The sequence below is a fragment of the Pelobates fuscus genome, chromosome 7 (assembly GCF_036172605.1).
Source record: "Pelobates fuscus isolate aPelFus1 chromosome 7, aPelFus1.pri, whole genome shotgun sequence".
NCBI classification, from domain to species: domain Eukaryota; kingdom Metazoa; phylum Chordata; class Amphibia; order Anura; family Pelobatidae; genus Pelobates; species Pelobates fuscus.
In genome coordinates this window covers 81064018-81208196 of record NC_086323.1, presented here as the reverse complement: position 1 = coordinate 81208196, position 144179 = coordinate 81064018, and positions in this window count along the sequence as shown.

Genomic DNA, 144179 nt, shown 5'->3' with positions numbered 1-144179 from the left:
TTCCCTGTCTCCCAGTCTCATAGTCTCCCTGTCTCTCAGTGTCTCCATGTCTCCCAGTGTCTCAATATCTCTCAGTGTCTTCCTGTGTCTTTCAGTGTTCCCCAGTGTCTCCGTGTCTCCCAGCGTCCCTTAGTCTCAGTGTCCCTATGACTCCCAGTGTCCTCTAGTGTCTGTGTCTCTATGCTTCTCAGTGCCTCCATGTCTCCCTGTGTCTCTCAGTGCCCCGTTGTGTGCAGCGGTGTATCCTGGACAAAACTCAGGCGCCCCCCTCCCGCCCGCCCGCCCGCCCGCGCCACCCCCACCCAACCCTTCTCCCGCCCCGCCTTCTAAATACACACACACACATTCACTGACAGATACGCATACACTAGCTAACAGAAACACACACACACTAACAGACACACTCACTAACAGACACTCACTAGCAGATACACACGCTCACACTAACAGACACACACACTTAGACATACAGACACACACACACTAACAGACACACACACTAACAGACACACAGACACACTAACAGACATACACACTAACAGACACACACACACACTAACAGACATACACAGACACAATAACAGACATACACACACACACACACTAACAGACATACACACGCACACTAACAGACATACACACGCACACTGACATACACACACACACACACTTACATACATACACACACACTAACAGACATACACACACACACAATAACAGACACACACTAACAGACATACACACACACACACACTAACAGACATACACAGACACAATAACAGACATACACACACACTGACATACACACACACACTAACAGACATACACACACACACAGTAACAGACACACACTAACAGACACACACACACACTAACAGACATCCACTAACAGACATACACACACTAACAGACATACACACACACACACACACTAACATACATCGACTAACAGACATACACACACTAACAGACATACACACACACACAATAACAGACACACACTAACAGACATACACACACACACACACAATAACAGACACACACTAACAGACATACATACACACACATTCACACACACTAACAGACATACACACACACTCACTTTTTTATTTTTTTATTTAACCCCCCCCCCCCCCAGCCTCCTTACCTTTGGGAATGCTGGGGGGGGGGAGGTTCCCTCTCTCCCTGGTGGTCCAGTGGCTCCCAGCCTAACTCTGCGGCGCGCGATGGAGCTGAGCAGACAGCTCAGAGGAAGTGCTCCCTCGCCAGCCGCCCGCCAGCGCCGCCCAGCAGATCGCCCGCCCAAAGGGCTTGTCAGTTAGCCGCAAGGCTAACAAGGCATTTGGGGGCGGCGTTTTTTGCCGCCCCCTGGAAAATGCCTCCCAAGGCAAATGCCTTGTTTGCCTCGCGGCTAATACGCCCCTGGCTGTGTGTCCATGTCTCCCAGCGTCCCTTAGTCTCAGTGTCTCCATGTCTCCTAGTGTCTGTCTCCATGTTTCTCAGTTTCCCCATGTCTCCCAGTGTCCCCTAGTATCTCAATGTCCCCATGTCTCCCAGTGCCCCCTAGTGTCTGTGTCACCAGTTCTCCCAGTGTCCCCTAGTGTCTTAGTATCCCCATGTCTCCAAGTGTAGCCATGTCTGCCAGTGTCCCCTAGTGTCTGTGTCCCCATGTGTCTGTGTCCCCATGTGTCTCAGTGTCCCCATGTCTCCCAGTGTCTCCTCGTGTCTCAGGATCCCCATGTTCCATTGTCCCCTAGTGTCTCCCATTGTCCCCTAGTGTCCCCATGTGTATCACAGTGTCCCTATGTGTCTGTGTCCCCTAGTGTTTCAGTTCCCCCTAGTGTCTCAGTTTTCCCATGTCTCCCAGTGTACCCATCTCTCCCAGTGTACCCTAGTGTCTCACACTGTCCCCATGTTTTACATTGTCCCCTAGTGTCTGTAATCCCATGTGTCTCCAAGTGTCCCCAATGTATCTGTGTCTCCCAGTGTCCCATGTGTCTGTTTCCCCATGTGTCTACCAGTGTCCCCTAGTGTCTGTATCCCCATGTGTCTGTGTCCCCTAGTGTCTCCCAGTGCCCCATGTGTCTGTGTCCCCATGTGGTCTGTGTCCCCATGTCTCACCATGTCCTTATGTCTCACAGTGTCCGCTAGTGTATGTGTCCCATTGAGTCTGAGTCCCCATGTGTTCCCTAGTGTCTCCCAGTGTCCCCATGTTTTCCAGTGTCCCTATGTCTCTCAAGTCTACCCTAGTGTCTGTGACCCCATGTGTCTCTCAGTGTCTCAGTGTCCCCTAGTGTCTGTGTCCCCATGTGTCTCTCAGTGTCCCCTTGTGTCTGTGTTCTCATGTCTCACTGCAGCCTGTCCTCCCACTTGTTCTCCCCATCCTTCATTTACCCGAGCAGCTGGCTGGACTCTCTGTACTGTTAAACTGCTCCCCCGCGTATCAGTAAGTAGAAAGAGGCAGGGATATACTGTAACTTCCTATCCCTGCCTCTCTCCACACACAGCACCTCCTACTGGCCAGTATACTGGAAAAAATACCGGTATTTGTATTGCCAGTATTACCGCTGTGCCAGTAAAATACCAGCCAGGTGGCAACCCTAGATGGTACAGCTCCAAATATGTTTACCTTTTTTTATTTTCATGTTGTCTTTTTATGGATCACAGGTAAAGCATAATAATTTTCTCTATAACTACAGGAAATGCTAATCAAGTGGCTTTATATGTCACCACCTCACCTGGGGCACTCACATCAGTCCTGATTTTGGTAGCACAGTACTGATATCAGGGTCCTGTCCCGCCTGCCCTACATTTTTACTGCTGTATGCATTTTTGGGACAACAGCACAATGTCCTCAGAAATAATAGATTGTGTGCATCGTTAAACGCACCAAAACTCCAAAGTGGTCTCTGATGGTCCATACTTAGTAGATTGACCTTCTTGATTGGCTGGCAGCCCGGCATGCATTATATATATATAAATTTACATGTATAGCGTACTGATAAAGTTGTACTGCTAAAATTGTATTTGCGTGGTTCTAGTGCCCTCAGCAATCTTATAATGCACTCATGCTCTGCTTTTTTGGGACAGTTTCATGGTGTCCCATAACTGTTATGGATGTCCCTGCCAACCAGAAACATTTTTATTTTAGGGTATATGACTGTGGTGTTGTCAGGGGTACGGCTGTTACAAAATAATTTAGGCTGCTTCATGACCTACTAAACGGCTTCTATACTATTGAAAAATGCATAAAAAAAAATAAACAAGATTACAGTAGTTTAAAGTCAGATGAGTGCTCCCCTCTTTGATAAAGCAACAATTTGGAGATATGAATATGGTGTATAAAAGATCAAATAAAATAGAGCTCCTTGTTTATAATACAGCAATCGTTCTAGCTTTTCAAGCACCAATGAGTTTTGCACTTCAGCACTCAAGTGTTCTAGTAGATGCATATAGGTTAAATACCCTTTTCCTATATATTTGCAGGCAGGACAAGGATTTGCAGAGTGCAAGAACGCCAGACAGAATAGGGAAATAATGAACATCTAGAAAATATTTTAACTCACAAGTCTGGCAGATGGTCGGATGTCAGGAGCTTTGACATATAGGTGCTTAGGAAGCTTCTGCATCTGGATGTGTGAAAAGCTTTGTCGTTTGGATGCGTCGAGAGCTTCTGCATTTGGACTCTGCAAAATATATGGGAAGCCTAACACTGGGGCATGTCAAGAATTGCCAAGTGAAATATTGTATCTAATATACCAAGGCAGCAGGAACCTGGAGCATCTATAGGCACCTGGAATATATTGTCATTTGGAGACATGCAAAGCTTCATCATCTCAATGTGTGAAATGTTTTGCTATATGCACACAAAAGCTTCTCCATCTGTAACTGAAAATATATGTGAGGTACAGCACTGGAGGATACTTAAGAGCCAGATGCCAGGAAGATGCATAGGAACCATGTGTTTGGAAACTGCCTGTCACTAGGTTCCTGGAGGACGCTTAAGTGCCATGAGCCTGAAAGACACATGAAACCTTTTGTTGCCTGAGAAGATTTGACATCTGGATACATGGGAAGCTCCAAGATATGGACACATGGGAAGCTTCAGCATCTGGACACCGGAAAACACATTGGCATCTGGACCCTAGACACTTGCGGAACCCTGGGAAGTAGGATCCTTGAGGACACATGGACACCAGGAGCCTGGAGAAGGCCTGGAAGACACCATAACCTGGAGGACTCCTGGGCGCCAACTGTCTGTAGGATGCCTGAACGCCTGAGCCACCCAGAGGTTTCCCTATGCTGAGTGCACCAGGGTATTTTTTTATTAGTCTAGAGCTAGATATTATGGGAACAATTTGGACACCATAACAACTTAATTTAAATTAAGCTGGTATGGTGCAAGGAGGTTCCTGGTGCTGGTTTATCTTTAGTGATTAAACTGTTCATGAACAGTTTAAATACAAATATGGAAAAATAAATTGTAATACAAAAAGTGCTCAAGAAAAAACAGCAGCAATTCAATCCTTTAACCCCTTCAGGACGGAGTCAATAGTGCACGTTCTGATCAAAACAAAACGTAAACAAAAACTGGAATTTGCGCTATATGTCTGTTCACCCGTAGTTCCCCTCTTTCATATTATATGCACCCACACTTATTATATATCATTTTGTTCAGGAGAAGCAGGGCTTTAATTTACCATTAACTATTCATATATGGAATATAATTTATTATGAATAAAAGAAAAAAAACTGTGAGAAATTTATTTATTTTTTAAAAATGTGTAGTTCCACCTCACATTTTAGCTGTAAATGTCATAATACTGTTAGGTTTTACTGCAACAAAATGCACATATTTGTAATCAGCGATGTCTCACGAGTACAACAGTACCCCCCATTAACAGGTTTTATGTTGTTTTGGAAAGTTACAGGGTCAAATATAGAACGTTCCATTTTCAAATTGAAATTTGCCAGATTAGTAATGTTACCTTTTTTTTTTTTTTGTAAATCTCTTTTTATTTGAAGATGGGAGTGAAAAAGAGAAATAATGGAAGGCGCGCAGGCCTCCATGCATAGCTTTTGCAATAGTATATTACATTTAACATGTCAAACATTTTAAGGATAGTTTAGCGCAGTATGTAACAGTATGAAGTATAACATGGCTCAGATATTCAGACATAATGAAAAATATATAACATGAGAAATTACCCAGCAGGTGAGTATGCCTTCGAATCGATGACATTGCTTTTAAACTAGAAACTTCATAGGGATATATATCTTAGTTCCCAACTAACACCTGGTGTAAGGGACATCTTCCGGTCCTCTGTGTGGTTTTTGATCAAGTTAACAAGTTAAGGAAGTCAGGAGTAGTACACATAGAACACTGTGAGTGAGCGTAGAGCAACCAGGTCAAATTATACAAGTCCTCTACCAATGTGTTCGAGGAGCAGTATCATATCTTGAGTGTGAGCCTCTAGGCTTGCGGGCCCAGAGTAGTGGTGTGTGAAGTGTCCGTATGTGTCGTCTGTGCTACTGGAGTGATCCAAGAAGGGTGCAAGCTTGGTAAGTCAGAGGATACGTGTTCAATTAAACTTGTCGGACCCGAGAGTCACAGTAAGGTAATGTGTCCTGGGTTCGGCTCGTCTTCTTTCGCGTATCTGTGGGCTGTTGTGTGTATGGGATTGTAGTGACTGATGGTGTCTTTCTAAAGACTAATTTACATGTTAACCATTTCCTGGTTCTGAGGGTCAGGGATAAGTTGGGCTCGCATCTCCCCTATGTCTAGCTGCGGGCGTCGTAGAATCCATATGGAGGGTGATTCATGTGGAGGAGCAGTGTGTCGGGGATCATGAAGCTTTATGTGTATCGCGTGTCAGTTCTATTTGTGTATTCCCAGTAATCCTGGTGATCTACAGTTGATATCCCTGCTCACAGGAGGTAGAGTGCGGGCATCAGTCTATGGCGTTGGTGTTTGCGTTAAGTTCAGTATGAACACGATGCACTATGTGTGTTGAATGTGGTCTCCTCGGACTCTCCCCGTATCTCCCCGCTCCTGCACTCCGGGCCCCAACCAACAATGTGCAACAAGAATGGGCAGGAAAGTATGGGAGGGAAGGGTTGAAATTTGTGTAGCGATCTGTGTTATGTGGATCCTGTCCCCACCGGCACTCCCCCAGCACTCCCAGCGGCATCCCCATTTCGCCGATATTGGGATATGTATAAAAACCATGGTAGCCACATCTCCGCATGTTTGTTACTCCGGTCTGTCAGGGAAGCGTATGTCGCTTCGGCCTCTTGTATTTCCTCTACCCTACGGATCCATTCCGTCTTTGTTGGAGTTGTCGTTGTCTTCCAGTGTACCGGTATAGTAGCTTTGGCTGCATTTAAGAGATGACGAAGTATCGACTTCTTGTACAGTGAGATTGGTTGCGGTGAAACGTGGAGAAGGGCCAATTCAGCGCTCCAGTCCGGGATGTCCCCTAGGATGATCGTCAACACGTCCCTGATCATGTTCCAAAATGTGGTTATGGCGTTGCACGACCACCATATATGTACCAGGGTACCTCTGTCTGCTTGGCATCTCCAGCATGTGGGTGGTACTGATGGGAATATCCTGTGTAACAGAGTTGGCGTTCTGTACCAAAAAGAGAGCACTTTATAGTTCATCTCTTGATAGTACGAGCTCATAGAGCTCTTTTGTTGCCAGATCAGGGCTTTATCCCATTGCGAGGTGGTGAAAGTTGTCCCCAGTTGCTCCTCCCATCGTCGTTTAAACGTATTGGCAGTGTTTGCGCCAGCTGTTATGAGGTGTTGATAGAGTATTGAGATTGCATGTTCAAGGGTGCTGTTTCGGTCGCAGAGGTCCTCGAACCACGTAAGGTTTCTGTGCATGCGGTCTTTGTGGGGTATTGAGTCATAGTAGTGTTTCAATTGCAGGTAACGCAAGACGGTGAGGGGAGTTCTGGGTTCACCTTCCAGGAGCGAATCCAGAGTACGTAACCCACCATCTCTCAGTACCTTATGTATGGGGGCAAAGGTCCCGGGACCAGTGGTGGGCCATGTGTTAGCGGGAATTCCGCCACCCATAGCTTTGTTATGTGAAAGGGGGATCATTGGACTCGGTGTGGGTGATATGTGGTTCTGATCCCTCATTGAAATCCAGCTGTGTATCGTCTGTAGGATCGTCCCCTCCTTCTGGTGTTGTGAGACGCGAGTTCCATCACCGCCCCATATCTTCGCTTCTAGTGTAGGGCCAATAAGGCCTCTATCGAGCTCCACCCATTGCTTCCGTGGAGGCTCCGAGTGCCAGTCCAGGATGCGCTGTAGTACCGTAGCTTGGTAGTATTTTTTGAAATCTGGCAACGCCAAGCCCCCATGGCCCCTCGGCCGGCATAAGATGTCAAAGCGAAGTCTCGAACGTTCGCCACGCCAGACATATTTGATAATAGCTGACTTTAAAGGTGAGAAGAAGCTTGCTGGTAGAGTGATGGGTATGGTCTGCATGAGGTATAGGAGTCTCGGGAGAATATTCATTTTTAGAACTGCTATCCTCCCGTGCCAGGTGACGTGTGGGTAGGACCATTTAGTCAAGTCGTCCAGGACCTTCTTAAGTAACGGCTGGTGGTTATATTTATATATATCGGCCGGGTCTGTGGGCATCCAGATGCCAAGGTACTTCATCTTGTCCTTACACCAATGAAATGCGAATTGCGAGCTCAGGGATGAGTATTCTGATGCGGTTAGTGTGATATTCAAGGCTTCGCATTTCGAAAAGTTCAGTTTAAATCCGGAGATCTTCCCATATTGATCAAATTCAGATAGGAGACAAGGTATAGTGATCCTGGGGTTGCGTATAAAGAAGAGTAAATCATCCGCGTATGCGGCTACTTTGTGGTCCGCACCTCGCCAGTTGTATCCCTGAATATCCGGGTTCAGTCGGATCGCCTGCAGGAGTGGTTCGAGGGATATTGCGAACAGCAGGGGCGAGAGCGGGCATCCCTGTCGGGTGCCGTTATTGATCATGAAGTCAGTGGTCGTGGCTCCGTTGACCCTAAGTGTGGCGCGTGGTTTATCGTATAGTGCGGAGATCCACGTGAGGAGTTTCTGTCCGCAGCCCATTTGTCTCAGTGTTGCCATCATAAATGTCCAGTTGACACGGTCGAACGCCTTTTCTGCGTCCGTGGAGAGTAACATCAGGCGTGTGTTCGTCCGTCTTGCATGGTGCTGAATTGAGAAGAGTCGGAGGGTACTGTCTCTAGCTTCTCTTCCGGGTATGAAGCCCGTTTGGTCTGCGTGGATCAGGTCCGGGAGAAGATGTTTCAGCCTGGTCGCCAACACTTTGGTAAACAGTTTAGTGTCCACATTAAGTAAGGATATTGGTCGGTAGCTGCCGCATGACAGCGGGTCTTTTCCCGGTTTCAGTAAAACCGTTATAGTCGCCGTCATGGATTCCGTACCCAGGGTTCCCCCGTCTCCTACCGCAGCAATTGCCTTAGTCAGCCATGGCAATAATGTACTCGAGAATTTTTTATAGTACCCGACCGAGAAGCCATCCGGGCCAGGCGCCCTACCCGTCTTAGACGATTTAAGTGCTGCCGCTAGTTCTTCCACAGTGATCGGCAAGTCAAGGGTCTGGGCCGCATCCTGGGGTATCCTGCTCGTGATCGTATCGGTTAGGTACTTTTGTATTTGTGATCGTCGGAGCGTGTTTTGTTCCTCATCTTCTCCTGGTGGGTGTAGGTTGTATAAAGCCTGGTAAAAAGACCGGAATTCGTCAGCAATTTTCTGTGGTAAAGGGGTCGTTTCCCCTGATGTGAGACGTAGTTTGTGTATTTGTCTGTGGGGCGCAGATCCCTTCAGAAGTCTCGCCAGGTACTTACCTCCCTTGTTCGCGTGGACATAGTAAAAGTCCTTCGAGCGTTGCATCGTCCTGAGGTGTCGTTTGGTAATAAGATCTTTGAGGGCACGTCTTTGTTCCATTAATTCGCCATAGATTGTGTCTAATTGGGATCTCTTGTGTTGGCGTTCTAAGTGTGCTATAGAGCGATATAGGTCAGTCATTTCCTGTATTGCTGCTTTCCTCTTTTGCGTGGCGATGCGTATAATTGTGCCGCGAATGACACTCTTGTGGGCTTCCCAAATGGATACTGGGGATATATCTGGAGTGTCATTTTCCCGGAAGTACTGTTCCAGCTCGTTGTTTATTTGTGTCTTGTTATCCAGGTCCATCAGGAGTGTTTCGTTGAGACGCCAGGTCCACATTGAAGGCCGGAATAGGGGAGACGCCAGTTCGACTCTCACCGGACTATGATCTGACCATGTGGCTGGGTCGATGTCTGCTTTTTGAAGGTGAGAGAGTCCTTCTTGTGTAACAAAGAGGTAGTCAATGCGAGAATAGCGGTCGTGGAGTGGCGAGTAATATGTGTAGTCTTTAGTGGAGGGATTAAGCGTTCTCCAGCAATCGACTAACCTCAAAGATTCCAGCGCTCGACGTATAGTTCCGATGGTGCGTTGTGAGAGACAACTATGTCCCGTGGATGAGTCTAGCGTTGGGTCTAATGGGGCATTAAAATCACCCCCTACCAGGAGTATCCCATCTGTAAATTCGTCTAGGGCGTGTAATGCGTTCCTTAGGAAGGAAGCTTGATTCCTATTGGGAGCATACACTGTCGCTAATGTATAGACTTTATCTGCTATGATGCCTTTTAGGAAGAGGTACCGCCCCAGTGAGTCCTGTTTGCGTTCTAGCTCCCTGAATGATAGCTCGGCAGCTAGGACAATGGCCACTCCAGCTTTGTGGGCTAAGGGGTGGTTGGAGAAGTATGCGTCCGGGTAGTGTTTATTTCGCATCCTCGGTGCAGAACCCTCTCTAAAGTGGGTTTCCTGGAGCATGGCTACCGTGATGTGCTTTTTCTTCAATTCTCTAAGAAGATGTGTCCTGCGTTCAGGGGTGTTCAGGCCTCTGCAATTTTGGGTGAGCACTCGCAGGGGCGTGTCGCGGTAGGCCATAGCGTCTATGGGCACAGCAAGACGTCCCAAGTCGTGGGAATCTGTTAACCCTGTGTCGTGTGGTTCTCGGATCCCCAGCACAGATCAGTACAGGGAGAGTGGGGTGGGGAGTAAGGGGTAGAGAGAGGGGAGAGAAAAGAGAGGGGAAGGGAGGGAGGAGTAGTGAGTGGAGTGCTGGAGCGGGGTTCCACCAGGGTTGGAAGCCTTATCAGAAGGCGTTAAAAGAGGGCTATGTTGTGTAAAAAGAGGAGTCCCTCAGAGAGGTGGAGATCCTCGTAGATATCGGGTGTGTCCCGAATCTAAGCCCCCCATCCTGAGAAGGGGGGGGGATTCTCGTGCCACAACCAGCACCAGTAGGTATTCAACCCGGGACCTGCCCAGAGATCGAGGGGACCCACAGCCTGGTCGTGCAATCCGAGCACGAGTGTAAAATGTGGGTAGCACAGTACAGGCGCTGCCCAAGAGAGACGGCGAATGAGAAGTATAATAAGAAGAGTAGAGTAATCCGCTCTTCCCAGGCTCTCTGTTCTAGTTACCAAGCTTGCAGCAGCTTCGTGTGCGGTCGGTCGTGTGCATAACATATGTTCTTATAGCATTTACATATATATTTGAACTTTGAATATTACAACATGGACAGTAAATAAACCATTTAACATTGCTAACTCCGGTATCATCCCTATTGTCCCTGCCTAGTCCCTAGACGACAGACCATCTTGTGCGTGCATCAAGACATATTCCCCACCCCGATCCACCTCCTCCCCACTACCCAGTAGGCCTTGGAAGTTAGAATCTCCCTATGATAACGCACAACCCCCACCCCCCGGCCCCTCCGTCAGTCCCTACAGTGGGTCACCGATCTAAATCAGTGTACTCTATTGGGCCCAGGCCCCTAGGTGATTGAACGTGGGCCATTCGTATCTATGGTGTACAGCACCCCCCGGGCGTAGTGGTGTATGGGCTACGCCCCCGCTGTTAGCCGGCCAGACAAAGTGTGTTCCCGTGCTTAGTGTTCCATGACCAGTATTTATACAGCGTTGGATATACCCAGCTGTTTTTCGTTCTTTTCTCTGTGTTTATATATTTATGTATTAATTTTTTTTTTTTTTTTTTTATTTTTTTTTATTTTTTTTTTTTTTATTTTTTTTTTTTTTTATTTTTATTTTTTTTTTTTTATTTATTTATTTAGTTATTTATTTAATTGAATTTTATTTAATTTAATTTCCCCCCCCCTTCTGTTTTCCTTTATTAAATTATTAGTGTCATTATTTACCCCTCATTCCCCTCCTCTCTCTGTTATTAATTAATCAATTATAGTATAGTTCCCCGTTCCCCCTCCCCTTATCATTCCCTCCCACCCCGTCCCCCCCATACTTTACTGTCTATTTGCTTTTAGGTCATAAAGGAATTACGGGTAAGTAACACAATGTCCAATAACGGTTGGTGCTGATTGCCGGTTGTCCGGCCATGTTAGATACTATGGAGAAGAGTAAAGGGGGTCGGCCGGCATTCGTGCTACTTTGCATCGTCAGATCTCCCTCTACCTCTGTGCCCGGAACCTCTCAACTATTTCCCGTGGGCTCATTTTACTTCGGAAAAAACCATTGTGAGCTAGTGGCTATACTTAATCTGAGAGCATTTAAATATTAATACCCATGTGTTAGAGGCCGCCTTCACAGGTTCACAATGCAGCGTTCAGGTTTAAGGCCCAAAAGTCAAGGAGGAGTCAGGCAGCGAGAACCCAGATATCTGCCCCCACAGACCCCCATCGTCCCCCGCCCAACAAAAACGGGTATGGCCCCACCCGGGGAGAGACGGGTTGTGCACCGCAGGGGGGAAGGGAGATTCTCGTGTTATTTGTGTAAGGAACCCATGTGTTTGCCCCCAGACCCGTGGGCCCCCCACCCAAATCCCACTGTCGGGTTTAGACATCGTACCTGGCGGAGTTCCGTGTGCTTCTGTTATGCATTGTCCCGGACAGGGGTGGTCAGGGTGCCCCGGTGGGAACCAGGGGCGGATAGTCACCAAAAGTGCCAGCGTAGTAGTTGGAGCAGAGGGGTCCCTCAGGTGGATCAGGTATCTCCGCTATTTGTGTGGTGTTGGTCGTCGTCGTGGGTGTGCAGGGGCCTCTATTCCTCCGGCAGGGTCGGGTCTCTGCGTCTCTCTGCCGCCTGGGCCGGCGGGGGTCCTGTTCCCCTGCGGCTTGCCCCTCTCTGCGATCTCGGAGGTATGGTTTGTGGTCCCAAAACCCAGTTGGGCACTGTCAGTGGCGGAAGGTTCAGTGCGGCCATGAAACCCGGTATTTCTTCGGGCCATCTAAGTGGCAGCCAGCTGTTGTTATGTCGAGCCATGAGGGCGAACGGGAACCCCCATTTGTAGGCGATATTTCGGTCTCTCAAAGCGGCAGTCACTGGGCGGAGTGCTCGACGAGCTTCCAACGTTATAGGGGATAGGTCATTATATAAGGCGACCTGTGCTCCCCTGAAGGGCCAGGTCGGCCTGTCGCGTGCTTTTCTCATTATGGCATCCTTCACAGGAAAAGAATGTAGACAACAGACAAGGTCTCTAGGTCCGTCTTCCAGAGCTCGGGGTCGCAGCGTTCGGTGGGCCCTCTCAAATTCAATGGGCCTTGGGGTAGGTGATTGAAGTATGGATTGGAAGAGCTCTGTCAGAGTCTCCTCCACGTTTTCCGCATTCTCCGCCTCCGGTATTCCGCGGATGCGGATATTGCACCTCTTGCCCCTATTGTCGACATCTTCAAGGTGCCGTCTCATGGCCAGTATGATTCCGCCCTGGCGTGCCACCGCGGTGTCTGCTGATGTAAGGCGCGCGGTGAGGGCCGTATTCGCCTCCTCCAGGGCGGTGATGCGGCCTGCGTGCGAGGTGACCTCAGAGCGGATTCCCGCCAACTCAGTTTTCATTGTATCCTGGATGGAGGTTATGAGTATGTGCAGGTCGGTTTTTGTGACCATCGAGGCTGCTAGATTTCGTAGCTCACCCTCTATGCGTTCGAGGGTCGGGTTGCTGGACTCCGCCGGCGACACCGGCGCCATTTTGGGGCTTCCCGGTTCCCCGCTCGTACCGGATTGCGGCTGCAGGTAGTCGTCCAGATGTCTTTGTTGCGTATTCCTCGGGGTCTGGGGATGTTCCGGGCGTTTTGTACGACCCATTTGGCTCAGGTATGCGTTGTAATTAGCTTTTTAAAGGGCTGCTGGAGCGGAGCTCTTCTTTCACGCGGCCATCTTGGTCAGCGTCCAGACCACGCCCCCAGTAATGTTACCTTTGAGACGGTGTGGTAGCCCAGGAATGAGAATTACCCCCATAATGGCATACCATTTGAAAAAGTAGACAAGCCAAGGTATTGAAAGTGGGGTATGTTTAGTCTTTGTTAGTAGCCACTTAGTCACAAACACTGGCCAAAGTTAGCGTTCATATTTGTTTTTGTGTGAAAAAAGCAAAAAACTAATATTTGGCCAGTGTTTGTGACTAAGTGGCTACTAAGAAAGACTGGACATACCCCACTTGCAATACCTCGGGTTGTCTACTTTTGCAAATGGTATGCCATCATGGGGGTAATTCTCATTCCTGGGCTACCATACGCTCTCAAAGGCAACATAACCAATCTAGCAAATTTCAATGTGAAAAAAATGAAACGCAAGCCTTATATGTGACTCTCTAACTTTCCAAAACACCATAAAACCTGTACATGGGGGGTACTGTTATTCTCGGGAGACTTCACTAAACACAAATATTAGTGTTTTAAAACGGTAAAACATATTACAACAATAATATAGTCCATAAAAGTGCCGTTTGTTTGTAAAAAATGCAAAAAACGTCACTTTTACTTAAAATATCATCGTTGTAATACAATTTACCAGTTTGAAACACTAATATTTGAGTTCAGCGAAGTCTCCCGAGTAAAACAGTACCCCCTATGTACAGGTTTTATGGTGTCGTGGAGTATTACAGGGTCAAATATAGTGCTTGCAAATTAAATTCTCTGCACTTTCTCCCTGTGTTGTCAGGCATGTCAATCAAATTTTAATTAATCAAATCACATAATTATGTTAAAAGATTATTTAAATATACATGTAGAATTTTAATATATATACATATATATGTATTTAAATTCTACGTGTATACTAATGTAATTTTTTATGTAATTATATGTATTTATCTATATATATATATTTGCGGTTATTTGTATTTTATATATAGATAGATATATATAGAATGCCATTCTAAGTGTATTTTGTTACCAATATATATATATTAATAACAAAATACAGTTAGAATGAAATTACATATGAATATATAATTTATATTAAATTTTGTTTCAATATTTTATTTATTTATTTTATTATTTTATTTATTTATTATTTTAATTATACGTATATATATATAATATATATATATGTACATCTATTATATATATAATATATATACATATTATATATATGTAACATCATTCTAAGTGTATTTTAATGCTAATATATATACTTATATTAGTATTAAAATACACTTTGTATGACGTTACATATATATAATATGTATATATATTATATATATAATATATATACATATTATATATATATAAAAATATTTTCAATTTATTTTTAAACATGTTTAATTTCTTTTTTTATACTTTCTTACCAGCAGGGGGACTGTCTGATATTTTAGACAGTCCCCCTGCAGGCAGATCCATAGCCAGCTATAGGGGGCCATGTGATCGCTCTTTGAGAGCGATCACATGGCCCCCGGGGGCCTCATTTGCCGTGGGAGGGCTGCCTGGGCTGTCAGGCAGCCCCCCAAAAGAGGATCGCGGCGGAGGTAAGTATAACTTACCTCCTGGGGCTCAAAGCCGTTACGGCGTTCCATGCCGCCGCAACGGCTTTAAAGCCCATTATAATGGGGACGGCATGGAACGCCGTAACGGCGTTAACGGGTTAATAGTTGTAGTGTTTCTCTAACTTAACCGAAGTAGAATATAAAACCAAAATGCAGTATAGGCAGTACACTTAAAATATAGAAAGACACTTAGCCATAAAATAATTTCTTGAATTCTTTGTACAGTGTACAATGTACCCCAAAAAATAAACATATGTACAATAATAGTGCAGACTGTTTATGTTCCAAATGTATACATATAAATGATATAAAAAACATATAAACTAAACACAGAAGTGCATGTGTATATAAAACACTAACAATTCACATAAGAAAGCACAACTAAGAGGTGCCTTGTATATAATTTGCAATGATTATTGTAATATGCCCCAAAGGGAAATTGAATAGTCTGTGACCACTGCTGAAGGGTGCCCTGGAATTATGGGAGTGATGAGCATAAGCTTTGAGTTAGCTGTAATCACTGATGGTTATGGTGTTAAGAACACAGACTCGGCTGTGCACTCCAATAGGACGCTCTAAATAGACTGCTACCACTCCTTGAAGGTGCTCTGGAGTGATGACGTGATGAAAATAAGCTTTCAGATGCCTGTAACCACTGTTGGAAGGTACTCCAAAATGTTTGCTTTCTGTATTCATAATGCTTTAGTGCCCTTCTCTTGATAACTAAAGGTCTTGCCCCCCACCCGGTAATTAAAGAGTTAATAACCCTTTCTTTCACTTACCTCCTTTCAGTTCCAAGGTCCTTCGGCACTGGATCAGTCTTTGCTTCCATCGACGTCATGTCAATGGGGGAAACTAATGGGCAACCGTGGGGAGTGCCGCGCCCACATTAGAGGAATGCATTGAATCAATGAAGTTAAACGATTCTTGAACATTATGTACGTTTATTAATTAATAGAGAGCGTCTGATTGGCTTAAAGCATCAGCTGACCTGTCTGACGGTACTCCGCGCCTTCTGTAACTCCGTTTCAGAAGCTGGATATAGCCTGGGGGACCTGGAGATTGGCATTGGAGACATTTGGGGTTAAACCATTCTTTAATGGTTTGGCCATTTGAGGTATGCCCGGGGGCTTCCTGGCAAACATGCCTAGCAAAAACTTAGTTGAAGTTGTTGTGATGACCAGAGTGTTCCTTTAAACTCTGTGAAATTCCAAAAAGACAGCCAATGGAGGTTGTCTTAACTCTACAATGTAAAATTTGCAGTTTCCTGAAACTAAGGTAATAAATATCAATGGATAAAAGCCCAATATAAAGTCCTAGTGCAAACATGCCAGAGGAGGAACCACAGTCTTGTCTGAAGAAATCTTCTATAAAACTGCCTGATCAAATTAATCTTGGAATCAGTATGTGGAAACAGAGAAAGAATAATGGTGCAGTATATCCCAAAAAAAGATAATAACAACAAAAGAAGGGTCTAATGTAGTCCTACTCACGTTTTTAAGAGCTTATAACCAGCTTTGTATGAATAGTAGACATGTGCAATTCGTTTCGGTCCGAATATGTATTCGGACGAATTTCGGGCAATTCAGACATTCGGGTACTTCCAAATGGCCGAATTGCTGAAGTGCCGAATTGCCAAGGTCCCGAAGTTCTGAAATTACCGAACTTCCGAAGTGTCGAAGTGCCAAAGTGCTGAAGTACTGAAGTTCCGAAGTTGCCGAAGTTCCGAAGTGTCAAAGTGCCGAAGTTCCAAAGCACAGTATTGCCAAAGTACTAATATACTTACCCAGTGAAAGAAGAAAAATGTTACATTGTATACAATTTTAAATAAAAAGTATACAAACATAGCCAGGATTAACATGTAAGCATTTGCAACACTTACAACAATCAAGTAACATACATTCATATAAAATGTAAGTTACTTGGCCAGTCAATGTAATGACAGGAATGAATAAGTAGATAACTCCCTAATTCCCACGGCATTAGGGAGCCATCTACTAAAAGGCTGAAAGACCTAAATTGGTCTTTCAGACAAATTTACTAATACTAAGTAAAGATTACTTAGTATTAGTAAATTATGCCCCTACTCGCTATACCGCGAGAACGGGCATGTCTATTAAACAGTGAGCAGCCTGTGGCTGCTCACTGTTAAAAAAAATAAAAAAAGGCACCCACAGCACCCCGGAGATCACTTACCCAAGATACTGTACTACTCTGCAAGCAGTCGACCATAGCAGCTCCCAGCCTGACACCTGCATCACCTGCAACACCCACGCACAAGCGGGGCATCGGCTGAACGGGCCACACTGGTGAGGCTCCAACCCTCCAACGCGAGGAGAGAGCAGGTCGGAGGACTGACACGCGAGCTATGCATACTCGCAAGCCGGGACTTTCTCCTGCAGACACCGCTGACCAGGTCTTGCCTAGTATGCACCCATCAGATGCATCTGAACTAATGCTACCTTATGTTAGTTTATATTTTAGGTTTGCATATATTACATGTTTAGTTAATGACAATATGTCGCTGACTTAATGCCATGCCTACAAGGAACCGTGTTCACACTTTCAGCCAGCTAGGCAGGGTAAAAACCAACCTAATTGCACGTTAGAATTAAAGTTTGTTGTTAGACCGAAGCAGGGTGACTCTACCGTAACCCAACTCAGTGGATGGGCGATGCTAGCCAGCACTCAGAATGTTTATGTACCTATAGTATGTTGTTAGCCTATGTTTTCCATGCCTAATAGCCTAAACACCTACAGCATAAAGCGTCTAGACATAGCTAGGTAAACTTAAGGATATAACTGTTCAAGCCTGTTTATAGCTTAAATACACTACTGATGACAATGCTTAAAGAATATATCTCCTAATGCTGATACCTGCATGTCAAATCACTCGAATGACTTACCACGTTTTAAAAATGGTAAAAAAAAATGTGCTTACACTCCAATTCCACATATGTAGAAACCTGTGATATTGCTATGATTATGTTTGCTGTTGTGGCAACGTATGATCTTGTCAAACCATGCACAAAAAAAAAAATTATAATAAGGGGGGGGACCTAATGTCCTCCCCCCTGGCCCCCACCCCTGAGTGGTGGATGGGGGCCCTAAATTATAATAAGGGGGGGACCTAAGGTCCTCCCCCCTGGCCCCCACCCCTGAGCGGCGGGTTGGGGTCCTAAATACTAAAAAGGGGGGGACCTAAGGTCCTCCCCCCTGGCCCCCACCTCTGAGCGGTGGGTGGGGGCCCTAAATAGTAATGGGGGGGACCCAATGTCCTCCCCCTGGCCCCCAACCCTGAGCAGTGGGTGGGGGCCCTACACTAAAATAAAGGGGGGGTGACCTAATGTCCTCCCTCTGGCCCCCACCCCTGAGCGGCGGGTGGGGGCCCTAAATACCAATAGGGGGGGACCTATTGTCCTCCCCCTGGCCCCTCACCCCTGAGCGGCAGGTGGGGGCCCTAATAAAATCCCCCCCAGGTGACTAGGGGTCCCCAAACCCCTAGTCACCCCCTCCCCCCAAAAAAAATGTTCCCCCTACCTACCCCCTCACCCTAAAAATAATGAGGGGGGGACATTTAACTAAGAACCTGTAAAAAAAAAAATAACTTGCCATTCAATGTTTTCTTTCTTCTAAAATCTTATTTTTATCTTATTTTTTCAGCCCCAAAAAAGGCCAAATAAAAAAACATAATAACCGACGCAATTTAAAAAAGAAAAAAAAAGAGCACTCTGATTGGTGGGTTTAAGCCATCCAATCAGAGTGCTCTGACAGGTAAATGAAGAGACTGACAGGTAAGTCTCTACATTTACCTGTCACAGCACTCTGATTGGTTGGTTTGAAATTTACCAATCAGAGTGTTTTGTGTCATTTTACACAGCGTGGGAAAGTTCTTTGGAATTTTCCCATGCTGTGTAATTTGACTCATAACTCTCTGATTGGTTACTTAATCCACTAATCAGAGAGTTATGAGTCAAATTACACAGCGTGGGAAAATTCCAAAGAACTTTCCCACACTTTGTAAAATGACACAGAGTACTCTGATTGGTAAATTTCAAACCAACCAATCAGAGTGCTGTGACAGGTAAATGTAGAGACTTACCTGTCAGTCTCTTCATTTTCCTGTCAGAGCACTCTGATTGGATGGCTTAAACCCACCAATCAGAGTGCTCTGAGCCTAATTGCAGGGCGGGGCAAGGCTTTATAAGCCTCCCCCTGCCCTGCAGAGCTCAGCCTGCGCGGAGCCCTCCATGGGTGAAGAAGTATTTTTTTTTGCGCTCATTTTTTATTTATTTTTTTAATTGCGTCGGTTATTATGGTTTTTATTTGCCCTTTTTGGGGGCTGAAAAAATAAGATTTTAGAAGAAAGAAAACATTGAATGGCAAGTTATTATTTTTTTTTACAGGTTCTTAGTTAAATGTCCCCCCCTCATTATTTTTAGGGTGAGGGCGGTATGTAGGGGGGACATTTTTTTTTGGGGGGAGGGGGTGACTGGGGGTTTGGGGACCCCTAGTCACCTAGGGGGATTTTTTAGGGCCCCCACCCGCCGCTCAGGGGTGGGGGCCAGGAGGGAGGACATTAGGTCCCCCCCCTTTATTAGTATTTAGGGCCCCCACCCACCGCTCAGGGGTGGGGGTCAGGGGGAGGACATTAGGTCCCCCCCTTTATTAGTATTTAGGGCCCCCACCCGCTGCTCAGGGGTGGGGGCCAGGGGGAGGACATTAGGCTCCCCCCTTATTTTACTGTAGGGCCCCCACCCACTGCTCAGGGGTGGGGGCCAGGGGGGAGGACATTAGGTCCCCCCCTTATTAGTATATAGGGCCACCACCCACCGCTCAGGGGTGGGGGCCGGGGGGAGGACAATAGGTCCCCCCCTATCGTTTTACTTTAGGGCCCCCACTGTTCAATGAATAGGGCGTAAGTGGTGTAATCCCCACCTTGTATTCTTTGGAGTATTAATCACTGGAACAATACAACCGGTTGCCAAGCAGTAAAAGATAAAAAATAAAATAGTAGCAAAATAAAAAAGTAAAATGGCACACTCACTATTTAAAAAGTAGGCAAATACCTTTATTGATACACAATATTAAAAAATTCCCATACAGACCTGAGCCTGGAAGGCTGCCTCTCCATGCCTCCCCTACGATGCAGTCTTCTGCGACCTCCATGCATTCCTACATTGGGCAATGGCTCACTGTGCTACTATTCATCTGGGCAGCCCTGCTACTATTACTTATGCTAAGTAAATACATACGAATGATAGACGCCATTCTGTTTCTCTTCGGCTCTTTAGCCCTTATCTGATAAGATGCTAATGTTGTGTTCCTATGATTTTTCATTTTCCTTACCCTCCTATTGTTTGCCTATAATTGCCCCATCAAGTCACCCAGTAGTAATTCACTGATGTATTCCTTTGCAGCACCACTCTGCAACATCTTATATTATCCCATTGTTGCCATTAATAGAGCTGTGGTTTAGCTGATATATTTGTTTGTTGCATATATCTTGTGTACCCAGCAGTCTTAGGTTGGCAATAATCATGCATATTTTCCTTATCCTGTTCTTCTATTTAAAAAAAAACAAAATGTGCAGTTTATCCTGACATGCTATGTTCATTTCCAAGTTATCAACACTGCCTGTGTCTACACAACATGTCAATGCTAACTTGTGTATATATCACTGCACTTCAACAATAAAGAATGTAAAAAAAAAGAAGAAATTAAAATTTTGTCTGATCACACAATCGTCCCAATTTTGACTGAATTGCAGTTCGTACTGAAATGAATTTCAAAATCTACTTCAGTCCAAGGGTAAAATGTATGGCTTCTCAAACATATATTAGCATACGCCCTCCCAAAACCAGCCTTATACCATGCTTTGTCCTAGGTGTTTTTCTGTGAATGTGCAATAGCCTCCCAATGTCTTCCTATGGGAAAGCACTAGATTTGCTGAGATCTTCAAATTTCATAATCTCAGCCAAGGAAGCCGTGCGGGGGCAGGGCTAGCCACAAGGATAACCACATGACGTTTTAAAAAAGGTGACTAAACTACCTGTTTAACCAGGGGAGGAGGAATAAGGGGGTATTAAAGTGGCACTGTCACATATTATATAAGTGGTGATGTTATTTCTCTGTCAGTATTACAGGAAACCTGAAGCTAACACTGAAATTGTACCAAAATCAAACCCGGGGTTTTCCAGCCTGATCCTACTACTGATACAAGCAATGCTGCCTTTGAAAGCAGATTGCATACGTAGGATATCTTATCCCTTGCTCCTGATCCTCCTCATCACCATTCCTGTAGCTGTGAAAAGATGTACAATGTAAAATGTTCGTGATGTCCATTCTTTTGACACAAATTCTTTTCTGAATATATATTTTTTATGAAATCTATCTTTTCTGTCACTATATTCTGTGAGATTTCTACAGATAATTACTTTTTATTTGAAATGTATTTCTGATATGGCTATTGGTAAATGATGAAAAATTCAATAAGGTCATAGAAGAAATTAGGAAAGCCTATTGATCAATGAAAATTACATCTATTCATTAATAAAAAAAAAAAAAACTGAAACGCAGCTTCCACGAGGATATCACAGCGCTACGCGCAGACCTGAAAGGCCTGACAGGCCGCATCTCCAAACTGGAGAGCTCCTCACAATCCCAGGCCCAGGATGTCGCTACAATGCAACACTCTGTACAAGCCCTGGAACAGCAGACCCGGCAATATGAACATCGCCTCGCGGCGCTTCAGGACGCCAGGCGGGCTTCCAACATCAAAATCAGGGGAGTCCGGGAGGACATAACGGAGGCCGAACGGCCTAAACTTATGGAGCGCATGTTATTAGAAATACTGCCACGAAGACAGCAATCAACAATCAACCCAGAAAGGGTCTTCAGAGTCCCTAAACCAATAAACGCTCCAACCACAGCCTCGAGAGATGTCATTATGACCCTCCGCAATAACGGACATAAGATGGCGATCCTATCTGCCCTCCGAGGCAGGACCCCCTTCCGCCTCGAAAACATGGACCTCTCACTCTACCCAGACCTGTCCAGTGGCACCCTGGCCTGGTGTAGGTCGCTACGACCACTCACCTTAATTCTGCGTGCCTGCAATTGATTACCGCTGGCGGGCCCCCAGGGCATTGACGGTCCACCGAGGATCGAACTTGCACAGCATTCAGGACATCCGGGATGCCCCGGCCTTCCTCCGGCTCCTGGACCTACCTCAAGACTTGCTGTCCCCGGCTAGAGTGGCCACCAAGGGCAACAACGGCTCCCCTAACCGCACCCATACCTGGGACCCAGATTGGATCGCCCCATTCATCCCCCAAAGCTCCACGCCGGACGCATATTAAGCAATCACGACATAGAGGCACAGAGATACTCACCTGTCGGGGTCTTGGATCCGCCGCCTGGTTTCAGTAGGGACACAGAGCATAACCTGCGATCCGCTGACACCTTGACAACTGCTGGACTGCCTCGAAATAGGTCTGACACGGCCAGACAGACCAGACCTGATAGCACAGACCAAAGACCCCTGACACTGACAAAGACCCCCTTGCTCCCGGGCAAATCTGTGCCCCTGCCCCAGCTATGCTAGGTGGACAGACTCAGGACGAAAATACTGAGACTATTTTTATTTCTGAAACAAAGAAAGGAAGGGTCTGTCCTATAAGGTATATCCTAATGTGTACATTACAATGTAGAAAAAACAGTTAAAAATAACCTTTATTGAAATGGGGTGAAAATAACGAAAACTTTAGACGAAAAAGGTAGAAAGAAGAATGATAAGACACACTAGAATAAGAAAGAGGTGTGTCAAATAAAAGCTCAATAATAATAAATGCGGGTACTAATGCCCTATTAATGCCTGAATGGCGATACGATACTCCTATCGTGATAAATCTGTATGCCGGTAGCAATTGCCAAAGAGGTGTCTAAACGTCACTATGAGGAAATGCTACAATAGCTCAGCGACAAATGTAGTAGGTAACGATAAGGAGTAGAAAGATAGGTATCTTGTAGTGGCAATAAAATTCTCTAGACAGGAAATGCCGATACGCTACAGTAACGAAATATATCCAAAAGTGGGTCTCTTATGGAAAGCAATAATGTCATACAGTAACGCAAGAGTGTCACAAATAAATCTCTAACCATGTATAATGACCGGTTTATATAGATTACATACAGGAAATAGGTGACACTGGGTGCGACATTATGGTACATAAAACACAGAGATTCCAAAACCAGGTCTCTAACCGGAGGTAAAAGCCGATAATAGACAATGTAGAGGAGACACAAGTTGTCTGGTATCGGTTTGATAAAGGGACAGAGGGGAGGAGGACCGTCATCCAACTAGAAAAAACGTCAGATCAAGGCGCATCTCCCTCAAGGTGCAGACGTGAATGTTTATATAGAGCCAGGGGCGGACTGACCGGTCGGGCACTTCGGACATGGTCCGAGGGCCCGGCCGGGAGGGGGGCCCGCCATCAGGGGGCCCCGCCGCCCCTTTAATTACTGCAGCCGCCTGAGCGCTCTCTTAAGAGCCTCAGGCGGCTGCAGCTTCTCACCTCCCCTCCCCTGTAGCTGTGCGGTCCGCGGTGCCCGGCCGGAGTGATAGGAAGGTGCTCAGTGTGCACCTTCCTGTCAGTCCGGCCGGGTACAGGAAACAGAAACTTCTGTTCCGCGGGGAACAGGAGTTTCTGTTTCCTGTACCCGGCCGGACTGACAGGAAGGTGCACACTCAGTGTGCACCTTCCTATCACTCCGGCCGGGCACCGCGGACCGCACAGCAGCTCGGCCACGCTACAGGGGAGGGGGTAAAAAGAGAGTGGGAGGGGGGGAGGGGGGTTGTTAAAAAGAGAGTGGGAGAGTGGGTTTAACAAGAGAGTGGGAGGGGGGTGTTAAAAAGAGAGTGGGAGGGGGGGTTAAAAAGAGAGTGGGGTGGGGGGGTTAAAAAGAGAGTGGGAGGGGGGTTAAAAAGAGAGTGGGGGTGTTAAAAAGAGAGTGGGAGGGGAGGGGGGTTAATAAGAGAGTGGGGGTTAAAAAGAGAGTGGGAGGGGGGGTTAAAAAGAGAGTGGGAGGGGGGTAAAAAGAGAGTGGGAGGGGGGTAAAAAGAGAGAGGGGGGTAAAAAGAGAGAGGGAAGGGGGTAAACAGGGAAGGGGGTAAAGAGGGAGGGTGGGTAAAAAGAGAGAGGGAGGGGGGTAAAGAGGGGGAGTAAAAAGAGAGAGGGAGGGGGGTAAAAAGAGAGAGGGAGGGGGGTAAAGAGGGAGGGGGTAAAAAGAGAGAGGGAGGGGGTAAAAAGAGAGAGGGGGTAAAAAGAGAGAGAGGGGGGTAAAAATAGAGAGGGAGGGGGGTAAGAAGAGAGGGAGGGGGTAAGAAGAGAGGGAGGGGGGTAAAAAGAGAGGGAGGGGGAGTAAGAAGAGAGGGAGGGGGAGTAAGAAGAGTGGGGAGGGGGGTAAGAAGAGGGGGAGAGAAGAGTAAGAAGAGGGGGGAGTAAGAAGAGAGGGAGGGGGAGTAAGAAGAGAGGGAGGGGGGAGTAAGAAGAGGGGGGAGGGGGATAAGAAGAGAGTGGGGAGTAAGAAGGGGGTAAGAAGAGGGGGAGGGGGGAGTAAGAAGAGGGGGAGTAAAAAGAGGAAGGGGGAGTAAGAAGAGTGGGGAGCGGGGTAAGAAGAGGGGGTAAGAAAAGGGGGAGGGGGTAAGAAGAGGGGGGTAAGAAGAGGGGGAGGGGGAGTAAGAAGAGGGAGGAGTTAGAAGAGGTGGGAGTAAGAAGAGGGGGAGGGGGAGTAAGAAGAGGGGGAGAGTAAGAAGGGGGTAAGAAGAGAGTGAGTAAGAAGAGGGTGGGAGTAAGAAGGGAGTAAGAAGAGGGGGAGGGGGGAGTAAGAGGAGGGCAATTGCCCCCTCCCCTGTCCGCAGGCACCGTGCGGGCAGCCGGCAGGGGAGGGAGGAAGAGAGGACCCGGGAGCTCAGCCTGCAGCTCCTCTGGGTCCTTCTTGCGCGAGCACAGATCGTTGCCGTGGTTACCACGGCAACGTTACGGCTCTTGCGAGAGTAAACTCTAGCCCTGGAGCTACGGGCTAGAGTTCACTCTCAACACTGTGACCACCAGGGATTCCTGGTGGTCGCAGTGGTGAGAGTGAACTCTAGCCCCATAAACACACTGCCCCCACACACCATACACATTCACACACTGCCCCCCATACACACACACACTGCCCCCACACACACCATACACATTTACACACATTGCCTCACACACACACACATACACTGCCCACCCATACACACACAGCCCCCATACTAACATTGCCACACACATACACAGCCCCCTCATACACACATTGCCCCACACACCCTACACATTCACACACTACACCCACTCACACACACTGAACCTTTCACACACACTGCACCCCTTACACATTGCACCACTGCTCCTATACCCTACTACAGCCTCATATCCCAGCAGACCCCAGGTAAGTTGTTAAACTGTTCTTAAACGGTTTGACTACTTACTCTGGGAGGGGGGCCCGGCCCTCCTGGCACCATAACGACTACACAGAGCAGTAGTGGTTATTGTGCATGGATTATTTCTTTAAATAATCTACACGTGCCCCAGTAGCCAGCAAGCCAGCCAGCCCACAGGCCGGCCAGCCAGCCAGCCAGCCAGCCCACAGGCTGGCCAGTAGCCAGCCAGCCAGCCCACAGGCCACCAGTTAGGCTTACAGCCAGCAAGCCCACAGCCTGCCAACCGCAGCCAGCAAGCCACAGCCTGCCAGCCAGCAAGCCACAGCCAGCAAGCCACAGCCTTCCATCCGCAGCCAGCAAGCCCACAGCCTGCCAGTCGCAGCCAGCAAGCCCACAGCCTGCCGGCAGTAGCCAGCAAGCCCACAGCCTGCCGGCAGTAGCCAGCAAGCCCACAGCCTGCCAGCCGCAGCCAGTAAGCCCACAGCCTTCCAGCAAGCCCACAGACTGCCAGCCAGCAACAGTAATTAAGGTAAGAGGAGCCCACTTGGCCTAGGTATCAGCGAGCTATGTTGTGTTGCTGTTGTGTTGCTATATTGTGAATAGGAACCAGAGTGTCTCTAATGGGACCTGGAGGAAATTCTTTCTAACACACTCTCTAAAGGACACTGAGATAGCCTCTGCTAGAATGCTCCCCCCCCTCCATGGCCCATTAGCCATCAATTGTAGTCTCTACTGGGGCCTGGAGGCGACTGTTTCCAGCAGGGACACTGAGATGGCCTCTGTTAGAAAGACCCCCTTCCAAGCCTATTAGACTCCATTGTAGTCTCTAATAGGGCCTGGAGGGGATTATTTCTAACACACTCTATAAAGGACACTGAGATAGCCTCTGCTAGAAAGACCCCCCTCCATGGCCCATTAGCCCTCAATTGTAGTCTCTACTGGGGCCTTGAAGGGATTATTGCACTTTTGTTACTTGTGTCTAAAGATTGTGTAGGGTGTGGCTGGAGGCGGTGCATGGAGGCGGGACATGGGTGGCGCTTGCTGCGGAGTATAGGTGGGGCCTGTAAGGGGGCCCTTGATTTATTTTGCCCAGGGGCCCTGAGGGTTCTCAGTCCGCCCCTGTATAGAGCAAGGTCGCTATTCTTACTTATGATTGCCGCCGTCAGGCAATCGGTAGCGGTAAATGAATAAATTAATTAAATTTAATTAAACCTCTCGTCCTAACCATCAAATCCTTGATATCCACCTAATCAATGTATGCATGGTAAACTGACAGGGTGAAAAGGTGGAATGGTGCCTTCATGGGCGCCAGGTATAGTAAAGTGGTAGGAGAGGAGGAAGAGAGGAGGGTTTGTAATTAATATTTGCCCTAGAAATTCCCTTTAGAGAGTGAATGGTACCCTGATAAGTGCTCAAGGTTCCTGTACACTCGGATAGCTGGATTAGCGTCCCGTATAAATGAAGGAGTAACCAGGTTGCTACATAGTAATGCAACCGGAATAAATGGTCCTGGTCAACCGGGAAATGAGAGAGGTGATATCCGAGGGACAAAGGTAACCTTTGGAGGGACCAGTAAGTGTCAGACCCGAAGCCAGTGGTAGGTGCCACACTTCAACCCGACGCACGTTTCGCCTGTGTTACGAGGCTCATCAGGGGGAAAGGACTTGCCTGATTCGTCAAGTTTATAAAGCCCGCTCGCGGGTCTCATTGGTTGCCGCATAAGTGAAGGGGAGGGGCCAGAGAACGGTAGTCGTAAGGGCACAAATTAGTGCTCTTTACAAAATTCGTCAAGAATGACTGTATTTGTCAGTGGAGAGAATGGTAACCAGTGACCTACTCTCATGGTTAACGAGGTCTAGAGGTTTTGTGGTGGAAGTCAAGAGTAAACATGATCCATAGAAATCAGTAGAATAAACTGATAGGTCAAAAGATAATGATTAGTACTGTAATGATGATGATTAGTGCTAAACCATAATGCCCTATGGTGTAAAGGCAAAACCTCATAGGAGGTTAAAGAGCAAACTTAAACGTGAATCGTAATCCATATGAGTGATAGCAGAACCTAGTAATGGGTCACATAAGTGATAATACAGAGTAGATCCTGTCGGTCTCAGGTCAATCATAGGTGTTGCAATTGAGAGTTCAATGAATCGGGAGGTTAGCAACCAGGGCAAATGGGTAGAGTGGACCTAATGGAGCATAAGAATAGAAATAATGATAGTAAAAATCAATTCGATTAAATTCCCAATTGAAGAATGGACATGATCAACATAGGTCAGTAGTTGTCCGTAATCAAGTTGTAACCTGCAATTGATGCCATATAGTGTGATGGTGAAACCTCATGTGAGGTTGGAGAGGATACTGAGTCGTGGACCGTAATCCATAATATGATGGTAGAACATGGTGATGAAACACATCAGTGACGATACAAAGTAGACCCTGTCGGTCTCAGGTCCCTCATAGGTAGTGCAGATAAACACTCAATGAGTTGAGACGGTAACCACTACGAACAGATGAGTGGACTGGAGCTCATGAAAAATAAAAATAAAAATAATAATAATAATCTAATAGATAAGTTTCCAATAGAAAGATGGTATATAGGAAAAAAAGGGGGACATGAAGTCCCATAAGTACAGGGTCTTAGTGTATGAATGGTGTGTAGTTAAATTCCTCATTCAAGCCAAGAGGGGATAATGTCTTGAAGGAGAAGATCCATTGGGACTCTTTGCGTAACAATGCCTTGTTAAAGTCGCCCTTTCTAGGGTTTGAAAGTAATTTCTCAATAGCTTGGAATTTTAGGTTGTCAGGTTTTCCCTCGTGAAAGTTTTGAATATGCCTTGCCACTGGGGTTGGTGTCACTTTATTGTTAATGGATGTCACATGCTGTAGTATTCTCCGCCTAAATTGTTGGAACGTTTTCCCAATATACTGGGTACCACAGCTACAGGTAATTAGATAAACAATTCTAGTAGTACTGCAGTTGATCAGAGCATTAGTCTCTACGGTGATATGGGTTTGGGTGGATGTAGTAGACTTAGACGGTAGAATATACTGACAGGCCTTGCAGTGTCCGCACCTGTATGTCCCCTTTGTCTCTGTTATCCAATTCCCAGTTGGCAGAGGAGATGCTAGATGACTCCGGACAAGTTGGTCTTGAAGATTGCAAGGTCTGCGTGCTGTTAGCGAAGGATAATCCGGTAACAGTTTGGAAAGTACAGGGTTATGGAGGAGTATTGGCCAGTTGGTTTTCAAAATTTTGGACATAGGTCCCCATCCCTGGTCATAGGTGGCAATGCAGCGTGGGGCCTTACGTTCTTGTCTTGGTGTAGTCGGAGATAGAGTGGATTCTCTGTCCAGCAAGCAAACCCAATGAAAGGCCCTCTTCAATACTCGATTAGGGTAGCCTAGTTCCTTAAAGCGAGATCTAAGGATTTGACACTCATTATAGAAAGTTTGGTCTACAGAGCAGAGTTCCGTCTGGCCCGCAAGTACTGGCCATAGGGAATCGAGGCCTTCAATTTGAACGGGTGGTGACTGTCCCAATGTAGAAGGCTATTTGTCGAGGTAGCTTTCCTGAATAATTCTGCCTGGATGGTACCATCCAATAATAACAGAATCTTAAGGTCTAAAAAGACCAGCTCATGTTCGTCTATGACATAAGTTAACTTGAGATTAATGTCATTAACGTTAAGAGACTTGACAAATTACTGGAACATCGGGACGGATCCTGACCACATGATTAGCAGATCATCTATATACCTATGCCAGCTTACAACAAATTCCCGGAAATGGTCAAACTGTGGTGTGGAGACGATGCACTGCTCCCACCATCCCAAGAATAAGTTGGCATAGGTTGGTGCGCAGGCCGTCCCCATGGCTGTCCCGGAGATCTGTAGATAGTAGTGGCCGTTAAAGACAAAGTAGTTATGAGTTAATATAAACTCAAGTAGGGCTAGAATGAAGTCAATCTGAAGGTTGCTGTAAGCAGTGTTCTCCAAGAAGAACCTGCATGCCATTAGGCCTTTGTCGTGGGGGATGTTGGTGTATAGTGCGACTACATCAAGACTAGCTAACTGGGTATATGGTGGGACTGTCATGTCTTGTAGTTTCAGCAGAGTCGATTTTGTGTCCTGTAAATAGGTTGGCAATTCTACCACCATAGGATGAAGAATATTCTCAATAAATTTACTGGGAGATTCTGTTAGGCAATTGTTGCCTGACACAATGGGCCTGCCAGGAGGGGGGTGAGTCCCTTTGTGTATCTTTGGCAAGCAGTAGAATGTCGCTATGGTGGGATTTTTGTGTGGTAGAAGAAAGCGGAATTCGTCTTTGTTGATGATTAGTTGACTCAAGGCATCATTCAGGAGTGTATCCAGCTCATCCGCAAAAGTCTTAGTTGGGTCAGAGGGGAGAACCCTGTAATATAGAGGGTCATCAAGATGTGACATGCACATCCCAATGTACTCAGAGCGGTTCATAAGCACAATGTTCCCACCCTTGTCGGCTGGTTTGATGATTACCTCTGTCTGTTTTTGAAGGTCTTTTAAGGCTTTTCGTTCCATAAAGCTTAGATTGCTTGTGGCGGAGATACGATTCGGTGTAGATTCCAGCTCTTTTAATGCCATCTGGACAAAAAGGTCAACATGGGGTGAATCAGCAAAGTTAGGTGTAAAATAGCTTGAGGGTTTGAAATCCGTGAGTGGTCTCGAGAGATCACTTTCGACCAGAAGACTATCTAAGGTTTTAGAGAATTCATAGTCCTGTAACGAAAGACCCATTTCATTAGCCATCACTTGATCTTTTTTGGCATGAAAAATATTCAAAGCTAATTTCCGGCCAAACAGATTAAGATCCTTAGACCAGGTGAATTTGTTGCAACTAGGTGTGGGTACAAAGGAGAGACCACGGTTCAGTAAGGTAAGGTGGTGTTTTTCTAATCGAAAGTCTGACAGATTTATGACTTTCTTGGAGGCTATTGCCTCGAGGTACGATTCTGGTTTTTGTATGCCCAGCGATCCCTGTCTCTCAAGCGACCCCGTTGTTGTCGCGGCTGATCCTGGTCTAAAAAAGAGTTTGAGGAGGGATTAGTGGAGGACTGGGAATTTACAATGTCCGTAGATATTGGGATGTCCAGAAACGAGACTAACTTATCGGGATTTTTGAGTATGCTTTTATTATTAGTATTCGAAGAGGAACTAGTATCTCTTGGGCGGTCACTGTTACGGTTGAAAGGGGATCTGCGTCTCCTTTGGGCTGGTTGGTCTTGGTCAGACCAATCAGTCTCTCCTGAGGAGGAGCCCTGATAGTTGTTGCGCCGTCTGGGATACTTTGTAGATTGCCTGAAAATTCTGCCTTTTTAAAATCCTTGAAGTCCCGCTGAAACTTATTATGTTTTTTAATTTTAAGGTGGTGTCTGAAGTTGTTAATATTTTGTTGTAATTTATTTTCCATTTGTACATAGAGAGCGTTGGTTTTGTAATTTTTTATCCCAACAATGTCATTTTTAAGTTTGCAGTTGATTACTTCAAAATTTGTGGATTCAAGTCTGACCAGAAAGTCCATTAGTCTGGAGGAGCAGTCAAGTAGGATAGAGTTCCATTCGCTTAACTGCTCGTCCGTCTGGATTTTATCTGGCAGGAGTATCTTTGGACGAAGTCCTCTGGGAACCAATTTCTGTTCTAAGCATTGTTTTAAGCTGGTGAGTTCCCAGAAACTTCTAATTTGGTCCTGGTAAGTTTTTTGAATTTGTTGTAAGCTGGCATAGGTATATAGATGATCTGCTAATCATGTGGTCAGGATCCGTCCCGATGTTCCAGGAATTTGTCAAGTCTCTTAACTTTAATGACATTAATCTCAAGTTAACTTATGTCATAGACGAACATGAGCTGGTCTTTTTAGACCTTAAGATTCTGTTATTATTGGATGGTACCATCCAGACAGAATTATTCAGGAAGGCTACCTCGACAAATAGCCTTCTACATTGGGACAGTCACCACCCGTTCAAATTGAAGGCCTCGATTCCCTATGGCCAGTACTTGCGGGCCAGACGGAACTGCTCTGTAGACCAAACTTTCTATAATGAGTGTCAAATCCTTAGATCTCGCTTTAAGGAACTAGGCTACCCTAATCGAGTATTGAAGAGGGCCTTTCATCGGGTTTGCTTGCTGGACAGAGAATCCACTCTATCTCCGACTACACCAAGACAAGAACGTAAGGCCCCACGCTGCATTGCCACCTATGACCAGGGATGGGGACCTATGTCCAAAATTTTGAAAACCAACTGGCCAATACTCCTCCATAACCCTGTACTTTCCAAACTGTTACCGGATTATCCTTCGCTAACAGCACGCAGACCTTGCAATCTTCAAGACCAACTTGTCCGGAGTCATCTAGCATCTCTTCTGCCAACTGGGAATTGGCTAATAGAGACAAAGGGGACATACAGGTGCGGACACTGCAAGGCCTGTCAGTATATTCTACCGTCTAAGTCTACTACATCCACCCAAACCCATATCACCGTAGAGACTAATGCTCTGATCAACTGCAGTACTGTTTATCTAATTACCTGTAGCTGTGGTACCCAGTATATTGGGAAAACGTTCCAACAATTTAGGCGGAGAATACTACAGCATGTGACATCCATTAACAATAAAGTGACACCAACCCCAGTGGCAAGGCATATTCAAAACTTTCACGAGGGAAAACCTGACAACCTCAAATTCCAAGCTATTGAGAAATTACTTTCAAACCCTAGAAAGGGCGACTTTAACAAGGCATTGTTACGCAAAGAGTACCAATGGATCTTCTCCTTCGAGACATTATTGTCAGGATCGGGACAGGGATCCAACACGCAGAGTACAAACAGGTACAGAATACGTATACCGGACCTTAGAATGGCCGGACTAACGTACGGAGAATAGAGAATAGTCAAAGGCAAGCCGAGGTCGAGGAAACGAGAAGACAGGTAAGCGAGGAACAAGCCGGGTCAAGGGTAACAGAGATAAACAGAGTAAGTCAAACAAGCCGGGTCAGAACCAAAGGGATAACAGAAATACAAGAGCACTGTGTGACTAGGCAGACTAGAACCACGACAGGGCAATGAGCAAATGGGAGAAGCAAGTTTAAATACCCTGGCTCGGAAGGGTAGACACGCCTCCGACGAGTCCTGATTAGTCTCTGAAGGATTGAGTGACAGGTCGTTCCGGGTTGGCGTCATGACGTCGGTTTCCGGACGTCATGCTAGAAAAGGAAGTGAGTCCCTCGCGGCCGGCGTTTACGTGACCTGATGGACCGCGAGGAACAGAGGAAACAGCCCGTCCGGACGGATGGACGTCTAAGTCTCTGCCTCTCTCGGAGGTAGAGACTTCAGGTACCCTGACAGTACCCCCCCTCTCAGATACGCCCACCGGGCGGAAGGAACCGGGACGAGATGGGAAGCGGGAGTGAAACGCCCTGCGGAGACGAGGAGCATGAACATCCTCCTGAGGTACCCATCTCCTCTCCTCAGGACCATATCCCTTCCAATCGACCAGATATTGTACTTTCCCCCGGGAGATTCGAGAATCGATAATAGAGTTAACCTCATACTCCTCCTGACCCTCCACCTGAACAGAGCGAGGAGAGGATGATGTGGAGGAAAATCTGTTACAGACTAGTGGTTTCAACAATGAAACATGAAATGAGTTAGGGATGCGTAAGGCAGTTGGAAGAGCTAGACGATACGCAACTGGGTTAATGCGAGTTAGCACCCTGTAAGGTCCAATATAACGAGGAGCGAACTTCATGGAAGGCACTTTTAAACGGATGTTTCTTGTACTCAACCATACTCTATCACCTGGAACAAACACCGGAGCCGCCCTTCTACGTTTATCAGCGTGTTTCTTAACCAGCATAGAATTGTGCAGAAGAATCTGTCGAGTCTGATCCCACAACTTCCTCAAATTGGCAACATGAACATCAACCGACGGCACCCCCTGGGAAGAAGAAGCCGAAGGAAGAATAGATGGATGAAAGCCATAATTCATGAAGAAGGGGCTTGAACGAGTAGAATCACAAACGAGATTGTTGTGTGTAAACTCCGCCCAAGGAATCAAACCAACCCAATCGTCCTGGTGTTCGGAAACAAAACAACGTAAATATTGTTCAATCTTTTGGTTGGTGCGTTCAGCAGCTCCGTTAGACTGAGGATGATAGGCAGAAGAGAAATTCAATTTGATACCCAGTTGAGAGCAGAAGGACCTCCAAAAACGGGAAACAAATTGGGAACCTCTATCAGATACAATTTGGGAGGGTATCCCATGTAATCGAAAAATCTCCCTTGCGAATATCTCCGCCAATTCGGGAGAAGACGGGAGTTTAGGCAGAGGAACGAAGTGAGCCATCTTGGTGAATCTGTCAACCACGGTGAGGATAACAGTCTGTTTTTTAGAGATAGGTAAATCGACAATAAAGTCCATAGCCAAACAGGACCATGGCTTCTCTGGAACCTCTAAGGGGTGCAGAAATCCACAGGGAAGGGTATGAGGTTGCTTGGTCTTAGTACAAACCTCACATGCACCGATGAAATCTTTAATATCCTTCCGTAAATCAGGCCACCAGAAGTCCTTAGAGGTCAAAGCACATGTCTTGCGAACACCAGGATGTCCAGCCACCTTGCTGTTGTGGAAACATTGCAACAGTTCCAGTTGTAGAACAGGAGGAACGAAACGTCGACCTTCAGGAGTCTGTTTAGGAGCTAGATGTTGCAGTTTAATGATCTCGGCAAGTAACGGAGAGTGAATCCTGAGATTCATGTTGGCGATAATATTGCATTTCGGAACTATAGAGGAAAGAACCGGTTCAGATATAGTAGGAGGTTCATATTGGCGAGACAAAGCATCGGCTTTGGAGTTCTTAGAACCAGGTCTATAAGTAAGTACATAATTGAAGTGGGTCAGGAATAAGGACCAACGAGCTTGTCTGGAGGACAGTCGCTTAGCTTCCCCAATATAAGACAAGTTCTTGTGATCCGTTAAAATAGTAACAGGATGTAAGGTCCCCTCCAATAAATGTCTCCACTCCTTTAAGGCCATAATGACCGCTAAGAGTTCCCTGTCGCCAATGTCATATCTACTTTCAGAGCCAGACAGTTTCTTAGAAAAAAAACCACAGGGGTGTAGTGGTTTATCCACCCCTAACCTTTGCAACAGAACAGCCCCTACGCCTGTCTCAGAGGCATCAACCTCGAGTAGGAACGACAGAGTCGTATCAGGATGGACTAGAATTGGAGCAGAAGCAAAAAGATCCTTGAGAGTCTTGAAAGCAGCGAGAGCTTCATTAGACCAAGTCTTAGTGTCAGCCCCCTGTCTGGTCATATTGGTAATAGGTGCAATAATAGAAGAGTATCCCTTAATGAAGCGCCTATAATAATTGGAGAAACCAATAAACCTTTGAATAGCCTTGAGTCCCTTAGGCAAAGGCCACTCTAAAATGGACTGGAGTTTGTCAGGGTCCATCTTAAAGCCTTCCCCAGAAATCACGTATCCAAGAAAGTCTATCTGAGACTGGTCAAAGCTACATTTCTCCAATTTACAGTATAAGCCATGTTGCAGGAGTTTGTGTAATACCTTTCTGACCTGTCTGTGGTGGGTCTCAACCTCTCTAGAGTGTATCAGTATGTCATCCAGGTATACAATAACACAATCATGTTGGAATTCCATAAGAACCTCATTAATCAAATCCTGAAATACTGCAGGTGCGTTACAAAGACCAAAAGGCATGACCGTGTATTCATAATGCCCATAACGGGTATTGAACGCTGTCATCCACTCGTGTCCTTGCTGGATTCTCACCAAGTTATATGCCCCTCTGAGGTCCAACTTGGTGAAAATTTTAGAGCCTTTCAGACGATCAAACAGCTCGGTAATCAAGGGAATCGGATAGGCATTTCTGATGGTTATCTTATTCAAACCTCGGTAATCAATGCAAGGTCTTAGTGAACCATCCTTCTTTTTAACAAAAAAAAAAACCAGCCCCGGCAGGGGAAGAAGATCTCCTAATGAATCCCTTGTCTAGATTCTCCCGAATATACTCCTCTAGAACTGAATTCTCCTTAGTGGATAGGGGGTATACATTACCCCTCGGAGGCATGGTACCAGGTAGTAAGTTAATTTTACAATCAAAGGTCCTGTGTGGGGGTAGAGTATCAGCATTCTTTTTGTCGAATACTGCTTTTAAGTCTAGGTACAGGGGCGGTATCTGTATCTCTGTAGACTGGGTAGAACTACCTGGTGTGCTAATTACACCCAATGGAGAAACCCTCCGTAAACAATTCTCCTGGCAACCGTGGCCCCATGAGAGTATCTCCCCTAACTCCCAATCAATAATAGGGTTATGTCTTTTTAACCATGGGTAACCCAGGACTATGGGAACAGAAGGGGATGAAATAAGCATAAGCGATAATTTTTCCTCGTGTAAGATACCAACAGTTAAGCTAACTGGGATGGTCTCACGAGAGATAACAGGCTCAAGTAAAGGTCTACCATCTATGGCCTCAACGGCCAAGGGTGTATCCCTTAACTGGGATGGGATAGTGTGTTTAGTAGCAAAGGCTTGATCGATAAAATTCTCAGCAGCACCGGAATCTATCAAAGCCATGGTCCTTAGTACTCCCCTTTCCCAAGTTAAAGAAACTGGTAGCAGAAGCCTGTGATCTTTATAATTATGCGTAGAGGACAAAATAGAAACACCCAAGGCCTGTCCTCTAGAGAAACTTAGGTGCGAGCGTTTCCCGAACGATTAGGACAATTCAGGCGTAGGTGACCTCTGACTCCACAATACATGCATAATCCCTCCCTTCTCCTGTACTGCCTCTCCTCCTCTGAGAGGCGAGTATTGCCTATCTGCATAGGTTCAGGACATAGTGAGGTGGTGGAATCAGGACTTTGAAATGCGGGAGCTAATTTAAATGAAGGTCTAAGGTTCCTCTCTCGAGTGTTCTGTCTCTCTCTTAAACGCTCATCAATACGAGAAATGAATGAAATTAAATCCTCCAAATTTTCAGGAAGCTCTCTAGTAGCAACCTCGTCGAGGATTACATCTGATAGCCCATTCAAAAATACATCTATATATGCCTGCTCGTTCCACTTAACTTCTGCCGCCAAAGACCTGAACTCTAGTGCATAATCCACAAGAGTTCGGTTTTCTTGTCTCAGGCGCAACAGTAATCTAGCTGCATTGACCTTTCTACCTGGAGGGTCAAAAGTTCTTCTAAAGGCAGCTACAAGGGCATTATAATTATATACCAAAGGGTTATCATTCTCCCATAATGGGTTGGCCCATCTCAGAGCTTTCTCAATGAGTAAGGTGATAATAAATCCAACCTTCGCCCTATCTGTAGGATAGGAGCGAGGCTGTAATTCAAAGTGGATACTGATCTGGTTAAGGAAACCACGACACTTCTCAGGTGAGCCACCATAACGTACTGGTGGTGTAATACGGGAAGAGGCACCTACAGTGGCTACCTCTAGGCCTGAGCTCACAGGAGAAATAGAAGTAGTACGCGTCTCCTCTGGCGGGTTATTAGCACGAGACAATAACGCCTGTAGTGCTAGCGCCATCTGATCCATTCTGTGCTCCATGGCTTCGAACCTAGGATCAGAAGGACCAAGCTGACTGTTTGTACTTGCAGGATCCATTGGCCCTGTCGTAATGTCAGGATCGGGACAGGGATCCAACACGCAGAGTACAAACAGGTACAGGATACGTATACCGGACCTTAGAATGGCCGGACTAACGTACGGAGAATAGAGAATAGTCAAAGACAAGCCGAGGTCGAGGAAACGAGAAGACAGGTAAGCGAGGAACAAGCCGGGTCAAGGGTAACAGAGATAAACAGAGTAAGTCAAACAAGCCGGGTCAGAACCAAAGGGATAACAGAAATACAAGAGCACTGTGTGACTAGGCAGACTAGAACCACGACAGGGCAATGAGCAAATGGGAGAAGCAAGTTTAAATACCCTGGCTCGGAAGGGTAGACACGCCTCCGACGAGTCCTGATTAGTCTCTGAAGGATTGAGTGACAGGTCGTTCTGGGTTGGCGTCATGACGTCGGTTTCCGGACGTCATGCTAGAAAAGGAAGTGAGTCCCTCGCGGCCGGCGTTTACGTGACCTGATGGACCGCGAGGAACAGAGGAAACAGCCCGTCCGGACGGATGGACGTCTAAGTCTCTGCCTCTCTCGGAGGTAGAGACTTCAGGTACCCTGACAATTATCCCCTCTTGGCTTGAATGAGGAATTTAACTACACACCATTCATACACTAAGACCCTGTACTTATGGGACTTCATGTCCCCCTTTTTTCCTATATACCATCTTTCTATTGGAAACTTATCTATTAGATTATTATTATTATTTTTATTTTTATTTTTCATGAGCTCCAGTCCACTCATCTGTTCGTAGTGGTTACCGTCTCAACTCATTGAGTGTTTATCTGCACTACCTATGAGGGACCTGAGACCAACAGGGTCTACTTTGTATCGTCACTGATGTGTTTCATCACCATGTTCTACCATCATATTATGGATTACGGTCCACGACTCAGTATCCTCTCCAACCTCACATGAGGTTTCACCATCACACTATATGGCATCAATTGCAGGTTACAACTTGATTACGGACAACTACTGACCTATGTTGATCATGTCCATTCTTCAATTGGGAATTTAATCGAATTGATTTTTACTATCATTATTTCTATTCTTATGCTCCATTAGGTCCACTCTACCCATTTGCCCTGGTTGCTAACCTCCCGATTAATTGAACTCTCAATTGCAACACCTATGATTGACCTGAGACCGACAGGATCTACTCTGTATTGTCACTTATGTGACCCATTACTAGGTTCTGCTATCACTCATATGGATTACGATTCACGTTTAAGTTTGCTCTTTAACCTCCTATGAGGATTTGCCTTTACACCATAGGGCATTATGGTTTAGCACTAATCATCATCATTACAGTACTAATCATTATCTTTTGACCTATCAGTTTATTCTACTGATTTCAATGGATCATGTTTACTCTTGACTTCCACCACATAACCTCTAGACCTCGTTAACCATGAGAGTAGGTCACTGGTTACCATTCTCTCCACTGACAAATACAGTCATTCTTGACGAATTTTGTAAAGAGCACTAATTTGTGCCCTTACGACTACCGTTCTCTGGCCCCTCCCCTTCACTTATGCGGCAACCAATGAGACCCGTGAGCGGGCTTTATAAACTTGACGAATCAGGCAAGTCCTTTCCCCCTGATGAGCCTCGTAACACAGGCGAAACGCGCGTCGGTTTGAAGTGTGGCACCTACCACTGGCTTCGGGTCTGACACTTACCCGTCCCCCCAAAGGTTACCTTTGTCCCTCGGATATCACCTCTCTCATTTCCCGGTTGACCAGGACCATTTATTCCGGTTGCATTACTATGTAGCAACCTGGTTACTCCTTCATTTATACGGGACACTAATCCAGCTATCCGAGTGTACAGGAACCTTGAGCACTTATCAGGGTACCATTCACTCTCTAAAGGGAATTTCTAGGGCAAATATTATTTACAAACCCTCCTCTCTTCCTCCTCTCCTACCACTTTACTATACCTGGCGCCCATGAAGGCACCATTCCACCTTTTCACCCTGTCAGTTTACCATGCATACATTGATTAGGTGGATATCAAGGATTTGATGGTTAGGACGAGAGGTTTAATTTAATTTAATTAATTTATTCATTTACCGCTACAGATTGCCTGACGGCGGCAATCATAAGTAAGAATAGCGACCTTGCTCTATATAAACATTCACGTCTGCACCTTGAGGGAGATGCGCCTTGATCTGATGTTTTTTCTAGTTGGATGACGGTCCTCCTCCCCTCTGTCCCTTTATCAAACCGATACCAGACAACTTGTGTCTCCTCTACATTGCCTATTATCGGCTTTTACCTCCGGTTAGAGACCTGGTTTTGGAATCTCTGTGTTATATGTACCATAATGTCGCACCCAGTGTCACCTATCTCCTGTATATAATCTATATAAACCGGTCATTAAACATGGTTAGAGATTTATTTGTGACACTCTTGCGTTACTGTATGACATTATTGCTTTCCATAAGAGACCCACTTTTGGATATATTTCGTTACTGTAGCGTATCGGCATTTCCTGTCTAGAGAATATTATTGCCACTACAAGATACCTATCTTACTACTCCTTATCGTTACCTACTACATTTGTCGCTGAGCTATTGTAGCATTTCCTCATAGTGACGTTTAGACACCTCTTTGGCAATTGCTACCGGCATACAGATTTATCATGATAGGAGTATCGTATCGCCATTCAGGCATTAATAGGGCATTAGTACCCGCATTTATTATTATTGAGCTTTTATTTGACACACCTCTTTCTTATTCTAGTGTGTCTTATCATTCTTCTTTCTACCTTTTTCGTCTAAAGTTTTCGTTATTTTCACCCCATTTCAATAAAGGTTATTTTTAACTGTTTTTTCTACATTGTAATGTACACATTAGCAGGGGCGTATTAGCCGCGAGGCAAACAAGGCATTTGCCTTGGGCGGCATTTTCCAGGGGGCGGCAAAAAAACGCCCCCAAATGCCCAAGGCAAATGTCTTGTTAGCCTTGCGGCTAACAGACATGCTGGGCTGGTTGCTGGGCGGGCGGCGAGGGAGCTCTTCCCCTGAGCTCTCTGCTCAGCTCCCTCGCGCGCCGCCCGCAGAGTGAGGCTGGGAGGCGGAGCCGGAATATGACGTCATATCCCGGCTCCCAGTCTCACTCTGCGGGCGGCGCGCGAGGGAGCTGAGCAGAGAGCTCAGGGGAAGAGCACCCTCGCCGCCCGCCCAGCCTGCCCGCCAGAGCCGCCCTGCAGCCACTGGACCACCAGGGAATGGGAGAACCCCCCCACCCCCAGCATTCCCAAAGGTAAGGAGGCTGGGGGGGGGGGGGGAGTAAATAAAAAAAATAAAAAAATGTGTTAATGTGAGTGTGTGTGTGTGTCTCTGACTGTGTGTGTCTGATAGTGTGTGTGTGTCTGTTAGTGTGTGTGTGTGTGTTAGTGTGTGTGTGTGTGTCTGTTAGTGTGTGTGTGTGTGTGTGTCTGTTAGTGTGTGTGTGTGTGTGTGTGTCTGTTACTGTGTGTCTGTGACTGTGTGTGTGTGTCTGACTGTGTGTGTCTGACTGTGTGTGTCTGACTGTGTGTGTCCGACAGTGTGTCCGACAGTGTGTCCGACAGTGTGTCCGACAGTGTGTGTCTGTTAGTGTGTGTGTCTGTTAGTGTGTGTGTCTGTTAGTGTGTGTGTGTCCGTTAGTGTGTTTGTTAGTGTGTGTGTCTCACTGTGTGTGTCCGACTGTGTGTGTTTGTTAGTGTGTGTCCGACTGTGTGTGTTTGTTAGTGTGTGTGTCTCACTGTGTGTGTGTTTGTTAGTGTGTCTGTCCGACTGTGTGTGTCTGACTGTGTTTGTCTGTTAGCTAGTGTATGCGTATCTGTCAGTGAATGTGTGTGTATTTAGAAGGCGGGGCAGGGGGGAAGGGTTAGGTGGGGGGGGGTGTCTGAGTTTTGTCCTGCCTAGGGCAGCACAAAACCAAGATACACCACTGCACATTAGGATATACCTTATAGGACAGACCCTTCCTTTCTTTGTTTCATACTTACCATAAGGGTTACCCCCTGCTTTGTCCGTTTTGATTGATCCGGCCACCCTTATCATTTTTCATTTTTATTTCTGTTTCATTTTTCTGCTTTGAATCCCGAGTCTCATTAGATATACTTAGCTGGCTTTTATGTTTAGATCGATTATACGATCAACAAGCATTGTACCTCACATACATGTATAGCCTGTATACTTCTCAGCATAACTGTACCAATGTGTGTTGGTTTGGCCAGCTTGCCTCCGGTCACCCTCTCTCGTATCCACTGAGGCACCCATGACCAGAGTACTCAAGTCTGTATACATAGCCAGTAAGCTCACTGTCATACTCTGCCGATAGCCGCGGGTGACCCCGGGCAAAAGATTTATGTAGTCTCTGATCCCCCACGCAGTATCCCCGGCAGACCACTTTTTGGTGGATATTATAGATTTTACAAAGTTTATTGTGATGATAAGATCATTCAATTACAATCTTAATACACGTTATAATGCTTGTTCCCTTTAAATACAGGGCGTCTATCTACAGCTGAGCACACACTACATTACATCGAGGCACTCCAGGGGTTAACCTCAGCGGCAACACTAAGCAGCTTCCCTCTGAACACACATACCCGCAAACAATCCCACGCACAATAGGGGTAATAATCCTGTCCACACCATAGAACTGCCAACATGCCACTATAAATATATATATATTACTTGCTTTAATCTCAATTAGCTCTTAATTATTTGCCTGCATTTATGACCACATATGTTATTTTATAATAAATTATCATAAATGAATAAAAATAGAGTTACAGTTCTATGCGTAAGATGTGTACATACAAGAATCTCAGAACATATAAGAAATATACAGGAATCTCAGAACATATAAGAAATATAAAGAATGGAGTGGAAACACATAGTGTGTCTAACCATTTTAAGAAGTACCATCAGAAAAATCCTGAGAATTTGTTCTTTTGTCCGTTAAAAATAGTCAAAAGGGATTGGAGGGGGGGCGATTTTAACCAAAAAATAGGAAAAGAAGAAATGCAATTTATATACAATTTTAATACTCTTGCACCACACGGGTTAAACTCAGATTTTGAGGTGTGCCACTTCTTTTAGATGCATGGGAAAATAAGGTTTTATATTGCATGCGGACACAAATTAGTTTTAAATAAGAGGGGATAACTGACTTATTTAGAATTATGTTTACAACCAGATTTTATTGATTTTTTATAGTATGTTTATAAGTTGTTTTCACTGCCTTTTTTAAGTTTCAGTATAAGTACTATTTAATATTTAGAATTAAGTCTCCAAAAGTTGAGATGTTGTTAGCCATTTATGAACTTAGATGTATATATATATAGCATATGTATGTGATTTTATAACATTCTTTCCACACAGTAAGCACTTTTAGGATTTTTTTATTACATTTATTTATTGACTCTCCACATGAAAATGGTAGGGCTTTAAGCCATGGGGGAAAAAAAACAGACTGGTTCTCTGATAAATCGCACCAATGTGCGAGAGAAGATCGATAGCAGAAATCCAGAAATGTCAGAGGGGACGAAGTGGAACGCAATGATGCGTTCCAAGCAAGAAGAACATCGAACCCGGAAGTGAATTGGAACGCACAGATGCGTTCCATGGCAGAATTCGACGAAACCCGGAAGTGAAAAGCCAGCATTTGAGAAAAAGCCGCCGAAAAGAAGTTTGGACTTTCATACCAATTGACAAAGCCCCTGAAAGGGGCGAAACGCGTTTCGGACTTGTTTCCTAGCCATTGGGCTATTATTTTATCCTGCATTTATAGCTGGATATATTTTGCATTGCTCTGTTTTTAATAGAAAACTGTTTTTTTATTTTATTGTTATTTTATCAGTATTGTTCTAATAAACATTTTGGCCGTTTATGCCATCTTTTTACACCCTATATTGGAGAGTGGAACCCTTTGTTTTTACCGCACAACTGGGCATACCTATCCAGCTTTGAATTATCCAGAGATCAAGTGGGACCAGTGATCCAGCTAGGAGAGGGACATCCTTCCACAAAAAGTCCCAAGGCGCTTCGAGTGAGAGACACATATAATTGGCTCCACGTTTGTGAGTACCACATCTGCATATTTTATACTGTTCAGTTATATTAACTGTATTACACTATTGTGTGTGCTATATATTTTACAGATCCTCCAGAAGTGTGATTTTCCACCTATTGTATGTATTAATAACACTATAAATATCAGCCCGTTCGGAACCTGACTTAACTGATACTGGACTCCAGTAACACAAGCATACCTCACATACATAACAGTGCTCACGGAAGAGGCCCACCAGATATGTTTGGCTTGCTTTTATGTTTAGTTTGCTCTTATGTTTGATTTGCTTTTGTGGGCAACAAGCCTCAGACCTCATATTACTATAAAGCTGGAACGTGTCTATGTTTATGTGTATGAATATAGGTCTGTATGGCCCGCTTACCTCCGGTTGACCCTTCTCATTACCACTGAGGCTTTAATGACCAATCTACTTATGCATGTTTATATTAACACCTCAGTTGGTGATTTGCATGTCTAAAGCATATAGCCTGTAAATTTACTGCAAAGTTTTGCCTGCAGTCACGTATGATTCATAACGTTGGTAACCCAATGTAAGAGGTCCATGCATGCAATGCTTTCAATCTGTGTCTCTCCTCTGACTTTTCCTGCCTATCGGGCCTGTCTTGACTCTCAACAAAAGTGAGAATTTGAGCAGTAGTAACTGTGGCATAGGTATAAATGTTTGACCTCCCCAGAAATGCAATGCCATGTATACAACAGAATCCTAACAGTAATTCAACCAATCATAAAATTGTCTAGCTTAGCGTGTTTAAAACAATCTGTTGATGTTACAAAGCCAGATATTTTCATGTTTCTAAAACAAAAATGTGCTGTTTAATCCGCCACACTTTAAAATGTTAAAATGCTATGGAAAAGCCTGCAGCTTCTGCTGTGGCTCTGCACGCATGTTGTTACTCCTCGCACAAAGACAATAAAGAATTTAAAAAAAAAAAAAGTTTTGTAAGTATAATAGATGCATTTGAGCTTATTTTTGAAAAGCAATCATACTTCACATTACTAAACAGAATCTAATATCGCAATTTAGGCAAGGCCGTTGCAAGGATTTTTGCCACCCCAGGCAAAACAAATTTGCCGCCCAAGTCGCTCCACAGTGGTCCTGTAGGTGTAACCACACAAGATAAAACATAGCCTTACCTAAAAAAGCATCTAGTAGCTGTCACACTGATAACCACATGAGACGCCTCTGTTACAATGCAATGTCTAACTATGAGAAGCGTTGGAAGTACATTGCACTTGCCACTTATGCGCATCAGGTCCCCAATGCTCCTGTATGAGGAACTTTGGAATGGACCAGCATTGCCCCATCAGTGGCATTGCGCGAGGTAAGCAGTGCAGAGCTTGGCTTCAAATATTAGATAAAGATAAGTAAACAGAGACACTATTGTATTTGGAATACAGGTCTATATTTGTTTTTGTTTTTTATATATATATTAAAATGGTGCTTTCTGTCCAAATGCAATCACTAATACATACAGACACACACACACACACACACAATCATTCACTCACTCACTAACATTTCATGGTCCAAAGAATTACAATCAGTGACCAATGCACAAACAAATTCACAAACTCATGCAGAGTGACAGACACACACTGACTCAAGCAGGCATACACTAACTCATGTAGACTGACACATACACTGACCCAAGCAGATACACACACACTGACTGATGAAGACTGACACACACACATACACATTGACCCATGCAGAAACACACACTGACCCAGGCAGGCACACACTGACCCAGGCAGATACACACACGCTGACCCATGCAGACACACACACTGACACATGCAAACACACCCACACTGCCTGCCGATGCTCCAATTAAGAAGCGCTCTAGATGGCTGCCTGATTTGCCTATAGGCCGATGCCGGCTCTGAGACTAGCGCTAGATGACATCAACCTCAGCCTGCAAAGTTCACAGAGCCACACTCCTTCTCCCCCACATCTAATTTGCTGGCAGCACGGGCACATCATTCCTTCACACCCGCCATTGCTCTGTACTCGGGGTCAAGGATGCACCGGCCATGAATTTAGGGAATATGTTGTCTATTGTTACTGTTTTCTTAATTACAAAAATACCCATGATTTAAGAAGAACCATAGAACTGTAACTCTATTTTTATTCATTTATGATAATTTATTATGAAATAACATATGTGGTCATAAATGCAGGCAAATAATTAAGAGCTAATTGAGATTAAAGAGCCTGTCAGCTATGTGTGCTAACGAATAAAGTTGATTACATACGTTTTAATCCCTGGCACACAAAAGGTGCAATCAGCATCTCATACATAGATGTCCCACAAAATAATTTCTTGTTGCTAGGATATTTAAAGAGATTCTTGAGTATGTAGGATAGCAGGTAAGCTACAGAATACACAATGCACATTCAGCCAAGTCAATGTGTGTATAGTGTTGTTCATAGCATTAGGTGACTAAACGTTCAAAGATTCACACTGTTAGTGATAGACAGACGGATTTAAAGATCAATAGCTAGCTAGCTAGCTAGATAGATAGATAGATAGATAGATATATAGATATTTATTGTCCAGAGCAAGTAATTCATGCTTTTAGATGATGCCTAGAAGGGCATACTGTGGCAAGTTTAATCAAATTGTAGAAGGTGCAAAATCTTTATGTAAAGAAAATATAGAATTTTAGGAAGTTTAGGAAATTTTAGGAAGTAGACTAACAGTAAAAATCAATTTCTAAGTAGTGGTGTTGCCGTAAAGATCAAAATCTGTGCAAAATACAGTTAAAGGAACAGTGCACACAAAAACAAAAATACAGGGGGCGGGCCCGACCGCTGAGCTGACTGATCGCACTAAGCAAGAGCTCCGTGCGAGAACCCACTAAAACTCTCACATTCCAACGTCTAATCGCTCAAAATAGAGATTTTAATGCTGGAGAAGGTCGGTGACACCCGGAGAAACAAACGGCAGGGTTTTTGTATGCCGCCAGGCAACCTGAACACAACGACGACTTGCGTCCTATCAGTGGTGGTGAGCATGGGAGAGGCGGCCAATCTCCCTGATAGCCATCCAAAATGCTGCAGCGGTTGGAACCCCAGTTCCTCCCCTCCCCCAGTCGGTGGGGTTATCCCGGCATAAGCATACAGGATCTACCTCCAAGCAACATGAGGTACCGAGCAACCCACCCACTCCTGTGGCCTGCGCCCAGCAATGGTGCTAACACCAAGATGGCGGCTGATGTACCTGATACAATAGCACAAGGCTCACCGGAGACACTCGAGGAGCGGCTGGATACTCTGTTCTGCAAATTCTGGCAGAAGCTGTGAGACAGAGGGGGACAGGCTGAGAGAGAGCAGAGGGGAGATGGCAAATAACTGAACATGCCTCTGGACCCTCCTTCCGTCCCGGCAGACGAGCCCAAGGCTCCCAATAAAGAGTTGCAGAATAGACGGTAGACCCACCCAAAAGCTACCCACTCAGGTCCCAAGTTGTCCAGAGCTTGTTACAGCCTTCCTGGGCTAAGGGCCCAGAGGGGGAAGACCCTGGTGTTCAACCCACACACTTAGAAGGAGAAACCTCGTTCCCAAGCAGTGAACACACCCTCCCGAATCCATGCTTGCGGAGGCAAGACAGACCGGAGCAGTGGGACCTGCACATGGGCCCCTGAGGCGGTTCGGGGCTGGTGGGGCGAGCAACTCGGATACACGGGACACTATCCACCTACGTGACTCTGGTAGCCAGTACAGGTGTTGAATGAACAGTAGTCATGTCTGGGTGGGAGGGTTATGTAATGTATTTAGCTACTTATGGCCGACATGTCTCTTACTGCCTGAGAACGACCGCTGTGGTTCCCTTTATTCATAGCATACTACCATCCTGTAGAAGCCTGTTTTCTGTTTTAAATCAGTTAATCATGTTTACTTTATTTTATTTTACACATAAGGGCATATTATACTATGTCAGGGTACACACTCTGAGCAGGCTCCCACTGATATATTAATCATCCTGCTATTTACAGAACTGCCATACAAATGCCTATCAAGCAAAGTCTCTATTGTTTTACTTGCTTTATACCTGCTTCTACTTCTACTTGTGTGTCTCCTAACTAGACAAGTATGACTAGCCTGCTTACAGTTATACTTACAAAAAATTGCCACTTTCTCATGCCATGTATATGTACTACATTGATATTATCACTTGCTTATGCTGTTGTGGCATCGTAAGCTATTTTGTTATCTCATGCAAAGAAAAAAATAAAGAATTTAAAAGAATTTAAAAAAATACACTTTTATTTTTGACAAGGCTACTTAAAATAACCTATCTTAGCAAACAAATTGGGTATTCAGTTACACCATATGGCCATATTGTGTAAAGCCCACCACTTTGTCACAGTACCTCAATATCAGTGGATCCTAAACTAATTTTAACACGGGTGTCGATTTGGAATCATATTTGTTTGCTAAGATGGGTTATTTTAAGTAGCTTTGTAAAAATTAAAACTGTATTTTTGTTTTTGTGTGTGTGCCGCAGTGTTTGCAAAGTGTTGTGTCATCATTCTTCTCTCTGAGATGCTCCACAATAAAGGTTGAACTGGAACTTGATCTTAAAAGATGATCCGAGTCTTTTTCCAACCAAGATTACTATGTAACTATGTAATATAGAATGATGCTCTGTGGACGTCTGACGGTAGTATGATCTTTTCTGTATTTTTACTAAATCCCAATGGACAGTTATCTCCTGTGGGATTTGATAATTGACATAAAAGGGAGGGCTTACAGTGGTTTAGTCCTTACATGACTGTTTTAAATGTTGCTTGTAAACAAAACCCCAGGTTTTATCTAAAGCACACAAGAACTATTGTGGCATTTATATAGGGACAGTGGATTAATTAAGCACACAAATTTAAGATTGATGGCTCAAAAAGAAAAGAACGTAATGTGATATAATGTTGTTTAGATTGTTATGGCCTGGTTAACCTGGGCAGTGAATCTATCTTAGGTTACGTGTTCCTTATCTTGATTGACTTTAAAAATGTTGACATTTAAATTTGGGCAAAATGTTTCTGTATTAAAAATAATGTGGCATTCTTATAGCGTCCTTCATAATGATGAGTTTCAAAAAAGCATTTGGACCTGTAGCACCCTTGTTGTAATGATATGGCAGTGTACACTGTGTATTTGGTTTCTGACTTGGTTTGTTTATTAACTATTCTGTTTTTTGTTATCCCTTGACTCAGCTATCTAACTAACAACCTCCCATCTTCTGGCTCCTTTAATTTTGGCTATTTCCTCACTATTCACTATTATTCAGCCACGTTAGGCTTAGCCACTCTAACGTCCGGTAATATGTTCTATATTTATTTAGACAGGGTTACACATGGTGTGTTGGGGTTTGTTACCATGACAGTAGTAACCTTATGGATAGTTAGAGCTATGAGTTTTAGAGTTAGTCAGTGTTTTTAGGTTTAAAGGGGACTCATGGTTTGGGGTTGTGGGAGACATATGGTGAGTGGGTACCTGATTTCAAGGTTCTGTTACTTCACCTGGTTGGGAATTATGAGTGGTATAATTTACAGCATTTTGACAATAGGTAGGGCCTATACCTAAAGCCTGCTCAACAAATAGAAGGCCTCCATAACCCAAGTCCCTCTAAACTTAATCACCTTTAACCCTATCCCATACTCACCCAAACTTTACATAACCTCCTAAGTGCCTTAGTTTTCCCTCAACCTAACCCTAACCTACCCAACAAATCCTAACCTATATCCAACATATCCTAACCTATATCAAACATATCCTAACCTATATCCAACATATCCTTACCTATCAGCATTTTTAGAACAACACTGCTAAATTAATAGTCTGCCATTTTTTACACCCTATAAAAGATATCAGCACTTTTATAACAGGGGGTCAAAAACACTTAAACAACCAGGGAGGTTTTCACTTGCATTCAGGTTAGTTCCACGGAGCTAACAGAAGTGGCAGGTGTGCTGTGAAAGATCCTGCCTGGTTTCCTCACTGTACTATAGTTCATTGAGAAGCACTGGAAAGCTGTGATCGCATGCACATGTGTGCTCCTGGCTCCAGCACACAAAAAAACATGCATGAATGTTTTCTTTGGAGTACATCTACTAAATAGATTTAATAAAAAAAATTAAATGGTGTGTTCCTTTATTCCCCCCCCCCCCCCACTCCCATTTTGTACTTAGGCACATGGTTTATGTGCTCACATCTTTCAATTTACACATATTTGTTCATAATTTGCACTTTATGCATATGTTTTTTGTACTCACATTTTGCACTTTATGCATATGGCCTATGTGCTCACAATAAGCACTTTATGTTATTGATCAATGCAACAAATACGTTTGATACATATGATGGATGGGATTAGTTGAATTGTATGTGCTAATTTTTCACATGATAAAGATATATTGCTGATATTAAGTTCCTTATTTGCACTAGAGGTGTTAATTGTATGGTAGTTCTTTATTAGCACACGGTATGGTGTTTTTTATGATACAGATATTTTTTTACTTGGATTCGGGGCTAAAGGCTATATTGTTGAATTTGTATCATATTGGTGGCAATATTGTGTAATGTCTTTATGTATTATTAGGCTGTTAAAACTTTTTTATTAATGAATAAGGGCTTGTATTTCGTAGGTACAAGAGGTATTTGGTAAGGACTGCTAAATCTTATACTGAGAGTGCATTTTTTTATACACTATTTTTTTTAATCGCTTTATGATCAGTGACCAACTGTGTTTCATTGTCCTTGTATGTACATTGTACAGTGATAATAAAGTTGAATCGGAATCGGAATCTTTAATGTAATTCCATTGCATTCTAATGAAAGCAGCAAATCGTCCCCATCTTGACTAGACTTTGGTATCAAGATAGTTTGAGCTACTTCTAAGGAAGATGTAAGCAAGTAGCTAATACAGATGTTATTATAAATTGTGGTGAATCTAGGCACCATGCCCTATTTAAACATTTTAAAATTTTCAGTTAAGAATCCATCTAATCACATTGATTTGCTTTTATGGAGAGATGAAATTATGTTGGCAACTTCCTAGTTTGTGAGAGAGGCATTTAAGAGGTCCCATTGGGTATTTGATTGATAGTATGTACAGCAATCTTTGTTGCAACAACTCAATACCATGGGCTTCATTATACAGAATTGGGACAAATAAAGCAATGATCTGATTATTGATCATGAAAGTAGGCCCTGTTGGAGTTTTAAAACAAAATATTGTGCATTTGGAAGCACACGATTTAGCCTTTTTTGTCTAGAGTCTGAAAGACATTTCACCCTTTTTGAAAAACAAACATGTTGTCAATAACTTTTGTAAGATGTATTTCTTTTAATCAATCTTATCTCCAAAAACTCCTTGAGTAACCAGACCTATATACATCATCTCCTGTCCATAAAAAGTGGTATCGTTATTGTAACTAACACGAGCAGGGATTGTCATTTTCATCAAAGGTTAGTTGACATCTCGAGTTATCAGAGTGTTGAATTTGGTGTTGTGCTGATGTTTCCCCAGAAAATAAGATTAGAATGAGAAGTGTGCTTGACATAAATCACATTTTTTGCATACATAGTTTCAGAAATGTACTCATCGATTTATTAGAGTCTGACATTGAACATTTTTAGTACTGGGTAAACTTTACACAAAATTGGCATTTACTAGTCTCCTTATCTTATCAGTAATGCAGATGTAGGAAATTTTCTAAAAAAAAAAAAAAAATGCCTATAAATAAACATAGAAATAGGGATGGTGTTTATTAGAAATATTAAACAAATTTGCACACAGAAATTGGATACATTTTTGAAATTGGAAACATTTGCAGAAATTCTATGCTGGATGTGTATTCATTCCGGTTACTACTTTTTATTGGATAGCCACTACGTGCTAGCGTACCTGTCACTTCTTTTAGCAAATATTGTCTGTCCCCTGTCAATTTCTACAGTTAGTTACCGAAAGCCCTGCTAAAAAGTCAGTCGCTAACAGCTCATGTAATTCTCTTTAGCAGAGGTGCCCACACTTATCAGTGTCATAATCTACTTTTTAAATGGCCAGCTCAATGAGATCTACCTACTAAAAAACCACACATTTTCTTACAAAAAAATAAAATCCTTATAGCAATTACTGCATATATGACTGCATTGAATTAATCTAATAAAACAAGTAAAAACCCCTTGTCACTCTTTCTTCAAAACCCTTGCCCCATCTACAAAACCCCTTTCATCCCTTCTACAATACGCTATCACACTTTGACACAAAACCCCTGCCACCCCGTCACCTATCTACAAAACCCCTGTCACCCCCTCTACAAAACCCATGTGACTCCTTTCCACAAAACCCCTGCCCCCCCTACAAAACCCTTGTCACTCCTCTACAAACCCCTGTCACGCCTTTACAAACCCCTGTCACCCATTCTACAAATCCCATGCAACTCTACAAAACCCCTGTCACTCCTTAAACAAACCTTCTGTCACCCCTTTACAAAACTCCTGTCACCCCTTCTACAAAACCCCTGTCACCCCGTTCTACAAAACCCCTGTCAAAATCCATGTAATCATCTACAAAACCCCTGTCACCCCTTCTACAAAACCCCTGTCATCCCTTCTACAAATCCCCTGCAACTCTACAAAACCCTTGCAACTTCTCTATAAAACCCCTGCGCCTTCTACAAAAACCTTGTCAACCCTCTATAAAACCCCTGTCACCCCCTTCTACAAACCCCTGTCACCCCATTCTACAAAACCCCTCTCACCCCGTTCTACAAAACCCCTGTCACCCCGTTCTACAAAACCCCTGTCACCCCGTTCTACAAAACTCCTGCCTAGACCCTTACAGTAGTATCTATTGAAAAAAACAAAACAATATCAGCAAGCAGACACTCCACTAACAATCGATGAAGGTCTGCTTGCTGTTCCCTGCTGCAGGTTCCAGCCTTAATTCTCTGCCGCACCGCCCGCACAAGAATTATTCCGCTGCCAGGAATCACTGGTGGAAGGCAGAGCACGTCAATGTTGGTGTGGCGTTGCGTGCCTTCACGTGCCTTCACGCTCCTCCGCGATCAAGAGCCGGCTGCGATTTACCAGCATCGCCTTTGCTATTGACTGGTAGATCACGATCAACATAATGGGAATCCCTGCTCTATAGGACCTTTGTGACTAGTTCCAACCCTGATGCTTCTTTTACCAGCTATCACTGGTAAAGGTGTGACAATGGGTTGTAAGTTTCCTTTTGTTGAACATAGGGCTGGTTTAGTATATATATATATACAGTGGGACCTCGGTTTACAAACGCCTCGCTTAACATAATTTTCTTTTTACAAATGAAAATCCATTGAAAATAATGCCTCGGTTTACAAATTTGTTTTGAAATAGTTTGAAAAGTTTCCCCAGGATGCATTGCACATGGGAGGTTTATAGCACCGCCCCCTGCATGCTGGAGCCTGTGGGTAGCACGTGGCATTGAGTGTGGAGGTGTTGGAGCGGCTTTTGCATCGAGTTTTGGAGTCATTCTGGAAATTTTTGCAGTCATTTAGGGACTTTTTGGTGCATTTCTCAAGCTGTAGAAAGGAAGGGAGCTGAGCTTCGTCGTTTGCATGCCTTTTATTGTGGGTTCTGCATTGTGGGTTGGTTTCCATGCCAGCTCATTTTTACTTTTTTCTGACCTCTAGAATGGATTAATTTGTTTTCAATGCATTCCTATGGGAAACCGTGTTTCGGTCCCAAAGTATATATATATATTTTTTTTTATTATTATTTAATTATAAACTGGTATGTATATATATATATATATATATATATATATATATATATATATATATATATATATATATATATATATATATATATATATATATATATATAAAAACTGTACTATAGCTCATTGGTATATATATCCCAAACCAGCCTTATGTGTCAATATAATTATCAATATTTGAAGACTTTATGTGAGGAAAGTTACTACACCGGAGCTGTACATTTACTCTAATTTCCAATCTCATGAATCAGACCAATGAACCCCATGGATCTTTTAAAAAAACAATACAAGCATCAACTTTTTTCTTTCTTGTCATGGTTTTTATGTGCACTAATAAAGCCAACACTATACAGCATCCACTAGCTTAACAACATGTACTGAGAGGCTGGAAATCAAATTGTTATCCAAAGGTAGAGCAACTCCCCTAACTTTTAGTTTAGGAGGTGTATTAATATATTTATAGAAAAGTGAACTCTTAAAATTATTATTCTGCTTAAAACCTATTCATATATATGTCTGTATAATCTTATTTCTTGTTGTTGGGTGGCTTGCAAGGTATCATATATATTCTAGTGATTCTGTGTCACTATATAACGCAATCAGAGTTCCCAAGCGTTTTTTTTATAAAAGAGATTTATTCCTCTTGCTTTTCAAATACAAAGTCAGTACTTACAACATCATTGATGTTAAATAGGTCAACAGCTGATGATATGTGTTCAACATTCAGAGTGTGGAGACACTCTCCCTTTATCTTCTCTGTCTCACAGTGGCATCTCTAGGATTCATTTTTAGGGGGGGCACATGGTGGGCCAGGGACAAAAGTAGGGGGGCACATTCATCCCCGCCCTCGCCGCAGTTTGACCCCGCCCCTGCCGCATATAAGGCCCCGCCACCGACACAATGTGTTGTTTTTTGTTTTTTTTATAATCCCTGGTGGAGGATTCATTATTTTCTACCAGGGATTATTAAAAAAAAACCAAACACATTGCCTTTGATACAGTGCCATAGTTGCCAACATTTGAAAAAAAAAATTCCAAGGACATTTTGCAGCACAGCTATCAATTACTGTCTGTATATAATATCCCTGGACAGTCAGTGCTCTCTGTATAATACAGGGTTGTGTGTATAATAAATTGGGACAGTCAGTGCTCCCTGTATAGTGCTGCTCTCTGTATGATACAGGGTTGTGTGTATAATAAATTGGGACAGTCAGTGCTCCCTGTATAGTGCTGCTCTCTGTATAATACAGGTCTGTTTGTGTATAATATCCCAAGACAGAGAGCAGCACTATACAGGAACACTGACTATCCCGGGATATTATACACACACAGATCTGTATTATACAGAGAACAGCACTATAGTATTATACAGATAGCTGAGCATATACCCCATGTCCCAATCTCTAGACTACTAGTACCTGTCAACAGCAGCTCCCAGACGCGTGTATTGCACAAGGTTTGATTTCCTGTTGGTAATTATAAGGCATTTGATTGGATTAGGTAGCTACTTGCTATTGATTGCTGTGTAAATTAGCTATTGTTTGCTAATAAGCAGAGGCCTACCCAGGTGTTAAACATTCCTAGTGGGAGGTGATTTGTGGAGTATATAAGGGCTGTTGTCATTAGCTTGGCTAATAGAGCTCGGTTGCTTCATCTAAGTGTTCATCTAAGTGTTGCAGAGTGGCACTGAGGCTAGTGGTGTTGTGCAGAGTGGCACTGAGGCTAGTGGTGTTGTGCAGAGAGGCACTGAGGCTAGTGGTGTTGTGCAGAGAGGCACTGAGGCTAGTGGTGTTTTGCAGAGAGGCACTGAGGCTGGTGGTGTTGTGCAGAGAGGCACTGAGGCTAGTGGTGTTGTGCAGAGAGGCACTGAGGCTAGTGGTGTTGTGCAGAGTGGCACTGAGGCTAGTGGTGTTGTGCAGAGAGGCACTGAGGCTAGTGGCTAGTGGTGTTGTGCAGAGAGGCACTGAGGCTAGTGGTGTTGTGCAGAGAGGCACTGAGGCTAGTGGTGTTGTGCAGAGAGGCACTGAGGCTAGTGGTGTTGTGCAGATAGGCACTGAGGCTAGTGGTGTTGTGCAGAGAGGCTTGAAGACTATGGTGAGGCCTAATAGAAAGCAGTTGTTGTTGGGGGATTCCATCATAAGAGGTGTGGAGATGGACAATGGTGGTCTTGTGAGGTGTCTTCCCGGAGCTACTGCTCACAGAGACAGGAGACGTATCTGTAATATTGTTAAGCAAGCAAAGCAGGAAGGGGAATTGGATGTACTTGTCCATTTAGGGACAAATGACTTGGCTTGCAATGAGGTTTCAGAGGTTAAGGAAGTTTTTAGTGTTTTGCCAATGATATACGGCAGGTTGCTTCCACACTGTCATTCTCTGAAGTTCTGCCTGTGCATAACACTCAGAACGACAGGCGGATGCGTATTAGGGACTTTAACTTGTGGCTTGGTGAATGGTGTCGGGAGCAAGGATTTGGCTTTATTGCTCATGGTAGCTCTGTTTGGAATGGAAATAAACTGTACAAAAAAGATGGTTTGCATCTTTCTCAAAAGGGAACAAATGTTCTCAGTGAGCAGTTCAGAGGTTTTGCTAGGATGTTTTTAAACTAGGAGGGGGGGGGGCAAAAGGGTGATAAAACATCAATCCAATTGTCCCCCAAAACAAGGACAGAAGGTGCCTGTAGCAAGTGTGTTAAAAAATGATAAGCTTAGAGTCATGTCTACAAATGCTCGCAGTTTAGGGAATAAGATCCATGAACTTGTGGCAATAATGGCAACTGATAGTGTAGATTTAGTCGCTGTTACTGAGACATGGCATAATGAGAAAAATGACTGGGACATAGCAATACCAGGGTACTCTTTATATAGAAAAGACAGGGAAGGCAAGAAAGGGGGAGGGGTGGTCCTGTATGTAAAGGATAGCATAAAATCTAGCCTAATAAAGGTTAGTGAGGCGAACATAGAGTCCGTTTGGGTTACGTTAGAATTTGGTAATCACACAGTAACTCGTGTAGGTGTGATTTATAGGCCCCCAGGACAAATTGAAGAGTTAGATAATCTAGTTGAAGAAATAGCTAAAATGACAATGAAGTTATCATCATGGTTGACTTTAATCTTCCTGATGTGAATTGGAAAACAAAAATAGCTACTTGTGCCAGGAGCACACATATTCTAAACTCCCTACTGGGATTGTCTCTAAACCAAGTCGTTGAGGAGCCAACTCGTAAAGAGGCCATACTAGATTTAGTGTTAACAAATGGAGATTTGGTATCAGATATTACTGTAGGTGAAAGTTTAGGATCCAGTGATCATCAGTCAGTGTGGTTTAATATAAGAACAGTGACTGAGTCACACCACACAAAAACAAAAGTTTTAGACTTTAGAAAAACAGACTTTTCTAAAATTAGAATATGTGTAAAGGAGTCATTATCAGACTGGAGCAATTTAAATGGAGTCCAAAAGAAATGGGATTATTTAAAAGTTGCACTACTGAAGGCAACATAAAATTGCATTAGGCTTGTCAGTAAAAGCAAAAAATTCAAGAAACCACTGTGGTACTCCGCAGATGTGGCCAAAATAGTAAAAAACAAAAAGTTAGCATTTAGTAATTATAAAAAAACCCAGAGTGAGGAAGACAGAATGACCTATAAGATTAGGCAGAAAGAGGCTAAGCAAGTTATTAGAGCTTCCAAATCACACACAGAAGAGAAAATAGCACAGTCAGTAAAAAGGGGGACAAAACTTTTTTTAGATACATAAATGAGAAAAGAAAAGTAAAACAAGGATTAGTTAGATTAAAAACAAAAGAAGGAAGCTATGTAGAAGAGGATAAAGGTCTAGCTGACTGCCTTAATGACTATTTTTGTTCGGTATTTACAGATGAAAATGAAGGAAAGGGACCTCAGTTAAGAAAAAGGATAAATGAGTCATTTATTACACGTGAGTTTACAGAGGAAGAGGTTCTATTTCAACTGTCAAAAGTAAAGACAAATAAGTCAATGGGACCTGATGGAATACACCCAAAGCTATTAAAAGAGCTTAGTGGTGTACTAGCAAAACCATTAACAGATTTATTTAACCAATCATTGATAACAGGAGTAGTCCCAGAAGATTGGAAGTTAGCGAATGTTGTGCCCATTCACAAGAAAGGTAATAGGGAGGAGTCGGGCAACTATAGGCCAGTAAGCCTTACTTCAGTAGTGGGGAAAGTGATGGAAACCATGTTAAAGGATAGGATTGTTGAACATCTAAAAACACATGGATTTCAAGATCAGAGACAACATGGGTTTACTTCAGGGAGATCATGCCAAACCAATCTTATTGATTTTTTTGATTGGGTAACTAAAATTATAGATCAGGGTGGTGCAGTAGACATTGCTTACCTAGATTTCAGTAAGGCTTTTGACACTGTTGCACATAGAAGGCTTATCAATAAACTACAATCTTTGAGTTTGGATTCCAATATTGTTGAATGGGTAAGGCAGTGGCTGAGTGACAGGCAACAGAGGGTTGTAGTCAATGGAGTATATTCAAAGCTTGGGCTTGTCACCAGTGGGGTACCTCAGGGATCTGTACTTGGACCCATTCTCTTTAATATTTTTATTAGTGATATTGCAGAAGGTCTTGATGGTAAGGTGTGTCTTTTTGCGGATGATACTAAGATATGTAACAGGGTTGATGTTCCAGGAGGGATAAGCCAAATGGAAAATGATTTAGGTAAACTAGAAAAATGGTCAGAGTTGTGGCAACTGACATTTAATGTGGATAAGTGCAAGATAATGCATCTTGGACGTAAAAATCCAAGGGCAGAGTACAGAATATTTGATAGAGTCCTAACCTCAACATCTGAGGAAAGGGATTTAGGGGTGATTATTTCTGATGACTTAAAGGTAGGCAGACAATGTAATAGAGCAGCAGGAAATGCTAGCAGAATGCTTGGTTGTATAGGGAGAGGTATTAGCAGTAGAAAGAGGGAAGTGCTCATGCCATTGTACAGAACACTGGTGAGACCTCACTTGGAGTACTGCACACAGTACTGGAGACCCTATCTTCAGAAGGATATTGATACCTTAGAGAGAGTTCAAAGAAGGGCTACTCAACTGGTTCATGGATTGCAGGATAAAACTTACCAGGAAAGGTTAAAGGATCTTAACATGTATAGCTTGGAGGAAAGACGAGACAGGGGGGATATGATAGAAACATTTAAATACATAAAGGGAATCAACACAGTAAAGGAGGAGACTATATTCAAAAGAAGAAAAACTACCACAACAAGAGGACATAGTCTTAAATTAGATGGACAAAGGTTTAAAAATAATATCAGGAAGTATTACTTTACTGAGAGGGTAGTGGATGCATGGAATAGCCTTCCAGCTGAAGTGGTAGAGGTTAACACAGTAAAGGAGTTTAAGCATGCGTGGGATAGGCATAAGGCTATCCTAACTATAAGATAAGGCCAGGGACTAATGAAAGTATTTAGAAAACTGGGCAGACTAGATGGGCCGAATGGTTCTTATCTGCCGTCACATTCTATGTGTAATAGGGCTAAAGTGTGCGGCAGCTCACACAGATGATTCAGCGGTAAGCGCACTCGCTGGCAGAGCCAAACTGAGAATCCAAAGCAGCCCTGGAAAAAAATGTATGCCATTTCTATAAGTCAATATGTATATATTGTACAGTAAGCACACAAGCTCACTGACATGCGCAAATAGGCTTACTGACAGACAAAACTCTCTGACTCACACACAAGCTTACTACAGACAAACTCACTTGTAAAAACACAAGGCTCACTACAAAGAAGTTCAGGGACACACACAAGCTCACTAAAGACATGCTCGCTGACACACACATGCTCACTAAATAGAAGCTCACTGACACACACAAGCAGTACCATCTTAACAGCGTTAAGGGCCCCCGGTCAAATCGGTGCACTGGGGCCCTTCCTACACAAAAACTCACAGGAATAATTTTTTTAATTATTGATAGACTGCTGAGTACATACACACAGTACACTGAATACATACACACACACACACACACAGATTTCTGAATGCACACAGGCTGATTTATACACGTACACACAGACTGCTGAGTCGATACACACACACAGACAAACATACAGACTGCTGAGTCCATACACACACATAGACACACACAGACTGCTTAGTCCATACACACACACACACACACACACACAGACTGCTGAGTCCATACACACACACACAGACATACAGACTGCTGAGTCCATACACACACACACACACAGACATACAGACTGCTGAGTCCATACACACACACAGACACAGACTGCTGAGTCTATATACACACACAGACTGCTGAGTCCATACACAGACACACACACACAGACTGCTGAGTCCACACACACACACACACACACACACACACACACACACACACACATACACAGACTGTTGAGTCCATACACCCACAGACTGCTGAGTCCATACACCCACAAACTGCTGAGTCCATACACCCACAGACACACAGACTGCCAAGTCCATACACACTCAGAGACTGCTGAGTCCATAAACACACACACACACACACACACACACACACATTGCTGAGTCCTTACACGCATACAGACTGCTGAGTTCATACACACACACAGACTGCTGAGTCCATACACACACACACACAGACTGCTGAGTCCTTACACACACACAGACTGCTGAGTAGGGCTGCCCTCAGAAATTTTCGGGCCCCTGACACAGGCCAGCACCGAGTCCGCCCACAAGGATGAAGTGTGTGTGTGTGTATAGTGGATGTAGAATGTGTGTCATGGATGCAGTATGTATAGTGGATGTAGAATGTTTGTAGTGGATGCGGTATTTGTGTCATGGATGCAGTGTGTATAGTGGATGCAGTGTGTGTGTAGTGAATGTAGGTGTGTATAGTGAATGCAGAGTGTGTGTTTTTGTAGTGGATGTAGTGTGTATAGTGAATGTAGTGTGTATAGAGCATGTAGTGTGTTTGTAGTGAATGTAGTGTGTTTGTAGTGAGTGCAAAGTTTGTTTAGTGAATGTAGTGTGTTTGTAGTGAGTGCAAAGTTTGTTTAGTAAATGTAGTGTGTTTGTAGTGAGTGCAATGTGTGTATAGTAAATGCAGTGTGTGTGTGTTTGTGTGTAGTGCAAAGTGTGTTTAATGAATGTAGTGTGTGTGTGTGTAGTACTGAGCGTGTTTAGTAAATGTAGTGTGTAGTGAGTGAAATGTGTGTATAGTGAATGTAGTGTGTGTGTGTGTAGTGCAAAGTGTGTTTAGTGAATGTAGTGTGTGTGTAATGCAGAGTGTGTTTAGTGAATGTAGTGTGAGTATGTGTAGTGCAGAATGTGTTTAGTGAATGTAGTGTGTGTGTAGTGCAAAATGTGTATAGTGAATGTACTGTGTGTGTGTAGAGCAAACTGTGTATAGTGAATGTAGTGTGTGTGTGTGTGTAGAGAAAAGTGTGTTTAGTGAATGTAGTGTGTGTGTAGTGCACAGTGTGTTTAGTAAATGTAGTGTTTGTAGTGAGTGCAGAGTGTGTTTAGTGAATGTAGTGTGTGTGTGTAGTGCAGAGTGTGTTTAGTGAATGTAGTGTGTAGTGCAGAGTGTGTTTAGTGAACATAGTGTGTGTGTGTGTGTGTGTAGTGCAGAGTGTGCTTGTAAGGATTCAGTGTGTGTGTAAAATAGGGGGAGGGGAGTATTTTTTTTTTGTGTGTGTATATTTCAATTTTATTCCCCCCTCCCTGGTTCTTACCATGCCAGGGAGGGGGAGATCACATTCCCTGTTGGTCCAGTGGCATGGTGGAGGGAGCCAGCCGCGGTACATTGAAGAGGGGGCCCAGCAGCACACACTGTCTTCCTTTCCAGCTCCTCTCTGACTAACTCTCGCGAGAAAGGCCTGCGTGCTGTGCGTAGCATTGCCATAGTAACCCGTGGCAACGCTCTGGCGGCCGCAGGAAAGTTAGACAGAGAGCAGCTGGAAAGGAGGACAGAGTATGCTGCTGGGCCCCCCTCTGCAACGTACAGGTAGCAGGGTGCCCTCTGTGCACATATATATAGCGAAAATCGCTATTTATATATATGTGCACATAATGAATGTGGGGATCGGGCCCCCCAGAACCGCCGGGCCCATGACAACCGTTATGGTTGTCATGCCCTGATGGCGGCCCTGCTGCTGAGTCCATACACACACACACACACACACACACACAGACTGCTGAGTCCATACACACACACAAACACAGACTGCTGAGTCCATACACACACACACAGACTGCTGAGTCCATACACACACACACACACACTGCTGAGTCCATACACGCACACACACACACACACACACAGACTGCTGAGTCCACACACACACACACACAGACTGCTGAGTCCATACACACACACACACACACAGACTGCTGAGTCCATACACACACACACACACACACACAGACTGCTGAGTCCATACACACACACACACACACACAGACTGCTGAGTCCATACATACATACACAAGCTTCCTCACTAGCAGACACACCCACAGACACCCACAGACACACCCACAAGCTTCCTCACTAGCAGAGACACACACACACCTGAGCACATCAAGCCTACCTGTTGCTGGGGGTCAGACACTCAGACATCTTCTGGCCTTTGCAGCAGCAGCAGCATGGGCTGCTGCTTAACGGCGGGGGTGGGGCTTATTTTCGGGAGGTGGGGCTTCATTTGGGGGCGGGGCCTGTGCCGGGGAGCCTGTCAGTGCTCCCTCCGGCCACAGACAGCCCCCAGCACCGCTCCAGCTTCTCTCTCCTGCATTCCCTCGGGCTGTCACACACTGTTACAGCCCGAGGGAATAGAATTTAAACACATGGCCAGCAAGTTGCTGGCATTTGGGGGGGCCCAAGGGGGGGCACAGCATGATGTAGGGGGGGCCATGGCCCCCTCTGCCCCCCCCCCCTAGCGACGCCACTGCTGTCTCAGTGTCTGTGTCTCATTCTCCTAGACTGCCCTTACACAGATAATACATTCTACATATACACCACCAAGGTCACTGTGTAAGCATTACAAGTCAATGCTATTGATACAATATGCTTGTTGGCAATTCTAATAGCCCTATTAGATCTTCCCATGTTCCATGGACACTCAGAAATGGAAAAGAGCTTACAACACTAATTGTCATCTGTTCATGTCATTCAAGATCAACCAAACCTCATTGTGAAATGCATGTAAAAAACATTTCCAAAATATAGAATATTTTACAATACTCCACCATCCAAGAGATCGTGTCTGTTTGTCCGTCCATAGTATTCAGCCATAATCTACAACAAAAGAAACACAGTTTTAATTGTTTGCTGTTCCAAACTCTAGTGAATGGAACATTGTTTAGTTCTCTAATGAGTAAGGGAAAATAATACAGTGACAAAACACTTGCCTTGTTTATGTTTAGACATTGTAAATTTTATATACATACACACTGAATTCGATTTGAATCATTTAATTAAAAAAATGCATGTACATTATTAAAATACTATTTACAGTAACTACAAATGGGTCTCTCGTAGTACAATGTGCCAAAGAAAATGACTTACATATGTTCATTGATATTCCCGTAATACCTTTGAAATTTTTGACTACACAGATTGCTTGCTATTACAATATTTTATAGTTATCTATATCACACATAGATCATATTTAAGTTTTATTCTGTATATCTATTCTTTATCTTACACCTCTTGTAATTACATAGCTGTATATGTGATAAATGGATACTTCTGAGAATAACCAACTTTTTTATGTTCTATTTTAAACAAAAGGTATATATTGGTGTTTTGTATACTACTATACAATCACCCCATGAGTGTATTCTTAATTCTACACACAATCAGTATTACTGCTGTTGATAGCTGGTTGTAAAAGAAAACAGCCGATGTCCAGTGTGGGCACTGAGCTATAAAACCTGTGCTGAAAGAACCTTGATATCAACATATTTATAGCCAATGAATTCTACCTGAGGAATTATGCTAGCAGTCTACCTTAGTGCTTTAGTTTATTGTGTTCTAACAATCTCATAATAAATCATGATTGTCCTAGAACATTGCTAGAGCCAGCAATAAAGGGATTCTAAGAGAAAAGCTACATTAACCTACAATATCTCTTTTTGCCTTAAATAGTTACTCCAAGTATTATAACCACTACCGCCTGTGGTCCTGACAATGGAGCAAATCATTTTGCAATGGTTTGCCCTTAATTGGAGCCGCTGGCCTATCCTGACAGTCATTCATTAATGAATGGCTGGCAGGATCGGCATCTCGGCAGAAGCTGAATGCACGTTACTGCATGCAGACTCCAGGCACTTAATTTAAATCACTGAGGTGGTCATGGTGTGTGGAGTAAACATCTAAAGGAGAACTGTCACATCCCAGGATTTTTAAAGAAACACTCCAGTCATGTAAAAGACTTCATCTTGGTGAAGTGCTTTATGGGTAAAGAGAGTCTTCTCCTTTTTTTTCATTTTAGAAAAGGGTTCATTTTAGTCTGTCACGACAAAGTGACCCCAACACGCAGAATGTAACCTAAACTAGAAAACGTATTACCGGACCTTAGAATAGCCGTGTTTAACGTGGATAGTGATAGAATAGTCGAGGAATAGCCAAAGTCCTGGAAAAAACAGATATCAGGATAATGATAAGGAATAGCCGAGTCAGGAAACCAGAAAAAGGATAAATGAGAAAATGAGCCGAGTTAGGATACCAGAAAGCAGAATAGTCAATAATATGCAAGCCAAGTAAAATACCAAATACCACAGGCAGGAATCAGAATAGCACAAGAGGGAACAACTAGTGAACCACAATAGGGCAGTGAACTTAAGCAAAAAGCGCTCTTTTGTTTTAAATCCAAGCCCTGAAAATGTCAGGGAGTGTGGAATACTTAGAATTTTCGCAGCACAACCACTATGATGTCGGTGTGCCATGTCATAAAAGGGGGTGCTTCTTTTCTTAACACCTCAGGAGAACGCTGGTCAGTAGGATTGTTCCCACGAACTAGGAAAACAATCACTACTTATGAGCCAGGAGACCTGTTTGGTATTTATTTAATTTTGGGACTCCTGAAAGTGACCAGCCGCTACCACTTTTCTTATGAAACTATGATGGGCAGACACCACGTCTGCGGTCGGTCAAAACTTTACCACCGTGAAGATTCGGCTGTATTTGTGGGATCTGAGCGCTATTTGGACACTTTGGGTGCTCAAATCCAGGCTATCCTGGGATATAGGACTTGTGGGTGTCCCTTGTAGTATTGTGTGTGTGGGGTGTTTTATATTTTGTACATTGTACCTCTGGGCCTGGGAGATAAATAGTTTAAGTAGAGTACACTCAATTATCTCCCAGACACAGGGACGCCGGGGAGGAGTTTGTATTAAACTGTATGGAGACCCCTTGCTGGGGGTCTGTGTATAAATTGCATGTACCCAGTGACGTACTAAGGGGGGGGTGGAGGGGGCGGTCTGCCCCGGGTGACACTAGGGTGGGGGGTGCCAAGACCCTGTCTGAGAACTGGAGGGGGCAGTGTGAGCTGTGGCCACACAGTACCCTCCCCCCCCCCCCATGGTAGTTAGGGTGCCGTGCAGCCAGAACAGCTCACACACCAAAGAGCAGCTGAACTGGCCGCACGGAGGTAAATTGGGGGTGAAGCTAATTAAAAAACGGGGGCGGAGCCAAACCGGCAGCGGTGGCAGGGCTTGATATGGCCCTTACCGGCTGCTGTCCCTGCTTCTCCACAGGCTTCAGGGAATCCAGTCCTCCTCCAGTCTACTGTCTGTAAGTAATAGTGTGTGACTGTGACAGTGTGTGTAAAACTGTCTGTAACTGTGTGTGTGTGTGTGTGTGTGTGTGTGTGTGTGTGTAAACCTGTCTGTGTGTGTGTGTGTGTGTAAAATTGCATGTAACTGTGTGTGTGTGTGTGTGTGTGTGTGTAAAACTGTAACTGTGTGTGTATGTGTGTGTGTGTGTGAGACTGTCTGCCTGTAACTTTGTGTGTATGTGTGTGTGTATGTGTCTGCCTGTGACTGTGTGTGTGAGTGACTGTTTATGTAACTGTCTGTCTGTAACTGTGTGCGTGGCTGTCTGGCTATGACTGTGTGTGACTACCTGTAACTGACTGTGTGTGTGTAACTGTCTGCCTATAACTGTGTGTGTGACTGCATGTGACTATGTATGTGTGACTGTCTGCCTGTGACTGTTTGATGTTGCCTGTAAACGTGTGTGTGATTATCTGTCTGTGACTGTGTGCATGTGACTGTCCGCTGCTGCCGTGTATGTGTCAATGTAAATGTGACTGTCTGCGTGTGACTGTCTGCCTTTAACTGTGTGTGACTGTATGCCTGTAACTGTGTGTGTGACTGTCTGCCTATAAATGTGTGTGTGGATCTGCAGGGATTTTGTAAAAAGGGGCAGGGGTTTTGTATTGGGACAGGAGTCTTTATAAGGGGGGATAAGCAGGGGATTCAGAGTGAATTTTAAATGTAAGTTTAAAAGCTATGCTTTCAGTATGGCTATTCTAGCTTTAAATTTGAAATTCACTGTAGTGAATAACACTCGACGGATATTTATGAAAATTGTTGCATTTACTTTCACTTTCATAAAAGTTATGCGCAAATGCACAATTTTTAAATGTGTAAAACTGCAATTGTGCCTTTATACATTGGGAGCATTTTCAGCCTTTTTTTACCATGCAACAAAATATTCCATATTTCTGACACTTTTTATTCCTCTTTCAGAATTTTTAGCTTTTTTCCCCCTTATGTTTCTACTGTAACATTTACCAAATCAGCCAAATGATTCATATTATAAAGGGGAAAAATTCATAAGTAAATGAAATATAAATCACCATCTCGCTGACAAAACTGAACTGGGTTGTGATGTCACTTGCTAAATCCGTAAATATAATTATTTTAAAAGCATTGCATTGCATAAAAAGGTTATCTTTAGTCATCGGCAAATTTAAATATTTGATTCAGCGGTGTGATTTCCATTTGACAGTGTTTTTTTTTTTTTCCAGATTTAGATAATTTGCTACTGGGAAGAAAGATGCATTGTATAAACAATGTTTCACTTTGCTCATTAGTTTGGCAAGACCCAAATAGCCAATCAGATTCTTAGATTCTTAGCAAATAGTGATGCTGTCTTCCCACCACACCCATTTTTTTGGTACAAAACTAGCATTCTGTTTTTATAAACAAATACTATTAACAAACTGGGAAAGAGTCAGCGAGTATATTCCGTTTAAAAGTGCTGCATTTTAGTTCAAATATAATGTAACATGATTTGTCCAATGTCCATATATTTTAGTTCAAATATAATGTAACATGATTTGTCCAATGTCCATATATTTTATGGTGGCGGATAAATCCCACAACTAATATTAATTTCCCTTAAATAAATATTGTCTTGTCTTGTGAAAAATCTAACACAGTTGTGATTGCAATTTAATGAAAGTCAAAGTAATATTTCAGCTTCTATTCTCTTTAATAATTGCATGTAACTTTTTATTGCAAGTTGGGTTTTTATACCTCATTTCACAGTAATATTAGCAGCAGAAAGGCATCCTGCTTGCCGACTCCCTGTCAGAGCAATGTGAAATCAAACTGTAGAATTATCAACAAAATAAAAGATGAATATATTGCTCTTGCTATTTTGGGCTCAGCAGATATCCGGGTTTCATTATAAATCAGACAGTATGGTAACCTTATTTGTCCCATCAGTTGCTGTAAAAAAAAATAAAAAAAAATATGTTATGCCAATGTATCTTGTAAATATTTATACTTTAACTTGTTTATAGACCACCAAATATATTGTACTACTGTAAGTGTATTAAAACAATAAGATTTAGAAGGTTGTTTTCAGCAATTTAGTGTACTTAGAGTAACTGAGCTGGTTGTTAAAATGATATCTTTCCTGCCCTGTAAGTGAACATCCTTATGTGAATATTTTAACTTGCTAGGTGACTAAACTATGCTGAAATTAGATTTGAGCTCAGTATAGTTAATATACTCTAGTATATTTATGCTAAATATGGCACCATAGCTTAAAAACACACACACACACACTCACACACACACTTTAAATAAAATAAAGTTGGGGGCGGGCCTGACGGCTGATTGGGTCAGACACAAGCCGCAGAAGCTCCTGAATTTTATGTTGAATTTTTCCAAAAATCTGCGGATAAAAGACCATGGGGGTACCACTTCAGTTGACATACCTGAATGAATCACCCGAACATATCTTGCGGCCTTCAAGCATGGCCGGTGTGGGGTAGGTGGCAACTACATGGAAAAAAGAGGGAGGGACCCTTCCACACCTCTAATCGACTGTGAACCTACCAAAGACCAGGTGGGGGTTCCTGCTGGCTCCATGGATCTTGATGCGGTGAGTGGAGAGGAACCAGTGTCTGATTACTCCTGTCTCTATGCTTATGATTATAATGACCCACATGGTGCTCCTGGTCCCACGTTGGCTGGAGATCGATAACAGGTGCAGGAAAACGTTCCTGCCAGACACCCACTCCTGTCCTCTCAAGATGGTGGCAGTGCGTTGCTGGAGATCAGAAGTCTTCATGGAGAGGCCTCAGCGCATATTATGCTGGATGTAGTACTAGTCCAGGACTGGCCTCACTTTCATCTCCCGCCTATATTCTGCTCTTTCTCTGTCTTTAGTTTTTTAAGCATAGAACTGGGTTTCTCTTTTTTGCATTTAAAAAACAAAAAGTGCTGATCTTATGTACACATTCACTGATTGACGTTTCCTCATTATGCTGACTTATTTGTGTCTGTGACATCATTTCTGATATCAAAATGCACATCAAAAATAAAAAAATATAAATAAAATAAGGTCAAACTACTAATACTTGATGGTCAAGAAGAGCAGGAACTCTATGAAGTATGAAGAGTTTCACATATCTATCCCATTGTTTGAGTGTTGAGTTGTAGGGCTGCTTACTCATAGCTGTGTATTCCCTTTGTATGGGCATACAAAGAGAATTATGTATTTGCAGTGGGCGTTGTCTAAATTCAAACACAGTTTGAATTTAGACAGTGCTTAGAAATTCTAACAGAGAATATGAGGACTCTAAGAATGGACAAAAGCTTAGATGAACTCAGTAGCTTGCCTTTCGGTAAACCCCCGCTCAGGTGTCAATATAGTTTTTGCTCACTTGTACCATTACAGAGAGAACCAGTTCCAAGGCATATTAGACTAATCCCATCCATCAGGGCAGTCCAGAACTGAAATGCTGGTAAGTTCTCTCTGCACAAGAGATACAGCAACCCCAGAGGATCGGTTCAGCCTTTTTTGGACCTCGTCTGGGGTTCTCGTGCAGAGAAAACTTGCTGGCATTTTGGTTTTGGAAAAATTCCATATTACATAGTTACATAGTTAGATAGCTGAAAAGAGACTTGCGTCCATCAAGTTCAGCCTTCCTCACACCTGTTTTTTGCTGTTGATCCAAAAGAGAAAAAAAAAAAAAAACCCAGTTTGAAGCACAATTTTGCAACAAGCTAGGACAAAAAATTCCTTATTGACCCCAGAATGGCAGTCAGATTTATCCTTGAATCAAGCAGTTATTACCCTACATTGAAAGATTATATCCTTGAATATTCTGTCTTTGCAAGTATGCATCTAGTAGCTGTTTGAACATCTGTATGGACTCTGATAAAACCACTTCTTCAGGCAGAGAATTCCACATCCTGATATGTTCCTATATTCAAAATTCAACAGTACATACAAACACAACCCTACATTCACACACGCATACTACATGCACTTTTACATTAAAACACATTAACATTTCTCACAAATACAACCCTGCAAATACAAGGATGAAAAGGTGGTAGATCCCAGCTGGGGAGATGTCTTTTGGCCACCCTTTTACTAGGAGAGGCCCAAAAAATGAATTGCACCAGGGCTGTGACAGAGCTCCTGTACTCCGACTGACTGCCTCAGTCAGGTAGTTTCCTCGCTACTACCAGGGGACTCTGGAGCACTTCAGATCTAGTCACCAAAGCTTGACTGAGACTTCTGATGACTTCTTCCACTGGACCAGGCAGGCATAAAAACCCTTACTATTATTATAGCTTTACTATAGCTTTTCCTCCACATATTAGACAAGTAAATGTAGAGTTGGAATGACCTTTCACAGGACTATTCACTATTTATACACAGCAATGTTGACTCTCCCTGTCTTCCATACAAATCAATGTACAGTACAATTGTCCCTCCTTTGTACTACTCCTTCTGATGACTTCATTATTTATATTATCATGATCCTGAGCTAAAACAATCGGCTTCCTGCTGTGCCCTTAAAGTCCTAGGGGAATATCACACAAGATGTCCACCAGAACCCCTTTTCTGTGGATCGTACCCCCACACATTACATATCCCTGGGAAGTTCATCACCAAGTGCCCTCTGTGTCCAAATATACCTTCACACACATAGACACACACAGAAATACATACAGATACACATACAGATACAAACACAGACACACCTACGGATACACAGACACACACTGATACACAGGGGTACACATTGACACACAGGCACACATACATACACACTGATAGATACACAGACACCCAGATACAAATACAGATACACAGATTGATATGCAGGCACACAGATTAATACACTGACACACATACAGATACACAGGTACAGTCATGCAGAAACACAGACATACTGATACACATGCAGATACACAGACACATACACTGACACACATTAATATACACACATATACAAACACTGACACACATGCAGAGACACATACAATGGCACACATGCAGATACACAGATACACAGACCCACAGATAATACACACACTAATACACATACAGATACACAGATACACACAGATACATAGGGGCACACATTGACACACAGATACAAATACTGACACACTGATAGATTCACAGACAAACAGATACCATACAGACACACAGATAAATACACTGACACACATGCAGACTCACAGATAGAAGCACAGAAATACATACAAACACAAATGCAAATGTACACGTTTCGAGCCAATTTCCTGTTTCCTACCTTTAAGGTGGCTTTGTGGGGTCCAGTCGGCTAGCTGATTCTGTTGAGAGTCAGAAGCTCTCCCACTCTGCACTCCTCTCTGCCTTTTCCTCCTGTGCAACTCTGTGCTATCTGGGAGGAAATGACTGGCTTTCATTTCCTCCCAGCACTTCTGAGATTACAGGGTCCTGGTCATGCTGTCAAAGGTCCCCAGTGCATGACCAGGCCCCTGAACACTTTCCATAGGGTGGCACTAAGTGCATAGGCCACCCAATGGGCAAAATGAGTGTGCAGGCCCTGGTGCAGCTGCATTGGAAGCACCAGTGATAGTTATTTTGCTGTCCAGGTTTCCCATATCCATCCCAACAGTGACAATAACCCTTAGAGGCACTTTGGACCAGGTCCATAGTCTATAGGCAGGAGACCAACCTTCAAGCCTTTCCAAAAGTCAATGGCATGGGAGCTTTGATCACAGGAGCCATCTTTACATTAGTGTCACCACATAATATTATTTGACTGCATGTAGATAATTATGAGCATACTGATTCTTGGAGGTTTTATTCTCTTAATATGTTAGATTATAACATTTTGGCATTGAGTAACATTGGTTCTTGAAATCAGAGAAAGGATGGTTCTTATTGATGCATTCCTTCCTCCGCAAGCAACTATGAGTTTGGATATAAATAATCCAAACATATACATGTGAACTGAGGATGCCAAAGAAATTGGCAAAATGCATTTCGGTTTACGAATATTTTTTGAATTTGAATTTATGTGTATTTAAGTGTTTTTGCATAGCAAGACCACTTACTGTTATCTCACATATATATTATTATTATTATTATAGCCAAATTTACCACCCTAACTCCTCCCACAGTTTTTACACTACATAGACAGTAATATACTGAAACGTGCGGATTGTTCCCGATTGGTGTGCTATTACTTTGACATTCGCCGAATGGTTCTCGAAATATCGCCGTTCTTGTGGCAAAATTGGTCCCATAGGAATGAATGGCAAAATGTTCAAAACTAGAGTGGGAGCTGGCAAAAGCTGAAAAATCAGGACATGATTTCTAAACTGCCACCATTCCTTCATTTTCAAGCCCACCTACACAAATCTTATATCAAAACGTTCAGCTATCCCTGCTGCCACTAAGTCCTGATAGTTTTCGCAATATGACCATTTGTTTGCAACTCACGCCGTCCATTGACATTCATTGAAACTCCACTCTAGCCAGCTAAAATTTTGAAGGGCAATTTCTAAACTGCAACTGTGCCTTCATTTGTAATACTTCAGAGACATACTATGCATCAAAATGTAGGTCTGGGTCTTGTGATTCTCACAATATAAAGCTCTTCGCTGTAGGATGTACAGTTTTTAAAATACCACCGTTTGAAGATAGCAACCGCCAAAATACTCTGACCTGTGCCAGGCTGCAGCAGCATGTGATGTCATAAAAAGAGCCTTTTGTACACCTGCTAATGTTTTTTTATAAATGTATGTTTTAATGTAACTGTGAAGCACTTTGGGCAACCATGTTGCAATTAAATGGGCTATAGAAATAAATAATCGATCGGATACCTTTCATGAAGATCTTCGGACTTTGGCTTCTTTGGTCTACTTCTCGTGTGGGAAGAATTCTATCGACACAATTATCATACATATTTTTTAGTGTGCCTGTCCTTAGTATTCGTATGTGAATTGATGTGAATTGATTAGTGCCTTTACATACATGTGTATAAAGACGCAAAAATCTAACATTCATTGCCTCTTATTCGATGTGATTACAGAGTCGGGATCTTTCTATATGACTCGAGATGCATTGACTAGATATGCATGCATCCTTGTCTTTCTAATAATTTGGGTCGTCTATTATTATATGGATGTTGGCACTAATTGTGTTTATTGTTGATCAATGGATATATTACTGTACGTCTTTATCATCAGGATGGTATTCATATTGATATTACATCTGGTGCTGGCTATCAGTTTTCTTTAGTACTGAGTTTCAGTACTCTGTTGTATTTCATTATTGTTCATTTATTTTTTATTTTCTATTCATTTTTTCTATTTATACCTTTTCTTATAATTTTCTTGCCCCATATAGGAGCTTTATTAGGCTCCTTGGGTATTTTTAGTTATTCATAGTCATATTTGTTTTGTCTTTTTACACATTTACGATATAGTTTTTTTCCAGAGCTTTAATTATGTCGCTTAACGCATGCGTAGGATGTAGACTAGCTTTGATTGCCGGATATATCGGAACGCATATGCGTTCCATTTCACTTAGCCTACTTCCGGGTTCGGCAGTCTGAAACGCATGCTGCTGCTCCCGCCTCGCTTTAGCTCAGGACGGATCGAAGTTTATCTTTTCCAGTAACCTGATCGGCTGGTCCCTGATCTATGTGGGATGTTTTCTTCTATGTGTATGTAGTATATGCCTTATCTTTTGTTTATGTTAAGATCTCTGGTCTGGTCAATTGAATATGTTGGTATTTATAATATGATTAATTTCTAACAGTATTACTTATGATCTTATGATGTTCTGTTACATACTACTTGTTCAGTATATCAGTCTTTAATGCATGCATATATGGATGTCTTTAATCTGATTTGTATTACTATATTTATTTGTAATTTCTTTTGATGTTATATGTGTATGATAGGTGTATATACTACTAAGTTGGTTTCATTGGTAACCATAAACAGATGTTTGATGGTTGGGAGGATCTCAATCACTATGGGTGGCCACCCATTATTTTCAGGTGTTTTTAATCTTGGTGTTTCTTGTGGGTATATAAGGGGAGAACTCAGTTTCTCAACATGCTCCCTTGATAAAGGCTTCTTAGCCGAAACGTTGGCGTTTTTTTGATTGACTCTGTCCCTGCTTCTCACTGAACTTGGTATGGTTTTTGCATTTTTTTTTTATATGTTTGGGTTGATAATACTAGTATTACAGTGGTCTGTTTGCATGATACTCCTTTCATTTATTAAGTGTTATCTCACATATATATATTATTATATAATATATATTATTATAGCCAAATTTGCCACCCTAACTCCTCCCACAGTTTTTACACTACATAGACAAAAATTTACCAAAACGTGCAGATTGTTCCCGATCGGATTGCTATTACTTTGTGGAACGTTTCGCTGAATGGTTCACGGAATATCGTCGTTCTTGTGGCGAAATTTGTCCCATAGGAATGAATGGCAAAGGTAGAGTGGGAGCTGGCAAAAGCTGAAAAATCAGGACATGATTTCTAAACTGCCACCACTCCCTCATTTTCAGGCCCACCTACACAAATCTTATATCAAAACGTTCAGCTATCCCTGCTGCCACTATGCCACAGCTAAGCCATAGTCCTGATAGTTTTCGCAATATGACCATTTGTTTGCAACTCACGCCGTCCATTGACATTCATTGAAACTCCACTCTGCAAAGCTCACATTTAAAGGGCAATTTCTAAACTGCGACTGTGCCTTCATTGTTAATATTGCAGAGACATACTATGCATCAAAATGTAGGTCTGGGTCTTGTGATTCTCACAATATAAAGCTCTTCGCTGTAGGATTTATAGTTTTTAAAATACGACCGTTTGAAGATGGCAACCGCCAAAATACTCTGACCTGTGCCAGGCTGCAGCAGCAAGTGATGTCATAGACAAAGCCTTTTGTACACCTGCTAATGTTTTTATAAATGTATGGTTTAATGTAACTGTGCAACAAAGTTGCAATTAAATGTGCTATATAAATGATAACAGTTACTCCGCCCACTCCAGTTGTAGACTACTGGTGGAGGCAAGAACACTTCACACAATTTCCCCAGAAATTGTAGGTTTTCTAGTATATTATTATTATTATTGCCATTTATATAGCGCCAACAGATTACGTAGCGCTTTACAATATTTTGAGAGGGGGGATGTAACAATTAATAGGACAATTACAAGAAAACTTACAGGAACAATAGGTTGAAGAGGACCCTGCTCAAACGAGCTTACAGACTATAGGAGGTGGGGTATTAGAAACATTAGGACAGGAAATATCAAGTAGGAGTGAAGCAGAGCTGGAGGAGAGAGCAAAGCACTGTCCCATAGGAGAGAGCAAGAGACAGGTATGTAAGGTAGAGATTATTCTGGGAGGCCATAAGCTTTCCTGAAGAGATGGGTTTTAAGGCCCTTCTTAAATGATTGAAGACTAGGGGAGAGTCTGATAGCAGTAGGCAAGCTATTCCATAGGAGAGGAGCCGCCCGCGAGAGGTCCTGCAAGCGTGAGTTGGCCGTACGGGTGCGAGCAGCGGTCAGGAGGTGGTCACGGGCAGAGTGGAGGGTACGAGGAGGGGCCAGTGAAGAGATATAAGAGGGGCTGGAATTGTTCAGTGCTTTAAATGTATGGGTTAGCACTTTGAATTGACTCCTATAGGATACACAGAGCCAATGTAAGGACTGGCAGAGGGGTGAGGGGTGAGAGGACCGACTAGAGAGGAAAATCAGTCTAGCTGCAGCATTCATTGCAGACTGTAGCGGGGCAACACGTCTTTTGGGGAGACCAATCAGGAGAGGGTTACAGTAATCCATGCGGGAAATTACTAGAGCATGGACAAGCTCCTTGGTAGAATCTTGCGTAAGAAAGGGGCGGATGCGGGCTATGTTTTTGAGTTGGAACCTACAGGACTTGGCAACAAACTGGATGTGAGACTCAAAGGTGAGACCAGAGTCAAGTATGACGCCAAGACAGCGCGCTTGCAGGGATGGACTTATGTGGATATCACTGACTTGAAGGGAGAGTGAGAGAGGAGGATCAGTATTAGGAGGAGGAAAGGCAAGGAGTTCAGTTTTAGAGAGGTTAAGTTTGAGAAAGCGTGACGACCTCCAGTCAGAGATGTAAGAAAGGCAAGCAGTGACACGTTGGAGGACGGCAGGGGAGAGGTCTGGGGAGGAGAGGTATATCTGAGTGTCATCAGCGTACAAGTGGTAGTGGAATCCAAAAGAGGCAACACGTTTTCCAAGAGAGGCAGTATATATCATGCATTGCGCATTTATATATGTCCAGATTTTTTTTCTGGTAAATGCTTTACAATAGTATGACTTTGTATCTTTGTTGATAAAATTTAAAGAGACATTCCTATAGTATATACCCATTTAATAAAGATTTTTTCATATATATAAAGATTTATGGTTGTGCTCCTTACTCTATTCACATTGTTATGTATTTTGGGTTCTTCAGGGGATAGAGCCTTATGTGGGTGAGCACCCAGTATTTATTGAATTAGCCTTCTCCTGGGGCTATTTTGTCGTTTAGTCGAGTGTGCCCACCTTGTCTCATTTGCATTATATAAATAAATAATAACAGTTACTCCGCCCACTCCAGTTGTAGACTACTGGTGGAGGCAAGAACACTTCACACAATTTCCCCAGAAATTGTAGCTTTTCTAGTTTATTTTAAAAAGCTGTACATTTTACCAAGTATGTTGAATCCTGCAACATTAATTGCCTGCCCTGCAGCAGAGAGGGGGTTGTGCTACCAACAATCAGCACTAAACATCAGAGACATCTTGAGTCAGTCTTTGAGGCTATTTTCAAGAGGAGCACTGCTATTTGATGCCATTACTTTATATATGTGTATTAAGGTATTATACTATATTTATTTTTCATACCTTTTTTCCATTATGATTTGACTGAATTGCCACCTAAATAGGAGGGTGTAGTACTGCCTAAAAAGTACAGGAGCTTCAGAGTTCATAGCCAACCTATAGGCTATGTCTATGTGAGTGTGACTTTGTACACCCTTTCATTCTGTATATTTACCCACTTAATTGTGTTGCACTATATGTGTATTTCTTTTCTCTTTCTCACTTTTTTGAGTGATACCTACATTTTATATATTTGGTAAGGGTGAGTGTTTTGTAGTTTCACTACTTACCTACATATTTCACTGTACACTTGGATATGCTGTTTTAATTCCTTAGTAACCTTGCATGTGTTTCAGCTTTTAAAAACAGAGTATTATTAAACTGCATCTGGATAATTACAAGCATACTCAATTTACATGCCTCAGTTCCTTGATCCATTCCTTCAGTATATAGTATTTCTGTGTTTACTGCAGTGAACAGACTAGTGGAGGTAAGTAAATAAAAATGTACTTACCTCCCCTGCATTTTCCACATGCAGGCTCCTCGGGCATCTATCGGAGAAATGCCATACATGCATATGCACACTCACGCATGCCCTACACATACAGCACTGCAAGAGTTATCTGATCTGCATATTTTGCTGAGCTTTACCCAGCAAAAAAACTTAAAAAAATAAAAACTATAAAGAATTTTAAAAGTTTTTAGAAAAAAACAAACAAAAAAACTTCATAACTCTTGAAGCCATGCCAACTCATCTAATTAAGCACTCTTAAATACATGTGTATATAACTAGCCATTCACACACTTATATATACATAATTTTACACACACTTACTTAATAGGTATGCACACACAGCATGTATAATTAGCCATATATACAGTTCTTAAATTAGACAGACGCCACTCTCACACACACCAACGTATCACTATACTGACACATTCACACATACGTAGTCACACGGTAACTGTGCCTTAGCTTTTTGTTCATAACTTTTCACTTGCGATCTTTTGGTTCTTCATGTTGGTATACAGAACTACAAGGTCAGGATATTATTAGCTGATATGTGTCTATAGCAAAAATAGAATTTAAGAGTCACGACCCAGAATAAGCATTATTTTGTAGTCTTGCTTCTGAAATAACCTCAGTTTCTACAAAATATATAAACAGATCAATATGTTTAATGTTTCATGTTTCTTTAAAGGGGCACTCTGAGTACCATAACCACTGTAAGATGGTGCAGTATTTGTGTAGCTATTAGGCTGTGGACACACTCCCCTGGTTCTGAGTCAAAGTGTTTTTAAGCAGTTTGACAAAAGCCAGAGGTTACCACTGCACCGGTGGTCCAAACCCTTCCTGCCTATTGCTAATGTAAAATGTCCACTTCCGTGTTTGCAATATAATTTTTGCAGGCACACTCACCCTTTCAATGCAGTCCAAGTATGGATGAAGTTTATATTACTAATGTGGGAGAGGAACATTATCATTAGCAAACTGGTAAATGGAGGCCATGCTTTAGATGCTTTTGGGGGGCCCAAATGTTAAATCAAACTGCTCAAAAACAGAGGAGGGGGGATCCCTGTCAGCTTACAATTACCATATACACTTGAATAGCATGTAGTGGTCATGGACCTTAGAAACTCATCTTTTCACAGAATGTGGGGATTTGGTTTAACAGTAAGGCCATACTGTGTGAAGGCCACCACAGAACTTTAATAATGGTGGGTCACAACACAAGTTGATATGTGTATATTATGGGTCTAGTCCAAAATTTTTGAGTAAAGTACCATGCCCCTCTATTCTACCCCTCTACACACTAGTGCTCCATAATAAGTGTCCTGAGAAGTACTTAAGTTGTAGGAGAGTTGCTTGGAGCAGATAAGTAGTAATGCAAGCAAAGGATGCTGGTCCAAACTGGCAGGTGGGGTAATGTCCCTCAATTTTTGTTGAAGTATATATATATATATATATATATATAAAAAAAAAAAACACATCTAATCATGTCAACATTTTGGAATATTATTACAAAAATACTCTATCCTATAGATGTTCCAGACATGCTTAGTCTGATCAAAGGTCACCCATTGCATGTGAGGTGTGAGATCCTGGACATATGCTTTGCCTTGGCATGTAATTGTAGGTATTTTATTGATTTTTTTTTAAGGCAATGAACATTCCAGCAAGTGTTACTACAACCAAAATTAGTGTTTTATTAAAACACTGTTTATGGTTAGAGTAACCTTTTAACATTCATATTTTTATTAACATGCCTACTACCTGGCTGCCTTATATCCTGTAACAATATATTTTGTTAGCATTGCACCTCCTGTACCTCATTCTACTAATGTGTATCATGTTCAGTAATAGCTGCTTATGTTTGCACCCAGACCACTTCTGCCCATTGGAGTGGTCTGGGTGCCAACTCCCATCACCATTAACCCTGCAAGTGTAATTATTGCAGTTTTTATGAACTGAAATACTTACCTAGCAGGGTTAAGTCCTCCTCTAGTGGCTGTCTATCAGACAACCACTAGAGGGACTTCAAGGTTCTTAAAACCACGGTATGCATGAGGACCTCCAGCGTCGCCGGAATCCACATAGGAAAGCAATGAAGAATGCTTTCCTATGGGGTGGTCTAATGTGTGCGCGCTGGGGAGGAGCATCAGCCGGCAGGGGGAGGAGCGTGGGTTCAGGTAAGTCACTGAAGGGGTGGGAGGGAGAGGGGCACTGCAGAAACCTGCAGGGCCAGGAAAACGGATATGTTTTCCTGGCACAGGAGAGTCCCTTTAAATAATAATATGCAATGTATATACATATCAAATACAAATATTTTAGACTCCTAACACTAAAGGGATTATTAAACAAACACTATAGGGCCAGGAACACAAACATGTATTCCTGACTCTATAGTGCTAAAACTACCATCTTACCCCCCTGGCAACCCTGTCCCCCTCTACTCCCATCCCTTAATATAGTAAAATATTACCTTTATTCCAGTCTGCTGCTGCTGGCTCTGCCCCTTATATGCCTGTGTTGCTGACATCATCAGAAGTAGTGTTCTGAGCCAATCACAATGCTTTCCCATTGAATTTATGGAGAGTGTCAAGGAGGTAGATCAGGGGCAGAGCCAGAACAAGCCAAACACAAGCCAAACTTGCCAATCAGCATCTGCTCATAGAGCTGCATTGAATCAATGCACCTCTCTGAGGAAAGTTCACTGAATGGCAGTCATGGGCGTAGGAACCCCCAAAAATCTGGGGGGGATAGCATTTTTACTCGCCGGGTATATTCTTATTCCGTAAACTAGGAGTTTATCCCATTGTACAGCGCTACGGTGTAACGGATCGCCTGGCACCCCGACTTGGTACCTCCGTTAATGGATGCTCCTAGTGCTTCCTGAGGACTCCAAGCACTCTGGCAGACACCACAATCACCGAATCCGAGAACCTTTAAATTCTCCCAAGCGTATGAATGCTGTAGACCATTGAATAGGAACCATACGAATAGGCTTGTACTCCTAGCAGTCAACTGGAACAGCATACAATAAATCCTTCCCCCAATAATGAGACGACACATCACTTTGAGGGTAAAACAGGAACTCTGGACTGGCTCATCCAGCCTGGCTTTTATTACACTAATCCACATACAGGCCACACCCAGGGGGAGGCATAAAATAACCAATCACATACATGGTTCAGCCCACACATCCCCTCCCCTCAGATAACATTAAACTCAATTATCCGGTACACTTTTTCAGCCAAGTTCTGGATGTACCCCAAAACCCGGGGGTACACCTTTAAATCCAGCATCGCTGGATAGCCCTTATTCAGGGGGACAACATATTCAAAATTCAAGTAATTCGGATGAATGGTTCGTGAGATATGGGGTTCCAAAGATTTGACCGACCGCATGGGTAAAGTATCCGAAAACAGTTCCATGCATTTTGGCCCTGCGGTCGGTCACAAACAAGGGAATGAAAACAGGCGAATTGCCTGTGTTATAGAGCCTGGAGAGGGTTTGAATGAATTCCCTTGTTTATGGGGCTCTTTCTACCGAACGGCGGGTCATTCGGTAGTTTCCATACGAATTTCTGGAAGTATGGAGGTCTCAGCGGTGTTTGCCTAGTCAAGTGTCCGATTTTAGTTCCAGACACTCGACGGCAAAACACCGCTGTTCGGTAGTTTAAGATGGCCGCCGCCACGTGTTTGTTTCCCGAATGGCGGCCACCCAGAGGACAAAGACCACACTGCACTGATTGCCAATTACCTGTTTGCAACATTGTTGCAAACGGTAATTGGAGGCACACTCATTCCTGGGTGGTCTGGTTGTTCGGTAGTTTCACTCAATATACTGAATGGAGTGATTCTACCGAACAATCAGAATGCTGCATACAAATCACCCAGGATAAACTTAACACATCTATAAATACATATATAATATTACAGGCATTACACTTGAATATGCTTCACAATCTTAAAGGGACAGTAGTCCCAAAAGTCCCAATATGTCCATAGATGCTGTTAAAAGGGCCAGTAGCAGCAATATACAGTACAATATGCCCCAAATAACCCAGGGGCCATAGTCAGTAGGTAGGAGGCTAGCAAACAGGCTTCTCCAGGGCCCAGTGGCGAGGTTGGTTTTGCCACATTTCTCCCCTTTTCCAAACAGACTAACAGGGTACCTGACCTCTTGCCGGTCAGTGCCCTTGTTAGTCCAGCAGCCCACCCACAAAACAGAAACAGCAGTACAGCCCACCCACAATAAATGGTTACTACACCTGAGTAATGGAAAAACTTGTCCAGGTCCAGGTGCCTCACCCCGGCTGTGTGGGGGACTGGTAGGCTGTTTTGGTGGGTTGCTGAGTGGGCAGAGACCAGCGGTACTCTGCCCTGGTGCCAGCACTACTACAGGAGTAGTCTGGTTGGAGCCTGGTTGCTGGAGACCGACTGTCTCCCCTTTGGCTAAACAGCCCTGTTGTGGGGGGGCATGACCGACCGTCCCTACCCCCTGTGCTGGAAGTGCAGAGACCACGGTCCCATCTGCACAGGTGTGGGGCTTACAGTCTCCCCCTGGTACATTAAGCTGCCGCTGGGGAGAGGTGGTAACCAGCTCCTCTCCCATTAGAACACTCTGCCCATTGATGATCTGCCGCTGGGGAGAGGTGGTAACAATCTCCTCTCCCATTAGAACACTCTGCCCATTGATGATCTGCCGCTGGGGAGAGGAGGTAACAATCTCCTCTCCCATGCCTACTTTCAGTCTTTGTGGAGGGAGACCGACTGTCTCTCCTCCCAATTCAGTGTCCTGCTGCTGGGGAATAGAGACTGGGCTCTCTATTCCCAAAAAATCACGCTGCTGCTGGGGGGTAGGACCAACTACCTCTGCCCCCTGTAACTCAGCCTTCCGCTGGGGAGGGAGGACGCTGCTCTCCTCTCCCTGCACTTCACACTGCCTTCCCGGCATATCACTCTGCTGCTGGGGGGTAGGACCAACTACCTCTGCCCCCTGTAACTCAGCCTGCCGCTGGGGAATGGAGACTGGGCTCCCAATTCCCAACAAATCACACTGCCGCTGGGGAGGGAGGACGGCCCCTTCAGCTCCCTGTAGCTTGGGCGCAGAGACCACGGTCCCATCTGCGCTGGTGTGGGGCTTACTGTCTCCCCTTGGTGTGCTAAGCTGCTGCTGGGGAGAGGGGGTAACAAACTCCTCTCCCTTACACACTTTCAGCCGCTGGGGAGCAGGGCTGACCCTCTGTACTCCCTGTAGGCAGGGCGCAGAGACCACGGTCCCATCTGCGCTGGTGAGGGGCTTACTGTCTCCCCTTGGTGAGCTGTGCTGCCGCTGGGGAGAGGGAATAACAAACTCCTCTCCCTTACACACCTTCAACCGCTGGGGAGAGGGGATAACAGGCTCCTCTCCCTGCACCGTAGACTGCCGCTGGGGAGCCAGAACGGCACCTTCAGCTCCCTGTAACGCACACTGCCGCTGGGGATCTGGGCCGACTGCCCAGCATCCCTGTAGGGCCGGTAGAGAGACCGCAGTCCCATCTCCACCTGCCATTGGTGGGTCTTCCCAGGACCAATCCGTGAGGCCCCTCAACATTTGTGAGTAAGGGCCACCTGCTTCCCCACCTGGCAACTCTGGTTGCTGCTGGGGATCTGGGCCGGCTGCCCAGCATCCCGGTGGAGTGACCTTGGTCCCATCTCTACCTGCCTGTTGTGGTTCCTCACAGGACCAGTCTATGAGGACCCCCACTTCGGGTTCCTCCCGCCGCCTCAGGGAAAGACGGCTAACCGAGGAGGATGCAGCCTCTACCCGGCTGCTGTAACGCTCCTGCTGCTGAGCATACTTCCTCTCTTTTGACAACCGGAATTCTCGGTCCAGCCTTGTGTTTCGCTCGGCCATGACCTGGTTCCAGATGACCCGGCGTGTCTCCATGGGTATATCATCCCCATACTCAGCCACTCGCTGCCTCACCTCGGCCAGCCAATCATCTCCAGAGCCAGAACCTTCCATACTTGTCTGCTCCCAGGGGCGCTGCACGACTGCTAGCGTTGCCCTCAATTGTAAATCCAAACGCACTGTGTCTCCGAGCTGCTTTACCTCGCACTAGGACGCCATCCCACCGCTTGCCACCAATGTAACGGATCGCCTGGCACCCCGACTTGGTACCTCCGTTAATGGATGCTCCTAGTGCTTCCTGAGGACTCCAAGCACTCTGGCAGACACCACAATCACCGAATCCGAGAACCTTTAAATTCTCCCAAGCGTATGAATGCTGTAGACCATTGAATAGGAACCATACGAATAGGCTTGTACTCCTAGCAGTCAACTGGAACAGCATACAATAAATCCTTCCCCCAATAATGAGACGACACATCACTTTGAGGGTAAAACAGGAACTCTGGACTGGCTCATCCAGCCTGGCTTTTATTACACTAATCCACATACAGGCCACACCCAGGGGGAGGCATAAAATAACCAATCACATACATGGTTCAGCCCACACATCCCCTCCCCTCAGATAACATTAAACTCAATTATCCGGTACACTTTTTCAGCCAAGTTCTGGATGTACCCCAAAACCCGGGGGTACACCTTTAAATCCAGCATCGCTGGATAGCCCTTATTCAGGGGGACAACATATTCAAAATTCAAGTAATTCGGATGAATGGTTCGTGAGATATGGGGTTCCAAAGATTTGACCGACCGCATGGGTAAAGTATCCGAAAACAGTTCCATGCATTTTGGCCCTGCGGTCGGTCACAAACAAGGGAATGAAAACAGGCGAATTGCCTGTGTTATAGAGCCTGGAGAGGGTTTGAATGAATTCCCTTGTTTATGGGGCTCTTTCTACCGAACGGCGGGTCATTCGGTAGTTTCCATACGAATTTCTGGAAGTATGGAGGTCTCAGCGGTGTTTGCCTAGTCAAGTGTCCGATTTTAGTTCCAGACACTCGACGGCAAAACACCGCTGTTCGGTAGTTTAAGATGGCCGCCGCCACGTGTTTGTTTCCCGAATGGCGGCCACCCAGAGGACAAAGACCACACTGCACTGATTGCCAATTACCTGTTTGCAACATTGTTGCAAACGGTAATTGGAGGCACACTCATTCCTGGGTGGTCTGGTTGTTCGGTAGTTTCACTCAATATACTGAATGGAGTGATTCTACCGAACAATCAGAATGCTGCATACAAATCACCCAGGATAAACTTAACACATCTATAAATACATATATAATATTACAGGCATTACACTTGAATATGCTTCACAATCTTAAAGGGACAGTAGTCCCAAAAGTCCCAATATGTCCATAGATGCTGTTAAAAGGGCCAGTAGCAGCAATATACAGTACAATATGCCCCAAATAACCCAGGGGCCATAGTCAGTAGGTAGGAGGCTAGCAAACAGGCTTCTCCAGGGCCCAGTGGCGAGGTTGGTTTTGCCACATTTCTCCCCTTTTCCAAACAGACTAACAGGGTACCTGACCTCTTGCCGGTCAGTGCCCTTGTTAGTCCAGCAGCCCACCCACAAAACAGAAACAGCAGTACAGCCCACCCACAATAAATGGTTACTACACCTGAGTAATGGAAAAACTTGTCCAGGTCCAGGTGCCTCACCCCGGCTGTGTGGGGGACTGGTAGGCTGTTTTGGTGGGTTGCTGAGTGGGCAGAGACCAGCGGTACTCTGCCCTGGTGCCAGCACTACTACAGGAGTAGTCTGGTTGGAGCCTGGTTGCTGGAGACCGACTGTCTCCCCTTTGGCTAAACAGCCCTGTTGTGGGGGGGCATGACCGACCGTCCCTACCCCCTGTGCTGGAAGTGCAGAGACCACGGTCCCATCTGCACAGGTGTGGGGCTTACAGTCTCCCCCTGGTACATTAAGCTGCCGCTGGGGAGAGGTGGTAACCAGCTCCTCTCCCATTAGAACACTCTGCCCATTGATGATCTGCCGCTGGGGAGAGGTGGTAACAATCTCCTCTCCCATTAGAACACTCTGCCCATTGATGATCTGCCGCTGGGGAGAGGAGGTAACAATCTCCTCTCCCATGCCTACTTTCAGTCTTTGTGGAGGGAGACCGACTGTCTCTCCTCCCAATTCAGTGTCCTGCTGCTGGGGAATAGAGACTGGGCTCTCTATTCCCAAAAAATCACGCTGCTGCTGGGGGGTAGGACCAACTACCTCTGCCCCCTGTAACTCAGCCTTCCGCTGGGGAGGGAGGACGCTGCTCTCCTCTCCCTGCACTTCACACTGCCTTCCCGGCATATCACTCTGCTGCTGGGGGGTAGGACCAACTACCTCTGCCCCCTGTAACTCAGCCTGCCGCTGGGGAATGGAGACTGGGCTCCCAATTCCCAACAAATCACACTGCCGCTGGGGAGGGAGGACGGCCCCTTCAGCTCCCTGTAGCTTGGGCGCAGAGACCACGGTCCCATCTGCGCTGGTGTGGGGCTTACTGTCTCCCCTTGGTGTGCTAAGCTGCTGCTGGGGAGAGGGGGTAACAAACTCCTCTCCCTTACACACTTTCAGCCGCTGGGGAGCAGGGCTGACCCTCTGTACTCCCTGTAGGCAGGGCGCAGAGACCACGGTCCCATCTGCGCTGGTGAGGGGCTTACTGTCTCCCCTTGGTGAGCTGTGCTGCCGCTGGGGAGAGGGAATAACAAACTCCTCTCCCTTACACACCTTCAACCGCTGGGGAGAGGGGATAACAGGCTCCTCTCCCTGCACCGTAGACTGCCGCTGGGGAGCCAGAACGGCACCTTCAGCTCCCTGTAACGCACACTGCCGCTGGGGATCTGGGCCGACTGCCCAGCATCCCTGTAGGGCCGGTAGAGAGACCGCAGTCCCATCTCCACCTGCCATTGGTGGGTCTTCCCAGGACCAATCCGTGAGGCCCCTCAACATTTGTGAGTAAGGGCCACCTGCTTCCCCACCTGGCAACTCTGGTTGCTGCTGGGGATCTGGGCCGGCTGCCCAGCATCCCGGTGGAGTGACCTTGGTCCCATCTCTACCTGCCTGTTGTGGTTCCTCACAGGACCAGTCTATGAGGACCCCCACTTCGGGTTCCTCCCGCCGCCTCAGGGAAAGACGGCTAACCGAGGAGGATGCAGCCTCTACCCGGCTGCTGTAACGCTCCTGCTGCTGAGCATACTTCCTCTCTTTTGACAACCGGAATTCTCGGTCCAGCCTTGTGTTTCGCTCGGCCATGACCTGGTTCCAGATGACCCGGCGTGTCTCCATGGGTATATCATCCCCATACTCAGCCACTCGCTGCCTCACCTCGGCCAGCCAATCATCTCCAGAGCCAGAACCTTCCATACTTGTCTGCTCCCAGGGGCGCTGCACGACTGCTAGCGTTGCCCTCAATTGTAAATCCAAACGCACTGTGTCTCCGAGCTGCTTTACCTCGCACTAGGACGCCATCCCACCGCTTGCCACCAATGTAACGGATCGCCTGGCACCCCGACTTGGTACCTCCGTTAATGGATGCTCCTAGTGCTTCCTGAGGACTCCAAGCACTCTGGCAGACACCACAATCACCGAATCCGAGAACCTTTAAATTCTCCCAAGCGTATGAATGCTGTAGACCATTGAATAGGAACCATACGAATAGGCTTGTACTCCTAGCAGTCAACTGGAACAGCATACAATAAATCCTTCCCCCAATAATGAGACGACACATCACTTTGAGGGTAAAACAGGAACTCTGGACTGGCTCATCCAGCCTGGCTTTTATTACACTAATCCACATACAGGCCACACCCAGGGGGAGGCATAAAATAACCAATCACATACATGGTTCAGCCCACACATCCCCTCCCCTCAGATAACATTAAACTCAATTATCCGGTACACTTTTTCAGCCAAGTTCTGGATGTACCCCAAAACCCGGGGGTACACCTTTAAATCCAGCATCGCTGGATAGCCCTTATTCAGGGGGACAACATATTCAAAATTCAAGTAATTCGGATGAATGGTTCGTGAGATATGGGGTTCCAAAGATTTGACCGACCGCATGGGTAAAGTATCCGAAAACAGTTCCATGCATTTTGGCCCTGCGGTCGGTCACAAACAAGGGAATGAAAACAGGCGAATTGCCTGTGTTATAGAGCCTGGAGAGGGTTTGAATGAATTCCCTTGTTTATGGGGCTCTTTCTACCGAACGGCGGGTCATTCGGTAGTTTCCATACGAATTTCTGGAAGTATGGAGGTCTCAGCGGTGTTTGCCTAGTCAAGTGTCCGATTTTAGTTCCAGACACTCGACGGCAAAACACCGCTGTTCGGTAGTTTAAGATGGCTGCCGCCACGTGTTTGTTTCCCGAATGGCGGCCACCCAGAGGACAAAGACCACACTGCACTGATTGCCAATTACCTGTTTGCAACATTGTTGCAAACGGTAATTGGAGGCACACTCATTCCTGGGTGGTCTGGTTGTTCGGTAGTTTCACTCAATATACTGAATGGAGTGATTCTACCGAACAATCAGAATGCTGCATACAAATCACCCAGGATAAACTTAACACATCTATAAATACATATATAATATTACAGGCATTACACTTGAATATGCTTCACAATCTTAAAGGGACAGTAGTCCCAAAAGTCCCAATATGTCCATAGATGCTGTTAAAAGGGCCAGTAGCAGCAATATACAGTACAATATGCCCCAAATAACCCAGGGGCCATAGTCAGTAGGTAGGAGGCTAGCAAACAGGCTTCTCCAGGGCCCAGTGGCGAGGTTGGTTTTGCCACATACGGAATTTGCAGTCGCTATATAAATGATTAAATAATAACATTAAAGGGTCACTACAGGGAAGGGGTTTTACTTACCCGGATACAGCGCCGGGATCCTCCTGATTAGAACCACCCCTACCCTTCCCATGAATATTAGAACCACCCCTACCCCTTCCATGCACAAAAGAACCCCACCTACCCCTTCCACGCATATTAACCCCCTACCCCTTCCATGGATATTAGTACCCCCCTAACCCCTTCGAGGCATATTAGTAACCCCTAACCCCTTCCATGCATATTAGAACCCACCCTACCCCTTCCATTCATATTAGTACTCCCCTAACCCCTTCCAATATTTGTTCTACCTCCCCCCTCCTCCCATCCATATAAGTAGCCCCCCAAACCCTTCCAATTATTTTTCTACCTACCCCTCTCCCCCTATCCTTATTAGTAGCCCCCCTAACCCTTTCCAATTATTTTTCTGCCATTTTAACTAACGCCAGTGCTGGAGTGCCGCCATGTTTACATTAAAAGGCCGGCAGGGACAGGCTATAGACACCAGAACCACTACATTAAGCTGCAGTGGTTCTAGGGACTATAGTGTTTCTTTAATGTGAGGTATATGAGAGATTAGTGCCACGAATAATATGCTAGATTGCCTACTTACAACCAGATGAGGATGATGATGGGCTCTAGCTGCAGTCTGGCTCCACTGGTCTGGTGTAGAACAGGCTCTCTGGTGGTCACAAAAATCAATGTTCTGGGAGAACGGGAAGCAGCTCCATTTTTGGGGGGCCCTTTACACAGCTCAAGGTCTGGGTCCCAGGGTCCACCTTCATGTTCCACCAATGAGTTTGTTCACAGGGGGTGGAGTGTGTAGGGGATGTCCTGATATGTGTGTAAGGAATGCATTGTGTGAATCTGTGTTTGTATGTGTAAGGGCTGCAAGGTGTGTTTCTGTGTATGTACGGGATGCAGTGTGTGCGTCTGTAAGGGGTGCATCGAGTGTGTGTACAGGGTGCATTGAGTGTGTGTAAGGAATGCATTGTGTGTTTCTGTGTGTGTAAGGGTTGCATGATTGTGTGATTGTGTGTGTGTGTGTGCACGGGGTGCATTGAGTGTGTGTAAGGAATGCATTGTGTGTTTCTGTGTGTGTAAGGGTTGCATGATTGTGTGATTGTGTGTGTGTGTGTGATGAATGTCAATCTCTCTCCCTCCCTTGTCACTCTCTTTCTCCCCCTCCCTCCCTTGTCACTCTCTTTCTCCCCCTCCCTCCCTCGTCACTCTCTTTCTCCCCCTCCCTTGTCACTCTCTTTCTCCCCCTCCCTCCCTCCCTTGCCACTCTCTTTCTCCCCCTCCCTCCCTCCCTTGTCACCCTCTTTCTCCCCCTCCCTCCATTGTCACTCTCTTTCTACCCCCCTCCCTCTCTTGTCACTCTTTCTCCCCCTCCCTCCCTCCCTCCCTCCATTGTCACTCTCTTTCTACCCCTCCCTCCCTCCCTTGTCACTCTTTCTCCCCCTCCCTTGTCACTCTTTCCCCCCCTCCCTTGTCACTCTCTTTCTCCCCTTCCCTTGTCACTCTTTCTCCCCCTCCCTCCCTTGTCACTTTCTTTCTCCCCCTCCCTCCCTTGTCACTCTCTTTCTCCCCCCTCCGCCCCCCCTTGTCACTCTCTTTCTCCCCCTCCCTCACTTGTCACTCTCTTTCTCCCCCTCCCTCCCTTGTCACTTTCTTTTTATCCCCCTCCCTCCCTCCCTTGTCACTCTCTTTTTTCTCCCCCTCCCTCCCTCCCTTGTCACTCTCTTTTTTCTCCTCCTCCCTCCCTCCCTCCCTCCCTTGTCACTCTATTTTTTCTCCCCCTCCCTCCCTCCCTCCCTCCCTCCCTTGTCACTCTATTTTTTCTCCCCCTCCCTCCCTTGTCACTCTTTCTCCCCCTCCCTCCCTCCCTCCCTCCCTCCCTTGTCACTCTTTCTCCCCCTCCCTCCCTCCCTTGTCACTCTCTTTCTCCCCCTCCCTCCCTTGTCACTCTCTTTCTCCCCCTCCCTCCCTTGTCACTCTCTTTCTCCCCCCCTCCCTCCCTTGTCACTCTCTTTCTCCCCCCCTCCCTCCCTTGTCACTCTCTTTCTCCCCCTCCCTCCCTCCCTCCCTCCCTCCCTTGTCACTCTATTTTTTCTCCCCCTCCCTCCCTTGTCACTCTTTCTCCCCCTCCCTCCCTCCCTCCCTCCCTCCCTTGTCACTCTTTCTCCCCCTCCCTCCCTCCCTCGTCACTCTCTTTCTCCCCCTCCCTCCCTTGTCACTCTCTTTCTCCCCCCTCCCTCCCTTGTCACTCTCTTTCTCCCCCTCCCTCCCTTGTCACTCTCTTTCTCCCCCCCTCCCTCCCTTGTCACTCTCTTTCTCCCCCCCTCCCTCCCTTGTCACTCTCTTTCTCCCCCCTCCCTCCCTTGTCACTCTCTTTCTCCCCCCCTCCCTCCCTTGTCACTCTCTTTCTCCCCCCCTCCCTCCCTTGTCACTCTCTTTTTTCTCCCTCCCCCCTCCCTTGTCACTCTTTTTTCTCCCTCCCCCTCCCTCCCTTGTCACTCTCTTTTTTCTCCCCCCCTCCCTCTCTCTCTCTCCCTCCCTCCTCTCTTCCTCCCCCCTCCCCTACCTCTGTTGTAGCGTGGCCGAGCCCTGTATGATCCGTGGGTACAGGGAGCTTTTGTTTCCTGTACCCGGCCGGACTAAAAGGAAGTGCACACTCAGTGTGCACTTCCTGTTAGTCCGGTCGGGTACAGGAGACAGATGCTCCCTGTACCCGCGGACCATACAGGGCTCGGCCACGCTACAGTGAGGGAGTGACAGGAGGGAGGAGGCATGGACGCACCAGCCCGGGCAAAGTTGCAGCCTCGTGGACGCACCAGCCCGGGCAAAACTGCTACTCCACTATAGTGTTATGAATACAATGCACTGCCATCATGGGCGTAGGAACCGGGGGGATGGGATGCATCCTCCCCATCCCCCTCGGTTCCTACGCCCATGATGGCAGTGCATTGTATTCATAACACTATAGTGGAGTAGCAGTTTAGGTCCCTGGTCAACCTCAGAGTGGAGTTAAAAGGTGTTTAAACTTACCATCTCCCCACCTCCATGGCTGAGATCATCAATCGTAATGATCTCAGCCATTCGAATACTCTCCTGTAGGATGCATTTTGGGACTATTGCGCATGCATGTCAAAATGCTGCTCTGCGCCAATGAGCATCAATGCATCTCTATGGGTAGAGTTCAGCGCCTCCATGTAGAACATGGAGACTCTGAACATAGGGGCTGCATACAGGGCAGCAGTGGACTAGGAAGCAACTGTAGTGGTCGTCTGTGTGACTGCCACTAGAGGTGTTACTGGGCAGCAATGTAAACACTGCCTTTTCTCTGAAAAGCCTTCAGGGACAGACTATAGACACCAGAGCCACTACATAAAGGTGCAGTGATTCTCGTGACTATAGTGTGCCTTTAAAGCAAAATGAGCTGATTAAGAAAAATTCTCAAATATACCTATAGTTACAACTTGGCTAGTTCAGTCTCAATTTTACCGTTTAGTGAATAAACCCCACAATATGGGAGAATGTTATAAACACAAAATATTTTTTTACAGTTGAAAATATGCATTTTTTTTTCAGTTTCTCTTTATTTATTTTTTAATTTTTAAATTCTTTATTTTTGTTGTGCAATGCATGGTACATACAAGCCTGTAGTGCCACAATAGCAGTTACAGGTATATTTTTGGAAACAATATCTTGACAGGCTTGAACAATGCACTTTTTATGGGTTAGTAGAATAATGCTATGTGTGCCAAAAGATGAATAAGCGTGCCTAGCATCAAAAGGAGCGCGGGCTGGTTTTAATGGCAAGCACGCTGGGAAGCGTAGGTAAAAATGCTAGAAAAAACATAAAAACGCGAAAGCACGTTTTGTGAATTGTGGAACATAATAATGAAACACAGTGCTATTTGAGAATTGTAGTATAACATCAAAGAAACATGTTATGTACTGTATCTAGAGTTGGATTCAGTAGGGTAAGTAACAATAGATGGGGGTTAGCCTGCTGTGTTTGTAAACAAACTATGAGACAGTACGTGTGTTACACATAACGTAGTGACATCCTGCATTTAGGGGAGTTAGGTCTAACCTGTCGGTAGATGATAAAAAGGGGGTATATGCATATATGATTATGCTAACAGTGCTTAGTAGATGATGGGGTCGCCTTGTGTTAAGCATAATAGTGAAGTAAAAACAATTGGGTAAGTCGGTAGTATGGACCAGGGTCATTGGTGGCCATCTCCTTCAATGATATTCCTTATGGTGGGGCAATATTACGGTATCTCACTTAGTCCCGAACTGACTTTCAGGTTGTGGCAATGACGGCAGGTGTTCCGTTCTAGAGACGAATTCAGCAGCACTGGCAGTTTCCCAGCTCGGGGGGGTTTGTGGGTATCTCCATGGGTGCTAGCTGGGTCAAAAAGTTCGGAGGGAGGCCGAGCTGTCTCAGGATCATCGGTGCCTCTTGTATGCAGCATATTTTGTGCGTGGCGTCGCCCTTCATTACCAGCAGGGTGTGAGCTGGACCCCAGCGATATTTGATGTGCTGCTCATGCAGGAATGAGTTCAGTTGTTGCAGAGATCTTCTCCAAGTCAATGTTGCTCCCGAGAGGTTAGCGTAAAACGTAAGATTCATATCCTCAAAAGGGTAGGTCGGCTGGGCCCTGGCAGCAGCCAGGATTGCAGATCTGTCTCTTTGGGTTTGAAACGGCAGGATTCCATCTTGGGTGGCTGTATTTGGAGCCTTAGCAAGTTTAGGGATGCAGAATATTTCATCCAGTATCACCGCTTTGGCCTGCTTCAGGTTTAGCATTGCTGTGAGAAGCTGTCGCGTGAAATGGGGCAATTCAGATTCTGGCATAGTATCTGCAATACCCCTGATCTTGAGGTGGTCAGCCGGCGTTTATCTTCCAGCTCAGCAAATTGTAGGTCATTCTGCTTAGAATGTCTCCTCAGCGCCTGTACCTCTTGCTGTAGCTCCTTGATTTTAGTGTCTTGGGTATGTATGGTGTGTTCCACATACCATTGAGGCCCTGCAGGGTGTCTCGGATCGAGGCCACGTCCGCTGATATTTTTTTGTGGTGGTCCGCAATTAATTCTCTGATGGCCTCCATGCTCACCGGTGTGGGGATTGCGGCCGGTGGTGGGGGCTTTGTATGGGCCGGTGGCGGTGTGAGGTTGGCCTGTGTGAGCTTCCCTTCTGCTTCATCCGATGATTTGTCATAGAAGTCTGAGCATCCACCGTGGAGGGATGCCAGGTTAGCGGTAGAGGCTTCTTGGGCCTTCCGCCACAGCTCTCCAATGTGCGTGCCAGTCTTAGGTTTTTCCGGGTTTCATCTTTTTTGTTTTTCGACCCATTATGTTGCTTAAATGTTTGGGTCGTTGCGGGTTGGATTTGGCCCGTTTGTGGGGGGTTTTAGTAGGTTTTATCAGTATTCAGGCCTGGGGCTCAGCAGTCATGCGGCCGTCTGCTTCTGTCGAAAATATGCTTTTTTACATTATCTCCAAGTTATTTAGATCTTCCAGATTTACATTTTATTCACTGCTCAACAAACAAATACCTTCCATCCTAACCTAATGGGTTAATTTAAAAAATGGAAATGTATTAAAATCCTAATGTTACCAGGGTACAAAAAAGGAAAAGCCTTTAAGCATTGTGTCGTTTGTCACATGATTACATCTTTTTTTTTTCTTCAATAAAACATTTAGTAAAAACAGCTAACAACAAAAGAGAAATAGGTATCATATTATGGCATGACATGGTTTCTGTTTAAAAGCATTGTGAACATGGAAATAGAACAGAAGGTGTAGGTGTGCAGGGAGGTGGGAGGAGATGAATTCATGACAATAATCGTGGGAACAATTTTTACTGGATGTTTTTATGTCACATAATGATAGACTTTGCTTTTGTCACTTGGAAGGCAAGGACATCACATGACATGAATGGTTTGCCAGAGGGTTTTTCTGTCATGTACATTTCACTGAAAAATACAGAGCAGAATGAGGAATGTAGAATTAATCAGAATGAAAATATTAGCCAGCATCACTTGTTCCTCACAGAAAAAACGATGCATGAGTGTTCTTCGTTAATGCGATTCGGAATTTCACACGCTGCTAAATTTAGTTGATTGAGACATGTCAACAATTCATCCAAATATGTAGAATCACTGACTTCAGCTGAGATGAGACATCAAGGATAGTGATATCTATATTAACATTGAAACATCAGCATTATATATTAAAATGCATATTTTGGCATTCTAGAATGCTGGAGCTTGACTCAACATTGTCTCTATCACTAATGTTTGTGACATTGTCATTTATTGTATTTAAGCATAAAAGTCTAAAATGAATAATAATAATAAAAACAATAGCCTATCTTAGATAAAGAGAGGGTCACACTAGCCAGATGGCAACTGCTGTCATGTCTCTTTTTGCCCGATTACAGTCATATGCCTGCTGGCTAATCCCAGGAGAAATCTCCATATTTTCAACCTTTCAGCCAACCCCTTAAATGAAAATTCTTCATGACCATGGCACTGTTAATTATCTGTTGCTTATAAAACCATGCGGTGGGGCGTATTAAAAAGCATTATATTGTACACCAACATTTCTATATTTTTTCATAAAATGCTGACATTCCCAAAAGATACATCAGATAAAGGAACAATTAGCATACAAAAGATTAGGTAATAATTGTAATGTTTTAACGTAATTGTTATTTATAAACTAATGAATTGATTCAAGGTTGGCCCTTTAAACATTCCTTTTTATGAACTTACGGCCCTATCTCAAAAATATAACGGTCTATTTAAATTCTATTTAGATATGTTCTCTAACAAACTATGGGTCCTTCCAGAGACATGGGTATTCATTTTGAGAACATCTGACACTTTAGTGACCTCTGAAGGTAAACGGTTGCAACAGGACTTTTTTTTTTGTGGGGGAGGATTTATAGCAAAATGTGTTAATACCTGTGAACCAACTTTTGTTGTTTTTTTATATATAATGTTTGTGTCAAATAAAAAATAATTTGCAGCTTCATAACATTAGGTAAATTGTCAAAATGAAATGGTAAAAGTCCAAATAAAATCAATTTGATTTCCAGGTTGTTATGTTTTATAATGTGGAACTGTCCAAGGTGCTGTAAACTTACACATAGCATAACACAGATATCAATCCAATATCTTGTAGTGTTATTGTGTAAATATTCTGAATCTGTTTTAAGCTGTACCCTAAATATGAGAAAAAGGTGGCCTTTTTTTATTTGACCAAAATATATTCTGAGGGCATTAAGGAAATTGTCATGATTATATGCAAGAAAATTCACAAATGGAAAGGGAATTGTATATGTAATATCTACAATTTATTTTTGTCTGCTAATTATCTCCACTAAAGTCCTTTCAATCCTTAATACTTGGGTTTAGCATTCAGACAGTATATCACCTTAACACTAATAAAAATGTAACTTAATGCTGATAGTGTGTATATGTACTATAAATCCAGTGTTGGTGTTCTAATTTTGTTTTAAAAGGTGTCAACATATATCGTTTTATTATATCTGTTCAGCTACTCTCTTCTTAATTATGATCACCTAAAACTATACATTAACTACAAACTCTGAAATTTAGTGCAGGTGGCTTACAGCCCACTGCCCAGATTTATCATTTAAGCAGACACAAGAAATGTTCCATGTATTCAAATAAACATTTAAATAATAGTCTTGGTGACTTATTAAGATAGCATTAAGTAACCACCTTGTCTGTTCTAATAAAGGTTACATAATGGGATCTGTTATTAATAGTATTATCCATGCACAAGCTGCATATTATGGGCATTGTTAACCCCTCAATGAGAGTCAGTTTTAGTGATGGAGTGGGTTAACGGCTAATTCAGTTTTGTTACCTGTGCAATGTATTTGTTCAACTGTAATTGCTCATTTGCTCCTTAACATGTGTGTACTCGACACATATCTTTGATTATGTTTAATAAAGACAGGTACGTTTAAGATAAACATGTCAGCAAGGATAGGCAAGCTTCTGCACTCCAAATATTGTTGACTTAATCTGATGCTTTTTCCAGCATTATGTTTATAAGAACATTATAAGATTCTACAATATCTGGAGTGCCGAAGGTTGCAAATCCCCTAACTTAGTATGTAGCAACATAAAAACAAATCCTTGATGTGCTCGATTAGGTCATATAAGTAACTTGAGAAGATATTGACTTGAGATCATAAGTTCTAAGCATTGTAGCTGTAAGAGAGGGGTTGTGCCAGCCCAAGTAATTGGAGTCCACCGATCATCATTAATGAAATTATCAAGAATATTAAAAGCAGTTCAGCAGTAGGACAAAACCGAAAACATCTTTGAGCAGTTCCATTATTATTGGTATTAATATAGCGCCAGCATATTCCGTGGTGCTTTACAATGTTATTGAATATTATGCGGTGGATTGGAATGCATTCTGCAATCTAGTCCATATATTTAGCGGTGTCTGGGTGTAAATAAAAAGATAATGGGGTACAAAAATTATGGTTTTGAAATATTGAATTTACTAATATAAGGGTACAATGAGATGCTTAAACAGCACTAGAAAATATAGCTATATAATTAGTATAGAAACGGAGAACGCATAATTGGAGCCTTACCGGCAGAGGCAAGACCAACTCAACAAGACAGTCCCAGTTCGTGAAACTAACTCCCATAGAAGGATCATAACCACATCTCATAAAAGACAAGGTGATTTCCACATCTCAAAATTATGATTTTGCATTTTTGTATAGTACAAAAAATATTAAAAATCCATTAATAACGAAAATATCTGTAGATAGCATTCTTTGAAAATTTTGCTTAAAGGGACACTGTAGGTATCCAGGCCACTTCATGTTATTGAAGTGGTCTGGTTGCAGTGTCCCTGTACTCTTAAAGGAATACTATAGGGTCAGGAACGCAAACATGTATTCCTGACCCTATAGTATTAAAACCACCATCTAACCCTCCCCTGGCCCCCATTGCCTCCCTAAATATAGTGAAATCTTATTTGTATTCAAGTCTGCAGCTGTTGCCTCTGCCCCTGCCCCTGATCTGCCTGCTTACAGCTGACATCATCATGAGTGGTTCTGTGAGACAATAACAATGCTTTCCTATATGATTGGCTGAGCTTGTCAAGGAGGCAGATCAGGGGTAGAGCCAGCAAAAGTCAAACACAACCCTGGCCAATCAGCATCTCCTCATAGAAATCCATTGCTTCAATGCATCTCTATGAGGAAAGTTCAGTGTCTGCATTCAGAGGGTGGAGACACTGAATGACAGTACTGCACAGTGTGCAGCACTGACCCAGAAAGCACCTCTAGTAGCCATCTAAAGGAGTAGCCAATGGAGTTATCATGAGGCTGTAATGTAAACACTGCATTTTCTCTGAAAATACAATGTTTACTGCAAAACACCTGAAGGGAATGTTTCTACTCACCACAACAAATACAATAAGTGGAGAATGGGGGCAGAGGAACACATTTGTATTTCTACCACTATAGTGTTCCTTTCATGTTTTAACCTTACAGATCACCTTATTTACTTATTGTATACATAATGATTATGAAATGAATGGTTCCGCATGATCCACTGTTTGGTTGTGCCATTGCACCAGAACTATAAACAGGCAACAAAAGTAAAGAAATAATTAATTCTGCCCGACAGTGTATATCAATAACAAAAAATAAATGTTATGTAAGTTTGTGTTTACCAAATCATGTGTGACACATGCTCACATTATACTACAGGTGCCCTTAATTCTCCTCAAACGTATTCCCAGAGCTATGGTAAAAAAGCAAAAAACAAACAATGAAGTTTAGTGAATTTGTCCTGTAAAATTTACAATACATATGTTGCAGTAAACACAAATAAGTGATTTACGGGGTGTGTTTTAGAATGTTCATAAGTGTCAGGACTGTGTATCCTGTTACATATTATGACAACAATTCTACTGTATGAAATGAAAAACACGATGAATCTGGACTTTCTGCTTGCTAGACCTGCACATTTCGACATGAAGGTTGGAGTTGAGCACTGTTCTGTAAGCAATTCATACTGCTTGATTATAGCTGTAAGGCTTCACACCTGCCATAGTTCTGCATTTAGGATTAGATGCAGCTAAATTATTATTGTACTTTTTAAACCAGCATGTAAGTTTGCTCAGTATTCTGACATTATTTATTGTGCATTGCTCTTGTGCTCTATGCCTTTGCAATCATTTCTTGATTTAACTTCTTTTTTTTTGCTCCAAGCACCAGAGTTACTCCAAGCACCATGACCACTTCAGTGATTTGAAGTGGTCATGGTCGGGTTTCTGGATGTGCAAGGTTTTGTTATGAAACTTGGAAGATACTGAGTTTAACCCTTTTGCTGCCAGAGGTGTTACTGAAGATCTGGCACCATGATTAAAGCATCATTAGGTTAATGTCAGTTCTGTTGATATTGGACGTCTCTTGTGAGCATGCACAGGCAAAAGGCGCCAAACGGCGGCACAGCCTTACCCTTCATGCTGCCAGAATAGCTTGATCTTGGTGCTGGAATGCAGGGATGGATTAAATGTGTTTATTAATTAATTACTTTGTTTATAACTTTTAGGATAGGACCAGAATACAAATGATTACTAACCAAAAACAGGGTATTAACATTTTCAATGCCTGGCCTACTGCTTTTTACCATCAGCCTTCAGAATTTTGAAATAGAGACACTGAATGTCTAAAATATGTATTGTTAAATGGACAGATTGTGAAACCTAAAAACAGGAAAGGTATGCTGAGATCTGATTTATCATTTGTTTTATCAACTGTTTTCATAATTTTCATTGTGCTTGCTTATATATGTTTTTAGCCTGAATTTCTTGCAATGTCCATAAATGTTTGGAGCAGACTGAGAGCTGCATTTCGGTGAGGGCGAGGGGGGATGGGGGTAATTCCAGAGTGTCCCCTTGAATGTTGGTTGAGTGTTGTGTGTAGTGTCTGAGCGTGTGAGGAAGTTTTTCTTTGCACCTTCCTGCTCACGTTTTGGTAGTCCAAAGGAGGAAATTTGTTGTCTGCACCAATATTTGGTGTAGATGACTTTAAGAGCTCCCTCACGGTCTGGCACACAGTGAATGACTCACATCACCTGCTGCAGTGCTCTAAATCATTAAGAAGCATGGGCCCATGGGATCATGAGGGAGGTGAGGGGACGCAGGGCTAAGCAAGTAGATCTTTTGATCTCCCTGGGGCCTGAAGGTTGGGCCTCTCATAGCGAGAGTTGGTGGGACCCTGTCTAAACATTGGCAGCCACCAATGCCGCCCTATGTATAATCTTGTCCCGAGGCTTCTATTAATGCAATGTAAGATTTTATTTTCTCTCAGTATTACAATGTGTATGATTATGTAAAATATTAACATACAATAGACAGAGTTTTAAATAACAATTAAGCATAAGAAGGGAGGGGCCATACAATGTTAGCCCTTGATCCTTTTGCACAATGCAATGTCATGGACTAGACCTGCAAATCCATGTTTTCATGCGGCCTTTTTAAAATCTCAGACTGCATGCATCTGACTTGCTCTGCGGCTGTCTATGTGTCCTGTCTGTGTTTGACAATGTATCCTATTTACTTTACAGTCAGAAATAGATTGGCAGTCTGACTCCCATGGACACAATCCAAGGAGCTCACAAAGGACTTTTACAGCAGGCTGTAGACCACATTTACACAACTAGTTGTTGATAAATCACTGTAAAGGGATACCAGCACATACACATGTTCCAGAGATCAATAACAAAATGGTCTTATACATTATGTTTGTGGCAAGGATGCAAAATAAACTGCGGTTAAAATATACTTTGTTAGATAAATATGTTCATTTTTATTTCTATCATAAAAAAAATAATATGAATAGTACTCTTGTCTGTGCTTGTAATACATTGAAGTCTTACTTTGGGTAATATGATCTGTGTATTTAGTAATTGTGTTGTTCGTATTTGCACTCCCCACCTGTTTTGTATCCCCTTTGAGAACCAGCTGACAGGTGCAATTCTTAACTCCAGGTTAAACAGCATTGTCTAGGCCTAGGGGAGCAGAGAGCTAGATGAATGCAGTAGCTGCATCACATCCTATAGGACACTCAATTGCAATGTGATGGTGGGGTATTTTACCTACAACAGGGTTTTCCACATACCATAAAAACTACATCTGTGCTCAGTCTCATCACCCCGTCTTATTGCTCTCTCTCTTGTTCACTCACTTCCACAAACAATGAATTAACCCTCTGGTTTTCTCCTTTCTATAAATGAAGCAACAGAAACAGATTAACACATTTCTATGCAATTCCTTCTATTGATAGGTTCATTAACTGACCAGACGTTTTAACCCATTGTATAAACTTTTGGAACCATGGTGATGTTCATAGCAATACCACTGATGAAAAAGTTATGGTACCTTAAAGCTTCAGTAATATTACATGGTTTGATAAATTAGGAGGGCCTGTTAGGGGTAGTTAGGTGTAGGGAGTTTCTAGGGCAGGCTTCCTTAAACTCCGGCCCTCCAGATGTTGCCGAACTACAACTCCCATGATTCTATGAATGAAATAGGCTGATAATCATGGGAGTTGTAGTTCAGCAACATCCGGAGGGCCAGAGTTTGGGGGACCTGTTCTAGGGTGAAGCCGGCCTGTGAGTGGTAGGTGTTACAGTCCACAGTGTCTTTAAATTGGGTAATTTATAACCCTGGGTGTCCATTAACTGTTTACTCTATAGATTTTCCTAACCCTAAACCCCTCTAAACTTACATTACACGGATGTACCCCACTTTACTACAGTACTAAGTGAAACAATGTAACTGGCACTGTAATGACAACCATCTTTATAGAGGGCACTATAATGTCAATGTGACCTGTTTTTATGGGCCAATGTCAAAGCATCACTCCTATTTTTATATCCATAATATCAACATGACTTAAAATAAAAAAAACAAACAAAAAAAACAGTTACAACAATAGAGAAAACTCCACATACATCACTGTTTTGTTTTATTGTTGGTGCTGCTTAAAAAAAAAAAAAAAAAGGTAGATTTATGTGTTCCAATCTTTGAATCAGGATTAATAAAGTTATTTGATTTATGCATTAACCCTTCACTTCCTGCATTTTAACCCTGCCCCCCTGTGGCTGGTTTGAGCATTTCAATTGGTGAAACATTATCAGGGTTATTCTCTAAAGTAAGACTTTAAGGTGAATTCAAAGTGAAGGTCAAAAGTCAGCTATGCTTTAAGTTTGGCTACTATGGCCTTAAATTTTAAATTCACTTTGAATTCTATTTTTCATGAATAACTCTGTGTGTTATGGTGAATATAACCAATAACGATAAACCAATAAACTGTGCATCATCTTTTGACATGGTTTATTATGATGTCTCCATGAAAATAAAAGATTTTTTATAATACACTGGTAACAGTTCTCTCTCTCTCTCTCTCTCTCTCTCTCTCTCTCTCTCTCTCTCTCTCTCTCTCGTGGTAAAAGCTAAATGCAGTGTTAAGCTATATTATAGAAATTACACCTACCACCTTCTAGAACAAATTGTAAGGCTTGTGAGCGCTGTCATATCTCCAACGTCATTAGCTCAACATAATTTTTTGGCATAAATGAACCCGTTTTATGTAATTCTTTTTGTAACTTTCCAATAAAAGAAATAGTGGGTGACCATATCGTTTGTCACGTTAATATTGTTATTCTTTTTCAATTTGCGGCTCATGCTATCATACTTTAATTAACGGTTTTAAACATTAACAGTTGTGGAAGAAAAATGTCAGAAATGACTACAAAGGAGCCTACTTTTTGCTGTGCGTTATTGAAAATAATTACACATTGTAAGCCTGCAAATGTATATTACATAATTAAATCGCACGGTTTGTATTCTTTAACATTGTTATGCTTAAAGCTGATCATAAAAATGCAAATGCAATCTTAACATTAACAAAGAATAAAATACAATATATAATATATTAAATATTTAACCTTTTGAAACTACATTCATTAGAAACCCATCATAATTACAAAAAATACAGCACATGGGTGGCTAAAAGACATATGTTTCACTCTCATGCAACTTTAAAGGGAAACTATAGTGTCTGAAAAGCAAACTCGTTTTTCTGGAACTATTGCTTCCCCCTCTGTCAAGGATCCCACCATTACCCCCATGGGGCAGAAGGGGTTAATAGTCCCTTCTGTCCCTTACGTGGGTCCAGCGTCGATGTCCCTCGGTGCTGGCTCGGGTCAGCCTTCACTCCTCCCCTGCTGACGAGGGAGACCTAATGTGAATGCGCGGCAATGGCCGCACTCGCATTTGGATTTCCGCATTGAAAAGCATTATTCAATGCTTTCCTATGGGGATTCCGGTGACACTGAAAAGTCCTCATGCATAGCGTAAGGATGTCCAGCATCATTTAGGTGACCAAAAGTTGCCTAAAGACCCGGAAGTCCCTCTAGTGGCTGTCACTAGAGGAGCAGTTGACCCTAGCAGGTAATCATTGCAGTTTATGAAAAATTGCAATAATTACTTGCTCACGGTTAAGGTTGATAGGACACTGCACCCAGACCACTTCAATGAGCTGAAGTGGTCTGGGTGCCTACAGTGTCCCTTTAAGGGAGGATTAATTATGAAGCGATTACAACAACTGCAGGGTTATTCATTAAACTCCAAACTGTAGCATAGTGCAACCCAAAAGTCAATATTGCTGCTAAAATAGCCATTAAATTGGAAAATCAGTCTCCAAATAAACTATTTTAACCTAAATTTTGCCATTCTGATTTCAAATAGCTAAAATTTTGAGTTTAGTTAATTTTTCCCCTTTTCAGAGAAGCTCAGTGAACATGTACATTTTTATAAATCATCAGATGCTTTAATGTCTAATTAGATCTTTTCGCATGTTATAAGGCAACAAAGATTTTATGAGTTTTAATTTGTTTCTGCAGATTTTTTTTTCTTACCAGAGTCTGTTTTTTTTTGTCTCACATTATATTTGATATAAATAATTGATGTAATTGGTCATATTAGTAATTTTATCATACGATGCTGCCAAGAACATATGGTCTTTAAAATAATGTATTTCTATAGTAAAAGTAGAGGAGAATGAATAGATTTCTCAATGGTAATGCTAATTTTCCTGATGTTTTGCCATTTGCAAATTTCTGATTCACATTATGTTAATATCTGCAGCCTGATGGCAGCATTATAAGAAGTTGTTACAAAATAGATCTAATCAACAAAGAACAAATATGTGTAATTTGCTTGCGGTGGTTTTGTTATAAACTGAATTACTGAATAGTGTATTGAAGCTCAGCTCTGAGAGAGGAAAGTGTTACAGTCCTTTACTGCCTGCAAACAATGTTGGAAAAAATCTTGAGATCCATTCACATGGGTCTCAGTTCTGTAATTGTAATTTATTTATTATTTATTTATTTATAAAATATTTTACCAGAAAGGATACATTGAGATTTCTCTCATTTTCAAGTATGTCCCGGGTTCACAAAACATTGCATTGATAAAATAGGGTACAATAAAATACAAAAACAATATTAATACACAATATATACAAAATTTTACGTAGAACAGGTAGGACATATATAATCAACCGTGACAGGTGCATTTTGTTTTGAGATATATAGAGAGGGATCTCTTAAAGGACTTTAGGCCTGGGGAAGATTTTAAAGTGTGCGGGAGGTCGTACCATAATTGTGGTGCTCTGTAAGAAAAGGAGGATCGGGCTGCTTTCTTTTTGTATTGAGGTAGACTAAATGAAGTGCTGATACTGGATCAGGGGTTATAGGAGGGTGGAACAGCTAAGGAGAGCATTCTGCTCAGGCAGAGTGGGAGTTTCCCAGAAAAGTTCTTAAACACAAGGCTGGAAAGATGAAGGGTGCGCCTGGATTCCAGCGACAGCCAGTTTAGTTCTTTTAGCATGTCACAATGGTGGGTCATGTAATTACATTGTAGCACAAATCAGCAGAATGAGTTATACAATGTATTAAGTTTATTAGCGTGAGTTTGCGGTGCAGGTACATATACTACATCCCCATATTTAACCCCTTAAGGACCAAACTTCTGGAATAAAAAGGAATCATGACATGTCACACATGTCATGTGTCCTTAAGGGGTTAATGATTGGCATCAGCATTTGCTGTAAAATCTTTTCCTTTACTGTAGGGCTTAGGCAGAATTTATTTCTGTACAGGGCACCTAGTTTTGGATAAAGTTTTGATGCAAGTTTTTATGTGGAGGCCAAAAGATAGATTGGGGTCTAACAACATACCCAAGTATTTGAAAGAGTGTACTATTTGATTTTGTTTTGATGCATAGATGAGAATTTTGTCATTTGTGTAATTTAGGTACTGTTCCAAAGAGCATTGTGACATTTTTGTCAGTATTGTAGGAAGAGTTTTTTTTTTTTTATCCACTTTTCTACCTATGTGTATTGGTCTTAGAGCACAGCCTCAAGCTGCGGTAGATCGGATTTGGTTGCATAGATTACTGTGTCATCGGCATACATCTGTACATTTGAGGATTTGCAGACATTAGCAGATCATTTATAAATAATGTGAATAGTAGGGGGCCGACAATGGAACCTTGGGGAACACCACACGTGACTGGGTGAGGGAGGGAGTCGCTGTCAGAAATGGACACATATTGTGATCGATTCAATACATATGATTAAAACCAGGTTGATTAAAACCACCACAGTCCCGACAGAGCAGACGTGCACTAGCAAAGCTCCGCACCAACAAGCCTGAAATAAGCGAATTATACACCTTCTCCACACAAATTCAACCTCCACTGAGGTACACAAAGATGGGGAAGAAAGCCAAGCATCAAGGAGCAACAAAAACAATGGGTACGCGCGACATTGGGGACCTTCTCCTCCGGCCTGCAAAGGCCCAGAGCCTCACCGCGCCAAAACAATATGGCGACGCAGCCTCGGCCTCCTCCGAGGAACGCAACATGGACGAGCTGGATGAATTCCCAACATCGGGGGGTCTCTATCACCCCTCCTCCGACGAGGACAGCGAACTGCCCTCCACGAAGGGGGACATCAAGGCCTTACTCTGCAACCTCCGCAAACTGTTTGCTGCAGACGTCGCCATACTGCGAGAAGAAATACGTAGTGTGGAGGGGCGAGTTAAGATTATAGAGGAAAGCTCGCAGGACCTCAACGCACGCTTTACACAGCTGGAGGCCCAGAACGCTGACCTACAGCGCACTCAGACTCAGCTTAATAACCGTTTGGATGCACTTGAGGACCGGAACAGGAGCAGAAATATAAAGATCAGGGGAATCCCGGAGACGGTGTCCCCAGGTGAATTACTGCCATACATTCGGAGGCTCCTCAATTCCCTACTCACGCCACAACAGGTGAAAATGGCTACGATCGAGGGGATATATCGCATACCGAGGGCCGCCAAAGCTCCGGCGAGCGTACCAAGAGATGTCATATTACAGCTGCTGACACGGTCGGCCCAACTAACCGTCATGGCAGCGGCAAGAGGAACAGCTACCCTCCCGTTTGAAACCGCCATCCTGTCCTTCTTCCAGGACTTATCCAGACCCACATTACTATGGCGAAGCAAATTCAAACCGCTAACCACCACACTTCGCCAACACGACATCCCCTATCGCTGGGCATTCCCTCGAAGCCTGGTCATTTCGCATGGAGGCGCGACAACTTGCATAACTGAAGCGGAAGAGATGGACTCGGTGCTGAATGCACTGCAGCTACCACAACACCCCATGCAGACCACTCAAGCCCCGAGACAACATCCTCCTCACATCTGGGACATATCCAAAGTCCAACCGTTCCAGCCGACCGGAGCCACGGCTTCACCCTCTGCCGCATTTAAGGCACAAAGTGTCAACCGCCAGTCAACAGGCACCTGAGACCGTGTGGCACAAACAGGGACACTCGCCGCCGCTGAGGGGTGAACCCCCAACTACAGCATAATGCTCACTGTCAGAACTGGTACCTGGCTATTGTTTATGCTGGCTGTTCCTGCTGGTGGCCTCTCTATTTTTCTTATTTGTTTATTATCTATTTCTTTTATTTCTTATATATGATTAGTTGTTCTATTGTCCTTTTTTTGTACTACCGTTAACAATGTGGATTGATAGCAGCTAGGGCGACATCTAATCCTAAACGACCCCCGCGGCAGACCTTAAACGAGGCTAAATCCTGATCCTAGCTTAACCCCAACCCCAAATCTAGCCAGATGAAACACCTACACACTAAGGGGGGGGGGTCAACACGACACCGACTCACCTTTGCTGTCCTGAAACCTCGACCACATAGCCCCCAACATAAGAGTACACCACCTCTCGCAAAATAACGTTACTCCTGCGGACTAGACGACTACACATATTAACGAATTAGCCCCCAAAATTCTTATATGTCTTATATAGCCTTACCTGCTCCGCGCCTTAAGCCGCCATTATTTGCTACTCCTAAGAGGAAAACTCAAAAGTGCAATGAGATATGAACCTAGTTAATAATCCTGTTAAAAACCTAAAGCATATTATATATAGCATCTCCTGCTAAGCGCCCTACGCCGACAATATTTGCTACTCCTGAGAGGAAAACTCTAATGTATAACGTCTTATGAACCTAGTTAATACTCCCGCTAAAAAACTAATGCATGTCATATATAGCATAACATGATATGAGCCTTAGACCGACATTATGTGCTACTCCAGAAAGGAAAACTCTAATGTACAAAGTGTTATGAACCTAGTTAATAATTCTGTTTAAAGACCAATACATGTCAGGTATAGCCTTACCTGCTGTGCGCCTTAGGCCGACTTTATATGCTACTACTGAGAGAAAAACTATATTGTACAACGTGATCAGAACCTGGTTAACAATCTTGATAAAAACGAATACATACCATGTGTAGCCTACCTGCTGTGCGCCTTAGGCCGACATTATGTGCTACTCCTGAGAGTAAAACTCTAGTGAACAACGAGTTATGACCCTAATTGACAACTCTATTAAAAACTAATACTTGTCATGTATAGCCTTACCTGCTGTGCGCCTTAGGCCGACATTATATCCTACTCCTGAGAGAAAATCTCTATTGTACAACGTGATAAGAACCTAGTTAACAATCTTGATAAAAACGAATACATACCATGTGTAGCCTTACCTGCTGTGCGCCTTAGGCCGACATTATGTGCTACTCCTGAGAGTAAAACTCTAATGAACAACGAGTTATGAACCTAATTGACAATTCTGTTAAAAACTAATAAATGTCATGTATAGCCTTACCTGCTGAGCGCCTTAGGCCGACATTATATGCTACTCCTGAGAGGAAAAACTCTAATGTACAAAGGGATAAGACCCAAGCTAACAACCCTGATAAAAACCATTGCATGTCACATATAGCCTTACCTGCTCTGTGCCTTAAGCCAACACTATTTGCCACTCATGAGAGACAAACCCTAAGGTACAAAGTGTTATGAACCTAGTTTAATAATTCTGTTAAAAACTGATGCATATTATATGTGGCTTTACCTGCTATGCGCCTTAAGCCGACATTATTTGCCACTCCTGAGAGGAAAAATTGAATGTACAACGTGTTATGAACCAAGTTATTAACCCTGTCTTAAAAACTAATGTATGTCATATATAGCGTTTCCTGCTATCCGCCGTCAGCTGACATCATGGCTGTTCCTGAGAGAAAAAAGCTAATATTAAATATTACCAAAAAGTGCAGCACTATCAAATGCCACACAATTGTTAAGTACTGTTATATTGCTTGTCTGTCGATGCTGTTGGGGCATGGACGGAATGTTTGTAAACCATATGCACACAAAAATAAAGAATTAAAAAAAAAAAAAAAAAAAAAACAGGTTAGCGGACGATCACCAAACTGGTACATTTGGATGAGGTCAGCTGTGATCCAATTCATATGTGCCCCTTTTACTCTCACCTTATGCAGCGGGGCATGCAAATTCCAAACTTGGAGGAGTTCAGACTGAAATAATTCAACTGCACAGTCTAGATCTGGGATAATGTTTAATCTGTGCCATGGGAGGTTCTTGATGTCATTTAGAAAGGATTTAAGATTACATTTTTGAAGGACCTGGTGATTTTAACCTTGGGAGAGGATTTAGTAGGCTTTATTTTGCGCACGAAGTACACTAAGCAGTGGTCACTGAAACAGTTAGGGAGAACATCTGGCTCTTGGATTCTATCAGGAGAAGTGGAGAGAATACAATCAAGCAGTGTATAGTTATGGCTTTTAATATTTATGTGAGTTGGGGAGCAGATTCATTGAGTTAGTTGCAAAGTCTTAAAAAGTGAGCAAGAACTATTATTTTTAGGATTCAGCCAATCAATATTAAAATCTCCAAAGACCTACAGTTCACTTTTTGTGTTTTGAGCTATGGTTTCACTAAGGTGTTGGGCTAAGTCCGAAAGGGAATGCACTGGGGAGCTAGGTGGGCGGTAGATTCCTGTAACAATGATTGATTTTGTGCCAGAAAGAAAATCAAAGGTGCCAAGAGAGCTAAAGTTTTGCAAGGGGTTGAACTTTATGGAATTGTCAACTTAAATTACAACGCCTCCTCCTCTTTTTGCTCTGTTATTTCTATGGCGTGAATACCCATGTATTGCAATGTTAGAGTCAGGTATTTTTAGGTTAGTCACGATTCAGAGAGCAACATGATTGTGGGCTTGTAATGTAAGCACCATGCTTGCAGTGCTTCGATTTTTGGTAGTAAGCTGCAGATATTACAGTGCACAAAGGAGAGGCCTTATTTAGCTGGAAGGCTAGGAATGGGATCTGTTGGTGGGCCAGGGTTAGACTCTACATCATTTGCAAGAGCAAGTAACTTTAGACATAATCTTTGTTTGGTAGTATTGCAATTGTAGGGTTTTATACTTTTGTGGGGTGGGGGTTGGAGGACTTGATTTCAACACTTTCCACCAGCACTCAGCAGATAAATTACAGCAACAAAGCAGGCCATGATGTATAAGAATGTGGTTCTCAGTTTGTGGTGAGTGTTGCTTAAGAGGGTGGTGGTAGGAACACGACAGGAGTGTAAGAGGGTTACAAGGAATATTAACACGGTCAAATTTGGAGCCATGTACAGGAAGGGAGGAGATGAAAACAAAAATTAAATAAGTTACAAATAATGCATATATGGTGAGTAAGTAGGACTTACACTACACATATGGCTAGGTAGAAAACACAAAACATAAATGCAGCAAGCACAACAGCGTATGGATGTTGCTTTACTGGCAACCCAAAGCAACAGATTTTTGACTTAGTGTTTTTTTATCATGCACTCTAATCTCCATTTTAAACAATGGACCACTGCCATTTATAAAATGGAGCACAATCAGCATGATCTAATGACAGAGAGAGACCCACTGATTGCATTAGACAATTTGTTTGAGGAATTCTTCTCGAAACTATACAGTACATCACGATGACAGCAGATAGCCGTAACTCTACCTTTGTAGCCATGAAGGCTAGAGACAACTTTTATGAATGAACACTGTGACTGGATGGGTATCTTTTGAGCCACACCACGGGCTGAATCACAAGTGACCTACAATAGGAATAGCCCACCGATGATGGTGTCAGTCTTGTGGAGCCATTCTACGATTGTCATCGCTGAGAGACTTGCACCCCACAGGCTGTTCTGCTTGCCTGCTTCTTGTTGTATTACAGCATACATTTTCTTTCAAGATAGCAGCAGCTTTGTTTAAGCTATGCACTTAAATGTTTCTTAATACAAATCCACTAGAAATTGTGCTTCTAGTGCTTGTTTTCACCATCAGTCAGTGACCAGGTATGACAGAATGATGTGCACCATCTGGTGGTAATTCTAGGTATTACAGAGTCAGTCAGGCACATCTTTGAATATTATGATCCCAGTACTGCCTATTGGACGGGTAAATCAATAGCTATTTCTGCCTTAAAGTTGAGTCATGAGAATGCTTATTGACATTTCTGATCCATGCAGTACTATCTGAGCAGTGATTTTTTTATAATTGAAATCGAAAGTAGACAATTTATTGAAGCAATATACACATTTAAAGATAACTGTTCAGTAAATCAGATACAAAATTGTCTCACACTTCATGCCCACCCACCTTATATAAGTTACAGCTGTTTTTCGCATAATCTGTCTATGTCAGTCAGCTCTCTTTTTCTCTCTTTTTTTTTTTTTACTTTTTCCACTTTTAGTATTAACGTTTCTTCTTTTTCCTTAATGTATGTATTATTTATTCTTTACTTTTATATTTGTTATTTTTTATCCTTTTTATTATTTTGTTTGTTTTATTTATTATTTTTTTGTTATTTACTTTTTATTTCATGCTAGCATATTTTTTTTATCAGTATAGATTCCTTTCATTTTTCTTAATCTACTCCTTAGCAGTCTTAATTATTTTTATAATTTCTTATTTTCCCCCCTTTTTTAATTCCCCCCCCCAACACACATACACTTTTTTTAAAAACTTTTTTTTTTGTCGTTCATGGTCTATTAGCCGCCTCGTTTGCAATTTTCTTATATTGGGAAATGCTAGACGAGAAATATTAAGTCACCAGAGATAAATAATGCATTATAAATATTCTCACTTCCTATATTATTATTTTGACCTTCCTTTAGTTAGGATAAGGGTTAGATATGTAGAACCTGCCTAGTGGGGAATGTAACTTTTTTCTAGAATACAAACACACACTAATTAGTGGCCCTCACTCCTTGGTCATCTATTTGTGCTTGTTTACGACCCCATAAACTACCACCTCACTCCAGGGCCTTCGAAGGAAGCAGAGGGGAAGTCCACCAGCCTGAAGTCACACAATCTCCCCCATCAATTTTGAAAAACTTCAAGATTCATCTAGTACCAGACTGATCCGATATTTTGTCCAAAACGCATCTCTGCTCTACCTACTGCTGATTTATTGAACTTTGTATTGGATGTATTGCCTGTTTGGACAAACTGCCTCTCTCACCGATGTTCTGCTAAGGATTATTAATGACTGTCTATGGCTCTGTGTCCTGATTTTCTTGGTGCCCACTGCAGTTCTGTTACAAAAGTATTTTTTTCATTTATTTTTTCTCCATGGACTGATAGTCATATGATTATAAGAATTTGTCAGGAGCCTTTGGAAATTATACACAAAGTTCAATACTAGCAATATAACTATTATTCATGAAATACCAACATATTCCGCAGTTCTTTACAATTATAGAATGGGTATAATTTATATTGACAACAGGTCATTGACATGCAAATATAAACAGAATCAAGAGATGCAGAAGGAGAAGAAGGCCGTGTTCAAACAAGCTTGCAGTCTACGAGGAAGAGGTATAAATACACAAGGGGAATAACACCATTTATCCACTTTTTTTTAACCCCTTAACCCCTTAAGGACTGAGCCAAATGTACACGTTGTGAACAAAACAAAACGTAAACAAAACCTGACATTTGTGCCATATGTCTGTCCAACCGTAATTCACCTCTTTCATACTAAATGCACCCCGCCTTATTATATATCATTTTTTTCAGTAAAAAGTATCACAGCAATAATATCGTTCGTGTAAGTGCTGTTTGTGCATGAAAAATGCAAAAACGTCACTTTTACTGACGATATCATCGTTGTAATACATTTTACTGTTTTGAAACACTAATATTTGTGTACAGCGAAGTCTTCCGAGAAGAACAGTACAGGTTTTATGGTGTCTTGGAAAGTTATAGGGTTAAATATAGTGCTAGCAAATTAAATTCCCTTTACAGTTCGCCGGGAACCGTTCGCCGGCGAACATAGCAAACACGCGCGATGTTCAGTCCGCCCCCTATTCGTCATCATTGAGTAAACTTTGACCCTGTACCTCACAGTCAGCAGACACATTCCAGCCAATCAGCAGCAGACCCTCCCTCCCAGACCCTCCCACCTCCATGACGAACACGCTATGTTCGCCAGCGAACGGTTCCTGGCGAACTGTTCGGGACATCACTATATATATAATTATATATATATTAATAGTAAAATACACCTAGACAGTGTATGTGTGTGTATTTATATGTGTATATATATACTTAGATCATATATATATATATAGCATATATATATATATGATCTAGGTATATAATTTTATTTTTTTTACACTGATTTAATTTTATTTTATTTGAATTCAGCCAGCAGGGGGACTAACTGTCATTACAGTTAGTCCCCATGCTGGCAATGCCTCAGCCAGCTAACCCAGCCATGTGATTGTGAGGTCCTCGCAAGGACCTCACTCTCACATGGCCGTGGGGGCCCCCAGGAGGACGGATGTGCCGCAGGGGGCTCCCTGGGAGTCCCCCCAACCACGATCGCCGGCTTGGGATCGCCGGCGACTGGGTTAGTTAAAAAAAAACGGAGGGCGTACTATTACGCCCGGCTGCGTTTAGAGCCGCTTAAAATATTGTGTAATAGTATGCCCTCCGGTCTTAAGGTGTTAAAGACTTAGCCAAATGTACACGTTGTGATCAAAACGTAAACAAAACCTGGAATTTGCGCTATATGTCTGTTCAGGCGTAGTTCGCCTCTTTCATATTATGTGCACCCGCACTTATTATATAACATTTTATTCAGGGGAAACAGGGCTTTCATTTAACATCAAATATTTAGGTACGAAACATAATTTAATATGAAAAAATATAAAAACATGGGCAAAAATAAGAATTTTTTCGTTCTACATGACATTTTAACTGTGAATGTCATAATACTGTTTGCTTACTGCAATAAAATACACATATTTGTATTCAGCGATGTCTCACATGTAAAACAGCACCCTCTATGTACAGGTTTAATGGGGTTTTGAAAAGTTACAGGGTCAAATATAGCATGTTAAATTTTTCAGTTTTTTTCACATTGAAATTCGCCAGATTGGTTACGTTGCCTTTGAGACCGTATGGGAATTACCACCATGATGGCATACCATTTGCAATAGTAGACAACCCAAGGTATTGCAAATGGGGTATGTCCAGTCTTTTTTAGTAGCCACTTGGTCACAAAGTACTGCTCTATTGGTAAAGCGTTGGTGGAATGATCCCCACCTCGGATTTCTTTGAGTACAGGACCAGTAAAAAATGCCAGGAAGAGTAAAAAATATTAAAAAAGTGCATATAAAACACAATAAAAAGAGAACTGGTACAGGGCGGGGCCTGACAGCTAAGATGGCCAGACGTGTTTGTTAACTTCTCCTGAACAACTGAGTTTAACTGAAGCCCTTACCACTTTAGTTGCCTGAAATTCAGAGTGGAGTAGATGGTGGATTGTTCCTGCAATGTGTGGGCAATGGTGGGTGTCCTTTATACTCCTCCAGACCGAGAAAATCCGCTGTCCGAACATGCAGCCTGGCGTGACTAGCAGCCTTGAGACGGGGGGAGGTGGCCGCTCCCTCAGCACAGGGCTCGCTTTGATCGATGCCATGCAACCCCCACTATGGACCGGTGGGGGTCATCCCGGTCCCCACTGGGGAAACTTACCTCTTCCACACAACAAGGCTCCCTGCTGAAACGACAACCGCATGGCATGCAGAACATGGCCGCCGTTCCTCATCCTCAGCAACACCAGAGCTGTACCGCTGAGCCGCAATAGAGAGAGAGCTTTGAGGCGTGCTTTGATGCTCTGTGTTACCCGTTCTGGAGGCACATATACCACCGATCCCCCGTACCTGTTGTGACGGTTAGTCTGAAGGCAGCAACGACTACTCGACCAAAGAAATCCACAAGCACCCGACTCGGCACATGGAAAGTCCCTCGACAGGCGGTTTACCAGCGGACCCGCTCTGACACAGTGCAGTGACAGAGCACCCATGACTGCTTGGCTGTAGAACAACCTGCTCCTCGGGCACTGTGGAGCAGAAATCCCTTGCACAGCAGACCTCATACAGCGCTCGGGTGTGCGACCTGGCTGAGGCAGTGGGACAGAGAGCAGAGAAACCCCTCACACAGGAGCCGCAAGGCGGAGCCCAATAGACCAGCAAGTCACACACAGAGCCTAAGAGTGGGAATCGGCTGACAGCTGATGGGCATAGTACCGCAGCCCCACACCGGACGACGGGAACAGAGTCACTTTCTGTGGACTCTCGTCACCCTACAAGAGGATGCAGCATTCACACACTCTGGACTGCCAACACAAGATACCCAATCCTGGGCTCTTGCCAGAGAACACACAGTGAGAACTCTAGCTTGCAATAACTTGCAATAATGTTTGCTTGCAATAACTGATGTTGTCTTTGCTTATTAGTTTTGCTCGACCGTAGCCATATCAGTTCACTTAATCTAATGCACAATAGGCATAACCTGTTGGATATCTGAGGCTACTAATGAGTGCAAGAAAACAGAAGGGAGTAAAATGATCTAATATACCTACACTCCTGCAGACATGCTGACTCCCCTAGGAAAATAGCGGTACTCCCATAGCCTGTAGTACTCAGCAGCCTGGCAGCTTAGCAAGATAACTCCTCATTAGAGGAATTTTTACACTATAATGCCTAGACAAATTACACTGTCAGCTAAGCTCTCTAATGGGTATACTGTTTTTAGTTGATATGTGCCTAAGACCTTCATAATTGTAACTAAGCATGATTTCACTTATTGCTACCAAGCAGGTCCTGAGATGTACAATGATGTTGTTAGCCTGTTGCCTTTGAAATACACAACCCCATCTTGGAACTCACAAGCTCCGTTAAGCTTGTAGATCAGATAATTACATTAGCAGCCAATATGCGTTGCTAAGACGGTTATACCTCGCATGCCTAGTTATTGCCTAAACTTTGTGATCACCTTGTACCGTATTATGCTAAGACATGCATGTTTATCTCGATAATCTAACAAAAATGTGCTATGCCTTCAATGTCACAATATTGTTCTCTTGTGTTTATCGCTCAGTTTGCTCCTGCTGTTGTGGCAAAGCAAACCCATTTGTTAATCATATGCACAAATAAAATAAAGAATAAAAAAAAGAAAAAAAAACTGGTACAGCTTAGGTAACCAAAAAACTTTTATTGCTAAAATACACAATTTAAAACCATTAACGCGTTTCACCTATCAAGGCTTCTTGAAAAAATTATATAGAACACCATACCTGGCATGGAGAGTTTAAATAGGGATATGGTTAATTAAAATTGGCGCCAAAATTCAGGCCAGCCAATCAAAATACATGTTAAAAACCTAATAAAACATAATAAAATAAGATTTAACCAATATAAATAGAACAAGTGGATGAATATGAGCATAGTGATATGAATTAATATTTAAAACGAGGGTTAAATGGTTAGAATTAAGTTAAAGTAAAGTTCCTGGACCTCCGGAGATGTCGCAGCACTAGGGCAAGTTTGCAGGTATTCTCTAGTCATCTTTAATTAATGAGGGTAGTAAGGGAGCTAGTCTATTCACTAAGACCTTGGCATATATCTTAGAGCAAGTGTTTAAGAGTAAGATTGACATTTTTTGCAATTGTCAGTAGGTTTATCTGGTTTGGGGATAGTTACTATCGTGGCTAACAGTATTTCAGGTGGTAATACCCCCGTGGTTACCGCTGCCTGATATACTTCGAGAAGGTGAGGGGCTTCTATATGGGAGAATCATTTTTTAATATAGATTAGAGGTGCCGTCCGCTCCTGGGGATTTGCCAATTGATTAATTGCATTTAGCATTTCCTCCAAGGATATGGCTTGTGCGAGCGAGGCCAACTGATCTGGGAGTAACTGAGGGAGTCGGATTGATGCAAGGTAATTGCGTATTCCCGTTGGGAGGGGACATGTGCGAGCGGGTCAGTTTGCAGGTTATATAGGTTTGAGTAAAATTGAGCAAATTTCTGACTGATAGCCAAAGGCACACGTTTTACATTGCAGCAGTCATCTTGTATATGTGCTATTTTAGAGCATGACATTTTATCCTGTAGCCTGTTAGCTAAGGATTTGTTAGCTTAACCACTGGTATGGTAGGTACTAGCTTTTAACTTATGGAGGATCCTGTTTGTTTGGACAGCATTGAGGGAGTCTAGTCGTTGGTACCAGGTGTGCAGCTGAGCCGCTATTTCTGGAGACGGGTGGGCTTTGTTTGCTGGGCAATCTTTTTATAGCATGCTAACAAGTCCACCTGGTGCTTCTTTTTAAGATGTGAGGCCCGACGTATGAAAACACCACATATGAGCTTTGAGCTTCTGCTTTGTGTGCTGACCGCACTGTGGTATCTGGAGTTACCTCATCCACGTTTAGTCTAAAATATGTGTGCCTACTTCCTGAGAATATACATACAATATAAGGTGGAGTATCTTCTTGTTTACAACGAATTTAAAACAACCTGGAGATAAAGCAAAAAGAACACACAATAGTGCAATATTGTCTAAAATCTCCTATAAACGTCAGGGAAGTATATAGAAATAAACTCACAAGGCAGGAGCCTATAAAATAAGGCTCAATCTTCCAGCGTTGTGGGATTTAGGTTCCCACTCCCTTCTTTCTACTGCCCAGAGGTGATGAATAAGGTGATGTCCTTTCACAGGTGAGTTGAAATAGTAAAAAGTGCTTTATTGAATAAAAGTGCACAATAGGTATAAAAAACACAAGACCTTACGATTTAAGGGAAATCTTGTAGAGATTGTCTCTGTTAGCAAAACGCGTTTCGCCTCCTATGGAGGCTTCCTCAGTTGCTGTGGGTCCTTGCTGTAAGTTCTCTTTATATGTGGTTTCAATTTCGCGCCCTTTTTCCGGCTTTAATGCTCGATCGCGGCATTTTTCACTTCCGCGTTCCACAGGTGGAACGCATTCGTTCAGTCATTTCCGGTTTCGGCTCTTGCGTTCCAACGGTGGAACGCATACGTTAGGATTCTGATTTTTCTGTATTGGGACGTGCCTCTGCGTTCTATTTGGTTCCATTTTCGGCTGGCAATCCGTTTTGCCCTTAATGAGTCCCATAAACAGCTGGCAGTCCATTTTGGATAATTTTCATTATACAGATAAGTCTCTCAAAACGGAGTTTGAATGGAGAGAATGAAATATAGTAAATGTATATTCTGGATACAAAATTTATGTAAATATAATATAGAAAAACTTATAAATGACCAGGAAATATAAAATTATACACTTTAAAATTACTGTGTAGATCTGGTTAAAAAAGGGGACTAAATGAATAAGACATATGGATGAAAAAGTGCTGATAGTAAGGCAAGGGTAAAATGAGCTTAAGAACATTCCCAAAATAGACTTAAGATCAAAAACCTTTATATAAAAAACTTGCTTTGAAAGGAATTGGATATTTAAAAGTGGCAAACCTCAAAATCTAAATTGAGGCCATGGGGGATAAGGGTTTTAAAAGTATATATAAATTTCATTTCTTCTTTCCCTAATGTTTTAATATAATTACCCCCTCTCCAGTCTCGTTTCACTTCCTTAATCGCACAGAAAAATAAATTCTCTGGGTTTTGATTATGAGTTTCTTTAAAATGCTGCGACACACTATGGGTTTCCAAGCCATTTTTAATGTTCCGAATGTGTTCGGCGATTCTAACTTTGAGAGGTCTAATGGTTCTCCCTACATAGAGCAGATTACAAGGGCATTTTAGAAGATATAAAATGCCCTTGGAGTGGCACGTGAGATGGTCTTTTATAGTGTACGGTTTCTGAATAATACTCTCCAAATTTTCTAGATGTCTTTTTGTCTGTTTAGTTGTTCTACATGGGAGACATGTGCCACAACCATAGAATCCTTTAAGATCCTGAATAAAATGCTTAGGTTTTGTGGGTTTTAGGTGACTCTTAACTAGTATATTTTTAAAATTTTTTGCTCCTCTGTATGTGATCCTAGGTTTTGAAGGTAAAATTTTATATAAAATTGGGTCGTCTTTTAATAGGTGCCAATGTTTATTTATGGTCTTATGTATACGTTTGTTGTGTCCGTTAAAGTTACAAATGAAAGGAACTTCATTAGTGTTGGTTTGTATTTTCTTTGGTTTGTATTGAATAAGTTGGCTTCTTTTTAATTTGCCTACATCTTCTAAGTCTTGATTCAAAGATGTTTCGTTATATCCCTTTTCCATAAATTGCTGTTTGATGTACTGGGCTTGCTCTAGATAATCACTGTTTAATTTACAGTTGCGGCGAATCCTTAAAAATTGGCTCCTAGGGGCGTTGCTTAGCCAGGGTTTATGATGACAGCTATTGGTGTCGATATAACTATTGGCATCTACTGGTTTAAAATAGTTTTTGGTAACTATCATGGCATCTTGGATCCTGATATCAAGGTCCAAAAAATTAATATTATGTTCGCTATAAGTGCTAGTTAAATTGATTCCATAGTTGTTAGTATTAAGATATAAAATGAATTCTTGTAGAGCCTCTAAAGTGCCAGTCCATATAAAAAAGATATCATCTATGAAACGGCAATAGGACACCAAACTCGCCCCCCATGGATGTCCTTGGAGTACAAATGCTTCTTCCCAAAATGCCATAAATAGGTTGGCATAGCTTGGGGCGAATTTGGTGCCCATTGCCGTTCCACAGATTTGTAGGTAAAAAGTATTGTCAAACCAAAAATAATTGTGGGTTAAAATTAGTGAGATTCCTTCCAAGATATACTGTATTTGCTCTTCTTTAAAATCGGATTTTTCTAAAAAATGTTTCACTGCTGCTATTCCTATATTATGGGGTATGATACTATATAGCGCAGTTACATCGCATGTGACTAATCTGTTGCCCTCTATCCATTTTATTTTTTCTAAAATCTGTAGGACATGAATAGTATCCTTAAGATATGTGGGATTCTTTCTGACAATTGGCTGGAGGATGGTATCAATATACTCGGAAATTCTAGTAGAGATTGAATCTATGCCAGATATAATTGGTCTTCCTGGGGGGTTGGTTACGTCTTTATGAATTTTAGGTAATAGATAAAAGACCGGTATTTTGGGGTTGTCTATCCACAGATAGTCTGCCTCTTTGTCTGTAAGGATTCCTAAGTTTTTTCCTTTGTCCACATACTGCTTAAAGATTTTTATGGTTTCATTCGTAGGGTTATATGTTAATTTCTGATAGGTCGAGGAATCTGAAAGTATTCTGTCTGCTTCTTTTATGTATGAATCTTTATCCAGAATTACCGTCCCTCCCCCCTTGTCAGCAGGTTTGATCACTAATTGGTCATTATTTTTAATTTCTTTTAAAGCTTTTTTTCCCTTTATCGATAAATTGTGTTTATATTTGTTGATTTTTCCAAATTTCTCTACATCCTTCATTACCATTGTTTCAAAGGTTTGGATTGCATCTGAAATCAGATGTCTTGGAAAGAACTGGGATTTAGCTTTGAGTGATGTGTGAATGTATCCATCATTTTGTTCTTCTTGCACGTTATTTTCTTTGTTATAAAAAAATTTTTTAAGGCATAATTTTCTTTTAAACAAATTCATGTCAACAAAAAAATCGAAAGAATTAAAATCGGCTGTGGGGGCGAATTTAAGACCTTTATTAAAAATGTTTGCCTGTTCTAAAGTAAGGGTTTTATCGGTTAAGTTAAAAATTCCTTCTAAATTGATGTCTTGCCTCTCTTCTCTCTGTGTTGTTTTCCTCTTTCTTCTCTGTCTCCTTCTTCTTCCATTGATCGTTGTCTTTTCCCCTGTATTTCCCATGGTTGTGTGTCGTCTGTCCACTTCCTTCTGTTCTGTATTAAGTCCCTCCGAAAAAACGATGGTGATGGTGGGGTATCTGGGGGGGATGATGTATCAATATTCTCTCTTCTTGATTCTCTATATTGGGAAATTGATCTATCGTAGGATTGGTGAGAGGGTTCTTCCTTGGATCTGTCGTGGGATTGGTGAGACGGTTCTCCATTGGAACATTTTTCTTTTTCTTTCCTTTGGGTTCCTTCTTTTACTACATCGCTATATTTTCTAAGATCCTTATCTTTGGTGGTAATCTCGGTGGGTTCGTAATTAGTGCGTTGGTGTCCCCTATGGATTGGTGTGCGATTATGTCCTGTTAGGGGTCTGACAGTCTTGTTATAGTAGGTTCTTTTCTGTGGCTGCCATCTATTTTGTTCTCTGTCTGAATATTTCTCTGCTTTATTAGTGTGTGGCGACTTCCTACTATTTTCCCATTTAGTATTCCTATCGTCTCTCTCTAATTGATGTTGAGTGGTATGTAGACGTTTGGAATGGGTATTTCTGTCACCTCTCTCTAATTGATGTTGGGTGATATGTGGACGTTGAAAATGGGTATTTTGGTATTGTTTTCTTTGGACATGGGTATTCTGGCGTGTGTTGTTCTTTTTATTGTCCCTTACATTGCCTGTCTCATAATCAATCGTATCTCTTAAATATTTTTTCTTTTTTATTTCTATAATATCTAACTCAATTTTATCTACCTTGGATTGGATTTCTTTTAAGATATTGTTGTAAATTTCTGGGCTTGTAGATTCTGCCAGACAATTTTTCCATTTGTTAATTTCTTCATCAAGTTTAGGGAGGGTTTCCTCTCTTCTTGCTACAATGTAACCCATTGTGCTAAATGAGAAACCATCAAGGAGTTTATCCCAACCGGCCATAAAGTGTGGATCTTCCCTATCGAAACTTGGGTCCTTATAGAACCTAAGTCCTCTAGGGGTGATCCGATCTCGAACATATTTTTTAAGGGTTGCAATCTCCCATTTTACCTTCAGCTCTTTTATGAGATTTCTCTCTAGGTTGTATCTAGATTTATTCTTGTCGTTATATTGCGGGACAGGATTTTGTCCTATGGTTGTTTCAAAACAAGCATCAATATTGTTTGTGCGATATTCTCTATTATCTAAAAAAGACATTTTAGTGTGATAACCACTTCAACTACTGAGAAGGGAATCGTATATAAAATATACAGTGCTGTACAGAAATTACCTGACGTTTATAGGAGATTTTAGACAATATTGCACTATTGTGTGTTCTTTTTGCTTTATCTCCAGGTTGTTTTAAATTCGTTGTAAACAAGAAGATACTCCACCTTATATTGTATGTATATTCTGTTTGTTGTGAGGGCGAAGGGTACTCACTAAGGTGTATGAGAATCTCTTGGTTTATTTTAGCATATGTGTGTTCCACTGGTAATACTGTATTTCTTTTAATTTCTGTACAGCACTGTATATTTTATATACGATTCCCTTCTCAGTAGTTGAAGTGGTTATCACACTAAAATGTCTTTTTTAGATAATAGAGAATATCGCACAAACAATATTGATGCTTGTTTTGAAACAACCATAGGACAAAATCCTGTCCCGCAATATAACGACAAGAATAAATCTAGATACAACCTAGAGAGAAATCTCATAAAAGAGCTGAAGGTAAAATGGGAGATTGCAACCCTTAAAAAATATGTTCGAGATCGGATCACCCCTAGAGGACTTAGGTTCTATAAGGACCCAAGTTTCGATAGGGAAGATCCACACTTTATGGCCGGTTGGGATAAACTCCTTGATGGTTTCTCATTTAGCACAATGGGTTACATTGTAGCAAGAAGAGAGGAAACCCTCCCTAAACTTGATGAAGAAATTAACAAATGGAAAAATTGTCTGGCAGAATCTACAAGCCCAGAAATTTACAACAATATCTTAAAAGAAATCCAATCCAAGGTAGATAAAATTGAGTTAGATATTATAGAAATAAAAAAGAAAAAATATTTAAGAGATACGATTGATTATGAGACAGGCAATGTAAGGGACAATAAAAAGAACAACACACGCCAGAATACCCATGTCCAAAGAAAACAATACCAAAATACCCATTTTCAACGTCCACATATCACCCAACATCAATTAGAGAGAGGTGACAGAAATACCCATTCCAAACGTCTACATACCACTCAACATCAATTAGAGAGAGACGATAGGAATACTAAATGGGAAAATAGTAGGAAGTCGCCACACACTAATAAAGCAGAGAAATATTCAGACAGAGAACAAAATAGATGGCAGCCACAGAAAAGAACCTACTATAACAAGACTGTCAGACCCCTAACAGGACATAATCGCACACCAATCCATAGGGGACACCAACGCACTAATTACGAACCCACCGAGATTACCACCAAAGATAAGGATCTTAGAAAATATAGCGATGTAGTAAAAGAAGGAACCCAAAGGAAAGAAAAAGAAAAATGTTCCAATGGAGAACCGTCTCACCAATCCCACGACAGATCCAAGGAAGAACCCTCTCACCAATCCTACGATAGATCAATTTCCCAATATAGAGAATCAAGAAGAGAGAATATTGATACATCATCCCCCCCAGATACCCCACCATCACCATCGTTTTTTCGGAGGGACTTAATACAGAACAGAAGGAAGTGGACAGACGACACACAACCATGGGAAATACAGGGGAAAAGACAACGATCAATGGAAGAAGAAGGAGACAGAGAAGAAAGAGGAAAACAACACAGAGAGAAGAGAGGCAAGACATCAATTTAGAAGGAATTTTTAACTTAACCGATAAAACCCTTACTTTAGAACAGGCAAACATTTTTAATAAAGGTCTTAAATTCGCCCCCACAGCCGATTTTAATTCTTTCGATTTTTTTGTTGACATGAATTTGTTTAAAAGAAAATTATGCCTTAAAAAATTTTTTTATAACAAAGAAAATAACGTGCAAGAAGAACAAAATGATGGATACATTCACACATCACTCAAAGCTAAATCCCAGTTCTTTCCAAGACATCTGATTTCAGATGCAATCCAAACCTTTGAAACAATGGTAATGAAGGATGTAGAGAAATTTGGAAAAATCAACAAATATAAACACAATTTATCGATAAAGGGAAAAAAAGCTTTAAAAGAAATTAAAAATAATGACCAATTAGTGATCAAACCTGCTGACAAGGGGGGAGGGACGGTAATTCTGGATAAAGATTCATACATAAAAGAAGCAGACAGAATACTTTCAGATTCCTCGACCTATCAGAAATTAACATATAACCCTACGAATGAAACCATAAAAATCTTTAAGCAGTATGTGGACAAAGGAAAAAACTTAGGAATCCTTACAGACAAAGAGGCAGACTATCTGTGGATAGACAACCCCAAAATACCGGTCTTTTATCTATTACCTAAAATTCATAAAGACGTAACCAACCCCCCAGGAAGACCAATTATATCTGGCATAGATTCAATCTCTACTAGAATTTCCGAGTATATTGATACCATCCTCCAGCCAATTGTCAGAAAGAATCCCACATATCTTAAGGATACTATTCATGTCCTACAGATTTTAGAAAAAATAAAATGGATAGAGGGCAACAGATTAGTCACATGCGATGTAACTGCGCTATATAGTATCATACCCCATAATATAGGAATAGCAGCAGTGAAACATTTTTTAGAAAAATCCGATTTTAAAGAAGAGCAAATACAGTATATCTTGGAAGGAATCTCACTAATTTTAACCCACAATTATTTTTGGTTTGACAATACTTTTTACCTACAAATCTGTGGAACGGCAATGGGCACCAAATTCGCCCCAAGCTATGCCAACCTATTTATGGCATTTTGGGAAGAAGCATTTGTACTCCAAGGACATCCATGGGGGGCGAGTTTGGTGTCCTATTGCCGTTTCATAGATGATATCTTTTTTATATGGACTGGCACTTTAGAGGCTCTACAAGAATTCATTTTATATCTTAATACTAACAACTATGGAATCAATTTAACTAGCACTTATAGCGAACATAATATTAATTTTTTGGACCTTGATATCAGGATCCAAGATGCCATGATAGTTACCAAAAACTATTTTAAACCAGTAGATGCCAATAGTTATATCGACACCAATAGCTGTCATCATAAACCCTGGCTAAGCAACGCCCCTAGGAGCCAATTTTTAAGGATTCGCCGCAACTGTAAATTAAACAGTGATTATCTAGAGCAAGCCCAGTACATCAAACAGCAATTTATGGAAAAGGGATATAACGAAACATCTTTGAATCAAGACTTAGAAGATGTAGGCAAATTAAAAAGAAGCCAACTTATTCAATACAAACCAAAGAAAATACAAACCAACACTAATGAAGTTCCTTTCATTTGTAACTTTAACGGACACAACAAACGTATACATAAGACCATAAATAAACATTGGCACCTATTAAAAGACGACCCAATTTTATATAAAATTTTACCTTCAAAACCTAGGATCACATACAGAGGAGCAAAAAATTTTAAAAATATACTAGTTAAGAGTCACCTAAAACCCACAAAACCTAAGCATTTTATTCAGGATCTTAAAGGATTCTATGGTTGTGGCACATGTCTCCCATGTAGAACAACTAAACAGACAAAAAGACATCTAGAAAATTTGGAGAGTATTATTCAGAAACCGTACACTATAAAAGACCATCTCACGTGCCACTCCAAGGGCATTTTATATCTTCTAAAATGCCCTTGTAATCTGCTCTATGTAGGGAGAACCATTAGACCTCTCAAAGTTAGAATCGCCGAACACATTCGGAACATTAAAAATGGCTTGGAAACCCATAGTGTGTCGCAGCATTTTAAAGAAACTCATAATCAAAACCCAGAGAATTTATTTTTCTGTGCGATTAAGGAAGTGAAACGAGACTGGAGAGGGGGTAATTATATTAAAACATTAGGGAAAGAAGAAATGAAATTTATATATACTTTTAAAACCCTTATCCCCCATGGCCTCAATTTAGATTTTGAGGTTTGCCACTTTTAAATATCCAATTCCTTTCAAAGCAAGTTTTTTATATAAAGGTTTTTGATCTTAAGTCTATTTTGGGAATGTTCTTAAGCTCATTTTACCCTTGCCTTACTATCAGCACTTTTTCATCCATATGTCTTATTCATTTAGTCCCCTTTTTTAACCAGATCTACACAGTAATTTTAAAGTGTATAATTTTATATTTCCTGGTCATTTATAAGTTTTTCTATATTATATTTACATAAATTTTGTATCCAGAATATACATTTACTATATTTCATTCTCTCCATTCAAACTCCGTTTTGAGAGACTTATCTGTATAATGAAAATTATCCAAAATGGACTGCCAGCTGTTTATGGGACTCATTAAGGGCAAAACGGATTGCCAGCCGAAAATGGAACCAAATAGAACGCAGAGGCACGTCCCAATACAGAAAAATCAGAATCCTAACGTATGCGTTCCACCGTTGGAACGCAAGAGCCGAAACCGGAAATGACTGAACGAATGCGTTCCACCTGTGGAACGCGGAAGTGAAAAATGCCGCGATCGAGCATTAAAGCCGGAAAAAGGGCGCGAAATTGAAACCACATATAAAGAGAACTTACAGCAAGGACCCACAGCAACTGAGGAAGCCTCCATAGGAGGCGAAACGCGTTTTGCTAACAGAGACAATCTCTACAAGATTTCCCTTAAATCGTAAGGTCTTGTGTTTTTTATACCTATTGTGCACTTTTATTCAATAAAGCACTTTTTACTATTTCAACTCACCTGTGAAAGGACATCACCTTATTCATCACCTCTGGGCAGTAGAAAGAAGGGAGTGGGAACCTAAATCCCACAACGCTGGAAGATTGAGCCTTATTTTATAGGCTCCTGCCTTGTGAGTTTATTTCTATATACTTCCCTGACGTTTATAGGAGATTTTAGACAATATTGCACTATTGTGTGTTCTTTTTGCTTTATCTCCAGGTTGTTTTAAATTCGTTGTAAACAAGAAGATACTCCACCTTATATTGTATGTATATTCTGTTTGTTGTGAGGGCGAAGGGTACTCACTAAGGTGTATGAGAATCTCTTGGTTTATTTTAGCATATGTGTGTTCCACTGGTAATACTGTATTTCTTTTAATTTCTCTACTTCCTGAGAAAACTTCCCGTCCTGGATGAGGGATATTGGGTCGCCAGTTGCCCTCACCCCTATATTGAAAAGCGTTAAACAATTCTAAGTACACCGGTCCATGATTTGACCAGGTGATGTCTCCAATGGTACAGGGGGATATCTGGGCGAGAACGGTGTTGTCCACAAAAAAATGATCTATTCTTGTATATGTATTATGCACTTGTGAGCAGAATGTGTAGTCCCTCTCTGAGGGGTGTAAAGTCCCCCCACCTGTCATAGAGACCATAGTTCCCGATCAGTTTAGATATTGCTATACAATAGTTTGTCAATTGTATGCATCTACATTCCATAGGTGTGTCTGTCGTGTTAAGTGAGGGAGATTGTATGAAATTGAAATCTCCGCACAGGATTAATCCGCCCTGTCGGAACTCATCTATTTTGGTCAGGAGGGATTGGAAGTAAGCTTCTGTGTCTGGGTTTGGGAGGTATGCTTACAGCAAGGTATATTGGACATCATTAAACAATCCCACCAATGTGATGTATCTACCTTACTTATCTATACAGTGCCTCTGTAGTGTGGAAGCAATATCTCTATGTATAAATATTGACACCCCTTTGGTCTTATTGGCAGAAAGAGAGTGATATTGAATGGGAAAATATTTGGTTTATAGCTCCGGAGTGCGTGGTTTGTTAAGGTGGGTCTCTTGGGCACTTGCCACAGCGGCTCAGCATTTTCTGAGGTCTTGAAGGAGCTGTCTCCATTTACTAGGTGTGTTTAAACTTTTCACATTATATCTACAGGTAGAGCAGACAGGAATAAACCTATCTAAATCGAGTGGAAAGACAAGCAATGAACTTGGAATATTAAGGAAAACGGCTTTTTATTCCTCACTCACATTAATCTCTACTGGTATAAAAAAGCCCCCATAAAAACTCAAGAAATAAAATAAATTACAAGGATACAGGATCCTAAAAACGTACCAGGAAATATGTTGTGAGAATTACAAAAAATAATTAAAAAAATGAATTAAATGAATGATGACTTGTGCAGGAAAAGTGTGGACCCTTCATTCCTATTTAGGGGCAGCACTTTTCCTGCACAAGTCATCATTAATTTAATTCATTTTTTAAATTAGTTTTTTTTAATTCTCACACCATATTTTCTAGTACGTTTTTAGGATCCAGTATCCTTGTGATTCATTTCCTTTCACATTATATGATACAATTTTCATATTGTGTTACGCTGAATAGATCACTAGTGCCTGTCAGTAGAGTAGGGTAGTGGCTGTGTATAATCTTGAGTGATAAGCTGTGGTCAGGTTGCACATGAGAGGTGGGTCTAGAGAGCCTGGGTATCTCTGTGTCCCTTATCAGGAGGTGAGTGATGTAACTTAATTTAGCTTTTGGGGTTCATTTGTTTGTGGTATGTCCCGTGGGGCATTGGATAGCGTGCTCTGTGCACTGTGCAGTGTAGAGTCTTGGATGGGGGGGAAGGTAAAGACAGACTTGAAGGGTAAACGAGGGATTGTAACTTGGGGGAAATTTAAGATAGATAGCAGCTCATCCACAGTGAGCTGAGATGTGTCGCAGCTTAGCTGCGCAGTGTGTGGGGGTAGTGGCGTGGAGTTACTCAACCAGTGAGGCACTCGCAAGGGGCTTATGAGATTAGTATGAAATCTCAAACTGGAGCAAACAACATGTTTGGTAATTTATTTATTTTTTTATGTTATAACAAGTAGGTAAGTAGACGATGCACCACATTAACCATTTGTCGAGAGCTTTGCAATTGAGCAGAGTCGAGATCTAGATAGGGGGCTAATGGGGCCTGTGTCTGTTAGTTTACCAGTATAGTGGTCTGTCACTAGTGAGAGACAATTTGTCGACTCCAGTGGTAACCAAAACAGTAGTAGGTTAATAAATAACAATACTAATAATAGATAAAGTAGAATGCATACTTATAACAAACATTAGTGATAATTAATACATATTAGGTATGATACCCCTGGTGACCCTAAACATATGATCATGCAGCAGTCCAATCCACAAGTAGTCCGGTGGTTCTGATTGGAACTTCTAACGTCATAGTCGGAAGAGAGAGACCCCAATCTTGCAGTTTTCAGATGCCTTCTTTCATTGCTGTGACTGGATGCGGCAAAACACCGGGGGACACAGTTGCTCTGTGCCGGTAAGTTGCTCTGTGTATCAATTATTTTCTACCCCTGTCAACTTGAACCTCGGGAGCTCTAAAGAGAGGTGTCCGTGCCATTCAAGCGTCACGCCAAAGCCGCCTCATTGCTTCCATTTCTATTATTATGAATGTCAATGGGGCCTCATGTTCAATTTTCATCAAATGCCTTTTTCTAAGAGGTTTTGCCTTGACATGGCAGGTGAGCTTACACTTTAATGGCCACTGGAGTATTACTAAAAAACACCAGTTATTTAAATGTCCATAGGGATTTGGGATAGTGCACAGGCAACTTTTTCTTTGTTTTTTTTTCTATGTATTGAGTCTGAGGAGTACTATAGTCATTGCTGCTGCCTAGGAGTAGTTGGAGTTTGAGCACAGGGCTTAATCTTATATGTTTGCGATCCATTGTCGTCCCTATGGCTTCCATACTTGCAGTACTAGAGTCCACAGCCAAACATCGTAATCATTTTTTTTTTCTTTTACTAATGAGAAACATCACAACCCTTATTAACTCCGTAAGGACCAAACTTCTGGAATAAAAGGGAATCGTGTGTCCTTAAGGGGTTAAATGACCAAATGTAATGATAAAAACCACAGTTATTGCTGGTTACTTCTCTTTAGTGACACTAGATGGCAATCAAATCCAAGGAACACACATTATCTGAACTCCGAAAAATCCGGTAGGAGATCAGAATGTGTGTGAATAACATTTAATCACTGAACATTGGTCACATGTAGATATTTAATGTTTCTGCTCCGGTAGTGATTCACACTTACACCAGGCCTTTCTCAAAGCTACTTACTATAAGGCACTTTCACAGCTTTTGTGTTTTATTTATCTTATTAAAAGAGAGCTCTTTAGTAAACCTCTGAACATGAGAAGGATTACTATTTAATAGGAAAACAATGTTTTGCCAACTCTCTGGCATTCAGTATAATTATACAGTCTACTAATAAACAAGCAGTTTGTTGTGTCAGTAAAATAAGCCTTTGAAGTTTTATATAAGAGTGTTATTGGATTTTTTGAATTTTTCTTTTATTTATTATTTTGTTACAGAGAATTCAGTTAGATACAAAATAAAAATCATAACCTAATTTTTTTCACAAATACAATTTTTCAATAATACTATATGGTGGTTTAGTCACCAACTTTTCAACCATTGCACTATTTTGATCATATGTTTGATCATTTAGCAAATAGTTTAAAAGAGAGTGTGACAAGTATAATTGGAGAACCTCAGCAATTCCCACTCCCCCACACCATGTGTAAAAGACCAAGAAAAAAACACATAACTGTTCTGTGGACTCTCTATTTACTAGAGGGCATGTTCTTTATTTACCATCTTACCCTTTCACTCTCTATACACTGAGCAGTGGTCCACAAGATATCCTCATAACAATGAAAAACATATTTTGAACCACTGCCCATTACCTGGACATTAGGGTGAATTATATATAATACAGTTGTGTTTAAAAGTTTGCATACCCTTGGAGAATATGTCATATATGAAAACATGAGTGAGCAGGCAAAAAAAAAAAATGTCTTATTTCTTGTGGAATTCATATTCAACTGTAGGTTATAACAGAATGGCACAATCATAAAACAAAACATGGCAACAAAGAAACAAATTAATTGACCACTGTTCAAAAGTCTGCATACCCTTAGTTCTTAATACTGTGTATTGCCCCATTCAGCATCAATGACACCAGGCATTCTTTTGTTATAGTTGTCTATGAGGCACATAATTCTTTCAGGTGGTATAGCTGCCAATTCGTGTTTGCAAAATGCCTCCAGGTCATGCAAAGTCTTTAGTCATCTTGCATGAACCTCACGTTTCAGATCTCCCCAGAGTGGCTCGATGATATTAAGGTCAGGAGACTGTGATGGCCACTCCAAAACCTTCACCTTTTTCTGCTGTAACCACTGGAGGGTCATCTTGGCCTTGTGCTTAGGGTCATTTTCATGCTGGAAAGTCCAAGAGTGTACCATGTGCAGCCTTCATGCAGAAGATTGCAAATTGGCTGCCAGTATTTTCTGATAACATGCTGCATTCATCTTGCCATCGATTTTCACAAGATTCCACCCCCTTGTTTTGTTTTTAATGATGTTTCTTCTACCACACATCTTATGTGGTAAATGGAAATTCCATTTCTAACTTTACCAAACATATGATATTTTTAGGCTGATTTGCTGCTCCTTCAGAGAGCAGTCATCAGTTAAGATACATTACTTGAAAGCCTTTCAAAATCAGACAAACTCTTAGAGTCTCTTAAAGTTTGACTCGTCAGCAGTGGTCAGTAAACATATGTTTCCTTCTTGGCTATATTAACTTGAGCATTTGTTCACTTGGAAAAAGTTACTTGGAAAATCGTTTTGTCAACCAACATTCAATAAAAAGTAATTTGACAAGTCTGATGTCTGTGAACGGACACCGTGCTTTTAATGTGACTGGTGTATAAATATATATTATTTTTAATGTATTTACAGTGCGATCTTTGCTGTATACTAGGATTAAATGCATACCTTTTAAATTGAGACTGATGTTTTCTGATGTTTTAGCTCCTTTCAAAAACAATAAATCACAGAAAGTTCTACAAATTCCCACTTGTTTTACTGTTCACCTCACAAACCCAACTTTGAGGAAAACCCAGTAATACAGAGTTTAGGATTAGGTCCCCATTATAAAAAAAAAATCTTGTGCAATTTATATCAGGTCATGACTCCCATTTGCTAGGCTATAGAGCCAGTCAAGAAGTGAGCCTGTAGGTGAGGCCATCGATTATAAATCTGAATAAAAGTGTTTCGATGTAAGTGAACCATATGACAAGCAATAGGTGAATACCCTGATATATTAAATTAGAAAATTTATATTTCCCAATTCCCATGTTAGCAAATGATCACTAGTAAAATTGATCATTAATAACTGACTTGGAGTTCATGACAAGGCTAAAATATTGATATTTGATATTATAAATTTCAGGGCACTTAAATAAGTCTAAGAACCTTCAGATCATAAAGGAATAGAGGTATCTTTGGTTTCCTCAAGGTTAAGCTATATGAATTGACAGCACAAGAAACGTTTCAGTTTTCTTTTTCCAGCCAAATGTATTGATTGTATATGCTATCCAGCACACTGTACACTGTAGTGCAGTGATTCAGAACCTCACCTACCTTGTTAGCAAAGATCACAATCTATGTATCAGGCTACTCATGGATGAAAGTTGATGCATCAAATGTTATCTGCATATCAATTATAACAGATACACAATGCAAACCACAGTGTGATAAATAAACTGAGGCCATTTATTATAACCTGAACCTGTGCACAATCATTGTGCTCTAATGTCAAGTAACAACCACTGAACAGTTGCCATTTTCTCCACTGCAGGTCTGACTACATAATGAGGCAATGACATCTTAAAAAGAAAGATATTTGTCTACCTGTCTGTTTGTCTTTTTGTAGCTGGGGACAAGGGTTGCATCTTTGAAAGGGGTGCTAGTCGGTTGTGGTTGCCAAAACTGATGCTCTGGTAGGCCTTAAAAAAAGGCCTCCCTGCAAAAACTAAAGAGAGGATTAACTGAAAAAATGGGAGTGGAGGATGGGGCAACAACAAGTTGAAGATTTATATATAAATATGTAGACACTTGAAAAAAGTCAACTTTGCAAATTGGTTGGTATTGAAATATGTTGTTATTATTATTTTGTTTTAATTCTTTATTTATATATTGGCATTTCAGCTGAGACATGGCCAAAGCGGCATTCGAGGTTCAACAGTTGTTACATTAAACAGGTAGTACATAATGATGTGATATGGTACAAATTGTCTTTACGTACTTTTACAGTGGGTAACATTTTGAGCTTCTGGCTTGTGAGGATAGCCGATAGAGCAGTCGGCAGTAATTTGTTTTATTCTTGCCATTTTCCGCTTTCTGACAGGTTTTAATTCAGTATAATATGAAAGGAAAGATAAAAGTGAAAAGTGAGAGAGTATAGGAAAAGAAAACTAAAGAGAAAAGCGTTTTCGATACAAAAGTATTCAGTGTGTTTCTGACTTGTGCTGTTAGCTTTGTCCATAAGGTAGTTGTCCCTGAGTTTCGCTTTGACCAAGGATATTTGGGGGATTTCTGAAAAGGACCACTTTTACACTAATGCTCTATGTGCTGCTAGAGTAATTGTGACGGTTACCCCTATGGAGTAGGGTATCTACCGTCTGGGTGTCCTCCTTCCCAGTACTGGAGACCACGGCAGAGCTCCAACTCAAGGTCCTGTAGAGTGGGTAGAGCGGGGCTCACTCCTCCAGGAGGGTATAGCTGGGGCTCTCTTTCCAGAAGGTGCAGCAGGGTAGCTGGAGAGAGCTCTTGAGAGAGCTAGTAGTGATACAGCTGGCAAGCAGGTTTCTCCATAAGCCAGAGGAACAGGGCAGTTTTGCACAAGAAAAACCAGAGGCAAATGGCAGTTTGTCACACCGGTTTTAAAATAACAGATTCTTTCCCAGCAGAGTTAAAGGGCCAGACATAGTTTTTAACATCCAAGATTCAACAGGTAATGCACTCCGGGGGCCATAGTCCCAGGGTAACCAGAGTCTAAGAGCGCATTCTTGGATGGAATACAATGCTAGTACCGTGATCCACACCATAACCACTGTGAGAAAAATCACCATAACTACTGCAAGCAATGAGGGATTTTGTTACAGTAATCATGTTAAGGAGTTTTTGTTCATGTTTGGTTAAGCCTTCTGTGGGTCTGGACAGCAGGCATGTCCATGGGTCCAAGGTCATTTTCCTCTGTAGGATCTGTGAACTTAAGTCCATAATTTTATGACAGTAATCCATTACCCCTGGGCATTCCTACCACATGTAGGAAGGCCGTTAGGCCTAAATTTGTGGTATAGTTATTTGCATATTTAAATGCAAGGCTCCTACTCACCTATGCCGATCTCGCTGGTTGACCATTCCCATAGCAACCAGCACTTCCGCTTCGGAGAATACCACCAAAAATGTCAACTCCAGCGTCCCACTGCTCCGACCTTCGGCCTAACCCTCCGGCTTCTCTGTGATGCATTCACCCGGCTTACGCACACGAGACCCAACGTTCGGTTATTCCTACGTTTGGGCCTAAAAACGCGGGGATAGGCTCCCTTTGTTCACATCCCTATTCGTTTTCTCATTCACTTCTTTCTTTGTTCAAATATCTTTCGGCTGCTTTAAGCTATTTCGTACAAAGCTCCCAATACAATTTTTTCGAACATTTCTTCATTATACACTGGTTCACTTTCTCATTCGTTCAAATAGCACTTCGTTTAAAAATCCATTTGTACTCAAATTTGTATTGTAGCTAGTCTTCCACATGTATTTTCATACATTTTTTCTTTCAAATAGGGGAATCAGTTACCTATACCACTTTTGCTCCATCCAAGCATATAGCCAAAACTCTCTGACTATCACTATATCAAGAGTATTGATTTCACCATGTCACTTTGGTTATTTCACAACTAAGTTAAACTTCAGGAGTGTCTTATCTATATCACTCTCCGTTTCTGTTTACTTACAATTTTAATTTTTAAGCAAACTCTATCACGGTATGGTTCTCAATACTTAGAGTGCCCTAACCTTTTGTCTGCCTCCAACTATCATCCTCCAGTGGACAAACTGTTAATTAAAGAAACCCAGGGAGGTTTCATGATAGGTCCATTCTACAAACCCCCGTTCTCTACCTGGCTTACTAATCCCATTGGGGTAGCTGTAAACAAATCTTCCAATAAAAAATGTTTAATCATAGACCTCTCAGCTCCTCATTCATCGCACAAGCCCAGCATAAATTCACTCATACCCACTGAAGAGTTTTCCCTCCAATAGACAACGCCATGCAAGCCATCCTACTAGCAGGCAGTCGCGCATGGCTGAGTAAAACAGACATTTCAAATACATTCATACTTCTGCCTAAACATCCGTCTCTATGGCACATTCATGGCCCTCTTTATTTCCCCCTGTCCCCCGACAAAACACTGGGCCCCACTACCAAACTGGTTTTTCTGCGTATATCACTTGACACAGTATCCTTTCAAGTAAGCCTCCCCCATGAGAAATTAGTCCGCATGAGAGAGGAACTAAATCTATTCCTTCGTCATGATACCTGCATGCAAAAAGGTCTCCAATCCTTATTGGGATCCCTAAACTTTGCTATGTGGATCATCCACAGGGCAGATCATTCATCTCCAGGCTACTGTGTCTCTTACACGGGGTACCGGAGAAGGGTACTATTACTATCAACCCACCAGCCAGGGCAGACTTGCTCATGTGGAAGAATTTTATCTTAGAATGGAATGGAGTCTCCATGTTTATTCCCCCATTACCTGAACAACCCCCAGTAATTTGGACGGACGCAGCAGCCCATACCGGGTTCGCTGCAATATTTGGCAACTATTGGTTTAGAGATAATCAACAAAGGACGTTCCTCCTCATTAACAATCAGGAGTTTGGTCCGCAAGTTGACCTGGCTTGCCACCAAATCACAATTCTACCTAGTCTGCGAACACATCCCGGGAAAATATAACACAGCAGCTGATGCTCTTTCCCGATCTTGTTTTCAGGTATTCTTCCAGATACACCCATGAATTAATTATGGACTAACTGAACTGCTACAACATGCCCAATTACTTACACACAATCCACTCTCCGCTAACACCAAGACCACTTATGCCAAGGCATTGACCATTTTCAAAAAATTTGCAGCAGAATTTAAAATACAGGGTAATTTTTCCATAGAGACCATGGTGGCTTTTGCCCCTTTCTGCCACTTACATCTCAAATTATCACACAACACCGTACTACATCACGTTCTCACCACTTTTCCCAATCACCTGCCTTTTCTATCCTCTTACCCCATAAAGAATTTCCTCAAAGATATCAACAAAACAGTTCGCCCCCCCCTACAACCAGTAGACTACCCATAGATGGGCCTATATTCCGGAAACTCGGTGACCTGTTAGACACCAGCCCCTTTAATTCGCGGACTAATTCACTAATTAAAGTCGTTATATTCATAGCCTTCTACGGCTTCCTTAGACCTAGAGAGTTTACCGTCGGGATATTTACAAAAAGTTTAAGGACACCCTAATTTCTCATCTCACCAACCTCATCTGACCATTTCTGAGTCCGGGGTCCCCCTTTTCATAAAGTGATTACTTTATGTAAAAGGGGGACCCCGGACTCAGAAATGGCACTCGCAAACATAGTGCTCCTACCCAAACCCGACAAGGACACCGCACAGGCAGGTAACTATAGACCTATATCCCTGATCAACACAGACCTGAAACTGTACACAAACATATCAGCCTCTAGACTTACGCCGCTTCTACAACGACTCACACACCCTGATCAGGTGGGCTTCATGCCCGGGAAGCAATTATATGAGAACACAAGAAGGAACACAGTCTTAACATGGCATATGGGAGTATCAGGGAAGCCTTCTCTGGCACTATTGCTGGACGCCGAGAAGGCCTTCGACAGAGTGAAGTGGCCGTATCAGTTCGCCCTCCAACATAGGGCCTTCCGGAGACGTACATCACAGTGACACGTGCCCTATATTCGAACTTAAGAGCACAACCTATCATTTCTGGCACAACACGCTCCCCATTCCCCTTACACAACGGCACAAGACAGGGATGTCTGCTGTCTCCCCTGTTGTTTGCACTATCACTGGAGCCCCTGCTCCAGGTGATACGGCGAAACCCACAGAAAAGAGTGTCCGCAAATGCAGATGATGTCCTCCTGACCCTCACAGACCCAATACAGTCACAGAGCTCCTTGACCAGTATAGCAGAGTCTCAGGATAAATGGTTAATTTGACCAAATCCATGGCATTATTGTTTCACCTCTCGGCTCCGGACATGGCACTGATCCACACCACATTTAATCTGCACACGTCCAGAGATACGCTCCAATATCTAGGGGTAAGGCTAACGTCCGACCACATGCAAATATACTGACACAACTATCCACTGCTGATACATGCCCTGTTCTGAGATCTGGAGCAATGGGTGGACAAACCAATTTCATGGATCAGGAGACTACATACCATAGAAATTAATATATTGCCCCGGCTCGTGTTCCTATTCCAGCCCTTACCAGTAAAGATTACAAGAGGGGATCTAGCACAATTACAGCACACCATTGACACTTTTATTTAGCAGAGAAAAAGGCCCAGAATAGCACGAGTCCTGCTACACTGCCCCAAGAACAGGGGAGGACTGGGGTTACCACATTTATATCTATACTATCTTGCAGTGCAACAGGCACAAATATTCTCCTGCACTCACCCCCAGAACAAAAATGTTGGGTAGATATTGAATCACTACTAACGGGGAGCAGATCTGCCCCAATTTTTTATATGGGTACCAAAAACCAGCAGGACATTCCTTAAAACAGCATGCCCGTCAATACTCAACTCTGTCATGATATGGAACCTGACTGCATCCGAGTACCACCTTGGCAAGCTACCTTCTCCTATGACCCCAGTCCTCAGGAACAAGGTGTTCCCCCCGTGACTAAACACACGTGACTTTAAGGGGATAGAACACACAGGGCTCCAGAGGTACGTCCACCTGTGCGTCGACAACAAGATTGTCACTTATGACCGATTAAAGAAACTAACCACCCTTTGGACAAGGGACTACTTCCGATATCTCCAGGTGCGTGACTTTGCCACCTGCCGGGAGGTTCATACAGTGGCCACGACCCCTCTGACATTCTTTGAGAAGAGGTACTTCCAAGAAAGGGCACCACATTGATTGATATCACTGCTGTATAGCCACATTAGCGCAGAATGAATGGAGGGTATTGCGATACACCGACCAATGGGAGACTGACCTGGGGGAACAACTGGAGGGCGTAGAGTGGGAGGATATCTGGGAGGTGAGTGCACAATCCTCCATCTGTGTAACCCTCCAAGAACAAGCTTATAAGACCCTCCTCGGGTGGTACACCACCCCAGTAAAACAATATCATATGAAGATCAACCCAATGGATACATGCTGGAGGACGTGTGGGGAGAGAGGAAGTTACATCCACATGTGGTGGCAATGCCCCAAAGTGAATGAATACTGGGTGAAGGTGGTGGAGCTGAGTTCCCAGATACTGCAGAGGTCCCTCACACTCGACCCCTGGCCCAGCCTGCTTTCCAGACCTAACAAAGATTTACCCAGACACAAACAGAATGGTTGAGCCCGGAGATTCCCCCACTTTCTATGGTAATAGCCAAAATAAAAGATAATTATCTCATGGGCAAACTGACAGCACAGGTGCGAAACTCAGTTAAAACATTCCAAAAGGTGTGGGCCATCTGGGACCAATTTGTAGTCTGAGAGGGTAAGGAGGAGTGAGAACGAAGACAAGTAGGACAACACACAGGAGGGGAGGGGGGCCGGGTGCTGCAGGGTGGCAGAGCAGGGTTGGCGCTAGGAGAGCTTTAGGGGGGGAAATGCGGACGGCCAGCTCACAACAGTGGTGTTCTTAGATTTCGGCCTGGAGAGGCCAGGTGCTCCTTCACCAATTCAGCCGTGGTCACGGCTCACACCTACAAAAAAGCCCCAGCGGGAGGATCCCTGGGGGGGGGGGGGACACGGGGGACTGACGCAGGGGTCCCAGAACAGTGGAGAGGAAGCTGGAAAGAGGGAACACGACCGCCCACAACTAAGATGATTCACAGTAATACATCATATATTAATATAAAAATGAATAAAAATACAAATAGGTATAGTCCAGAATGGTTGGTCAGTTCCAATAGGTGTCTTGAGGTAAAGTAGGTATAGTCACTAATTCCGCTGTGGGGGTAGGTTCTCTTGTTGTAGTAGTTTCTACCGTCTCGTAGTATGGAAGACACAAGGTGAAAGGACTAATCGTTTATTTTTGATAAAGCCCCAGCGGTGAAACGCGTTAAATGGTTATTTATATTGTGTTATTTTATAATAAATTATTTTTTGGTCAGACTATTGTACCACTATCATTTTATATACACAATTATCATTATTATTTTATTTTTTCCTGGCATTTTTTATTCTACATATCCTGAAGTGGGGATTATACCACTAACGCTATTTCTAAAGTGCAGTGTGATCTGCACTTTACCTGTGAGTATATTTTATCTTATTTTATTCATCACCTTTTAATTTAATCGGAGAGCACTATCTGCTGTTTTTATTTCCCTCTTCTCCTGAGAGTTGGACGTACCCCTTGGAGGACAAGCAACAATATATCCCATAAGCGGGGATTATACCGCTGTATGCCTACAAACCCTGAGCTGGCTATAGCTCAACTAAATGTGAGTGCAACATATATATTTTTTATACTATCACATTAAGTGTATACACTCCGCACGATTAGTCCTTTCACCTTGTGTCTTCCATACTACGAGACGGTAGAAACTACTACAACAAGAGAACCTACCCCCACAGCGGAATTAGTGACTATACCTACTTTACCTCAAGACACCTATTGGAACTGACCAACCATTCTGGACTATACCTATTTGTATTTTTATTCATTTTTATATTTGTATTGTTGTTCTTACTTTTATTTTTTATTTATTTTATCCGTGGCGCAACCTTTTTTTCCTTTACTGTATATCTCTTATATAGAGGGTTAGAGGGTTACCCTCTAAAGGTCGCTGCCTGTTCAATATATTATTAGCGCTAACCTTACCCCCCTTTTTTTACTATACATCATATATTACAGGATTTTTTTTTATCAATTCAAGTTTCCATATTGTTATGTTTTTATGTCACTTTTTCTGTTACTATCCTATTGGCAATCCATATGTTACATAGGATCAAAATGGAAAATGCTGATGGAATGCACACAAGTCACATGCCTTTGTGGTGATTCCATGTGTTTTGAGAGTGTTGTTAAAATGTATGTTTCTGTGCCTGGAGATTATTGAGTTAATGTCATCTGTACAGGCACAAGGGAGGGATTATCCTGTTTTATGTGGGAGTGTCCTGTACCTGAGAGCCACTGTAATTACCGTGTGTACTTTGCCTCATGTCCAGTGGGGAATGATCCTGGCATATATCATGGTAAAGGTAGTAATGGCCATTGGAGTAACTAAATAACCTCCATTTGTTTAAATATACATAGGGATTTAGGAGAGAGCGTAGGTAACTTTTTCTTTGGTTTCAAGTGTATGTATTGTGGCTGATGTGTACTGTGGTCGTTGCTGCCACCTAGGAGTAATGGGAGTGAGCGCAGGACTGCTTTTTTTGTATTTGTATTCTCTTAATTTTATGTTCGTTGGATTTGTTTTATGTTGTTGCTCAGCTTTCCGTAGTGTTGATTGTAACTCTAGTAATAATTTTGTTTTAGTTTGCTTCTTATATCTGGCTATTTTTATGAAGTGTCCACGGAGGACAGACTTGTGAGCCGCCCATATCATAGTGGGGTTCATTTCTGGGATTGTTTTGAGCTCAAAACACTCTTTGATAGCTATTCGGGTCATTTTGTCATCTTTAAGGAGGCTATAGTTAAGTTTCCATGTCCAGTTTGAGTTATATTGTAGCTTGACAAGTTATTTTATTTTATTAATTACAGATTAAGATATCTGTCTCAAATGCCATGGAGATGAAATTCCCCACAATGCACCTATCCTTCTCCCTCTATAGATTCTGATAATCCAGCCTTTCAGATCTCTGTAACTTGTATACAGAGTATCTTAGCAATATGCTTTTATCTCCCATTAAGATTCTGTGATCAGGTGCTTCCCATCAGTGAACACTCCCTTTAGTTTGCTTAGTGTCTCGTGCAGTCCATCTAAGCCGGTTTGGTCTTTTAAAAAGACACCCTTGACTGATCTCTTGACTTACTTTGCATTCTTGTCAAAACAATTAGACATAGCCATTCACAATAATCCTTACAGGGGATGCTTGGACCCTGACATCATCCTGAATGCCAGGATAAAGCAAAGTTATAGCACATTTAAACCTTTTGTACTCTGAAAGCACATGAAGAGATAAGGATTCAGTTCTCATATCATGATACAGGAAATCCCTGGTCTTGGACCTATATCTTCCAAATACCTTGCCCATGTAATATTCCTCCTGTTTGAAATAACATTCCAATCACCATAACTCTATAGTGGTTATGGTTCTTGATGTGTCCTGGCATCCCCCACCCCCCTATTTGTACAGGCCATCTTTAAGATGGGGCAAATGGGGCCCCGGGATCAGTTACTCCTGGGGCCCCAAGTAGCTGCCCCATGGGATCGGTGCCTGCAACAATTGCTTTTAGGATAATGCCGAACTACTGCCAGTGCAGGCGGTGTATTCGAGTGGCCCATAGAGTAGCACATGCATTTAGGGCCACAAGATGGATATTTCTGTACAGTGGCCTGATCAGGCGCCGACGCCGTGGCCCTTTAAGAGCTGGCTAGGAGTAAGTGACAACTGGTCACTTCCTGACAGGTATTTCAATGTGCATATGTGTCACTGTGTGTATCTGTGTGGCAAGGTGTGTGTGTATGTGTAACAGTGTGTGTGTGTATGAAGGACTGTGCATGTGTCCAGGTGTATGCCAGTGTAAGTGTGTTTATAGGTGTATATAGCAAAAACACATTTAAAAAAAAACCCTGCATTTAAAAGCCAACACTGCATACAAACACAAACACCCCTGCATTCAAACGAAAATACTACTTTCAAGTACACCACTGTATTTTACTCGTAACAATACATACAAATACACCCCTACATGCACACATATACTCTGTGGGAGTTGACCGATAGATCGGGATCTATCTTTTTGCCATTCTTGCTCTGGGGGCAAGGGTAGGCAAGGTCCAGGGGGCTCAAGTATAGTTCCTCAGAAGGGGACAGGGACAGTGTACCCAAATCTTTCACTTGCTTTATTACTAGTAGCCTAGTAGCAAACCAACCCCCGCAACCCAAAACAAAATAACAACAAACAAAACAAACAACATAAAACGAGTGCTCAGAATTCTCATTGTGTAATAACGGTTCACAGCAGGCAGGCTAATGCCCTATTATGAAAGATATCTCAGAAACTGCTGAACCATTTAAATGTTAATACAACAAGACTGTTTTTTACTGTAGTGATTAATGTTAGAATTTCTTAAGGTGAAGTATCTGCCATAAGTATTTGTATTAGATGTGGCTTTGTGGATACAATGTATTTATTTTTCCAGGATAACTAATTCACAGCATTCCATTTCTTGATTGGTGGATTTTGCCACTGGAAGGCGGGGAAGGGGGGCAGTGGGGAGGATTTATTGGAACCATTCAGCATCTTTTCACTGAAGAATCTGTTTCATTTTTTTTTTTTTATTTTTTTTTTTACCAGCACATGTCTATTTCATGCTTCAGAGCAAGTCCCCTTCTAGCACTCTTTTCCCTTGCGAGACTTAATTGGACCCAAAGGGTGCTTGAAAGTCCTTAGTATTATTTCCTTTTCCCCAATGAAACCCCTAATAAACTAGCAGACATTCATTACACTGAGCATACCATGCATTCCAACTATATAGTGATACACTAAATGTACACCCAGCACTGCTAAAACAGCTAAATAACTGCTCTTTACGGGAATCGCTGGTTGCTGGACTGAATTAAGCATCTAATGGTTTAACTGTATCTCTACGAAATGTGCTTTTTACAATAAGTGCTAGCAATCAATGCCTGGGATAGAAACCTGGGGAAACCCAAGTATTTAAAATATGTAATACTTTTGCCCTAGGGGGTCGCTTTCTTTTTAAATTTGTGACCCGACGCTGTGATGTAGCTTAAAGGGGCCCTGCAGGCAGGATTTAATCCATTCTTGTTAAGGCATTGCATAGTGCATTAAAACATGAATAAACTAAATTTAAATACAAAAGTTACTGCATTTAGTGCACAGGTAGTAAAAGACGTCTCATCCTCAAAAGACACAATTGGCTCCCATAATTCCTACTGTGCATCAGGCACTTATTAGGGGTAGAAGGATGCCACCACATCACATGGGGATGGGTAATCAGCTCTCAACACTATAGATACATTTGATGGCTATGCCGACTGTATGCTTAGGAAGGTTAAAAATTAAAACGGCAAATACAGAATGGTCAACGTATGAAAACCTGTAATACATTTTCATCTAGTGATTTGGCTAACACAGTGTAGGTATGAAATTTAAATTGATAAGTCATCTTAGGTCTTGCACTTTCATTTTTGTGGTCTTTGTTGAGTGGTAGCTTGTATTACAAGTTTTAATATTAGAGAACTTATAGATAAAATTCTCCTTCTACAGAAAAAAAAAATAGCAGCAGGTCATCCTCCTTAGCTAGGAGGTCATCCAGATGCATTGAGTTCTGTAGTGGATGGATACAGCAATGTAGTTTAAACACTGCTCCACCAACGTAAATAATTTAAAGGGAAACTATAGGCATCAAAACAACTTTAGCTTAATGAAGCAGTTGAGGTATATAGAGCATGTCCCTGCAGTCTCACAGCTCAATTCTTTGCCATTTAGAAGATAAGTCACTTTGTTTATACAGCTCTAGTCACACCTCTTTACATATGACTTGCATAGCTTCCTAAACATTTCTTGTAAAGAGAGATCTAATGATTAAAGGATTATTGTCAGGAATTAAACATGCTTGTGAGTTTGTTTAGGTCCCAGTCCCCCTTAGATCGCTCTCAAAAAGGTGAGTTTACTCACTTTTTTTCGCACACACACCGGCGGTCTTGCCAGGGCTGGCCATGCCTGGTCTATGAAAATGCGGCATTTATATTGAAAAGCCTGCAGGGACAGGCTATAGACACTAGAAGCACCACATTAAGCTGCAGTTCTAGTTACTTTAGTATTTTAAACTTCCTCTATTGCAAATTCTGTTTAATTTAGAAGTTATCTCCTGCTCTGTTAGTAGCCTTCTAGACCCTGCATGAGCCTCCTGTGCATGATTACATTTAAATTTTCAGAGCTGGAGACAAAAACTTCTAAAGCAATTTAACATTTGATTGAAAATAAAATTTTTGGTTCATGTTGGCTGTGTGAGTTACAATGAGGAGAGGTGTGTCTATGGCTGCATAAACAGAAATAAACTCCTGTATGGCTTTCTTTTTCCGTACCAGCCCTATAATTATTTGATCATATACTAACATTAGATAAATGTGGTGCAAGGACCAACACTAGAAAAACTCTACCATTAAAATTTGCCCCATTCTTTTATAACTCATTGCTTTTATCAAGCATATTGAACAAGCTATTTCATGAATGAGCTACACTGATGTGAAAGTATACCTAAGATCCAGTAACAAATGACAGTCATTTTTGTACAAATCTCATCATGACATGCGCACAGTCATTATTCGGCATGTGTACAATTTTACCCCACACCCCAATAACCACAGACACCATATTTCTGTTGGAAATATAAAAAGTCCACAGCTTTATTTATTGTAATAAACAAGATAACAAATTGGGGTCATTGCCACATAGTGTTAATTTACTAACATCCCCCATCGTACATAATTACCCCTGCCAATGACCCCGTACCAATAACAATATATAACATCATAAATAACAAATAATACATAACACATGGCGTACCAAAGAGGCCCCATATCCATAAGTTTTTTAACTGTAGGGGTGTACCGAGACACCCCTACACCACCAGGTTCGGAGCCACCGATGAGCTCGAACCTACAGACCACTTAACACTCCAGTCTAATCCAGCCTAACTTTAGGCTAACCACTTAATACTCCTCCTACATCCCAATTACCCAAGCCCTATCCCGCCGCTGTGACCAAACGGGAACTCCTAAACCACAAGGAGGGTGGGAGGGACAATTAATAGGTAAGAGAAGGTTCTGTTAAAATGGCCACTTTTCTAAAATGGCTGCTTAATATACCCCTTATTCCTCCACCCCCTTTACAAATTAAATCCACCCCTTTTAATTAATAACTCCCCTGCCTACTCCCTGGCTCTGTCAAGGCCCACTCCCCTAACTACGCTGTTCCATGGGCTTCAAATTCAGGTTCCCAGAGAAAATAACTTTGAACTTCCCATGAACTTCAATCAAAAGGAAAGCTATTTTCAAGCCACCATCACATTATGTTTGTCTACTCTTGTTCCGTTTGTTGGGTGTATTTGTATTAGGCACTTTGCCAACCTTTAGCAAAAACAAGAAAATTAGGGATTTGAAGTGGATATTAAATATAATAGTCCCTGATATCCCAAAGTAATTTAGATTTCTTTCTTGTTATGTTCTTTTTGCTTGAGCAGTCTTTGTTTTTGGGTCACTCCAAAATAAACAGTTCCTTAACCTTGGTAAAGCATTTCCTTTTCATACAATTCTCACCAGTTCCCTCTATACGCAATGTCATTCATCAAAACAAAATGTCTATGACAGTTCAGTTCTTGAAGTTAAGGAGTTTAAATATCTATGTTCATTTTATTTTTATTTTTCTAACTGCTTTATTTATTTCTTATCAAAATTACCTACAGTTTATGTGTTATTTTTGTTTTGTTTTTTATTAAAAGAGCCCTACTCTCAGGATGGCCACCTGAGATTTTGGGGCCATTTACAAAGCCATAGGCCTAGCCTCCAAACATACACACACAGATACATGCTGCTACACACAAGAATTTAAATAAATATGCAAGAATGCATTCATACCTTCCCTTGCCTTCTCTATAAGTACTGTCAACCCTGCGTCGGCCAGTCGTTGAGATCTTTTGACCTCCCCAGTCAGCCTTGGGCCTCGGCCTATGGGCATCATACCTCACAGACCATTTTCCTGGTTTTCCTGATAAGTCTGGTCATGATAATACTAGATCCAGTGACCTCTTCACAGTTGCAGAATTAGATGATTTGGACTAAGGATCATGTTTTATTATATTATCTTGACGCAATTCTTTTTGTTGGAAAAATGGTCTTTCTTACTCACATAGACTGAAGGCTTTGGATTTGATGAAGTAATAACATACAACACCTTAAAGATCAATGACCAATAATTTATGTTTACATTAAAAATTGTTATGATCAAGGTCAAAGGATTTTAGTTTACCTTAACATTAGTGACTGGCCCCTCTCATTATACTAACATCTTAATTTTGCCCTGGAATATTTACCTACTTATCAGATGTATTTATTAACTCACAAACTGGAGCTGGTGACTTTTATGACACCAATGGCAGAGGATTGATAAAAGCACTCCGTACCGACTACAGTGGGAGCTCAGGGGTTAATTGAGTGCAAGAGTAGAGAGCTGTGCCAGT